This window comes from Solanum stenotomum, chromosome 12 (genome assembly GCF_019186545.1).
Source record: "Solanum stenotomum isolate F172 chromosome 12, ASM1918654v1, whole genome shotgun sequence".
In the NCBI taxonomy this organism is placed as follows: domain Eukaryota; kingdom Viridiplantae; phylum Streptophyta; class Magnoliopsida; order Solanales; family Solanaceae; genus Solanum; species Solanum stenotomum.
Window position 1 is genome coordinate 41087093 of NC_064293.1, and position 121896 is coordinate 41208988.

General features: G+C 33.6%; 18 protein-coding genes and 1 pseudogene across 22 annotated transcripts in view; 13 read left to right on the forward strand and 6 right to left on the reverse strand.

Annotated features, from left to right (window-relative positions):
* LOC125847886 (bifunctional nuclease 2) overlaps nt 1–2545 on the reverse strand; it is a 4509-nt gene extending 1964 nt beyond the window's left edge. Inside the window, exons 1-4 of the mRNA XM_049527608.1 lie at nt 2110–2545; nt 727–939; nt 592–644; nt 436–492 (exon numbers count right to left, since the gene is read on the reverse strand). Of these exons, the coding sequence (XP_049383565.1) occupies nt 436–492; nt 592–644; nt 727–939; nt 2110–2371 (585 nt within the window). The 5' untranslated portion in view covers nt 2372–2545. The remainder of the gene's footprint in view (nt 1–435; nt 493–591; nt 645–726; nt 940–2109) is intronic.
* Nucleotides 2546–4429: 1884 nt separating this feature from the next.
* Nucleotides 4430–7902, reverse strand: LOC125846680 (serine/arginine-rich splicing factor SR45a-like; annotated as a pseudogene). The gene is made up of 7 exons (XR_007444380.1): nt 7766–7902; nt 7613–7632; nt 6558–6668; nt 6369–6468; nt 5898–6047; nt 5033–5105; nt 4430–4948 (listed from the first exon to the last, which is right to left on the reverse strand). The product of XR_007444380.1 is annotated as a serine/arginine-rich splicing factor SR45a-like (transcript).
* Nucleotides 7903–8682: 780 nt separating this feature from the next.
* On the reverse strand, nt 8683–16468 carry LOC125846666 (phospholipase D delta). Its single transcript, XM_049526229.1, has 10 exons — nt 15324–16468; nt 14935–15051; nt 14212–14406; nt 12175–12477; nt 12027–12095; nt 11748–11895; nt 11141–11289; nt 10358–10516; nt 9308–9508; nt 8683–9193 (listed from the first exon to the last, which is right to left on the reverse strand). Exons 1-10 carry the CDS (start codon nt 16284–16286, stop codon nt 8897–8899), a joined length of 2601 nt encoding a protein of 866 aa, XP_049382186.1. The 5' UTR covers nt 16287–16468; the 3' UTR covers nt 8683–8896.
* Nucleotides 16469–18576: 2108 nt separating this feature from the next.
* LOC125846665 (DNA-directed RNA polymerase II subunit RPB1) lies at nt 18577–26755 on the reverse strand. 2 transcript variants are annotated; one of them, XM_049526227.1, is made up of 14 exons: nt 26458–26755; nt 26092–26355; nt 25141–25440; nt 24900–25058; nt 24600–24761; nt 24279–24499; nt 24023–24164; nt 23607–23942; nt 23230–23516; nt 22688–22946; nt 19547–22605; nt 19209–19280; nt 18979–19035; nt 18577–18902 (listed from the first exon to the last, which is right to left on the reverse strand). In XM_049526227.1, exons 1-14 carry the CDS (start codon nt 26539–26541, stop codon nt 18785–18787), a joined length of 5520 nt encoding a protein of 1839 aa, XP_049382184.1. In that variant the 5' UTR covers nt 26542–26755; the 3' UTR covers nt 18577–18784. The 2 variants fall into 2 exon arrangements, with proteins under 2 accessions (XP_049382184.1, XP_049382185.1); XM_049526228.1 differs by having other exon boundaries at nt 25141–25437; nt 26089–26355.
* Nucleotides 26756–35919: 9164 nt separating this feature from the next.
* On the forward strand, nt 35920–36686 carry LOC125846683 (uncharacterized). Its single transcript, XM_049526247.1, has one exon. The coding sequence runs from the start codon at nt 36107–36109 to the stop codon at nt 36485–36487; it is 381 nt and encodes a 126-aa protein (XP_049382204.1). The 5' UTR covers nt 35920–36106; the 3' UTR covers nt 36488–36686.
* A 1404-nt stretch (nt 36687–38090) lies between these two features.
* LOC125847435 (uncharacterized) lies at nt 38091–40031 on the forward strand. Its single transcript, XM_049527054.1, has one exon. The coding sequence runs from the start codon at nt 38091–38093 to the stop codon at nt 40029–40031; it is 1941 nt and encodes a 646-aa protein (XP_049383011.1).
* Nucleotides 40032–45567: 5536 nt separating this feature from the next.
* LOC125846682 (uncharacterized) lies at nt 45568–47702 on the forward strand. The gene is made up of 4 exons (XM_049526246.1): nt 45568–45845; nt 46049–46300; nt 47163–47284; nt 47364–47702. The coding sequence occupies exons 2-4, from the start codon at nt 46067–46069 to the stop codon at nt 47503–47505; spliced, it is 498 nt and encodes a 165-aa protein (XP_049382203.1). The 5' UTR covers nt 45568–45845; nt 46049–46066; the 3' UTR covers nt 47506–47702.
* A 2166-nt stretch (nt 47703–49868) lies between these two features.
* On the forward strand, nt 49869–53962 carry LOC125846676 (probable prolyl 4-hydroxylase 10). 3 transcript variants are annotated; one of them, XM_049526241.1, is made up of 8 exons: nt 49869–50289; nt 50388–50475; nt 50930–51027; nt 51155–51252; nt 52372–52501; nt 52583–52770; nt 52951–53037; nt 53816–53962. In XM_049526241.1, the coding sequence occupies exons 1-7, from the start codon at nt 50102–50104 to the stop codon at nt 53022–53024; spliced, it is 864 nt and encodes a 287-aa protein (XP_049382198.1). In that variant the 5' UTR covers nt 49869–50101; the 3' UTR covers nt 53025–53037; nt 53816–53962. The 3 variants fall into 3 exon arrangements, with proteins under 3 accessions (XP_049382198.1, XP_049382199.1, XP_049382197.1); XM_049526242.1 differs by having other exon boundaries at nt 49952–50289; nt 53822–53962; XM_049526240.1 differs by having other exon boundaries at nt 49953–50289; nt 52951–53039; nt 53819–53962.
* A 14359-nt stretch (nt 53963–68321) lies between these two features.
* On the forward strand, nt 68322–70094 carry LOC125846679 (NEP1-interacting protein-like 1). Its single transcript, XM_049526243.1, has 5 exons — nt 68322–68703; nt 69078–69256; nt 69387–69470; nt 69549–69716; nt 69815–70094. The coding sequence occupies exons 1-5, from the start codon at nt 68538–68540 to the stop codon at nt 69935–69937; spliced, it is 720 nt and encodes a 239-aa protein (XP_049382200.1). The 5' UTR covers nt 68322–68537; the 3' UTR covers nt 69938–70094.
* A 2215-nt stretch (nt 70095–72309) lies between these two features.
* LOC125846671 (15-cis-phytoene desaturase, chloroplastic/chromoplastic) lies at nt 72310–74043 on the forward strand. The gene has a single exon (XM_049526235.1). The coding sequence runs from the start codon at nt 72450–72452 to the stop codon at nt 73884–73886; it is 1437 nt and encodes a 478-aa protein (XP_049382192.1). The 5' UTR covers nt 72310–72449; the 3' UTR covers nt 73887–74043.
* A 733-nt stretch (nt 74044–74776) lies between these two features.
* LOC125846685 (probable serine/threonine-protein kinase PBL22) lies at nt 74777–76709 on the forward strand. Its single transcript, XM_049526249.1, has 7 exons — nt 74777–74921; nt 75023–75226; nt 75302–75374; nt 75443–75504; nt 75581–75643; nt 75727–76049; nt 76140–76709. Exons 1-7 carry the CDS (start codon nt 74777–74779, stop codon nt 76620–76622), a joined length of 1353 nt encoding a protein of 450 aa, XP_049382206.1. The 3' UTR covers nt 76623–76709.
* An 803-nt stretch (nt 76710–77512) lies between these two features.
* On the reverse strand, nt 77513–81098 carry LOC125846673 (probable protein phosphatase 2C 60). Its single transcript, XM_049526237.1, has 5 exons — nt 80736–81098; nt 79969–80383; nt 79425–79792; nt 78740–78976; nt 77513–77983 (listed from the first exon to the last, which is right to left on the reverse strand). The coding sequence occupies exons 2-5, from the start codon at nt 80285–80287 to the stop codon at nt 77735–77737; spliced, it is 1173 nt and encodes a 390-aa protein (XP_049382194.1). The 5' UTR covers nt 80288–80383; nt 80736–81098; the 3' UTR covers nt 77513–77734.
* Nucleotides 81099–89128: 8030 nt separating this feature from the next.
* LOC125846667 (CSC1-like protein At4g35870) lies at nt 89129–92117 on the forward strand. Its single transcript, XM_049526230.1, has 2 exons — nt 89129–89200; nt 89439–92117. The coding sequence occupies exon 2, from the start codon at nt 89517–89519 to the stop codon at nt 92010–92012; it is 2496 nt and encodes an 831-aa protein (XP_049382187.1). The 5' UTR covers nt 89129–89200; nt 89439–89516; the 3' UTR covers nt 92013–92117.
* Nucleotides 92118–93287: 1170 nt separating this feature from the next.
* On the forward strand, nt 93288–94446 carry LOC125846684 (uncharacterized). The gene is made up of 3 exons (XM_049526248.1): nt 93288–93618; nt 93709–93760; nt 94207–94446. Exons 1-3 carry the CDS (start codon nt 93482–93484, stop codon nt 94375–94377), a joined length of 360 nt encoding a protein of 119 aa, XP_049382205.1. The 5' UTR covers nt 93288–93481; the 3' UTR covers nt 94378–94446.
* A 1438-nt stretch (nt 94447–95884) lies between these two features.
* On the forward strand, nt 95885–100081 carry LOC125846670 (aspartyl protease family protein 1-like). The gene is made up of 10 exons (XM_049526234.1): nt 95885–96291; nt 96427–96565; nt 97486–97724; nt 97910–98134; nt 98230–98365; nt 98447–98520; nt 98608–98707; nt 98800–98857; nt 99456–99527; nt 99621–100081. Exons 1-10 carry the CDS (start codon nt 96011–96013, stop codon nt 99839–99841), a joined length of 1545 nt encoding a protein of 514 aa, XP_049382191.1. The 5' UTR covers nt 95885–96010; the 3' UTR covers nt 99842–100081.
* A 4823-nt stretch (nt 100082–104904) lies between these two features.
* Nucleotides 104905–108986, forward strand: LOC125846669 (aspartyl protease family protein 1-like). The gene is made up of 10 exons (XM_049526232.1): nt 104905–105443; nt 106008–106143; nt 106753–106988; nt 107224–107448; nt 107542–107677; nt 107759–107832; nt 107913–108012; nt 108089–108149; nt 108437–108508; nt 108586–108986. The coding sequence occupies exons 1-10, from the start codon at nt 105130–105132 to the stop codon at nt 108849–108851; spliced, it is 1620 nt and encodes a 539-aa protein (XP_049382189.1). The 5' UTR covers nt 104905–105129; the 3' UTR covers nt 108852–108986.
* A 426-nt stretch (nt 108987–109412) lies between these two features.
* On the reverse strand, nt 109413–114233 carry LOC125846668 (pre-rRNA-processing protein ESF1). Its single transcript, XM_049526231.1, has 7 exons — nt 113555–114233; nt 113385–113459; nt 112004–112227; nt 111620–111782; nt 111373–111501; nt 110145–110842; nt 109413–110009 (listed from the first exon to the last, which is right to left on the reverse strand). The coding sequence occupies exons 1-7, from the start codon at nt 114194–114196 to the stop codon at nt 109694–109696; spliced, it is 2247 nt and encodes a 748-aa protein (XP_049382188.1). The 5' UTR covers nt 114197–114233; the 3' UTR covers nt 109413–109693.
* A 1952-nt stretch (nt 114234–116185) lies between these two features.
* Nucleotides 116186–117617, forward strand: LOC125846674 (peroxidase 64-like). The gene is made up of 4 exons (XM_049526238.1): nt 116186–116439; nt 116517–116702; nt 116800–116962; nt 117130–117617. The coding sequence occupies exons 1-4, from the start codon at nt 116227–116229 to the stop codon at nt 117522–117524; spliced, it is 957 nt and encodes a 318-aa protein (XP_049382195.1). The 5' UTR covers nt 116186–116226; the 3' UTR covers nt 117525–117617.
* Nucleotides 117618–119950: 2333 nt separating this feature from the next.
* On the forward strand, nt 119951–121525 carry LOC125846675 (peroxidase 64-like). Its single transcript, XM_049526239.1, has 4 exons — nt 119951–120205; nt 120286–120474; nt 120732–120894; nt 120995–121525. The coding sequence occupies exons 1-4, from the start codon at nt 119999–120001 to the stop codon at nt 121387–121389; spliced, it is 954 nt and encodes a 317-aa protein (XP_049382196.1). The 5' UTR covers nt 119951–119998; the 3' UTR covers nt 121390–121525.
* Nucleotides 121526–121896: the final 371 nt, after the last annotated feature.

Consider the following 121896-nt stretch of genomic DNA (forward strand, 5'->3'; position numbering starts at 1 on the left):
TCTGTTTCCCCAATTTAAAGGTGATCACATCTCAAAGGAAGTGTTACATCTTACAAACACGTAGAAGTAAGTGAGAGTAGCCTCCTGCTCACTTGTCATGTTACAAGTCAGAGCAATCAGTAAGAACTTTTCATGATACTTGGTAAAAGCATATTGGTACCGTGAACTGGCAGTTAAAAGATAAGGAAGAAAGAGTAAATGTTCGCCTCCTAAAAGTTTCATCTAAATATATAAAACTAAAAAAATATGAACATTTAGAGTGACATGCTTCTGAAAACCAAAGGTTTCTGGTGATCAGGGAATGTGGTAGCAAATTCAAAAAGAGAAGCTAAAAGTAAACATGAAGACTAAAATCAAGATTGATATTTATCATTAAAAAATAAAGATTGAAAAAGGATGCACATGATGAAATAGATTAAAGTGGTATTGACATACTTCATAGCCAGATTTCAACAATAGATTCCTCAAAAGCAGGAACTCGTTGGGGCAATCCTGCAGCAGGCCCAACATCAGCATCTCAAAGAAATGTTAAGAGAAAGATAAGGAAAAGTAAATCAGAGAATCCGCTTTCAAAATCTTGAAAAAAATTACCTCAGTCTCCTCCTCATGCAATGAATCTATAAGTTTTTCGACAGCATGTTCTCCTGAAGTAGCAGGTAGTAAGAGTTATGATAACTGTTTACAAGACAGTGTTAGTTGTCCAAGTAGAAATTTAAAAGTACATACCAACAATAATTGGTAAGACATATTCTGCATCACAGGAAATCTTAAGAAAAATAGTTGGATTCTTGAAGCGGCGAAGAAATCCTGTCCCTAAAGATGATGTATCAGCGATACGATCCTTAGGGTGAAAAGAAGAGGGAATCAGGTGAGCAGATGAGTGCCATCTTGTTTCTTCTTGAAATCCACCCATATGCATTTTGTAGTGCTTCATAGTCTCTGTAGTCATTGCAGCATTGGTAAACATGCTTAGCCTCAGATGCAGGGAAGAAAATACTAATATACAGAAGAAAGACTACAGATAAAATGTATTAAGCAATTAGATTTCAAAGTACACATAACTTAAGATAAGTATTTGAGATGGATGAGTGGCTATGCGATAAAAAGATGCCTAACAAAGTGAAAGGCTATTTTTATATAAGTAGCTAGACCAGCAATATTATATTAAGATTGAGTGCTGAGCCCCTATGTCCCATCACATCCACAGAATAAATATTGGCATATGGATATTAAGATGGATGAATAAGGATAATAAGACAGACGTGCAAGCGTAGAATATTGGAGAAGAATAATAACAAAAGATGCAAGTAGCACAGGTAGAGAATAAAGAGAGAGAGCCTGAGATAGTTTGGTCATGTCTGGAACAGACCTCCAAAAGGTGATAGAAAAGGACTAGGTAGAAACATCTAAAATATGAAAATTCTACCGGGACCAATGTCACAACTTAGAAAAGATACATAATGGCAGCAGAGAAATCCACATATACATATATACCAACTAGTCGGGATTACACTAGTTATCTGCACATGAAATAGACCTGACTAAACCAAAATGGAATATAGGAATCAAATAGGGAACTCAACTGATTCAGTATTCGAGATATAAATTATCGATCGACTTATTTAGTTTCTCAAATTATAGTAGAGTGCATGGTTTCCCATCTCAAGCCATTTTTTATACAAATTTAAATGATTATAAGCTATGTTGCAGACTCTCTGAAAATGTGTGTATCGTATACTCCAAAAGTAGTTTCCTTTGGATGATCCACAGGTGCGACAACATTTTTGGAGAGTCTGAGCAAGATAGATTTTAGGTCCCTCCATTCCATAACAGTGGATTTTTTTTAACAAATTCGTACAGGATCGTCAAATGTTACTGGGAAAGCAACTTGTTCAAAGTCCGTGGAGCGAGCAGCAAAGCTACCAATTTTCCATTTTTGAACTTGCTAATAGCAGTTGAGCTACATTGATTAAAAAAGTAAAACTGTAGAGAGAAAAATCGGATCTTTCTCATACATTTCAACAAAGTTCATGAAGAATATATTATCTGCATCAGTATTTTTCAACAAAAAATTATCGGAGGAAAGGGCAAAACAGTAATTTCCAATACCTGAAACGAGGACGACAGCTTCAATATAATCATCACCCGGTTCATCACTCTGATTAGATTTCCGATTAAAGCTTCCGCGTGATGACTTGCTACAGATTACCATGAATCTAGACTTTCTGCAATGTCTATTTCTGGAAGAGAGATGATATGAGATATTTCGAATCGAGGAGTTACAGTTCCAGCTGGCACTCCGGTGACTTGTTTCCGGTAGATCCGTCAAAACTCCGGCGACGGTAGAGATCCTTAACTCAACGCCGAGCATTGTTAGACAATAAATTCAATGTGGGTTTACAGATAGAGGAGAAAAAAGGGGGATTTAGGGATATAATAAATTAGGTGGGAAAAGATAAAAATATTTCTTGTTGGGCGAAGGAATGGAGCATCGTAGATGTTAAAGTGACTTTTAAAATACTACACTTCCACAACGAGGACGAAATTCCTTTTCCCCAATACAAAAACACCTACTACATTTTTTAAAGTACCCACGGTCTCCTTTCCTTTTTAATTTGTTTAAAAAAAATAATCTGGTAACATTTGATTTTTAACTTTTCACGTGGCATGTTTAAGATCACAAGATTAAAAATAATTTTGTACATTTGACATAACTTTAATTTAGGATCACAAGATACAAAAGTCTTCTTTAATTTCTTAAACTTCGTGCCAAATCAAATCAGGTCACTCTTTTTTAAACGGAGGGAGTATTTTTTATTATGAACTTGTTGGTGGAATATTCATTTTTACTTATTTATTATATTAATATTAATATAAATATATAAGTATTATATACTATCAAAATGTTCATTAATTTTGTATATCACTTAAAAAGTTAAAATTAAAAGAGATGTCAAAAAAGAAAAAGAGAAATTCTTATTAAAATAGAGTAAAAAGAAAATAAAATAAACAAATTAAAATAGAGGAGTAATTCAAATTTTATTTCTAAATATTTTTAAAAATTTAATGTTTGAATTCACGTAGAACTTTTATTTTGAGAGATGCCATATTTTTGAAGTATTGTGCTAGGCAATGAGATTCACGTTTATCTCATTTCTATTATTAAAAAAATAACGTGTTGGAAAAAGGAAAGTCGAGGAAGATAAGTTCCTCTTAGGTCTACCCTGTTATTGGCAAAATACTCTTCTTTATCATCATTCACCACATGCTAAATTCGTTTCAAAAAGAATAATCTAATTTAACTTGACATAAAATTTATGAAAATAAAATAATAATAATATTTTAATACTAAAGTAAAATTATGTTAAATATATCAAAATATTTTTAATATCATGATCTTAACCATATCATGTTAAAACTGAAAGTAACATTTTGCTCGTTCTTTTTGAAATTAACTTTTTTTTTTAAAAGTAGAGTAGCATTTAGTACTTAGTAGTAACTTGTTAACGTGGGTGATAAAAGATACTCTACAAACAACCACTAAAGTTTCAATTTTAAATTACTTAATTTTTTCAAATTAAACTTTATATTCAATCAATCAAAGCATCAAACATTATTACTTAATACTAGTAGTTGTCTGTTAATTGTTATAGAACATGTGGAAGGAAATGGTTGGCTTGAAGAGCACAAGATCCACCAAAGGCAAGAGTGCGCCAAAACGTGCATCGCGTGCTCCTAACACTCGTATTTCTTTCAATTTCTTTTTTCCAATTTTCTTTTATTTAACCCTTCTGTTCACAAATTCAAACATTTTGAAGTAGCTAGCAATATTTAAGTTCACAAGGGTCTCCCTTAAATTTTTGAACAAATATAGTCAAAGCTCTTTCAATAGCTACTACTAGGTCCATATGTATGAAGAAGAAGAAAAAGTCATACAAGTAAGACTAGTGAATAGTCCATGTATCCTCATACCAATTTATGATTATTGTGGCACATTCTCTTTCAACGTTTGTTATTAACAAATATAAATACTTACACTAACTTGAAAAATATCTTCACGTGCTCTTTAGAAAATGTAGGATATTATTGTTGTCTTTTGGAAGCTTGTTCGATGTCTAGTCATCTCAATTCTTATCCATTTATAATATTCAGTAGCTATGTTGGATGTTTAATTAACTAAAGAACCTACTTTTAACAACTTGATAAGCTCGTAGGCCCTTATGTCTGTACTAGAATGAGGCAAATGTCATGTTGGGGTTGGACGAACATGGGTGTTTTATCACGCCACATCTCCAAGAATGTCATATCTTGTAAAATCAAGTCATCAACAAATATCTAAGAAACTCAGCTACTCCATTTTGTTCAAGAAAATACCATTAAGCAAATTAGTATCCAAGTTACGGGTTGAGTTGAAAATTTGTTCAACACAAAGAAAAGAGAGGATCTTGACCAATAACAGTAACAGAAAAAGCCACAAGCCAGAAAGTTGCTAAACAACATGGAAGAATGAACCAACAGATATCGTAAACGATGTCACGGTCCATGAAGACAACAAAATGACAAGCAACGAAAGAGAATACATACATCATCAAGCTTACAGATTATCCACATTCAAGGTATACACCAGACATACATTCATTAACCAGTACTCTTTAACACCTTACACACCATCAAGACTAGTCCACATCAAACTTATAGATCCTTACAAGCAGTTTTCATTGCTGAGGAGGAAACCGCATGTGCCTTGTGAAACCCCTTTATCTATAACCACGAGGGTAGTTCCTTTCATAAGGAGAATATGACCGGGATCGCGCACGTCTCGACCTTCCAGCATAAGGTGAGCGTCTAGGAGAATAATCTCTCCCACCTCTATATGGAGAGCGTCTTGGAGATCTTCGGTACCCATAGTCACCACGGCCACGATACCTACCACGATCACCATCATAACCTTTGACCAAAGCAATGAGTACTTTAGAGATTCCCACAATTCAGTATGAATAGAATAGAAACTTACACAGCATCAGAATCTTACCATCACCCCTTCCGCTCTGATGAAGCCCAAGATAATGACCAGGTGTTGGAGTCCTTGGGCGTTTTCTACGAGACTGAAAAACAAAAAATATCATCTCAATATGTGAAATCTGAACATATGAGATTTACACCAAGAACAAATGGCTTATCTCGACCAGATAATGTATTGTAGAGAATGCATTCCTTGAAATGGAAGAATATGAAATTGCTTTTCTCGGGTGTTCTCTTCACAACAAAAAAACAGATATATTTCTAATTCTATGAAATCTTAACCTATGATGTTCACATCCAAAACAAACGAGAACCAGAAAATGCATTCCTAAAGGAAGAACATAACATTCAACTAATTTGTGCCAAAAAAAGCAAGTCTCTTCGAAAAACCTCTGCATAACTGGAGATACTGGTGAGGAAGGTGGCACAAGCACATAACCATGTCTATTACTAAGATGTAGGATATGACACTAGTCACACAGGATAGCAGCTTAAATATTTTTGCACGTCTTATAACAGCTAAAAAATGGAGATAGAACCAACACCAGGATGAGATACCATAAAAGCCTGATTATATTGTTGATAATGATCGTTGATTAGTTGAGAGTTTGAAGTATTTGCTGAGGTTGTGTAGTTGTTTGGCAAAATAGTTGCTAAGTTTAGTTGATCAGATGCATGTGAAAAGCTGTTTTAGCAGGCCATTTGGTCAAGCTGAGTGAATATAATGTTGCAATGGAAGAACTGATCATCTTTGATTGCTGCCAACAAAGCTGACGTAATGTCTTCTGAATATAATCAGAAAACCTCCAAGTCAAGAAAAAAAAAAAGCAACCCAACAGAACAATGGTTCATCAATCAATGTATAAATAGCTCACCTTCTCCACTGTTATGGACCGGCCTTCAAGGACGGACTGATTAAGGTGCTTAATGCAGCGATTGGCATCCTCAAGACTATCCATTGTTATGAAAGCAAAACCACGAGAGATGCGAGAACGGGGCTCCACAACCAGAAAAGCTGACTTCACCTAATCAAAAGAAAGTAAAAGAGAAACTTTAATAGCAAGCTTTAAAGTATGAACAATGAGAAAAGAATCCAGCCAAAATGCCACAACACATCAATATCTTGGCAAATGCATTGACAAGAAGACTCTGCTCATACAATAAACTTAAATGAAAACTAGATGTTTCTAAGAAAATCATCATAAATGAAAAACTTCCATTATAAAGAGTAGATACAATACAGATGATTTTGAACGAGAGAGAATGATGGTATGCCGTATGAGCACCGAATCATGGCAGAAACATAACCAGAAAACAACTTGCTTATACGTAAACCAGAAACCAACCTTTCCCTCCTTTGAGAAATGCTCTTCAAGATCCCTTTGAGTGACCCTTGAAGATAATCCAGTCACATAGAGTGTGTTTCCGGGATTAGTTTCTTCAGCCCTAATCAAGTCATGGAGCAAAAATTAGAGAAACTGAAACGAAGCTGTTAACATAAAGAAGGTGAAGTAAAACTAAAGTTCCACTCATACCTTCCATGACTTCTGGACCTGGATCTTCCTCTTGGCCTTGACTGTGATCTAGTTGGGGATCGAGAGCGAGACCTTGACTTTTCTTCCCAAGGTGAAGGAGAGCGGGAATACCTGGGAGTCCAAAAAATACAACATCGAACCAGTGCAGTCCTATTAGCCCTCAAAAAAAAACATTAACACCAACCACATGTCTTTAAAGATGGTTCCTCGAGTAATGATGGCATCTTTATCAAGTATATGTAGCTCATAAAATTTCTCTGTCAACTAATAATATACTAAAGACAGTAACTTAAAGAAAATCCGTTGGAGATTTATTTGTGTACAAAAAGAAAACAGAAATGCATCGCTAAGATAGTAAGATTATGTAAACGTGTTCTCCATAAACATGCTCAACAATTGTACTTGTAAAAATTGTCAAAAACTTATCCAAAAAGATTGATCGATACTTTCTAACTCAAGAAAGACTTAGCACGTAACCATTATTATCAATAAGTAGGACGACCTTTGAAGACCATACAGTGGGACACTTCATTAGGATGCTCCCTGGAAAACTTTGCTTCAAATCGAACCTTATCCTTTGCATAAGAAACATATAGGATGAATGACTTTGTTATACAGAACTACCCATATGAGAGCCTCAGAAATGTTTTATGCTTCAGTGACATTCCCCAAGAAAACAAACGGAAAACCAACCCTACATGATAAACTTAAAAACTATTCTTCCAAAACCAGATTCATACATTACCATTTCTCTATTAAAAAAGATTAGCACATTAACATCTCACCAAAACACAAATCAAAATGAACTCCCCCAAAATCAAACAAACCCCAATTAACTCCTTTACGCCACATAGATATCCCAACTAGCCTGATGAGTAAAACAATGTATTCACCCTTCACAAGGCCAACAACCGAATACAGAAAATATCAATAAGCGAAATACAGACAAAAAAATCCTAATAAAAAAAATCAATTACCGAAAGTTAAGACGGATCAAGGCGATTCAATAAATACACAGAAAATTCTCAAATTTATATAAAGAAAGAGAGTGGTACCTTTTGCGAGGAGAATCAGCCTGCAAGAAATCATAAAGATGATAAATTTGTTGTTTCGACAATTAATTAGGTCAAAAAAAATCTGAAATTATGCAAAACACATATATATTATTGGAAGAAAGATAATGGGAGATTAGAGAGAGCAAAGCTTGCCATTTCAGATGAGGGAAGCGAACCCTAAATTGCCAATATGAGGGACAAACGGATTTTGACGCGACAAGAATGATGCTGTAATTAAATGTTAAAGAGTTCAAGCTTTTAGCGTAATAACCAGAATTTTAGTTATGCCCCTCTTATTTTGAATAACACCACTTCAATCCCTTTGAGATAGGAAAAAATATTTATTTTTCTTCGTGTGGGAAAAGGGTCAAGAATATTCTCTACTTTTATTTATTAGTAGTTGAATTTGTCCTTTATTATTATGTGAGTATTTAACTAAAAATACTTTCGATGTTACTATACTTAATAAGGATACCCCTCAATTGAACATTTCTTCTGACCCGACCCAATTTCTAATTGAATCAAATAATTAAAAAAAAAAAAAAAATTGGATAGTTTTTTGGTTTTGTTTGGGTGCGAGCATAGCAATGCTAAGCTTCTGTTAACCAAATAAGAAAATCAAACAAAATCGTCGGTAACTCCAAATATGGATAATTTCTAGATACATTCATGATGTATGTATCCATCTCTTTTGTCTTGGAGCATTATTCAAATTATATTCTCTTTTATATGTGGATAAAGAGAATTAAAGTCTAAATATTTTAGATGTTTTACGATAGTTGTCATATATATATATTTTTTCAAATGCATAAAAGTTCAAATTTAATCAAGATTTCATACGACTGAAACAAGAAGATCTTGATTAATAGCTTTAATTTTCACAATAACAGTCCTATCACCACTAATCCTACGTTATCAGGGACACTAGAAATTGGCATTCAGAAACTTCTCTAATCAATGAATTGTTTTTTTTTTCTAATAGAAAGTATTAGATTGTTAATTGATTAATTGTCATCTATAACTATTATAATTGAATTTCAAAAGAAAAAATTGTAGCACATGAACTAAAATGAAACAAAACAATTAACATCTCAACTTTATAGTCCCATGAGACCCACAATATTCAGCACAAATACAAGCCCACAATCAAATCATTTCTACCTGTTTTTTCACCCTGTATTGTACAACATAGAACAAATGTACAAAATGACAAATAAGGATCTTGCAGCTACATATTTTTACAGTGTCCAAACACTCACAATCGTGTTAATTATTGAGGACTGACTATGTGGTCAAAACATCTGGGATAGTAGGGGCATGATTTCCCAGTATTCTACCCCCTACATCTGGGAAATTTTCATATTCAGGTAATGGACCTACTTTCCCATCCGCGCCTACATGTATTGGATACTTGAGAAGATGTCCTTGTAGTTGAGTGAAATTTTCAGCTGTGTAACTCTTCCAGTTACCTTCAGCAACCTCATTCACCCTCCTCACGCATGTTAGCGCCTCTGGTTCCTTGAAACATTCCTCTATCCTCCCAAGGTGCTCTGCCCACAGGGACATTCTGTATCCATAGATCTGGAGATCAAGACAAGATGAATAAATAAATGTATCCGGTTTCGTTAACATCAGTGTTTGGTTAACGTGCCTTCTCAAGATAAAGTATGTGCATTATGTGATTTTCTTTCAAACCTGTCCCTGTGGATGCCTTTGCTTTTCTGTCCATGCATAATGAGGCTGGTAGGCACCCATAGCTATCTCTGTATCTTTCGACCCAGCTAAAGATCTCTGATTTATGTTGGCAGAGCCCACTATAACATACTCATCATCCACTATCATTCCTTTGGCATGAACATATATCATGAAACGCTGAAACTTATATGAGTCTGAGACCTGGTTGCACGTCAAAGAAAACTTCTCACAAAAGTATTCAAGCTTGATCAAATTCAAATAAGCAAAAATAAAACAAAAAACAAGAAAGCATAGAGGGTGACAACTCACAAAGAAATAAAATTGTATTTACTGTATGAGGGTTGATTTGGTCACTGGTGTTTCCTAAATCTATGAACCAACTCATATGCTTACATTAGCTACTTGATAAAATTGAACTTCGTTTCATTTCAGGGTGTATATGATTGGATTCAGTCAGCCTCTCCACATAATTAGAGTAAGGCTTCAGTTACCTTATTGGCATTTCCTCATGGATCCAACTATTAGGTTCGTGCGTGGTTCGTGAAACAACTCTGTTCTGTTCACCTGAAGAACTCATCTCAATTGCACCTTTATACGTCAGTCTCACTCTATCATAAATGGTTTACCCACCCCAACTAGTGGTCCATAGTAAAGCATGCTACAACTTGTGTAATCAAGCTTTTGAATTATCATTCACCAATTGAGCGACCAATATAGAGTTCGGGGAGACGTAAAACAAGCAGAGTTTAGGAAATTTGATATTGTTTAAAGTTAAAAAGTCAGCCATTTTTTAAGACTCTATAACCCATTTTTATCAATATTAAAGGCAGCTTTTGCTTCAGTTGCTCCTAAGTGTATTTTGTGTATAATACTGTATATACACTACAAGAATATTTTAAGAATAAGAAAATTCCAATTTTTAAGACTCTAGAACCCATTTTTATCAATATTAAAGGCAGCTTTTGCTTCAGTTGCTCCTAAGTGTATGTTCTGTATAATACTGTATATACACTACAAGAATATTTTAAGAATAATAAAATTCCCTATTACCTTATCACCATTACCAGAAGATTGAGCAATAGAGCCTGGAATTTCTTCACGGTTACCAAGGCAGTAGAAATTTAAATAATCTTGCGGATGCGAGTCCAAAATCTGCATCGATTTGAGCTCTGTTGCAATAACTTGATACATCATCTGTATTGTCTGGCTCTGTCGAAAGCAAACAAAAATCTTAAAAAGCTTTTCTCATTTCTTCTTGTATACCTTTTTTCAGATGGCTTCTTCCTTCAATATTCAGTTAATCACATATTGAATCATCAAAATTGCATAGTAATATAATGACAATGAGAGGCATGAAGGAAAATATGTCATGGAAAGTAGAGTCTTTTATCAAAATCACCACTCATATTTCATTCTGTCAGGTCTTCAAACATACAATAATGCCCATAAACATCCCTTTTCAATGTCCTTTTTCTGGCTTGTCCCTCCATGTCTAAGGAAGGAAATATACCATTTTAAAGGATAAGAATATTTTCTCATTCAAATATTAAAGCAAATAAAAGCTCTCTCTCTATTGGATAGGCATGATTATAGATATTAGTAAGAGGTGGCCACTGTTTATGCTAATGCACACTCTTATGACTAGTACATTCAGATATTTGGATGCAGTAACCGTTCAAGACAGCTGGCATTTCTATTGTGAAAGTATCCTTGCCTTGATATAGCTGCCTATTTGAGGCTAGTATCAGTATCACCTAATCATTGCTCATTTAAAACTACCTATCTTCTTCATAAAATCCAAAAGACATAATCAAAGAGTTTCACGAAAATTACCTGCCAGAAGAGTATTTCCTGCATAGTGATTGACTTAGGGTCCCCTTCAGGCCACATGGGCATGACAACATATACACAAAATCGTTCCCTGGCTCTAATTTTACTAGTGATTTTCAGTGCCAATTCCATCGGTATCAGATGATCAGCTCCTGATCAAGTGAACATCAAATGAAATCAGGAAGCAATGTAACAACTCCAAGAGTGTTGGAAATGAGTACATCTCGAAAAGAAATATAAGGAAAACTATGTAGGAGCTACAATTTTTATTTAGGAGGTTGCACAATCTCAAAACCATTTCATTTTTTTCTAGGAAGTTGCATAATTTGGAATCTTACCAAGTTTGAAGCAACATCCTATTAAATTTCTAAAATGGGGATGCATTCCAAGTGACAAAGTGGTCATTTAGATGATATTCTATTGCCGAACCATATTCTGACCGCACTATTGAGTTTTACCTATGTGTTTCAATGCATTAAGTTGCAACAATTCAGGTTTCCACTTTTCATATGGACAAGAATATATACCCAAGCCAACATTAATACAATGCTACAGAGTGGAATCCTGTACATTGCAATTCAGAAACATAGCATGAAGATTAAAATTTGACCTGCATCTTTGTATGATTCCCAAGCGTATGACGATCCAAGAAAATACTGATTTTCAATATATATGAAATGCTGAGCTGATCTTATTGCCTGAATATATGCGGCTTCAATGCTTTTATCTACTATCAGATTTTTTGAGCAGACAAGGTTCTGCAAAAGATATAACGCCAAAGAAAATGTGAAGTGCGAGGGGAAGACAAGTTTTCTTCCTAGAGTTCCTAACGGATTACAGCTACTTTAGCAAAAGTTCGAAAATAGAAAAAAGGCTATGGTTTCCTTGCCTGTGCATGCGCAACATCAATTGTCTTGGGAAATCCCTGCACCGAACCAGAATCAATGGAACGGAAGATCTGCAATAAAAGAATGAGGATGAAAGTTGAAAAGGATGTAAGTTATTCAAAGATATCCACAAAACAAAAAAGTATCAACCTGTACATGCCAATTTTCTGAGTGATCTTCCCCATATACATGTAGTTTAGGATCATCCTCTGGGATTGCAGTACTATCCTTTAAAACAGCCAAAGCAGGGCTGAGTATCCATGAGATACGCTCAATTTTTAGCATAGCATCATCATGCCAATGGGACATTGTTTTCTTAAAAAACTTGAACTCCCTCCACTTTGTCGCTTTCCTCCATCGTTGAGCAAAGTTTATAAGCACATCATATACAGCAGGTCCATCAATTCTGCAATGCAAATCATGCCATGGTTGCCTTGGAGCCTTGGTCCCTGCCTAATGCATGCAACCAAAAAATAATAATCAAAACAGAGAAAAGAATAATCAATTTTTGAGAAAAATGCAGAAAAGAAATAATGAAAAGAAAGGAAAATGTTACAGAAAAAGGTCAGAGAACGCAAGTAAACATGCAACATGCTAAAATGGGCTTGGTATTCAACTTGATTTCAATTGAGACAGAAGGCAAGGGCCCTGCACATAAGTTACTAAGGGACTTTTTAGATAACCCTATTCAATACTTGCACTAGAATGTTCAAAGTTGAATGTACAAAATATAACGGTAGACATGCTTGTTAGGGTTAAAAAAATATTCAATATCTATCAAATACTAAATATTTTATGGCAAACAACACTGAAATACATTAAATCAATCACTAAAATATCCATAATAATCTACAAATTTTCTTATGTCATGGTTTATGTTGGAAATTATTTTATCACAGTTTATATTGTATTATACAGCTATTTGTCAATGAAGAATTATTTTCAATAATTCCATTGCTAACAGATATACATGTTACAGATTGAGCATTGGAGATGAAATACGCTTATCTAAATTAAGGCTAATGACTAACACACGACCAATACAGAGTCAGTAATAAATAAATTCCAATTTTTCAAAAAACACATCCAAGGTAAGAAATCATGATAATAAGAAATAGCAATCAAACAGCTCATAAAACTTCTGGAAAATAATTACAAAAATTATGGATGTCAAGAACCATATTTAAGTTTGAAAGGTGAATATTCAAAATCCAGGGACATAAGTTTCAGTGTTCAGCCTTCAACTTTCATTATTAAACAGCTAATAAATCTCCTGAACAAACCATATGTTTTCCGGCTTTCCTCCCCGACTAACTACAACATACTTGAGAGCTTGGACCACTGTAAACTACAGATCTGCCCTTCGCTCGTCAAAATTTAGATCATGTGAGTGATAATAGCTACTGACTAAATATCTAGCAGCAAATTGTCTCCCAAAATATGAAAAGATGGCTTACACTTGTTATTTTCAGAAGAAGAATTTATTAGATACTTTACATAAACCTAAAACTCTTTCTTTCTAGAAGACTTTGTCACAATAACATGTGATGATAAATCTGCTGTAACCCTTTTTGATAATTAAGTATAATAATTTTGTTGTTAGTGCCCACAACATCCCACCAGCATCAACTACACTAGCCATTTGCCACAACCAACCAATTTCTATGATCCGCATTCCACAAGCCCATTTCAATGTTTGCTGAACGCAATCATTGTTGTTCCAAATTCTGCAAGGAAAAACGTAGCAACAACAACATGCCCAGTGTGATCCCACAAGTGGGGTCTAGGGAGGGTGAAGTGTACACAGACCTACCCCTACCTTGTGTGAGGTAGAGAAGTTGTTTCGGATAGACCCTCAGCTCAAGAAAAGTGGCTTCATAAACAGATTTGACAAATAGAAGAGTAATAACTATGCTGAAAATACTGTAGAAAAGAAAAATACTGACAACAAGAATAGTAAAGATAACCCAAGTTTCATAAAATTCTTAGAAACAATGTTCTAGAAATGAATAAATCAGCAAGAATAGTAAAAATGTTTTTCGTGAATCTACACGCAAGAGTGCTGATCCCTTAACCACCTTCACAGTTCTGGAAAATTATCAACAATGTAAAGTAAAGAATCATCCCAGAGACATATGACAGATATCAGAACTGTTCAGAAAAAAATTGAGAAGAAAAACAACTCACAGGAAATGTAGGCTGATGAACGTCGTCTTTAAATACAGTGTCAAGGTCACGGAATAAGCGATGTTCAGGTGTATCATATCGACCATCGCAGAGATCCAGACCTCCTAAGAATGCTGTTACTTTTCTATTATTACCGGGTGCCTGTGTATCAACCAGAACACACTTCTGATGGTGTGTAAACATGGTTCCAACTACCTGGAAGCAAGAATATTCAGGTCACAAAATCACTTCATTGCAATATTGGTAGAGGGGAAATAAAGAATCCAGAGATAAGGAAATTGGCGTAATTGATATTATATTTCATAAAAAGATTGAAGAGACTCTCAGAAGGGAATATTTATGCCGACCATACAAAATATAGCTTCACACAGCCCATTAAAACTTCAAGTACTGCTGCTTTAGAAGAATTATATTACTTTATTCCACTCATTCATGAAAATATTTTGTCAAGCCACAGAAGGCAAGCATTCATATTTATGTTTTTCTGATGAGACCAAGCTCTTCCTTGATCCCTATCTTTCTTCCGCAAACTTATAAGAATATTTTCTACAAAGTCATAAGAAAGAACACCCTCCATCAAATGGAACGCCTTATTCTGAACGCAAACTATTGAAGGCATGGTTCAAGGGGTAATAACTTCACAGGCACATAGAGAATTCAATGATCAGAAGATCTCAAAGTACATATAATCTAACAAATGCGTCAATGGTTATGAAAGTTAACCTGTTGCTTGATAAGGCTGAGCTTACTGCTAGCATAACGTGGTGACAAAACGCATATTACAGAGGAATGCTTAAAGAACTTCCTGGTCTCCTCGTCGTGAGTTCCCATTACTCCCGCCTGCATCCAATGCCATCTCAAACTATGGTGAGATTGACCAACAAGAACTACAACTAATGATGCAGTCATTTGAAAGCAAATAGAGAAAAACAATTCATTATAATGTAAATTGAGCACACCATTAAAATAATAACAACTAGCAGCACTCAGACAATATTCTTATCTTACAGCTATCTGAGCACATACTTAAAATAACAGCCAATAAAGTATCCAAAATTACTTCAATATAGTTTATCAAAGAAATCAGTAAGTAATAGTTTAAATATCCATACCGTGTTAATAAAGAACTTATCATGGGAAGTTTTATCATCCCAAACTAACAACAGAACCCGCACCCCTTCTTGGGACTTATATTTAAGTAATTCACCAAGTGTCAAGTCACCGCCGCGCGGCAATGGCCTGGTGGGCTCTCGAACTAACTTGACTTTGTGAAAAACAGACCACCCAACAATGTAAATCAAGTGATGAGCCTCTGTAATTGCATAACATATATCTTCCCAGCATTTGTTGTGTTCAAAGGTTGTATTGTTTTCCAACTGGATTTCCGGCAGCTTAAACTTATCGCTAACGTGAGCATCTTGGTATAGCTTCACTGAACTCCCTTTTCTCAATGGGAAGTACGTATTCCTTACCCCTAAATACTGAGGATCTGAAGCAATTCCTCGCTTATACAATGGGTTTGTATCATATGGAACGAATTTCATCCATAACCGGAGAGCCGTGTCGGGTTTTGGAGATTTCCCTGAAGCGCCAATCACGGGAAACCAGCCGGAAATCACCTCACCGGAGGCTATCTTTTCCGCCGGAATAGTAACTTTACCCATAACTTGAGCTCCGAAAACATCATCATCTTTAACGCGAAAGTCCAAGCAGTCCATAGGGTGTGCTAAAGGGATACGGAAATGCTCATCCCAAACAGGGTTTTGTGAATTGGGTAGAACACGTGTACGGGCAAGAGCGGTATGGGGTGCACACACAGTAACATATGGGTCACTAGTGATTATGCTCCGGTGGTGGATTTTCTGGTCGGTGCTTTTCACATTGGGTAGTTCGCCGTTTCCGTCGTCGGCAGTGGATTCAGTTTGAGGTTTCCGGCAGACATCACAGGCGGTGAAGCACCGGCGTATACGCTCAGAAGTTAAGTCCATGTTGGGTAAATGACGGGCTTGAATGATGTGAAGCTCCAAATCTCCATGTAAACAGATGAAGTTTTCCTGAGATGAATTTTCTGCCATCTTCACAGAGAAGAAGAAGAAGAAGAAGAAGAAAGTGCGTTGAAGATAGAAATTGCAGAAGAGAAAATGGGGTGGGGTCACGTTGTGATGAATAACTGCAAGTTGTTGCCTTTTGCTGAGATTTTACGACTCCGAACAGGTGACACCATAGCGGTGGAGGTTAAGGTATTGCCATTTACAAATGGGATCAAGCAGACATTTTATTTGGGGAAAAAAAGTAATTTTTGTAATTGAAAATATTTCTTTTAAAAAAAAAGTCAAAATCACATTTTGAAATTCTTGCATTTAGCAAAAGGGAGGTAAAATCGTATGTAGAATCTCGACATATTATTCCCTTATATCAAAAATAATATTTATTTTACTTGTTCATTTTTAATTTAAAAGAAAAACTTTTTTTCACATACTATTTTTAATATTAAATAACTATAAAATAGTAATAGTCATTAACAAAATTAATATAATAAAATATACCTTTGATTAAATAAAAAATTTAAAGAGTAGGTGAGATCAACAAGATAAAGTAATAAATATGACACAGAAAAAGAATCGTATATAGGTTTTATCATCGTTATTTTTTTATANTTTGTCAAAATGGACAACTAAATAGGGACAACCAAAAAAGGAAATATGGACAAGTAAATAGGGACGGAGGGAGTATGACACAGAAGAAGAATTGTATATAGGTTTTATCATCGTTATTTTTTTATAGTAATTAAAGTTACATATTAAGACGTTATTTTATAATTTTTAGGTAGAACATGCCTTTTTTATTTTACAATACAATTACTAAATGCATTTATGACTAACAAGTAAAGTAAAACTTAAACTTAATGATTTATTAAAGTAGTCCATGATAATTTTTAAGAAAAATACTTCACATATCATGTTAGTATGATTTCTTATAATATTTAACTAGACAAGTTAAAAGGATAAAACTAAAAACATTTTTCATTAGACAAATAATAAGAGTACATAACAAACTAAATTCACACGGCAGCATATTATCATAGTTAATTTAGAAGACATATAAGTCGCATTTTTTATATTTATAAAAGTTGTATATTTCTGGAATTTTATGGTGTGCACATCTTGAGAGAGAGAAAAATCCATTGATTTGGTGGTTGTAGAAACTGATTTTATGATAATATTTGACCAATTTTGTGGAGATCGATCATCAAGATTTGTGTGTGGCTAACTTTCTTGTAGCTAAAGAAATACTAGTGTAGAGGCTAAATAAGTATTAGCTTTACAGAAACCAAAATGAATTAACAAGTAAAGTAGATAATATTCTTCCCTTCTCCTGTCATTTCTATTAGCAACACTTAAAGCCTCTACTTTACAGACCAAAAGTTAATTAGAACAACTCCTTTTTCTTTTCTTTTTTTTGCTTATTAATCATCTCATCTGTTCGCAAGTGTAAATTAGAACAAGTTCATTAGTGTAAATAAAAATATTAAGTAATATTTTCGTAAAACAAAAATGCTCATCATTAATTATTGATTTGAATACACATTTTTGGTCGATAACAATAATGTCACTCCAGTTGGGTGATAAAATTCATGATGAAAGACAGTGATTGGTTGTCCACCTTATCAAAATATCCACAGTTAAGAGTTACAACGACATCTCCTACTCTCCTAGTTTTAGTTATTATATGCAAACAGTGATGTTTCCAACCAAAAAAAAAAAAAAACATGTCAGGTCTCTTAATAGTTCATTAGTACAATCTATCTAATAAAAAATTAACATATATGCACAATCCAATTCTTGGTAGCTGTTACTTCACTTAATTCTAAAGCAGACAATATAATCGCTTTCCACGTAACTGCCTTTGATTTTGACATAAATAGTAGTAATACTTGCTTCATTTGAGAATTCTACATATAACTAGGCATCTGCGTGAGTCAGGTAATCCAACTAATTGCGCGAGAGGTGGCACTACTCAAATTCCAACGAATTTCATATATTGTTACACTTGCATTGCTCAGTTTAACCGGGATAGAGTAACAACACTTGTTTAGATTATCTATCCCACACGAAAAGCAAAAGAAGAAAAAACATCTGTATATCTAAAACAACACTCTCATCTACATCTGGATGTTCTTTCACTTGAACAAAGATTTCACTTGTTATCTTAACCAAAGTGCCTTCCCACAACTCTCTCTCTCCAGCAGAGTATAACACAAGAGACGACCAAGTCTATACATAAAAGGATCAGAAACAGTAAAAGAGTAACCATTGGAATCTTCTTTTATTCGAAAACACCAAAGTTCTCAGACTACTTAAAAAGTAGGAACCACGTTTTCTGCATCTATATAATCCCAAAGTATTCTAGACTGGAAAAGAGAAACCCAGAAACTAGAACAAAACCTGCGTTCTTCGAAAAATATTATACAGCAATCTTACGCCTTCAGAAAGCACAGTAATGACTAATAAGCCAGTTTAGGCCCCACTGAAAGATTAAAGTGCAAAGTAAATACAACTTTATTCCCTAATGATCAACCAGCCTTGTCATCTTTGACACTCTTGTTGTCTCTCTCACTTACACGTGGGGTGTACTGGCTAGTAGATGATGGTGAATACCCAGGAGCACTTGGTGAGTACCCTGCACTTGGACTGAAGAAAAAATAGATTTTAGAAACGAACATAAATCACGCTGCAAGACGTTCTAGAGAAGTAAAAGCCAACTAACCTGTACTGGGGAGAACTGGGACTATAATCTGGGCTTGTACCTGAGTTGTTGTATGGGCTGATTTGGGGGAGCAAAAAAAAGAGAGAATTATTTCAAAAAAGATCAGGTAATAGTGCTCATTAAATTCAACATGCAGCAAAAGGCATTGAAACTAAAAAGGAGGAACAATCTAAGTTCCACAAATATTTCAGGCAGTAAATCAAATACAGAAACCCATGCACATCACTTACCTGCTGGGACTATAGGTTGGGCTTGAAGGAGAATATGATGGAGATGTTGGAGAGTACGATGGAGATGTGGGACTGCAAACACAAGACCACATTTAATCACATCATTAGTAATATATCTAGAGCCGGTCTGGAATCACCAATACAAAAACCCAACAACTTCAGAAACTAACTAGTTATTATGAAGCTGAAACCAGATATAAGTTAGGTAAAGTGACCTAACTAAGAAGATTAAGGCGCTACTAAAGTCGCTGTATTATTATCAAACAGAACCAACTTAAGAACCTTTTCTGTCTCAGCAGAAGAATCAAAGACACATGTATCAAACCAAGGTTGTTTACCTGTAACTTGGAGATGACGGGCTGTATGGACTAGAAGGAGACAGCTTCGGGCTGGTTGGAGAATATGCAAGGGAGGGGCTGTATCTCGCCGAGGGATTGTAACTTGGTGATGTAGGACTGTAGGATGGTGATGTTGGGCTATAGCTGGGAGATGTTGGGCTGTAACCAGGGGAGGTAGGACTGTATGCAGGAGAAGTCGGACTATATGATGGAGAAGTCGGACTATAAGATGGTGAGGTGGGGCTATATGAAGGTGATGTGGGGCTGTAAGAAGGTGAAGTGGGGCTGTAAGATGGCGAAGTGGGGCTGTATGCCGGAGAAGTGGGGCTGTAGGCCGGAGAAGTGGGGCTGTATGCCGGAGAAGTAGGGCTGTAGCTAGGTGATGTTGGGCTATAGCTAGGCGAGGTTGGGCTATAGCTTGGAGAAGTTGGACTATAACTGGGTGATGTGGGTGAGTATGAAGGACTGGTTGGAGAATATGCTGGACTTGTCGGGCTGTAGCCAGGGGAGCTGGGGCTATAAGTTGGGGAAGTGGGGCTGTAACCAGGAGATGTGGGGCTGTAACCAGGGGAAGTGGGGCTGTATCCTGGAGAGGTCGGGCTGTAACCAGGGGATGATGGGCTGTAACCAGGGGATGATGGACTGTAACCAGGGGATGAAGTGGGAGAGAAAGCCATGCCACCCACATAAGGAGAAAATTGAGCATCTGTAATCGGTGACATCCGCATATTTGGGCTGAGCAAATAATTTGGAGACATCATTCCATCATGATACGGGGTTCCACTGATAGGTGAACGTCCAGGTGTCATGCCAAATTCAAGACCACCTTCCATGTAGCTAGGTAATGGTATCTCAATAGCTTGTTTCAACATCTCCTCATTGAGGTACAAAGTACAGCCTCCTGTGCCAATTGGTGCAAGCTGACCTAACATGATATTTTCTGTTACACCCCTCAGGTGATCTGACTCTGCAAATACAGCAGCGTCGAGAAGAATGTCCACTGTCTCCTCGAACGAGCATCTCATCATGGGACCAGTATCATTCCGGTTGATACCGTGACGAGTAATGGCCATTAAATGACCACGGTAGGTCATGGTATCACACAATATGGCCAAATGTCGGTAGTTCACATAGGACCCATCAAAAGATATGACAACCCTCAACTCATCCAGCAGTGATCTACGAACTGCCTCAATACCAAGAACTTCAATAACTTCAATCAAGTGATTACTTGTTGTTCTACTTGCATCCACATCTTCGTGTGTCATAACAGCCAAAAGATTTACACCTTCAGTGTCCAACATCCATTCATTTTCTGCTTTGAATCCTTCATTGTCATCAAACTTCTGCATCTTACTATTCTTTATGAACACCTTATTAATATCTGGAATACCCCGGAGAGCCATCTCTGTAAGCATGTTACTCTCGATCTTTTTAAGGAATACATCATCCTCAGCAGATTCATCCAGCTCACCTTTTGGAGCTTCATCATTCATAATACGAATTCGAAGGATCAGCTTTTCCGCATTATCATCGTTAAAAATACAGGTTAAGTCATCATCAAATTCAAGGTTGATCTTTTCCGCAATGTCAGCCATGCTAAGTTTCTTATCCACCATCATTTCACGATTTAACTCTATGCGAAGCAACCATGGAGAGATTTTGTCAGGGTCAATCTCTTCATCTGGCATTTCATAGTATGACTTGACGAATTCAACATCCTCTTCAATAAGGGTGCTCATAGGATCTGGATCATACCACACTTCTGTGGCTTGAGTAACACTCCGCAAAGTGGTATATTCTAACGCACACTGGACAGTTTTGGCCCTCTCTTTTGTTTTGCCTACCTCAGGTTTCAAGTACACAGAAAGAGAAGGTGTTTTGATTTTCTTGGCAACATTGATGATCTCCCTCAACCTTGGCACACCAAGAGTAACATTCTTGGCACTCACACCAGCATAATGAAATGTATTAAGAGTCATCTGTGTGGCAGGTTCACCAATAGACTGTGCAGCAACACAGCCAATCATCTCTCCTGGTGCCACAAGGGATTGCAAGAAGCGAGACTCTATCTCACCAACTACCCATTCAAAAGCCTCTCGACTAAGCCTATACTCCTTCAGAACCCTTTTACTAGCCAAGGCACTACGGAGCAAGATATTGAAGAAAAGAGTAGCATTCTTTTGAGCCTCCATGCTTAGATAATCATCACCAGGAACAACCTTAAGCCTCTCTTGTAACTTATCAACAGCTTCCACGATCTCCATAGGATGCATGTCAGAGGGCCTCCGGAAATCTATTTTAAATGTCTTTTGGGCATTTAAGACAAGCCTCTGAATGTTAACAGGAAGAGGCCAAGAATTGTCACCCGTTACAGCAATCTCTGTCCCAAGCTGATGTCTATCAGCTTCAAGTTTCTGGACCTCTGCATCAAACACACTACGAATCTCCCGAATACCTTTTAAATCTTCAACAGCTTCTGGCAACATGTAACTTGGGTTCCAGTAAGGATCATCGATCTCATATGCATACATGTCATCAAATGTTCCTTTCTTTGCTTTCAGAGAATCCAGCTTCTGTGTCTCAATCCAAACAGAATCCATCCCATCTTCCCCATACAGAAACTGGATGACATCCCCCAATGAATTCCTAACAGTGCCATCATACTTAACCATGATATCCTCCATGGCTTTCACTAACCGCCTCTGAATGTACCCGGTCTCAGAAGTTTTCACAGCAGTATCAATCAGACCTTCTCTACCACCCATAGCATGGAAGAAGAACTCTTGCGGGGTCAGTCCCCGGAGATATGAATTCTCCACAAAACCACGACTTTCCGGACCATAATCATCTTTGGTAAAATGAGGAAGAGTACGGTCTATGAATCCAAATGGAATACGTTTTCCTTCAACGTTCTGTTGCCCCACACAAGCAGTCATTTGAGATATGTTGATAAAACTTCCCTTCGACCCAGCAGTAACCATAGCTTTAAGATTATTGCTCTCTGATAAACTCTTCTCTGCACTGCTTCCAGCATCATCACGAGCCTTATTTAACACCTAAGATTACGACAAAAACATTATTAAAAAGTCATCACGCAAAAGGAACAGGAAAAGATGGATGTCCATTTACAAAAAGTACCTGGTTCACTCTGTTCTCAAATGATTCCATCATAGTTCGCCCCGGTTCAGCTTCTAACAGCTTCTCTTGAGCAGCTTTAATAAGTTCTTTGACTTTGGCTTTTGCATTTGAGATAGTTTCATTAATTTTCTCCATGGTTGAAGCATCAGCAATTGTATCTCCTATTCCAATGCTAAACGCTTGCTGAAGAAGCCAATAATTAACCAGCCACTGTGTATGTCCCAAAAACTTCCGAGCAGCATCAGGCCCAACCTCCTCCCTGTTTGCAGAGGCAAAGTTAGCTACGGAAAAAATGACAATGACTCTGCTTACTGTAACATAATTATAAAGCCCATGTTTTGCAGCTATCATCTCATCCACCTCACATTCAACTAATGACAGCATCCACAGATAAACAGGAGGAGGAAAGCAAGCCCCACACAGTGTGCCACAAGACGGTTATTGTCCAGAAAAGTATTTAGGGTTCCACATAAAGCCATCCCTGGGTGCATGCAGTCAAGACCGGGGGGGGTATAGAAATACAAAATTCTGAAAATGCATACCATATAACATGAATCAGACTTCCAGTGGACGTCCCAAGGGTCTTTTTGCAAAGAGTACCAGATAGCAACTCCCCTTTCTCTATTCTAACTTGAGTATCTCCAGGAGTTATGTATCCTTTTTCTGAATCATTATGCCATGCGGAATATCTTAAAAGATTTATTTGTTTTGGTATGATGAGGTTAAACACTTGCTTTCCAGTCCAAAGTGGCCTTGGTTTAAGAATCACTGGAGCAGGTACTTTCCCATCAAAATCCTCCCACCACATTAAGATGTTCATAAAGACATCCTGCAAACCGAAAGTGAGCATTCTTTACTAGATTATGCAAAATCATGAAAGATTTGATAAAGAAATATGAAATGGCACATGCAGATTCACCTTTTCTATAAAGGTATCTCTTTTAGTAACTTTGCGGCAACCTAAAAGGGTATCTTGGACGATACCCATTACAGGCCTATTTGCCTGGGGTGAAACAATACACTTAGGGACCATCATAAGCTCCAGCACCTCTGCTCTGGTTTCAAATGACTGCGGAACATGCATGTTCATTTCGTCACCATCAAAATCAGCATTGTAAGGAGAAGTGACAGATAAATTCAAGCGGAAAGTTGAATATGGCATGATCTTAATCCTATGTCCCATAATAGACATTTTATGTAGACTGGGTTGCCGATTGAAGAGAACAAAATCCCCATCATTTAAGTGCCTCTCAACCTGCATTGGCAGCATTGGATGTTAGGGAGCTACACAGACATCAAAAGCCCCTCAATTACTTGGAATTGAAAGAAACAAACCTTATATCCTAGTTCAAGGTGCTGATCGCTGCTCTTCTTCAAGTATCGAAGATCAAGCCTTTGGCCGTCATCCCTAATTATATACTTGGCCCCGGTTTTACCAGGAGGTGGATGAGGTCCATATTCAACAAGTTCCTTTAACCTGTGTGAAAAACCCAGCTTCAATCAGCACAAACATTTACAGTTCAATTTCCTTCTTGTTTCAAATGGGGGTGGTGAGTGTGGGGTTTCATTTCTACAACAAAAAAAAAAACACCTTTCAATGTTATATGGTGTCACTGTTTCTGGATAAGTGAGATTCAGAGCAATACTCCATGGGACTCCCAATTGATCAATGTTAATAGTTGGATCGGGGGTAATCACTGTCCGAGCAGAAAAGTCTACTCTTTTGCCCATCAGATTGCCTCTGATCCGACCTTCCTTTGATTTTAATCTACTACATATTGATTTAATAGGTCTACCTGATCTTTGCGTAGCCTGCAAATTAGAATAAGTAAAAGCCAGTAATTAGAACTTATTGAAGTTTCAAAGGATCTAACAGTTAAAGAAAAGGATGTCCCAGAGAGAATCAGCATACTCTTGGTTGTCCAGGCAGATCATTATCAAAATACGTAGCTATATGAAATTGCAATAACTGTGCAAACTCCGAAATGATGTGTGCCGGTGCCCCATTCCTTTCCTGCCTCTTCAAATTCTCGTTGTGACGAATAATCATGGCCAGTTGATGTGTTAAATCATCCTACATGAAATTTTAACAGAAAAAGGTAATCCAACTGGCACAATTTTCTAGAATTAAAGAACAGAAGAAAGTAGAGATAAAGCAAAAGTTTTAGCAACAGTACACTAAGCTCTAGAACCTCAACAGGAAAATGAATACCTCACTCCTTGATGAAGTATCCATCATCACAGAAGGCCGAACAGGTGGTGGTGGTATGGGAAGTGCTTGAAGAATCATCCAATCTGGGCGAGCGAACTCTGGATTTAGGCCAAGCAAGAGGCAGTCTTCGTCACTTACCCGCTTCAGAATGCTCAACACCTACAATATGAGGTTATGATAATACACACAATGAGAGGTCGTCCCAAGCAAATCAGAACACCTGAGGTAAACATGCACATACCCTTTCAGCAGAGAGTTGTTGCTTCCTTTCAACTGGTTCTGGCATCTGCTCCGGATCATCACTTTTTTTCTTTTGCATCTTATATTCAGCAACCATTTTCATACCATCTATTGAAATTTTTGGCTGCTGTGCACCACAGCCACCTCTACTCTTCTTGACAGGTTCCTCAGTATCATGACCTTGTACATCAATTTCGTCCCCTCCTTCACATTTTGTTTTGTTCTTGCAAGCATCCAACATCTTTCTCAGCCTGTTTTTAGGATTCCTGATTCTCATGGCCTGCTTGAATTTGGGATCGTCCTGCACAAAATCGGAAAACCCACAGATTCAATTATCCATCCCAAAGCTACATTGAGTATCAGAAATAATGGAAACAGACACAACCACTTCCTTCCTTATGAGACTTCAAGATTAGACCAAGTTTTTTCCTCTTCATTCATCAGTGAGACCGTAAGGAAATGTAGTAAAACCATTAAGTGCTGTCTAATTTTAGAATCACCTCTATACATGAATTATAATCCCATTTTCACTGTTCAATAAACAATCAAAAGGGAGTGAGTTTGACTACTTTTTAGATAAAAACATCCCATCTCTCTCCCTTCTAACAGGAGGAAAAATAAAAAGGCATGAAGAAATTTGCAACCTTCCAGAAAAATACAAGTCACGGAACTACCAAATACTGATTAACTAGTAAGTACATAGAAGCTATCTCCTAAAAAGGGTCATGTTGATGTAATAGAAAAATACTGCTCTATCAAAGCTTTTGAAACTTGTTCAGCTAGTTTCTAAACCTCCACTGGCAAACCTCAAACCTCCAAATTTTAATGGTTTACCTACTTATAACTAAATTAACATCATGAACTTCAAATCAGGTAGTGAAAAACATATGATCAGTAATTCAATCCTTCTTACACAAACTTTCAACCTAACAATTGAAGTCCATCAAAGTACCTCATCCGCCAGAATTTTCGAGCAATTGAAGCAGACGCACCGAAGGATACTAAGAACAGGTTTCATAAACCCTATATGAAACATAGGTTTCGCAAGCTCAAGGTGACCAAAATGCCCCGGACATTCAGCCATGTTAGCCATACACGTCTCACACTTCATCTTCCGATCAATCGTCCCAAGCCGAGGATCGCTCAACCCTCCAGGCTTTGGTTTCCCTCTCTCCGTAGTCTCACCATGCTCAATGTGCACCACAGACATTTGTCTCTGCAATTACATCAAGAAACAAGAGAAACAAAACCCAAATCAATTTCGCTCAAAATAAACCTAGACAATTCAAGAAAATGAATCAAGATTAGTGAAAATTACAATTTCGTCGGGGCTGACAATGCCGAACTGGACCGTCCGGACCTTGGCAACCTCTGCCGGCGAGAAGGGGAAGCGCAAATCCATGGTGGCACAACCTAGGTTACACCTCTACAGAAGAAATTAAACAGTAGAATAATTGTTTTTTTGAATAAGATAAATAATAGAGGGTTTTGATTAATCTATATGTAAGTTTCTATTTTAAGACTCCATTCTTCAGTCAATTTCACTTGTTCAGTACAGATCTGGTTTTCGCTTCTTTCGTCTCCTCTCAGTTTCAGAAAGGAGGCTTTGAGAACAAACTCACAATGAGGGCAATACACCGCTATTTATAGAAGGATAGTCACCGCCCTATTCGGTACGGGTTGCTAACTTACGCTATCTGGTTTTTTATGCTAAAGTGCGCTTTTATGCGCGTCAGGCACTTCCTCTTCTGAATAAATCCTTCTTTCGGGTAAAAAATTCTAACCGTCTTACCGGTCATTCGGATTCTTCATATTTTTTTTATAACTGTCACTATATAGATTACGTCGATTAGACGATAAGATTCGGTATATTTTAATTATAGTTTTGTAGTGATAATTTAAAAACGCGTGTATCAAATCCTGAAAATTATTCTTTCATGTAAAAATTTCTAACCGTCTTACCATTCATTCGAATTCTTTGTTTTTTTTTTATAACTGTCAATAGAGATTAAGTCGGCTAGACGGTAAGATTCGGTATATTTTAATTATAGCTTCTTGGTGATAATTTTAAAACGAGTGTGTAATAAGTGGAAAACATAACGATAGGGTACAAAATCCTAACCGTCTTACCGATCATTCGTAATTTTCATATTCTTTTTCTAAGTGTTAATATAGATTACGTTTTGTTAGATGGTAAGATTCGGTGTATTTTAATTATAGATTTGTAGTGATAATTTTAAAATGAGTGTGTAGAATAAGTTGAAAACATAACGAGTAACGACCAATCCTGAAAAATCTTACTTTCATGTAAAAAATCTTAACCGTCTTACCGGTCATTCAGATTCATATTCTATTTTATAACTGTCAATAGAGATTACGTCGGTTAGACGGTAAGATTCATTATATTTTAATTATAGATTTGTAGTGATAATTTTAAAATGCGTGTGTAGAATAATTGGAAGATCATTATTTCATATAAAAATTTCTAACCGTCTTATTGGTCATTCGAATTCTTCGTATTTTTTTATAAGTGTCAATAGAGATTACGTCGGCTAGACGGTAAGATTCAATATATTTTAATTATAGCTTCTTAGTGATAATTTTAAAACAAGTGTGTAATAAGTGGGAAACAATCGATCATGAAAAATCTTACCGGTCATTTGGAATCTTCATATTCCTTTTCTAAGTGTTGATATGATCTACGTTGGCTAGATGGGAAGATTCGATATATTTTAATTATAGCTTTGTAGTGATAATTTTAGAATGAGTGTGTAGAACAAGTGGGGAATGTAACGGACAATCCTAAAAAATTATATATTCTTTCATGTAAAAAATCCTAACCATCTTACCGGTCATTCAGATTCTTTATAATTTTTTTTCTAACTGTCAATAGAGATTACGTAGACTAGATGGTAAGATTCGGTATATTTTAATTATATCTTCGTAGGAATTATTTTTAATGCGTGTATAGATAAGTGGATAACATAATAATTAATTCTGAAAAATCATTCTTTTGTGTAATAATTTCTAACCGTCTTACCGGTCATTCAGATTCTTCGTATTTTTTTATAAGTGTAGATAGAGATTATGTCGGCTAAACGGTAAGATTTGGTATATTTTGATTATAGCTTCTTAGTGATAATTTTAAAACGAGTGTGTAATAACTGGGAAACATAACGATCAATCCTGAAAAATCCTTCTTTGGTGTAAAAAATCCTAACCGTCTTACCAGTCATTCGGAATCTTCAAATTATTTTTTCTAAGTGTTAATATAGATTACGTTGGATAGACGATAAGATTCGGTATATTTTAATTATAGCTTTGTAATGATAATTTTAAAACGGGTATAATTTTAAAACGAGTATGTAAAATAAGTGGGAAACATAATGACCATTAATCATGAAAACTATTCTTTCATGTAAAAATTTCTAACTGTCTTACCGATCATTCAAATTCTTCATATCTTTTTTATAAGTGTCAATGAAGATTACGTCAGCAAGACGGTAAGATTCAGTATATTTTAATTATAGCTTCGTAGGGATTATTTTAAATGCGTGTGTAGAATAAGTGGATAACATAACAACCAATTCTGAAAAATCATTCTTTCGTGTAAAAAATTCTAACTATATTACCGGTCATTCGAATTTTTCGAATTTTTTAATAAGTGTCAATAAAGATTATGTCGGCTAGACTGTAAGATTTAGTATATTTTAATTATAGCTTCTTAGTAATAATCTTAAAACGAGTGTGTAATAACTGGAAAACATAACGATCGATCGTGAAAATTCCTTCTTTCGTGTAAAAAATCCTAATCGTCTTATCAGTCATTCAGAATCTTCATAATCTTTTTCTAAGTGTTACTATAGATTACGTTGGCTATACAGTAAGATTTGGTATATTTTAATTAAAGCTTTGTAGTGATAATTCTAAAACGAGTATGTAGAATAAGTGGGAAAACATAACGACCAATCCTGAAAAAACTATTCTTTCATGTAAAAATTCCTAACCATCTTACGTGTCATTCACATTCTTCATATCTTTTTTATAAGTGTCAATAGAGACTACGTCAGCTAGATGGTAAGATTCAGTATATTTTAATTATAACTTCGTAGGGATTATTTTAAATGCGTGTGTAGAATAAATGGATAACATAACAACTAATTTTGAAAAATCATTCTTTCGTGTAAAAATATCTAACCGTTTTACTGGTCATTCGAATTTTTCATATCTTTTTGTTCTTGAATATTTTAAGGGTTTGACACCATTATACTTTTACTAATTAATATTTTTCTCCAAAGTTTTTATACATTAATTATGATGTTGTATATTATTCTTTTCAACAACTAGTTAAATAAAATTATTACTAGTATATTGAATGATTTAAATTACCACTTGAATTAGTTAAGTGATTATTGTTATTTCACTTAGAAAGTCACTCAACTATTGTTATTTCACTTAGAAAGTCACTCAACTATTAGTATTTCACTTAGAAAGTCACTCAACTATTATTATTTCACTTAAAAAGTCACCCAACAAATTTAAATAATTTATTCATTAAATTTTGTTGAAATCTAATTTTGTTTTAAAGTATTTCTTAAGAAATAATAAGATATTTATTTTAATTATCTTATTGACCTTCTTCAGTTATTTAATTACATTTTTTTTTTTGAAAAACGAACAGTAGCATTTTTTTAGCATATTTAATTCCAGTAAAACAATTGCTAGAACTGAAAAGCAAATTTTTCTCTCAATTGCTACTGTACGTTTAAAATAGCAATCTTTTATTATTTTTTATTAAATTAATAGGAATGCAACTGTAGGTTTTAATTTTAATTTGTCAATTGCAACTGCACATTTAAAATAGAAATCTTTTACTAAATTAAAAGGAGTAATCAAAAAGATGCGTAGTAGCAATCTTTTATTATATTTTTAAAAAAATATATATTTCAACAAAATTCAATAAAATAATTAAAATGAGCATCTTTTTATTTTTTTTGAAATTATTTTAAAATAAAATTGTATTTCAACAAAATTTAATGAAGAGATTATTTAAATTAGTTGGATGACTTTCTAAGTAAAATATCATTACTTGAGTAGCTTTCTATGTGAAATATCAATAGTTGAGTGATAAAACAAAGTTAAGTGATTTTTTAGGTAAACTACTCAAAGTTGAGTGACCATTTGAGATATTGACTCAAGTGATTGGTTATTGACCGTCACCTTTTCAATTAGTTGTTTTTATATTAATTACTATTTTCTTTACTTTATTAATTAACGTATCAGCTGTATTTGCTGAGAAAAATTCCTTCAACAATTTTTGAATTCTATCATTTATGTTTGTGCTATATTTGCGTTATTTACCATTCGTTAATAGTCGGCCTTTTATTTATATTATAAAATTGAGTTAGATTTATTTTTATTAATTAATGATGACATAAGATAGGTCTTTAATATGTGAACCTTTCTTCAAGGAAAATGTTTTAGTTTATAACTGGGCTATGCTAAATAATGAGTATATAGAAATAGTCCACATTATTTTTCTCAATTACCATTTCCCAACTTTCTAAATCAATCACCACTATATATGATTTATAAGTATTGATTTTATTCTCTAAAAATATATATCATTTGAAGGCAACAACTACTTCTTTCACACAACAATCGTAAAAGGAACATTAATTATATGTATTGTAAAAATTAATTCATAATACGTAATGGTCATTGTTTCTTAATAATCAAATATTATTCATTGTATTTTTATGAAAAACATTCAATGTATAATAGTGTGAGAATAAATTATATAAGCAACATAGGAAATTTCTTGAAACTATATCCAAAAATATTTTGTATAATGGTCAGAGAATAAAATATATAACCAATATAGGAAATTTCTTGAAATCATATGTTTTATTTAGAAAATATGTTTTAGACTGATTTTAGAGTCGCCACTTAATTTTTACAAAAAATTAAGAAAACTATTGTTTTCAAAAGACTAAAACAGAAATCTAGTGAAAACTTTAAAAAAAGGGTTCGAGGTTCTTATTAACATTCTAGGAAGATTTCAAAAGCACCTGGAATGTCCACTAATGTGGTTATCCGACAATTAATTATTTGGCTAAAATAATTTTAACTTAACTCGACTTACAACATTGAACTATTTTATAGTTGAAACTATTTTTTTAAAAAAAAGGGAAAAGGGGAAATATTGACCTATGATCTAAGTAAGATACTTCTCAAAATTTATTCTTTTAAGTCTTTTGAAAGATGATCGATTTAGTTAAATAATTAATTCAAAATGGGTGTCTTTCGAGGATTTGAATATTTTCGACCTTAAGACTAACGACGAATATCAACAAATGAATAAACATAATAAAAATAAATAGGAAAGAGACTTGGGCCCAAATCCGGCTTTTCTGTTCACCTGGGCCGGTATCTGGGCCCTTTTCGTTTTGGGCCTTAGGCCCATTCGAGTTGCACCTGTCCTAGTCTAATACTCCCTCCGTCCCTATTTACTTGTCCATATTTCCTTTTTTTTCACCTGTCCTAAAATTCTAATAGAATAATAACAAAATTAAATAACAATTGCTTATGCCCCAAACAACAAAATACAATTAAAATATAAATAAACGATCAAAAGTGGGCTTTTGGCCCAGTCTTTCGATTCCCGACTTCTTGCACATCCTTTCCGCTTCGGGACCTGTTCGTCGATTTTTCTAACCGGCTAACTCGAAAGGAAATTTGAGCCTTTACGGCTCTCCCGAGATGCAAGAAGAAGATAGGAGTTCGTAGTGAACTCGAACAAATTTCACATGCATAAAAATGTAAGCATTGTAAGAGTCAGTTTGAGTCATAGTGAGTTATAAAATACCATTACTGTTAATCGACATATAAATCCAATATCCCCATCAAAGAAACAAATGAGCTCATAAAAAATAAAAATAAAAATAATAATAAAAAAATAATAATAAAAAAAAAAAAAAAAAAGCAACTTACAAAAATGACGATAATTTTAAGGTTATTAAATTTGTATAGCTATAAATATGATATTTACTAAAAATGAATATATTTATGTCATAATCTTGCTGTATTTAAAGTACCACTAGTTTTTATTTTTTATTTTATTTTTTAAAAATAAAATACCTTGATATAATTTTAATTGTAATGCACTAAATAAGGTGATTTTTATTAGTGTAACTGACTTTCCTTTGCTCGCTCCCCTCAAACTCTTGCCTTCTTATTATTAAATTAACAATACATGATTACCTATTAAAAAGTTTTTGTTTGCTTGAGGAGTATTTTTTTTTTAATTTAATAAATAAATAACCAGTCATAAAAATCGTTATGAATAAAACATATACATATTTGTATGAACTAATGGCCAGTTATATAAGCCAAAAAGAAACCTTTCATATACAACTTTATTAATTTATAATTTATTATAAGCGAACTTATGTTATTGCTATTAGATGACAGTGGCTAAACTAAACGTAACTACTAAGTTAGGAATATAAATACTAAAATAGATAAATAAAATACAGTTAATTAACATACAAATGAGTACATTTACTTTATATATATATAATGGCTATTGACAAAATATATACAAAAAATGCACGAATACCAACCAATGAGCAATATAGATGAACACACTGATTTAATATATATACATACAAAAAATATATATGAATATTAGCTAAATATATAAAACAAAACATGGATACTATCACCAGGCAATAACTAAGTGAGAAAATGAAAATATTACAATACACGTATATACAGTACTTAACTAACATACAAATGAATACATTGAATTAAATAAATGTATGCAAAAAATATATGTATATTAACCAATAGACAACGACCAATTGAGAAAGTTGTTGAACATACAAGATAAGTGTATATATGAATTGGAATGAAAGAAGTTTACCTTCTTTGTGTGCAGCGAACAAGACGAGAAACTTGAGCAGAGGAACGGACGACACTACAGGACACGAAAATAAAATCTTGAACGGGTTTACTTCACTATTCGGGAATGTATTTCGAGTGTATTTCTACTTTTGCTTAATCCCTTTTCCCGTATTTCCCTTAAAAAACCCCCTCTTCTTTTTTTGAAATAAAATGGGTTTATATAGATGGGAGAAGTTGGGGTTCTTTTGGGTGTTGAGGGACGAAAATTTAAGTGAGAAAGAGGGTAGAATCAAAATTCTCCACAAATTTCAAATTGAAAATCTTCACCAGGACCAGAGAACAATTGGGTCTTGTATGAGATTTCGTCCAAAATCCCAAAAAATTCGGACGGAAGCAGCGTGGACGGCTTCGATTCATCCCAATCTCCCTTATGCTTGACGTGTCGCCATCTCGTAGCCACAAGGGCGATTAGACGCGGCTGGTATGACTGGAACGAGTTGGTGCAGGCAGATGCGGTTGCTTTTCCGGGGATTCCACCATTTGACTGCTGTGTATTGCTGCTGATTTGACGTTGGGAATTGACGCTGCTTTGACACTTCTTTGTTAACGTTGAGGAGAAAAGAAAATGGATCGGGTCGATTTTCTGGGCTGTTTCGATCTGGACTGCTGGAGGAAGAAAGAAGAGCGAAAAACACAGGTGACTAGTTGTTTGGTACTATTGCCTGTCGGTTTCTTGGAATAGGTCGGTTGGTACATGTTATTGTAAGTTGTTGTATGCAATGTAATTGGGTTCCTTTGGGAAAGTAATTGGAATTGGGTTGGATATGAAATGGGCCTGTTTTGAATTGGAATGTGGGCTGGAAATTGGCGGGCTGATAAAGGCAAAAAAGGGGCTGGCTGGGAAATTGAATTTAGCCCAAAAATTTGGTCTTAAAAGTATTGGAATTTAAGCTAGGAATGACTATCTTTGTAAATTATGAAATAACTATTGAATTACAATCATGACCAATTTAAGTTGAAATTGTAGCCAAATTGAGTTAAATATTTAGCCGAACGAGTTTAATTGGTAATTCGACTAAAACTAAACAAGACGAATTTAAATAACGAGCTTCTTAATTTTGACGAAATAAAATAATTAACTTTATTATAAACTAACTAGTTTAAATAATTTAAAAATTATAATTATAATTTGTACTAAAAATACTTACTAAAAAGTTTAAAATATTTTTTGAGATGATTTTCGAAATGTTTATAGAATATACTAATTATATACAAAATTATATAAAGCATATATATTACATAAAAAAATTAAAAATGATAAAATTGATTAAAAGTAACTTGAAAAATGTTTTGAACTTTACAAAGTCAATTATTTCAAATCGTTTGGCATTTAAGAAACTCGATGATTAACTTAAATTGCGGAGGTCCAAAATTGGGTGTCAACATCATATCCAAAAATATTTCGTATGATGGTTAGAGAATAAAATATATAACCAATATAGGGAATTTCTTGAACCATATTCAAAAATAGTTTGTATGATGATTATAGAATAAATTATATAAGAAACATACAAAATTTCTTGAAACTATACCCAAAAATGGTTTGTATGATGGTAAGAGAATAAATTAAATATGCAATATAGGAAATTTCTTGAAATCATAACCAAAAATTATTTGTATGGTGGTTAGAGAATAAATTATATAAGCAATATAGGAAATTTCTTAAAATCATATCCAAAAATGATTTGTATAATTGTCAGAGAATAAATTATATAAGCAACACAAAAAAAAATTCTTAAAACCATATCCAAAAACGATTTGTATGATGGTCAGAAAATAAATTATATAAGCAACATAAGAAATTTCTTGAAATCATGTTAAAAAATGGTTTTTATGATGGATAGAGCATAAATTATATAAGCAACATAGGAAATTTCTTGAAACCATGTCCAAAATGGGTTGTATGATGGTCAGAGAATAATTCATAATTTTTTTTTAAAACCATATCCAAAAATGATTTGTATAATGGTCATAAAATAAATTATATAAGCAACATAGGGAAATTCTTGAAACTGTATCCAAAAATGACATTTCATTTAAAAGGTAGCACAAAATTAATAATGACATATCAAATAAGTAAAGATTATATGAGTACAAAAGAATTCATTCCACATACACTCAAAAAGATTTGAAGTTGTGAAAATACTAAAACTTTTGAATACAATAGGAAAAGTTTAGAAATGGGCTTTAACTAGATTTAAATTTTAACAAAAATAATAAAATCATATTTTACTAAATTGTCTTATGTAATATATTGGGAAACGGTTAAAAATACCTCTCAACTTTCAAATCTCTTCGATTTCTTTTTGAACCCTAGTTGATAATATTTGATTTTAGCATAATTTTGTATGAATAGTTGCTTTATCATGTACCCTATTTTTCATCTTCCTTTGATAGTTCCAAGCTTTACTAAATCAAGAGATGCAATGTTTGTTACTCTATTTCTTGTTTTTGGATCCCTTACAAGTAATAGAAGACTTTCAATTGCCATTCATCGGAAATAGAGGGATTGAATATTTGAGCTTTTGCTTTAGAGATGGAGGTAAAGTAAGTTTGGGTTAAGTTAATTGGGTCGGATTTAAGTTTGAGTTATTTTTTTAAAAATCAGGTAATTTTAAGTGATTTGAGAATTTCGGCGGACACATATGATAAGTATAATAACAACATGGATAAGAATAATTTTATTTTAATGGCAAGCTACAATCAACAAGTTGATATATTTTTGACCTTTTTCCCTAATATATTTATACTTTAAAAATATTAGTAGGATTAATTTTTATATTATCTTATTATATGAAAATGAAATGATTTTTCCATTGCCCTAGGTCGGACCGGTAACCTTGTTCTTGCCGCCTAGCGTCTAGATTATCAGACTTTTCAACGCCTTCCCAAATTCACGGAGAACGCGGTTTTGACACCTTCACAACCCAATTCATCTTCCCCAAATTTTTCCCTTCATAAAAACCCCTTTCCACAATCGAACCCCTTCACCGTCAAAGATGGCATCAATCTACAGTTGTAAAGAGTGCAATACAAACTTCAATCTCCATACCAACTATCTTTTCCCACCGGATTTTTACTTCGAAGCAGGCAATAAAGGTACTCTATCTTTTTCCGCTGTTGATTCATCCAAATTCAAGTTCGAGAAAGAAGATAAAATTAGACCCTTTTTCGAAACCCTTGATTATTGGGGAATTCAGAGGAAAAGGACTAAGATGATGTGTATGAATTGTGGGAAGGTCGTGGGCTATGTGTATGATGATGGGCCACCCATGACTGATAGTCCGGGTCAGTTTCATTTTGGTCCTAGTCAGGTTATTCCTAGAGCTGCAAGGTATAGGATGAAAAATAAAGCTTTGAAGATTACTTCTGAAACTTGACATGTTATTTAATTTTTGATTTTTTTTGGGGGGGAGGGGGGGATTTTTAGATGTTGAGGTTTGTATATGGATTTAAGAGATGTATGATGTTTGTGTATATGAGATTTTGATTTTTACATTTTGTTGGTTTTGTGAGTTGTTGTTTCATATTTTGTGTAAATATTCATACTGGATCAATAGAAAGACTCACCTTTTATGACTTTTCTTTACAGAAGTTTTTAATTTCCATTTGAAAAGAAGGATGAAAGCTAAGATCAATTTTTGTTTTGTATGCTGGAAGTAGAATGTTAAACGATTACTGATTTGTGATTTGGGTAATTTAATTAGATGTTCAGAGACTCCTACCTACAGATAAACCTTAGGCTTTGTACTGAAAAAACTAATAAATTTAAAACTCTGCCAACTTATTTTGAGGCTGTCTCTTTGTATATTTTGGCATCTCTGATTATTGCAACGATTTTCTTCATGGAGAAAAGAGGACCAGTGATTAGGAGGTTTATTTTAGTTTTTTTTTCCTTGAAAGAAGAAGGTTGATTCTGTAGTCAATCATGTCAAATAGCCATGCATATGTGTTTGCTTCGTAGCTTTTCATCTTTCCTTGTCCTTCAATGATATGGCCCTTGTCCATTCTCATCAGCAGTATCTTTCCTGCGAGAACCTCTGGTACTGATAAGTTGATTTTGCTTCCAAGAAATTAACTGTGGTCATTTAATCCTTATTGTTTTTGTTGGCATTCAGGGTCTTTATGACATGAAAGATGTTTGTCCACGATCTCCTTATTGAGGTCACACATATGAATGTACATATATATGCTTACTTGGTATGCAATTTTATGGTCTTATTCCAGATTTTCTGCTTGTGATTCCTCTTATTCGGAATGTTACCCCTATTTAGCTTATATATAGGATATTTGATGATCCATTTTCTGATTGTCCACTTCAATCATTACCTATAGAAATTTGTCTTGAACTTCTCTTGTTATATTGCAATAAAAGGTTCATTATTATAGTAGTGTAGTAGGAATAAATGAAGGGTGGTCTGGTTTTATAAGTTGTTGTTTATTTTGACAGAACAAGACTGCAGCAAACTTTTGGTGTAATATAGGTTTATGAGCATTTTCTAGTATAGGGAACTGTAGACTACCTTTTCTTTCAGAGCTATGTCCACCCGAGAAGGAGAAATAATTTATTTTGTGATGTGCCTCAAGTTATAAAAACTTATTCCAGGAGGCCAAAATAAACAATTAAGAAACTTAGTAACTGTCATGAGACAGTTACACATGTATTGGGTGGTTTTTTCTGTAGAAATAGGGGCAGGGCAGTTAAAAGAGGGCATTCAGAAAATAAAGAAAAGGGAATTCTGGGAGAGTTTCTAGCCTTTCGAATGTCTAGAAAGGTTGTGATCTTTATGATTATATAACTAAAGTTCATTATTGTCTTAGGATGTGATTTATTATGTCAGTAGTGTACTCGTGATTGTTTTGTTTTCAGACTTCTTGTTGTAATATCAGTGAATCTAGTGTGAAACAGCAATATTTGTTCCTTTATTGTCAATTTCAGCAGTAAAGTCTATCAAATTGGTATCAGTGCAGTAACATTCAGGGATGGTGAGTAGGATGGAGGGACGAGTCGAACAAGTGGAGACAAATTTGACAGGGGTAAGAGAAGATGTCAGAAAACTAGAAGGATGGTTTCAAGAAATGACAGAGACTCTTGCGAGAATTGAAGCACAAGGAAGAACTATGATGGCAGAAGCATCTCCTTCTCAAACCAGATCTGTCGGAAACCAAGAAGAGGGAAGCAATGTCAACTGGGCTGGAGAAAAAGATGGGAAGAAGTTTCGGAAACTACAACTACCAGTTTTCGAAGGAGAGGATCCTTTGGGATGGATTTTCAGAGTGGAGCGATATTTTGCCTTGAATGAAATTTCTGAAGCGGAAAGATTACAGGCAACATGTGTTTGTTTGGAAGGAAAAGCCTTAAATTGGTATTATTGGATGGAATCTCGGCAACAAATGTTAACCTGGGAAGACTTCAAAAGAGAGTTGTTGAACCGATTTCATCATTCTCAAAAAATCAACCAATATGCTGTCTTAATGGGATTGAAGCAGGTTAGCACAGTTACTGTGTTTCGTGAAGAATTTGAAAAGGTGTCAGCATCTATGAAGGAGGCATCTGATGGAATGTTATCTGGAGTGTTTTTAAATGGGTTGAAAGAGGAAATTCGGGCAGAAGTGATGTTGTTACATGCTCAAACATTGAGGGAGATAATGGAGATGGCTCAAAAGGTGGAGGATCGAAATTATGTTTTGCAGCAAGTACAAGGTTTTAAATTTGAATCAGGCAGAGGAAGTGCAAGCAATAAACCAGTTGGGTTTAGACCCAATTATCACCGAGTTGCAAACATTCTTGAATCTCGTGACTCAAGAGCCGGAGTAGCAAGTCGTAACACTGATTCACCAGTGCATACTGCCACAAAGTCAACTAGCTTCAACGGGACTGCAGTAGCAAAGTCTGAAGGACAATTCAAAAGGATGTCTGATTCAGAATTTGCCCAAAAAAGAGAGCTAGGGTTATGTTTCAGATGTGATGAAAAATTTGGCCCTAATCATCGTTGTAAACATAGGCAGCTTAACCTATTGATTATTTCAGAGGCACCCAACATAGATGAAAATGAAACAGAGGAATTCTTTGAGTCTACCGGAGAAGATGTAACTGAAGGGGAAATGAAAGGTACTATGATGGTGTTAAATATGAATTCAGTTGTGGGCCTTACAGGAGGTAGAACAATGAAACTTGTGGGGAAGATTCATGGGCACGACGTGATAATTTTGGTCGATAGTGGAGCTACCCATAATTTTATATCATCCACCCTCGCTCATCATCTGCAATTACCTATTAAGAAGACCAAAGGATTTGAAGTAACAATTGGTAATGGTCAGCAGGTTAGTGAAAGTGAGGTATGCAACGAGGTAAGGATAGACGTGCAAGGAGTCCAAATCAACCAACAGTATTTTCTATTTGAATTGAGGGGAACTGATGTGGTATTAGGGATGGAATGGTTGGCCACATTAGGAGAGATGAGGGTGAATTGGAAACTTCTTACCATGAAATTCAAAGATGTAGGAAGATTAGTGTCGCTTCGAGGGGATCCAGCCATGGTTCGAACAATAGTGTCACTCAAAGCCATGACCAATTTGTTAAAGAAAGGAAACCAAGGATTTCTGGTCGAGTTGAATCAGGTAACAGTAACTGAAGATGAAGCAGCTATAACATCAAAGGAGATTGAAAAGTTATTATATGATTATCCAGAAGTAAGTGGACAGGCCTTAGCCCTACCACCACGTCGTTCTTGGGATCATGCTATTACTCTTCAATCTGGAGCACAACCACCAAACATTCGTCCATATCGATATCCTCATTCTCAAAAAGCAGAGATCGAGCGTTTGGTCAAAGAGATGCTGGCTGCTGGAATCATTAAAACTAGTACTAGTCCATATTCTAGTCCAGTATTACTGGTTAAGAAGAAGGATGGAAGTTGGTGATTTTGCGTGGATTATCGGGCTCTTAATGATATCACAATCCCCGACAAATTTCCAATACCATGCATTGATGAGTTACTTGATGAGCTAGGGGGAGCCACCATATTTTCCAAGTTGGATCTTAAGTCAGGTTATCATCAAATTCGCATTCAAGCTGGAGATGAAGCAAAAACAGCCTTCCGCACTCACGAGGGACATTATGAGTTTATGGTCATGCCATTTGGTTTGACCAATGCACCCTCAACTTTTCAATCACTAATGAATGATATTTTCAGGGATCATTTGCGGAAATTTATTTTAGTATTCTTTGATGATATTTTGATTTACAGTAAGGATTATGCTTCACATCTGGGGCATTTGAAGGTTGTTTTGGATATTCTCAAACAGAATCAGCTGGTAATCAATAAGAAGAAATGCACGTTTGGTCAGCTTAAACTTGAATATTTGGGTCATATCATCTCCTCTGAAGGTGTGCAGGCTGACCCCTCCAAGATTGACAGTATGATATCTTGGCCAAGTCCTAGAGATATAAAGTCTTTGTGGGGATTTTTGGGACTCACGGGATATTACAGAAAATTTGTCAAAGATTATGGTAAGATTGCTGCCCCTTTAACTGATTTACTAAAGAAAGATGCCTTTTCATGGGGAGAACGCGCTCAACAAGCTTTTGAGGCATTGAAGTTGGCTATGACTCAAGTGCCTGTTTTAGCAATGCCAAACTTTTCTCAACCCTTTGTAATTGAAGCTGATGCTTCGGGATTTGGTGTTGGTGCAGTTTTGATGCAAAATGGTAAGCCTATTTCCTATTTCAGTCGAATGCTTTCTTCCAGAGCGAGACAATGTTCGGTATATGAACAAGAGCTAATGGCTATCGTGTTGGTTGTCAAGAGATGGAATCACTATTTGCTAGGCCATCATTTCATCATTAAAACTGACCAAAAAGCCCTTAAATTTTTGCTAGGACAGAGGGTTATGGATGAGAATCAACAGAAATGGGTTTCCAAGCTCATGGGTTATAAGTTTGAGATCAAGTACAAACCGGGTGTTGAAAATAGAGTGGCTGATGCTTTGTCAAGACGCGGGGAATCTTCAGAGTTATATGCGTTTTCAATTTGGCAATATAAAGACAAGGAGGAATGGGACCAGGAAGTACAACGAGACACCAAAATGGCTTCTATTTTGCAAAAGTCAATTTCAGGACAACAATCAAATGACAACTACAGCTTGAAGAATGGATGTCTACTATATAAAGGACGTTTGGTTTTGCCAAAAGGATCATCTCGAATACCTGGGCTATTGAAAGAGTTTCATTCTTCTCCTATTGGAGGCCATTCGGGGTATCTTCGCACATATAAAAGCCTGTCCGAGAATATCTACTGGGAAGGTATGAAGAGGGATGTGCAAGACTTTGTCGCTAGGTGTGAAATCTGTCAAAAGAACAAGTCTCAAACTTTGAGTCCTGCGGGGTTACTCCAACCTTTGCCTATACCTCATCATGTGTGGGAGGATGTAAGTATGGACTTCATTACTGGACTTCCTAAATCCCATAGGTTTGATACTATTTTGGTTGTAGTGGATCGTCTTACTAAGTATGCACATTTTATTCCACTTTCACACCCTTTTAATGCAAAAGATGTGGCAGCTGTTTTCATTAAGGAAGTGGTTAAATTGCATGGATTTCCCAAGTCTATTGTGTCTGATTGTGACTGTGTGTTCATAAGCCAATTTTGGAAGGAACTATTCAAGCTAGCAGGCACTACCTTACGGTATAGCTCTTCCTATCATCCCGAAACTGATGGGCAAATAGAAGTGGTGAATCGAAGTTTGGAGACATATCTCCGTTGTATGGCAGGAGAAAATCCTAAGGAATGGTCCCACTGGTTATCTTGGGCTGAGTATTGGTTTAATACATCCTTTAACAGATCTGCAGGTATGACACCCTTTAAAGCATTATACGGAAGGGATCCATCATCAATTTTTCACATGGATGACACTACTTCAGCGGTGGAAGAAGTAAATGAGCAGGTGCGCACTAGAAATCTGATCTTAACCGAACTCAAAGAACATTTGTTACAAGCACAACAAAGAATGAAAAATCAAGCTGATCGACATCGTAGAGAACTGACTTTTGAGATTGGTGAAATGGTATATCTCAAACTTCGGCCCTACAAACTACGTTCTTTGGCTAAGAAGATCAATGAAAAACTCAGTCCTCGCTTTTATGGTCCTTACAAGATTCTGGAAAAGATTGGTCCCGTAGCTTATCGGTTGGAGTTACCAGTTGGAGCACGCATTCATTCAGTGTTTCATGTTTCACAGTTGAGAAAATGCTTGCTTCCAACTACTTCTGCACAAAACCTACCTCCATTTCTTACCCAAGAATTGGAGCTTCAAGTTGAGCCTGAGGCAGTGAGACAGATCAGGAAGCTAATCAATGGTAAATTGGAAGTGCTAATCAAGTGGAAGAACCTATCAGAATTTGAGAATACTTGGGAGGAATATGCAATCATCGATCAACAATTTCTAGACTTTCACCTTGAGGACAAGGTGATTCTTATAGGGAAGGGTAATGATGTGCCTCAAATTATAAAAACTTATTCCAGGAGGCCAAAATAAACAATTAAGAAACTTAGTAACTGTCATGAGACAGTTACACATGTATTGGGTGGTTTTTTCTGTAGAAATAGGGGCAGGGCAGTTAAAAGAGGGCATTCAGAAAATAAAGAAAAGGGAATTCTGGGAGAGTTTCTAGCCTCTCGAATGTCTAGAAAGGTTGTGATCTTTATGATTATATAACTAAAGTTCATTATTGTCTTAGGATGTGATTTATTATGTCAGTAGTGTACTCGTGATTGTTTTGTTTTCAGACTTCTTGTTGTAATATCAGTGAATCTAGTGTGAAACAGCAGTATTTGTTCCTTTATTGTCAATTTCAGCAGTAAAGTCTATCATTTTGCAAGAAGATTTCTGTGCTATTAGGAAATATAGAGAACTTTTAGTGATAGAGAGCCTAAATTATTAAATATTTGATTGAGATAGATCTAATGGAGCAATATACATTGTGATGATTTGTGTAGCTGACCCCACTATATTGGATTGAGGTGTATTTGTTGTCATTATTTTGACTGTTGGCCTTGCAAAATTATTAGTCATCTTATCTGCATTTCTGCTGAAAGATTCAATTATAAACCAACTGATGGAGGTTAAAGATCCGTAATGTTTTTGCTTGCCATAAATTTATAGATTAAGTTTTGCCTCTAAGTCTGCAGTTTCATAAGGTGCTCAGGAGTTGATTCTCCCTTTCATAGTGGGGAAATCCTTTATTTATTTATCTCGATAATGAACATCAAGTTCAAATATGCGTCGTTGGGTATGTTTGTGCTGAGAAAAGAAACATTCCGTCAGCCAATTCTCAGAACAATAATGAATCTTCCGCGAGGTAGAAGTGTGGGGAGTTGGGCAGGAAGTAAGATAAAAATTCTAGCAAGGTTGATCTTAGTAGTTGTAACTTGATGAGATCCCGGTGCAGACATGTACTGAGATAATTAGTTGTCTCGATCATGGCTGGACAAGATTCATGTTGAAGTTCTGTTTCCTTTTAATATATGTATATCTCTCTCTTTGAGAGGCAGGATATGCTTAAGTTTCTTGATTAAAGGGATTGTACATATTGTCCATTGGCCACTGCTACATTCACAAATTTATGACATCAGTATCATTCCTACCATTCTAACTCCACTGATAATGAGTTCGTGTTCAGTGTTGCTTAGCAAAGGGAACATGTAGCAAGACACAAAAAAGAACAGCATAATGGTGGTTATAATTTCTAGTTAATTGGTGACCAAACTGCTGAACTGAGGATGATGATGTCTGTTTTATAGTAAATTAAGCTAGTGGTTTAGAGGTCTGGATCGATAGCATACTCTCCTGACATTTACTCTAGGATTTCTGAAAGTTTGCCAGGATCATTTTTGAAGGGCAAAGCGCAATTATAGCTTCTGTAGCTCAATTAAGGAAGATATTCTAAATCCAACAAGAATCCTACTGAAAAAATGGTCACTTGGGACTCTGAAAATGAAGCAGAACAAAGTTGATTGTGTTGCTGATGGAAAATAGTTTAAGTGGATCACTGCACTGCTTCACGACCACCACCACCACCACCATCACCAAGCAGGAAATTGTCATTTGAGCAGATGGCTGCAGTAAGTCTAACCAATAAGGAGATTGCTAAAATATTGGAAGCAGAAGCTCTAGACTGCGGAGAATTACTTCCTTGGTGACATTTAAGGCTGCAGTCGAAATCAGGGAAGAGAGACAATCTCTAGGTGAGGTTTAATATTGATTTCATTAAAGACAGCATTAGTACTTACAGATTAGTAAATTTTGATAGATGAATCATTTTACATTAACCTTGATGACAACTATAACAAAAGACAATCTGATTTTTTTTTCAGGAGGTTGATTAATTTAGGGCTCTTGTCCTGTTTATCATTTGTTTAACACCTACCAGCTCATTGGAATTGTTTTGAATATTCTTTCTCAATTTTAAAGTTTAGGCAATCAAAAGTAGTGACTAGTGAGGAAGTAGGAGATCTGTCAAATCATACAATTTATGACTTACTGTACAACTTTTCCATCTCAGAATAGAAATAACAACTATTGAGTGCTAAACTTTCTCTGTGTATCCTCCTAATAAGATTCCTTAGAAAGTCAAATTGATCGAGTGGGTCAATTATTGTTTGAAGGACATCTAGTACTACTACTAATACAACAACATACTCGGTGTAATTTCACAAGTGAGGTTATATGAAGGTAGATAAATTGTTTCTGATAGACTATTGGTTCAATATGGGATGCTTATTAGTATTCTATATCTGCCCCATAAGCAAAATCAATCTACGTTGCATTATTTTAATTTTCAAGTGTGCTCTCTTATTGGCTGATGGGCCACAACAAAGTGGATGATAAAATATGTGCGTGGGACTATACCGTGTTATTTTCTCTCTCTTGAATATTTTATGAAGCTGAAAGAAGAGATGCTGAAGCTACTCTGCGTTAAAATCAACTATGACTGCGATCTTTATTGTTTTTAATCTCCTTTTCTTCCAAATCTATGCACCAGTGTAATCTGAACCGTCAAGATGAATGTAGAAATTGTACCAGATAGGAGTTTTGACTGTGAAAATTGAGAAAGTTATCCCACCTGCTACTCATCAAGAATGTTTGGTGTTCATTTCTGTGATTTCACTTCAGTGACTGCTCAAGGTTGGTTTTGGTGTTTCTGGCAAGATGGGCTGACAAAGAAAATTAGACTTACTGTGTGAGAGGATAAGATAAGATCTCGACATTTGAATAGAAGAAAATAATCTTTTTCATGATGTCGTGTCTTGTAAAATTTTGAAGTAGTGCATATTGTCCACTATAGCCGTCAAAAGTATCCATCCAATATCATTTTTAGCATTGCACTTGCGATGGAAACTATGTTGCTTTTTAGAAAGAAACTTTTATCACGACACACAAAAAAACAGAGACCATGGTGGTGGTTAACTGATAATGCCCCACCAAATTGCTGACATAAGGATAAATGATAATGACAGGCCGTTTTCTAATTTCTTAGTTAATTAAGCAAGTGGCTTAAAGGTCTTCTATCAGGGTCATATTCTATTGTCATTTATCGTAAATATATATCCGCAAGTTTGCCATAATCAAGCATAAAGACTCCTTCACAGTTTTCAAAGGCGTCTGTCTAGATCAAGTATCAGCAATTTCTGCAGCATAGTTTTCTGTCATTTGCTGACTCTATTGTATATCAAGCCTGTAAGTCCTCCAACATCTAGTCCCAAAATTGTGATTCTATCTTGATTTTTGTTTGTTGGTATGGTGCACTGGCCTGACTCTGACCAACTAGTCTAACATCCGTCCCTACTGAGAGGTTTCAACTTGCAGTCATATTGTGGTGTAGTACATAAATATATTCTTTTTCATCTCATAATCTTGAAAGCACAAACTTCTGAATCCAGCAAGAATCTATTGAAATCATGAAGCAAAGGGAAGGTAAAAGTGTAGCTGATGGAAAAAAGTCAAAGAAGATTGCTCCAGCACCTCCACCACCACCACCAACGTCAAGGTTTCTTCTTAGCAGGAAAGTGACAACACCAAGCCAGACCAAACAGGAGATTGCTAAGTATTGGAAGCAGAAGCGCAAGACTGAAGAAGACCACTTCCTTGATGCCATCAAGGCTGCAGCCAGAATCAGGGCGCGCAATCTCTCAGTAAAGTTTTCATATCAATTTATCACAGTTCTTTTTTATATATAGATGAATCATGTCATGTACATACACTCTATGAACAGCTATAGGAAAATAATGCATATTAAATTGCATCTTTCCTTATCCTGATCCATGTCCTGCTTGCCATAAATCTTTTGATAAAGCATAGAAAGTGGGAGATATGTCAAAATCACACAATATGACTCTGCAACTTTTCCATACTTTGAATAGATAATACTTGAGTGTTCCACTTTCTTTGCGTATTATCCTACTAATAAGATTCCTTAAAAGTCATATATTCAGCCGAAAGGGCCAATAATAATAATTAATTGATGGATAACTATTGTACTTCTATGCCCATAAGCAAAAGCTTATTATGTAGGTTGCATTATTATATATACAGGGTCCCAATAGGCAACTATACAAAGATGATAAAAAAATGTTTTGGATGAAGATCCATTGTTATTTTCTGTCTCAGTATGAATGTAATATAAGTTAAAAGAGATTCATAAGTTGCACTTGGTGATAACTATAGCCAATGACTGTGACCTAGCTTTTTGTTCCCCAATTTTTCTTGTATGTCCTAATCTCACTACTAATTTTGTAGAAACTGTGAAGATGAATTTGGAACTTGTACTATTAAAGATTGATAGCAGATCAATTGACAACTCTGTATCTTGCTCTGTAACCTACTACTGGCAACTGATAGAGGGAAATACTTATTTTTCTCGAGGATACCTTGTGAATTGTGATGTTTGATTGTGAGAAATAGACAAAATGAAATAAGATTGTCCTAAGTTATAGTAATTGATTTAGATTCCATTATTTCGAATTAACTTGCTTACATATTGTTGGTTGTGTTAAGGCGGAGGAATACAAATACTTTGTGTATTCATTGAAGGTGGATGATGATGACATGGAGATACCTAAGAACATCTCCGAAATCAATGAGAACATGAAGGAGAAGAGAGTTGGTATAAAGGACTGGTAAGTGAGACGTAACTATGTACTTATGATAAAAATCTGATTCAGTACGTGATGCTTATCACATATTTGAGAGTTGCAGGTGGACGAAGAGCAAATATGCATATCTAAACCAGCCTGCACTGAAGTCCATGGAAAGCTGCCACGGCTCCACTTATATTCCGCAACTATATTGCTACAAGGCTCCACCTCCACCAGTCACAAGTACTTTTGGGATCTTCTAGGCAATTCATGATGCCGTTCACGCACACAGAGTCATATTTCATGTATGTGTTGTATCTATATCATTGTTTGTTTAAGTGTGTGATACTCAAAGGAAGTATCATATATATGATCATTGAAATTATTGTATTGGGGTTGTGAACTACTCTGCTGCACCTGTGGTGGAAATTGCTGTTAATAAATAATGGTTCTATTATTGGAGATACTCCATCTATTTCAGCTTTCAATCCATCAAGAACAATTTATTAGAGAACTATTATGATCATTTAGTGTCTATTAGCAAAATCATCATGAGTACCATCAAGAGTTGTGATGGGACGGATAAAATTTAATTATTTTTAATTAGGGATCTCTGAGTTTGAACACGAGAGCATTTCTAGGAAGGACGAATTGCAAATCCGATTTGTCCGGGAATCATGAGAAAATGCCATATATTATCATTTTACTCATAAGTTAATTAGGAGCTTCTTGTGATGGCGACCAAGGGCGGATCTAGGGTATCGAGTGTGAGAATCCAATAACAAAGTAAGCTCTTGGTCCAACTACAAATATATAATTTGCTTAAGTTTTTTTTCTCTTCTCAGTGAGGGTTGGATTCCCCTCGGACACTTATATTAAAAGTTTTTCTTTTTAATTTAAATAGTTGAGAATTTATAAACTTTAAACCCTAAATTCGTCTATGATATGACCTCTTACCCACTTCTAAATGGGTGTCTATACGCTTTTGGTACGAAATATATTAACATATATATAATGTATCTATCTGAGTTGAATTACACGGATAAAATATATATAAAAACTTATTTCCATTGATATATAGTTGTTTATTTTAGTCCGTTAGTCAATTATATCTAGCTTGGGGACCTAATCTATATATCGATGAGGAGCCAAAAATTTGTGAATCATACTTTTTCAAACTAGTTAGGCTGATGATGGTAGTTGACTGTAGAAATTTTGCAAAAATAATTACTGCAAGGATAAACATAAAACACACATTATTTTGTTAAACACATAAATAAATAAATAAATTAAAGCACGATTTTTCCACTATGTTCAGCCAAGTCTTTCATTGACAATGTAAATTCTATCTGATTTCTTTAATGCAACTTATACTGATTTAGAGATTGAAATCTCCTATTGATAATTTGCTCCAACAAATACTCCCTTCATCCTAATTTATGTGTCGCTTTAATTCTTTTCACGTGTTAATTAAAAAAATGATAAATACAAAATATAGTTTAAAAAATAATCAATACAAGATATAATTTAAAATTGAACGAAGGTGGGAGGAAATACTAACTAGAGATAAGACATATTGAAAGTGCTAGCTACTAGAAATTATTAATAGTGTTTTGAGAGAATCTTTGAAATTAATCAAAATAGTGGAGATGCATGTACAACGATAATTACAAACTAAATGCTGTGAAAGTGTAATGGATATCTACAAAACATAATTACTCGGAGCCAATTGAAGCTCCAATTATATACAAATTGCATACTGCATGGTTCATTCGAGGGTGGCTCCCAACATAATTCTTTTCATACTCAGAGATCGAATTCGAAACGTATGATTAAGAATGAAATAGTCCTACCACTATATCAGAACTCGTATCTAAAATATTCAGATTTTAGAATAGAAAAAAAGATAGTGTTAAAAGTAAAAGAAGCAAAATTAGTACTAGCAAACCATGATGTGTTACCCAAATATACCTTCAAAAGAGGGTAAGAAAACATGGAATGTTTGTTTCCCCACTAAGCATGGTTAAGGAAAAATGTTTTATGCCAATTAGTTAATAACTATCTAATTGAGTTTCATGAACTAAAAAGTTTTGAAGAAAATGTGGTGCAACTAAATACTAGCATAGTAGGATGTAGCAAATGTAGTGGTCTACCATCTAAAGAAACATTTTTGGAAGAGTTCTGATAAATATGACTTATTTTCATTTGATGATATTATATTAAATAATCAAAATTATAATTAAATGCTTTGAACTGTGAAAATAGTGTCTTGCAAGAATATAGGATAAGATTTTATACAATAAATTTTTATAATTTGATTCTTTTCCAAATTTTATGCATATAGTGAAAGCTTAGTGAATTAAATTACTTTTTTTTATTTACTTATTCTATTATAATTTAATACAAAATTTAAAAAAAATACTTTTTCTAAAATCTCGTGATTTTAAACATGTTTCTGAAATGAACAAATATTAAAAATGAATAAATAAGATGAAATGAAGGAAGTAATAAATACGAAAATATGAGTAATTTTTTTGTTTTGTTTGGGGGAAGTAAAAAGGTCAACTTTATTGTCACAAAAATCCAAAGATTAAATTAGGCGTAGTAAGTAATAATGCATCCATCTGTCACACAGATTACAGAAAGTCTGCAAACATAAGTACATTGTTTTAGGGAAAATAAATAAATAATTGTCTTTCATTAGTCAAAATTTTAAAACCCACAGTTTCCTTTTCTTCCCCAGAAAACAGCCAGAGCTGTGATCCCAAGTCGCATTAGGTGATCAAAGTTCTTGATTAGATCTTCAAAAAATCAAGATTTTGCAGATTTCATTGTGGGGTTTTCTTGATTTGAGTAACAATGGCAGTTAAAGGGAGGCATTCTCGAATGGGGCCTAGAAAATCGTCGAATTCCACACTGATCTTTGGTGGGATTATTGTGTTGTCTTTTTTCGCTCTCATTCTTCTTGCTTTCCGAATTATCTCCATTCCCAGGGGCTCTCAGAAAGCACACGATCTCACCTCTATAGCCCACAACACTGTTCAAAGGTACCATTCATTTGAGACTGTTTTTTTCTTTTCGCAATTGTTGTAGGGATCTGATTAACTTTGAGGGGGATTCTTGCTTTTCTTGTTTTTGGATGCAGACAAGACGATGACGACGATGGAAAAAGAGATCAGTGGGTTGAAGTGATTTCTTCGGAACCAAGAGCCTACGTTTACCATAACTTCTTGGTATCTATCTTTAACATTTTATCTCTTACAATTAGTGATTCCTTTTGGGTACATTGTGTTTATGGCTACTACTTATCTCAGAGCTAAATTTCCTTGTCAAGAAAATAAGAAATGCTTTGTAAGTGCCACTGTTGTTTTACCAAGAATTAGTTTGTGATTTGTGAACAAATCAAGCTGAATTTGATATCGGGATTCTGTTGCTTAGTGTATGGAAAAAAAAAAGAATAATAAAGAAACCTGTAGGAGACTGGAGGAGAATTGATTTGATTTCAATAAAAAAAAATAGACTCATATGGAAGTTTTCAATGTCGAAATTTCTTTTTCCAACTATGGAAATGATACTGGTGTTGCAAATCTAGAGCTTTGATCTATTGATTGATACATTTACTGCTATCTATCGGATTCATTGACCTAAAGAGTAAAGACTCTAATTTAATTGTTATCTCGTTGGCAGTCCAAGGAGGAATGTGAGTATCTGATTAGTCTTGCCAAGCCTCACATGCAAAAGTCAAGTGTCGTAGATAGTTCTACTGGCAAGAGTATGGACAGCAGGTAAGCATATTATTTGCATACCCCGGACTTGCTAATCTAGGTTGTACAGCTGAGGATTATGGAGATTTAATTGTACTACCATCATTTATTCTCTAATTCATTTCTCCTGTTATTCCCTCCTTGCCAGGGTCCGAACCAGTTCCGGAACATTTCTGGCGAGAGGACGTGATAAGGTGATCAGGGATATTGAGAAAAGGATTGCAGATTTCACCTTCATACCAGCAGGTATGCAGTTCCTTCGTTTTTTTTAAGCAAAGGATGTAACTGAATGAATATGCATCTTATTACTGAAGGATCCATTTTCCCTCTAGCTGTTATGGAAAGAATGGTCATTTAATAAAGCTTGGGGCTGTCTGAAAATGGTTTTGCCTAGTTCACTAATTAACTCTTCCTATTTTGATGAACTCTGTTTAATGATGTTATCTAATGTACTCTCTCTGTCACTATTTCTTTGGTACGGTTTTGTTTGCCGTCCCTTGCCGTCCCAGCACCTTTATATTTAGAAACTAAATATTTTTACATTCCCATTTTCCATTGACTTGACTTGTTGTGCTCCATTTTATACGAGACACTGTTTGGTTTAACGTTAGTTTGGTATTTTGTTCATATTTAGAATGTTTGTCAAGGTCTTTTTTGTTTTCCTTTTTTAAACCATGTCTGTCAAATTATTCCAAAACAGATTGGACCTTGAGGGAGTAATACTATTGTCCATAATTTAAGGAAATAGGACAGCTTTCTCTGGCATCACCAGTAATAGAAATCTACTGAGTACATTTGTTAGGAATTTCACTATGCTAAATATAGATGTACACCAAGGGGAATGGTTTTTAAGAGATCCAACAGAAAGAGCCTTATCTTTCCAACCAATTAATGTAATTTCGTTGTATTAATGATTTCTGGAGTTGTATGCATTGTCCAAGATAAAATTGGATGCGTTATTTTTGGTCAGTTGTTAGATGCAAATTTAATATGCATTGAATTGAGGATGGTGGTTGGGGATGAGTATGAATTTAGTTTAATGTCCAAAGTCAAGTAGTAAGTGGCCTATCCTGCTAGTGTAAGTCTACTAATAGTTAGTGACTATTCCAGGCATTATTAGTGTCAACCACTAGTTTCATTTCTGCTCCTTCCACATCCAGAGATATAACTTATTCTATGAACCTAAGTGTTCATTAACTTTCTTTTGAAAAGAACCTTAAACTAGATACATCATCCAGTGATTCGTTTGAACGACACTACTAGACGTGCTCAAATTGCCTCTTTCAGTAGTGAGCTGTGTGACACTTTGTCATTATGTAATGCCTTAAACTGCATGTGAATTGATGTATCTGCTTCTGTTTACAGAGCATGGTGAAGGTCTTCAAATTCTCCACTACGAAGTGGGGCAAAAGTATGAGCCCCACTACGATTACTTTCTTGATGAGTTTAACACTAAAAATGGAGGTCAACGCATTGCGACGGTTTTAATGTACTTGTAAGTGACGTTCCCTCAGCAAGGTTTATTCTTAATGTATTCTCGTGGAATCCCTTAGACAATTCTCTTGGCATGCTGCAGGTCAGATGTTGATGAAGGGGGTGAAACAGTATTCCCAGCTGCGAAGGGAAATTATAGTGCAGTCCCTTGGTGGAATGAACTATCTGAATGTGGAAAAGGTGGACTCTCTGTAAAACCAAAGATGGGTGATGCATTGCTTTTCTGGAGCATGAAGCCTGATGCAACTCTAGATCCATCAAGTTTGCATGGTGAGTAATCTGCATACAAGCAGATATGGATAATGGGTGCTGAACGTTGAGAACTTGATTATTGCTTACTGACATCCATCTTCTAGCTCACAAAGTTTTAATTGCTATACTGTATTCTGGAGTAATGAGCAATGTTTATTTGATTGGCAACTAAGTAGTATTGTGTATATCTTATTTTAGGTGGGTGCCCTGTAATTAAAGGTAACAAATGGTCATCTACAAAATGGATGCGCGTCCATGAATACAAGGCTTAACCTACTGCTAGAGGTAAACATATTCGCCTTAGTGGTATTAAATACACAAAAAATATGTGCACCCTCTGCTGTCTTCTTATATGTACATAACTTGTTTTATTTGCTAGTACTTTGCATTTATGTTGATGAATCTTGCTGTAGCTTTTCGGTGGTCTTTTTTTCTTTTAACCTTCCAATGCATTTTTCCATTAGGTTTGGTGTTCATAAACTTAGTACTAAGTCCTTGAAATGAACAATGAGTGCATTTTTTTCCCGTATACCATCCTAGAAGTTTGCAGCCATGCATGAGAAAATGTTTATTTGTGGGAAGGGGTGTGTATACCTTGTGCACCTTTGAGTGCACGTGAAGCCTATGTTGAGATTGCAGCATGGTGTATCTTGTGACGGAAAGAAGAAAAGTTCCGGGGAGAAACAACTATGTTGACTTATCCAGTGCTGTTGTCTGGAAACAGTTACCTAGCAGTTTGGATGACATGATTTGAGTTCAGGGAACGAATTTGATGATGCATACAGCAGATTAAGAGTATGATTTTAGGCTATGGTTATGTGACCAATATGTCATCATGCTTTTCTACACAACAGAAATCACAGGAATGCAGTGCGAAATATTTCTAGAGTCCTTGTGAAACAGAAAGGAAATCAGGACTTTTACAACCTTTAAATTTAGAGCTAGTAATGACCTCTGTACTTTTGTTGATTATATTCTCAAATGTTTGCTTGTTTATGTGAGTTATTGATTTGTCTCACTTGTACAAATTGATATGCCACTTAATAGATATGGTGTTGTGCAGGTCCAGTTTTGAGTTTGGATGCAGTCACTGTTGTGCCATTTGTATCAAAAGGATAGTCTTGAATAGAGCCACCACACATGAAGCTTCAATTTTACTTTGATAGTACTCATTCTCAACATTCTTATTCCTTTCTTTTCTGTAAAGTTGATGCTTTCATAGTTGTATTTTTCATCTGTGGGTTTAATTGGAACAATAAAGATGTGAGAAGCTTCATTCGATTTCTGAGGAAGTTATAAGTAAAAGTAGCAAAATATTCAAAATTGATAAATTCACAAAGATGACAATGGTACGTAGTGCTTGACCAGAGGGAGTTGTTCGGATGGTAAACACATTTCACCCCAAACTCTAAAAACAGAGAAAGGGAGAATTTCTACACAATGATTGACTAATCAAATAAAATATGTGAGTTCCACTGATCATTATCAGAATCATGCCTACAAGGAACCTATTTGAGATATTAACTTTTTGGTATTTGGTACTACATTTTACTAGTTGGGAAGAATATTTCAACTTACCTAAAAATCGTATGATAGGATTTAAATTTTAAATACAAGTTTTAAAAAAATGTTATACTATATTTTAAATTTACAATGTAGAGCTACCACCAACGAGGCAGTGTGAAAGAAGCATGGAAGGTTTTTTTAGTTATCGCTTTTCTGTCCTAGCGCTTGCCTCTGGTGGTGTTTTACTTTCTATCTAAACTAGCAGAGTCGTGGAACATAAAAAATGGTAAGTTGATTGTTGGTTTTTACTCCTCACTCTCATTCTATTATTAGGGAAGGATCCATTGGAAAGACTGGAGTAGTATCTTCATTAGCCAGAAGGAATTTATCTCCACTAGTGTCGTTCGAAGAACAAGAAAAGGGTTACTAAACATAGATGAACAAGATGTGCAATCCTCTTTTTCTCATTCTTTAAGGCTTTACTTAGAGAAAGCCCAACACTACCCATAAATACACTACACACTTGACACTGCTACTTTTTTTTTTTTAATCCTCTCCTCGGAGCTTCCACCTTTTTGCGCCAATCCCTTGATAACTCAAACTTGCAACCTTAGGATAGAAAATGAGGAATGTTTACCATCTGAGCAACTTCCTCTTGTCAATTCAGTACCAACACCTTTTTTGAGGGTCCACTTGTAAATATTTTCTCATACGTACAGTAATATTTGAGCATCCATCACTCAATCGTCATGTGCCCTATCACAGGTTTTGCAAATTTTTTTGTTCAAAATCATTTGGTGTATTGATCCGACTAATTTAAATTTGTGCATAGAAAAGGGAAAGTGTTCATTGCCACAGGACTATTCAATCCTCTAAGCTTGAATCATATCACTTCTAATAGTAAATGATAGGTGCAGTCATCATATCCGATATGACCTCATAAGTGAGATGTGGAGAAGATAGAATGTATGCAGATTTTATTTTTATCTCGTAAAGTAAAGAGACCGTTTCCAATAGAACCTACCGGACATTACAAAAACTAGATCTCTGGTATTTCATTTATCAGTTCCCTGCACAGTTACTACTCCATATAACTCAAATTATATTTGTAAAAAAATAGAACAATGTAGGTAGTGACAACATTCTAGATTTGTGTAGGCTTTGCCTCTCTAGTCCAATTGTGGTCGGTCAATTCGATCTGCAAGTTGCAGCAACTACTTGAAAATGGCAAGACAATATATACAACAAATAATAAGTTGTATGAATATATAAATATAAAGAGAAGAGAAGACACTGGAACACAAATCTATCGAAAGATATTGCTGATTAATAATTCAACTACTCCTTTGAAAAAATAGATCTAGACAATTCTTTTACATTCATTTGAAATTAAACACACAATGTCTCTTCATTTTCCAATTTTGTACACACTTTTCTCTTTTATCAAATTGGACGTGCATGAAGTAAAATAATTAATATCCATATTTTTTTCCACTCCTCATATTGATTTAAACTTTGATATAAACCAGAAATTTCGTCAAGGATATTTATGTATGTATAAGCAGTATAATTTTATGATGAAGGATATTATACTAACCACTGCTGTTAAAAGTTAGAGTTGCATTCTAATGATTATTATTATACACCACTAGCTAGGTGTAAGTTTTGAAATTCCCCATACTCTTAATTTCATCTTATATATCCACGAGCCTACACCATACGAAAAACACACTACTAGCAATGCATGGTGAAATTTAATGATCATATTATCTCATTAAACGAGCAAGAAAATCAGTTCAATAATCATGCTAGCCATACTATACTCCATGAGTACAAATTAATTTACTTCTCATAATGCCTCAATAATAATAATTCCAAGTTGTATATATATAGCTCACAAACATATGGACAAGACCATACATATACCCAGATTTAATAAATATTGAAGCTGGAAATAACTATTGGAGAGCCTTTAAGAAAATTAAGGAAACTCAATTTTAAGTCACACAATATTCTATTTCTAGCTTCCCTACCAAATATAGGCAGAAAAAGTAACAATATAATGGTGTCCGTCTCCGTCTCTAGAGATCAAGATAAAAAATATTTATATAATCAGATCAACTATATAACATGTTAAATTATAGTAACAGTGTAAAAAGTTCACTTACACTATCAGTGCATTTATATGGTTGATTCATCCCATTTTAGAATTATTTTACACTTTATAAATCTAGAATTAGACCTATGCTTATAATTGGTTTTCTCATTGTCCCTTAATTTCCCCCTATATTTAATAAAAGATTCTATAAATTAAAAATCTAGTACATCAATAATGCAGCATATATATATATGAAGAACCTAGAGCATACACTAGATCAAGAGCCACTACATCAAAAGTGACATTTAACGCAATTATCACTCTTTATAAATGTTCCTAAAGCCTACAGTGATGTTGGATCTAACGGCAATTAATTAATATCGGTAAATGTTTTAACACTCTTTATTATTAATGTGTATATTTATTGAGGCTAAAAGTTATTTTGTTATAATGCGTTACTTTCCCCCCTTGTTTGGGTTCAAGTATTTTACTATAATATTATAATTACATCAAGAAAAGGTAAAAGGAATCTTCATTCTTTGGCAATTTTTCATCACCACAACAAGACACTAGAAAATTGTCATCAATAATCACAGAGGAAGAAATATATTTTTTTGTTTGGGTAAAATAGTTGAAGTGTACTTCAACTGGGCGTATTAATTTATACATTACATTTTAAGATCAAGAAATTAAAAAATAAAAAAGAATAAGAAAAAGCAGATATTTTGGTGTGTTTTATGCTTATAATATTATGTGACATTATATATATTATTGTTATCAATACCCATTTTATGCCGATGATGACATTTAAAAAGATGACATTGAATGCAATAAATAAATATACATATACATACATAAAAAATAGATAAAGGAATTAAAAGCTTGAGGGGACAAGGATCATGTCCCTCATCCCTAACAGATCAGTTTCTGCGCATGTAGTTATTAATGTTTCTATAAGATTTATTTATTTCTAGATTTTGTATACGATTCTTTAAATTAACTCATGGTCACTTCACTATTAATTTAATACTATCCTCAAGCAGTCTCTAAGGACAATATTAGAAGAACGTACTACTACTATTATTATTATTATTATTATTAATTCAAGTTGAGTAATTAATGACATTTTACGTGAAAAGTCTAGAAAAAGTAAGAAAATCAATTTGTTTGTTTATTGGCTTGCTAAGTTGAGCTTCCTTCAAATTACATCACAAATCTTTAGTGAAGTTGAATTATATGTCATAATAGATTCTCCCTGGAATATACGTAATTAGGGTTGCCTATCATTTGTAGTTTCTATAGTCGTTTCCTAGTTGTAAATTCATTTAGAAGCGGAGTCAGATTTTTTAACTTGTAAATTCTAAAGCAAAATCTTTCTTGCTACTATATTGGATGAATTTTTAATAAAAATAAATAATTTAAGTCAAATAATTTTCTATCAAATAAGTAGTTATAGCGACAGCTTCACCCTGAACTAACCCACCTGGATGCTCTTGTCAATAGGAATGGCTCATGCAATAAATAAAAAGAAATGAGGACCAAAAGAGAAACAAAAGAGAAGTTTTTTCTTTTTTTAATCCCGAAAAACATAAGGGAATATATAAGTACTTCAGTTAGTTGGTTGGTTGATTATCTGAATTTTTATCTTATAATTGGCGAGAATTTAATTCACCACCTTATAATTTTCTCCCTTCATGTAATAAAAACATTTTTTAAAAAAAATTTGGTGTAATCAATGTGGCTTTATCTTAGTGATATGATAAAGATTATCAAGTTGCATTCAAGTGATTTAGAATTGAATGCATCAAGAAATATAATGAAAGTAGCTATCTATGATTCTATGCTTGCTTGCTTGGTATAGTGATAAAACCACAAGAAAAAAAAACGTTTCACATCAATTCTATCGAGGCAACTAATTTTCACCCTTTGAACTAGTTGTTCGAATTAATAGATCAATATTGTTTATATAATATTAAAGAAGGATTCATATCAACATTTCTGATACGGTAATATGACTTGTAATAGATAATCTTTATGTTATAAACTAACTTTTTGAAATTAAATTAAACATCAATATTCATCATTTTCCCTAACATATATACCATATAATTAATTAAGCTCCGTCTTTAATATTTTATGATTTGAATGAATTCCGTGCTTGCTGGCTATTGAAATTCATTTGATTTGCCTTCAAAACGTCATCAAGGGCCTTTGGGGTGCACATGATTTGTGGGGATCTATTAGAATATTACTGCTAATTTCACTTCACACGACACTTTTTTATTGTTAATATGCATATTTCAAAAAAAAAAAGATTTACGAGAAAGTTATTCAGAGGGTAACCATCTCTCATTTTTAATTTTAAAATTATGAGTTCAAGTTACTAAAAGAACCGACAAGAGTGGAAACTCTAGAAAAAAAAAGGCTTTCAAATATTTAAAAATTATTAATTTTTTTATTTTAATTTTATTCTTAATAGATGAGTTATAATCACAAATAGCTATGATTTAATTTGTTTGATATCTCAACTTTAAAATTGTTTATTTCTTTAATAAAATTCAATTGCTCGTCAAATATTGTCATATTAAATAAATAAAATTTTAAGAATAAGATCATATTTTTGTGTTCCAACATTAAATTTTTTTTATATCATCAAATTAATTAGTTGAGCTGCAATAATAGGGAACTTGTTATGTGTCAACATGTGTTTTCTTTGAAAAATAGAGCAATAGTCTTCATATATCATTGTTTAATTAGCTTTAAGTTTGAAATGTTCGAACATAATTAGTTTGGATCCCGTGAAAATGAATTTATGGGAACAGTTTCATACCCACTCCAAGAATAAGATCATCCTTCTATCAATCTTTTTTCCTCAGATGTCTGTGACGATTCAAGATAATTAGTCGCTTAAAGCTAAAAATAAATCAGCAGCCTAACTTTTAATTATTTTTTATATCTGAAATTTAAAGTTATTTCTTTCTTTTTAATAACAAAATTTTATTTTTTCTATCTTAAATTAAAGATATATATATATATATATACAAAAATATTATTTGATCTTGTGGTCTTAAACATATCATGTGGAAGTTAAATTTAAAAATTAATCCAAAAAAAAGAACATTCTTTAATGTTTCAATAAAACTAAAAAAAGAAAAATAAATTATAAAATATAGTATTTGGGGGCCCGGATACTCACATTGGGGTCTGACTAAATTCGCGTGGGGAAGTCGCACATGGGGGTAAAGCGCTCCTTGATTAAGGCGACTCCATACCCAAGGGGACTCAAACTTGAGACCTCTTGATTAAGGATGAAGGAGTACTTACCACTCTATCACAACCCTTGTTGGCTATCAATATTTTTCTTCATGGTCAAGACAAACAACTAAGGGTGTGTTCGGTATAAAGATTTTTTTTTCATGAAAAATATATTTTAGAAAAATAAGTGAGTGTCTTATTTATTTTCTTGTGTTCAATATATAAATAAAAATATTATCCTAAATGTATTTGTATATAATATACTTAATAATTAAATAAAGTGGGAGGTGAGGGTGGGGTGTAGTATGGTGAAGATAAAGTGTATTAAGAGGGTTTGGGAGAAGTGAAGACACGTGAAATGTCACTTGTGAAACTTGTTTTTTCTTACTTCCATTAAAGAAATCATTTTCTTGTTTTCATAGAGAGCTTTTTTTTTTTCAATCCAATATGAAAAAATTAGATTTTTTTTTTTATAGTTTATACCTTACTGAACACACTCTAAGGAATTGTTTGATTTGGGTATATAATGGACAATAATCTTATGAGATTAATTATTCCACCATATTTATATATAAAATGGCTTATACCATCATTATAATGCAAATAGTGGGATACATAATCACGAGACTAACTAATTTCTAATAAAAAACAAAATAAAATAAACTTATATTTTATTATCGTTTATTTATCGTACCAAACGACTCATAAGTGAGGTACGAAACAAACTAGAATCACAGTTGTATTATTTATCATAGAACCATTATTTTTCTACCATGCCCCTACCATTGTAATAAATAACGGAGAATTTCATATAAAATAAGTAAGGTGGTACGTATATTGCATGTTAAACATTTTCAAGGTGATCAACGTGGGTTGTGGTGCACTGGTGAGAGTGTTTCACCCTTAATTAGAGGTTTCGGGTTTGAGCCCTAAGTTTGGAGAAAATCATGTTGGGAGCGCCACCCCCGAATGGGTCCTACAGTGTGCAATTCGAATTTAATCAGAACTCTAATATGAACTCTAAACACCGAATGAGAAATCAATAAAAAACATTTTCAAGGTGAAAATTTTAGGAATGCTTCATCAAGCACGAAAGTATTAATATAGTGAAAGCGATATATTTACATACATTGGTTGTAAGGTAATTTAGTAGTTAGATTAAGATGACGTGCCTAATGCCTTATTTATTGTAGACCCTATATTTGTACCAGAAAATTAAATAAATATATATGCATGTATATTAACTTGTGAACCCTTAACAAAATTGATTGGCAGTTTAGTGGTAAGGAAGAGACCGTGAAAATGCTTTTCATGCTAGAGTTGTAGCTCCGAACCACCTCTCTTTTTTTTAAAGAAAATTTAGAACCTCAAACTCTTAATCTTGGCTCCGCTAGGCTGATAGTGACATTTCACATCCTAATATTGATTATTAATTCTTGAATTGTACTATACGTTGTTCAGAAAATTTATGGCTTCATCTAATACTTTTCCCCCACTTCTAGTTAAAAAAACGTAACACGCCTGATTTTTATTTACTCAAAGGGAGTAATAACTCATTTGTTTTTATTGAAACTAATACATTTAAATTTGAATATATGTATAAATATTAAAAATTTAATCTTAAAGAATTAATAATTGAGATTTATTTTCATCTTTACCAAAATTCTTGGATGAATATCATCTTAAATTTTAATAGTCAATTTTGCCAAATTTATAAATTTTCTTATTTAGAAATATTTCATCAAAAGTATTTTTCGAAAAAAAGTAATTATGGAGAATAGTAGTTTATGTTTTGTTTATTAAATATTTTTGTCAATATTATAAAAGTACTTCGTGCGTGGCCAATGTTTAGTATTTTTACTATTTAGGAAGAAACTAAGTACTTTTTTTCTAACTTGAAACAAGCAACTTCTATCGGTAAAAATTACTTATTTTTTCTATATAAGCTTTGCCACACTTTTAACACTTGTAAAATAAGCACTCTTTGGAGAAGAAAAAAGAAGTACTTTTGATTTTTCTGATCGAACAGACCGTAAAACTTTGCTATAGATCTTAAATAACATCTATTCAAACATATGTTAAGTGATTGTAATATAAAATAAATAAAACATCAATACATTTATTTTTCAATCTAAATAATTAAAATTCCGATCTAATTAAAACACACACACTTAATAATTTATGTATGGGCTATTAAAATTCAAGCCTTCATGATTAAATGAAGTATAAATAACTTTCATGAGCTGCCTAATGTTGTTTAAAAGATTACTTACACGTTAAGCACTCTAACTATAATGAGCAATTTAAACCAAATTACCACTTGCTTTTAATTAGTTATAACTTTTCTGTTACAACTCCATTTTCAATATAATTAATGTCTTCGNAACTTTTTTTCTTCAAAATCGCTGGTATAGCAGCGAATTTGGTTAAGAATTTAAATTTTTTTTTTTTAAATTTAATATTCTTTTATTATTATTTATGATATATAATTCAATTTTCCTCATGCTTCAACAATTTTATTGAGTATACTGTCGTCTTGTTTATCATTTTTATATTATTAATAAGTAATAATAGGCATGAAAATAATAGCACTCGGCATGAAAAACGCTGCCCCTGCAGCGATGTGTAAGCAAAAAAAAAAATTCTGACTTAAAATCGTTGCCACAGCAAAATTTTTATTTATTTTTTTACAATGGCAGCAATTTTTAATAATAATAATAAAAACAAAATTTAACAAAATCGCTGCTGTGGCAGCGATTTTTTTTAATTTTTTTTTTTTTTTTTTTTTTACAAAATCGCTGCTGTGGCAGCGATTTTTAATTAAAAAAAATTTACACGAAATCGCTGCTATTTCGTCCTTTTGTCATAGGAAAATCGCTGCTGACGCAGCAATTTTACCCTTTTGGCTAGAATAAAAAGTGATGTACCCTTTTGGAATTTTTGACAATTTTTTTTGCACTTTAGGCTCCGGACTCTCCATTCAAACATATGTTAAGTGATTGTAAAATAAATAAAACATCAATATATTTATTTTTCAATCTAAATAATCAAAATTCCGATCTAATTAAAATACACACGCTTAATAATTTATGTATGGGCTATTAAAGTTCAAGCCTTCGTGATTAAATGAAGTATAAATAACTTTCATGAGCTGCCTAATGTTGTTTAAAATATTACTTACACGTTAAGCACTCTAACTATAATGAGCAATTTAAACCAAATCACCACTTGCTTTTAATTAGCTGTAACTTTTCTGTTACAACTCCATTTTCAATATAATTAATGTCTTCGATCGCACACCCCAAGTGGCCCCTTAAATTTAGACCAAGTGAATGTATTATGTGTGGCTTTAATTACGACAAAATATGTCTAATAGTCTTTCATTTTATTCGTATTGCATACTATAGTTGTTAAACGACACTAATAAGAATTGTGATGAGATGAATATGATTTCTCTATTCTTAATCTGAGATTTCATATTCGAGTTCTGAATATGAGTAACATCTTGTAAGGAAATGATTGCTACTTAAATAAGCCTTACGAAAAATGAATCCAAATTAATTGAAATCTCAATTTGAATATCAAACGTCAATGAAAATGAAAAAAAAGAGTTGTTAAACGAGACTGCACTGTTTTAAGTTGAATGCTTCTTCTTTTGCCGTCTGATTTTATGATTTTCCATCAATACATGAACTATTCAATATTGTGGGGATATAGGTTTAATATTCTTTACAAATATTATTTTAGTTATATGATTATTTTCACAAGAAATTGATAAAAGTAATGCAAGAGAATGACGGTTATGTAGATAAATATTCAAACTGTTTTTGAAACCAAAGAAAATTTATATGATTTGTAGATAAATTTTCAAACTATCTTTGAAATTTTACATTGCCTGGAAGTTGGAATTGTAAGTCCTATAAAACGTGTAAATAAAATATAAAAAAGTTTTTATTAAATTATATTTGGTCGATATTGGAAAACCATTTCCACATTTTTAGTGAATTGAAGTTATATAAAGCCACGTAAAATTATCATTTTAATTCCCAGGTTATTAATGGGTAAAAAACTTAAATATACAATTTAAGCACCTAAATAACCTCTATATAACAATAGTTTGACTTTACACCAACATAGCAATAGAATCTTTACAAAATAAAACAAAATTAAAAAAAAAATTAATATGGAAATCAATGTTAAATAGTAATGTACTCACTTTTTAATTAATTTGGTTATCCAAAATAATTTGATAAAATTCTTGGTAAGATCATGGTGTAATATTGGTTTAAAATATGTATTATTTATCATATTAAATTATACACCATAATGTACACAAGTACACTATAATTAATGTGTAAATTTAAAAAAAATATAGATATTATATAATGGTATTATGCATTTAGTTGATTGTTTAATTAAATTTATTATATAAATAAATTAGTTACTTTTGGTTAGTTTGTGGTGTAAATGTTTGGTGTATATCATACATTATATATTAGATTGAAATGTACACCAAATTGCCACCATAATGTACACCTTAATCATATAATCATGGTGTTATGCACCGTTGGATTGTAACATATAATCATGTTCAATTTTATCAATTTTCATAAATCAATGTTATATATATAGTTGGTTATAAGTTGGTGTTCGAATTTCATTATAAGAATAATGAAGTGGACACCAATTTTTAACCATATTATACACCATTTTGTATATAACTTTTTTTTGGTGATGTAAAAAAAATATGATCGTATATTTCAAATTTGATTGTTATAACGGTTGTTTAGTAGGTTCTTCATTATTATTTTTTAAATGTATTGCAGGAAGGTATGTGAATTTCAAGATTGAAGGAGTGATATGTGACGCAAATACCATTTTTTTTTTAAAAAAAAATCAAATATCAAAACTTGTACCAAATATCCATATGAGGATTAGCATTGTTGAGTTAATTTTTTTTTAATTTTTATAACACTTTTTTTTTCATAATCTAATTGAATGTTATTAATGGATTTGAATTTTATTGGTTGTTTATTAAATATTTTTTTCAGAATCATATTTAATCATATGATGTAATTAGTTTTATTATTTATGTTGGTTTTCCTTGTGGTATTAAATGTCATTTGAAAAAAAAAAGGCACGAAATATCAACTAAATTGGTATATTATATGGGCTAGAATTCAATAATTGTTGGTATATTATATGGTACAATTTTGATATGAGGTAGAATTAAATAATTGTTGGTATATTATATAGTACAAATGTTAGTATTATTATATGGTACATTTTTTATATTATAAATTTTTAATGTTATTCGTAAATAGTGTCATATAGTTTTAGTGTAATTTCAAGTTCTATACCACAATGTATACCGTTTTAAAAAATCAATTTATATACTAGTAAAATTGTATTTACAAATTAAAAAATATATATTAAAATCATATTGTACATCAATTGATACCATAATAAGATTTCATATTTTCCTTTTTTACAATATTACCTAAAAGAATTCTATTATTGATATACAAATTAGTATGCATAAATAATTATTGTGGTATGCAAATGGTTATTATTAGGGTATGCAAATGTTTTTTTTTTATTACTTTGCATATATTGGTACTTATATAATGGAACTTAAATTGGTATTTTTTTTATAAAAGAATTGAAACGAAAATGTAGAGAGAAGAACAAATTAAAGAGTAATTGTATCAAATAAGGAATGTGTTAAATGGTAGAAATCCTATTAATTAGGCAATAAATTCTCCCCCAAAAAATCAGCACTAGAATTGAAAAAAACAACCAAAAAAATGAGAGAAAGAAACATGCATCCTAAAAAATAGGATCTTTAAGTAAAAAAATTATATTCAACTATAATTGTCATTGAGAATTCCAAAATAAATACGATATGCCAAAAATTGTAATGTACGCCAAAAATTGTAATGTACACCAAATTGTCACCATAATGTATACAATATTAAAAAATTTATATCCAAAAAAACATGTTTATATATATATATATATATATATATTATTCTGCAGATAACTTATATCAAGAAAAACAACATGTTTATACTATTCTATTTCATAATTTTACCACCATATATATACCAAATTTGCACTTAAATAATATCAAGAAAAACAAGAAGTTTATACCATTCTATATCATATATTTTTTTTATCATTATATTATTCTAAAAGTAAAAAAAAAACGTAATTGAAGATAAAGAAAAAATAAATTTAGAAGTGTAGTTCTATTAAGTAAGAAAGAGAAAAAAAAAGTTAAAAATAATGTAACCAATTATAAATGTGATTGAAAATTAAAAAAAGTAAAAATAATAAATTATGAAACACATAAAATCAGCCCACTAAGCTTAAAAAATAGGTGAAAAAATCGTATAAAGATATGTATATTTATTAAGTTGTCAGGTTTGTAATTAAAATGATAATGTTATAAATAAAAAGAGTAAATTAACATTATGTAAATTAAAACCTTAAATTGAATATTCTAGTAATTATCAATACTTATTATTAAAGTTCACATATTTTTTTTAGAAGTGATCTGATTACTTAGAAGTTAGATATGTTACAATATTAATATATAGTATGAAACTTAAACTCTTCTTTAATTAAAAAGCAGAGCAAGAGTGCTGATATTGTATCAAATATTCAAAGCTGAGATTCTGCAATCAGCTATTTTTATTTTAGAACTTTGCATGTATGCTTCTATTTTAATGGTGTGTATTTGACGTGTAATGTCACTCGTGAAATTTATTTTCTATACTTAAATAGAAAAATCATTTTCCCGTTCTTTAAAAAAACTTTTTTTAAAAAACTTATTTCAATCTTTTTACCCAATCAAATATGAAAAAAGAATTTTAAAAATATTTTCTGTACTGAATACATCCTAAGTATTTCAATTTAATCTTACAATGAAAACAAATCCTTCATTGACTTGAGAGATCTTTTTTTCTTTTTCCGAAAAAACTAAAGATATAATGCGTCATTTCTGCTATGAAATTTAAAAAGTAAAAATGACTTTTGAATCTTACCATCTTATATTAAAGATATGTATGTTAAATATATTTAAAAAATATATTTTTTTTAAACGAATAAAAAAGAAAAATAGAACATATACTATAGTTAGCAGGTAAGACTTTTGTGCATACTTACGTCAAAATGTATATATTTTTAGTACTTAGTTTTTTCTACCGTATAATTTGATGGATACCGTCAATTAGTTAATCATCAATATCTAGTCAATGTATAGATCCTCATCACTATAATTGAAAAACATATTAAAGGCAGCCCAACATAACAATGCATATATTTTAGTGATAAGTCAAATGTGTTCGTTTTTTTTTTAAAAATAAATAAGAATGCTAATGTCCTACCCCATAAGGCATATTTTTAATTTTTAAACAACTCCTCCATTAGCCAACATGTAATTAAATATACAAAAATACTTTAGTTGCCTTACGCATTTGCGTCACACCAAAATACATATACTATATCTACTTTAGTGCAAATACCGATATTAATATTTTCCTTTTTTCTTTTTATCACATAAATGTGCTTGCCTCTGATTTCTACCTTAGATTACTAACTAATCAAAGATTTCAGATTCAATTTCTCAAAATGAAGAAAATCTTATTAGAAAATGTAAATTTAAATTTAAATTTTTTTATTTAGAAAAAAATAATCTAACTATATTACATGCATTTTATTGAGTTATGATATAAAAATAGGTCTATATTTGTGCTCTGACATGCACATTCCTTGTCCCTCCCCAAAAATATCTCTGCCTAAATATTTAATAAAATGTAGTGTGATCTATCCACCCTTCACCAAACCACCACTTCCTTTAATACTCTGAAGTCTGATCTGAAAAAAGAAGGGAAATTCAAAAAGAAATTGAGAAGGGGATACATTTGAAGAAAAAATAATGAATTTTGAACTTTTAACTCAATTTTAAAAGTTAGTTTACGGAATGAAAATTGTTTAAGTTAATATAAAAAAATTACTTATTTCTTTTTCATATAATGTGGGAATACTCTTTAACATTTGCTTCTGTTCAGACTAGATATCTGATACATGAACAGTTTAATTTGGGAGTCCACTATTCATCATCAGTAAATATTAATTAAAATTAATTACGCTTTGATATCTTGTAAAAGAAACAAATTTTGAATCTAATTCAAACTCAAAATCAATTCATGAAAGGATAATTATGCAAATTTATATAAGAAAACCACTTACCCCTTTTTCATCAAATTTGAATCTCTTTTGACACTTTTTATTTCAGATTTTATTTATTGTAGATGTAAACTATCTACTTAATAACTTCTGAAATGTATGTACATTAAAAATTTATATTGAAAGTGTTTAATAAGAAGACTTTATTACGTATTCAAATGTTTAATCATAACAAATCCTAATACGAGTATATAACTAAAATTTCCTAATAAATTTAATAGCTTCGTCTACGTAATCAGCCAAAATATCTACCGAGAATTCTATAAAAGACAGCCTGAAATATCGCATATAAAAAACTCACGCTAAAGACCAAAAAGAAACTTCACTTTTCTCCTTGCTGCCCTTTGAATTTTTCGCAAAAAAAGCCAAATTTTAATTCAATCATATAATTTTCTCTTTCCTTTTCACTTTCATCTTGATCGAAAAAGTAAGCAAAGTCATAAATGCGAGCTGGTTTTTGTAGGGTAATTGTCAACTTGTCTTAGCAACGAAGATTACTCCTTTACACCTTCTTCATAACTTCTTCTCTTTGGCTACTCCTATATATACATCGCTACTTTCAAAAAAATACATATATATTTTTGCTGCTTTCTTGGAGCCCCAGAATCTTTTATAGTGATAAGGACAAACCCCAAGATTTTTCTTGAATCAATCGACCAACAAAAAAAAAAGAATGGAGTTTTATGCATACCCATCTCGTGCTTTGCCTTCATCATCCTCTGTTTCTAATTTTTCAATCGGAGATTTGGTTGAAAGGGTTAAATATTGTTTTAGCTTTGCCGTATCTACCATCGTCGGCAATGTATTCTCTGCAATTTTCACCTTTTTCTTTGCACTAGGTGGGTATTATTTTTGTATTTCTTATGATTTTTGCCCTAAATTGTGCAATCCCATTTGATGGCGTACAGTTTTGTTCTGGGAAATTTTGTTCTACAATCTCTAATTTGGTTGAATTTTTGCGTTGAGTTGAAATTAGGGTATAAAGAGAATCTGAGAAGGGACAATTTTTGAATTCTTAAGCCTATATATTCTATTTTTGTGGGTGATTATGGTCCAAATGTTTAGGATGGAATTACTTACTTCAATTTATAAAAAGTTGTTTCCTTTTTCGCTTTTTGGTGATGCTAATGTAGTGGTAAGGTCTGCAAACACTCTATCCTCCCCGTAGTTAGCTTTGTGGGAAGCTAATGTAGAATGAATTTGGTTGTTGCAGTGGGAACCTTATTAGGAGCAATGACTGGAGCTTTGATAGGCCAGGAGACAGAAAGTGGATTTGTTAGAGGTGCTGCAGTTGGTGCCATATCTGGTGCTGTTTTCTCTCTTGAAGTCTTTGAATCATCTCTATTACTATGGCAGTCTGATGAATCTGGAATTGGATGTCTTCTTTACTTGGTAAGCATTGTTGCTTCTTCTCATTGAGCTGACTAATTATGTAACTTGTATAAAAGGGACAACTTTATGTGAGTTCTATTTCATGATCCATTGACATTCGAATAATAGATACAACTCTTGAATTGTACAGATTGATGTAATCGCGAGCCTATTAAGTGGTAGACTAGTTCGTGAGCGGATTGGTCCTGCAATGCTAAGTGCAGTACAAAGTCAGGTATGTTGCAGCCTAATTGGTTGAATTGTGGAATTCTGCTTGAAACTTCATTTGTAACACTCTCTTATTGTTGGACAGATGGGAGCCATTGAAACTGCATACGACGAGTTCCCTAACATTTTCGATGTAGGCGGGGCAAAGGGTTTACCTGGAGATTCTGTTGAAAAGATACCTAAGATTATAATTACTAATGATAATGATGTGGATGATTCTGGAGAGAGAGTCTCCTGTTCAGTCTGCCTACAGGTAAGACACATTTATACCTTCTGTTTTGCTATTCTATTGTCTGTTATTGAATTACTTAATTGATTCTGAACGCTGTTCTCTGTTTCTATCTTTCCCAGGACTTTCAACGTGGAGAGACTGCTAGATGTTTACCACAATGTCATCACATGTTTCACCTTCCGTGCATCGATACATGGCTCTTGAGACATGGATCTTGTCCATTGTGCAGAAGGGATCTGTAGGTGACTGTACTCTGTAAATTATAACGCGGTTATTTTATTTCCTCATACTTGGCTGTAGGATTTCTCTATTTCTTTGTCCTCGCTTGTACCAATTTTCGTGAAAATATAATGTAAATTAGAGTTGCGCTCCTTTGAGCTTGATCGTTGTAGTTGTTTACCACCATGTATAGAATTTTGAGCAATCTTAGTGTACTCTACTTCCACAAAATAGCACTTTGTATTGGTGTGCCTTTTGTTTTGCAATTGCCTTGTGCAAGATAACGTCTACCTTGATCCTAATTAACATAACAAGACTTTTGAAATTCTCCTCTTAGCCAAGGTGCTTTATTCTTTTGAGCCGAGTTGTATATTAGAAACAACCTCTCTACCCCATGAAGGTAGGGGTAAGGTCCGCCTACATCCTACCCTCCCCAGACCCTACTTGCGGGATTGCACTTGGGTTTGTTGTTGTAGACAAGGTGCTTTCAAGAAAGTACTTGGCCTATGCCTATAATAAATTACTTTGAGGTGCTCTGTATAGCCAACACATTATTTGAGTAATGAAATGAATATACTTGAGAAGTGGCTGAATATACAAGGTATTATTTTTATGTTCATGCACCAACCATTCTGCTGCTGATGTTTCAACTCACACCTCTTGCATAAAGTCATACCTAAATTTGGTACTTGCTGTTAAATAATACTATTATTTTTGCCTATGCTTCTACTAGGCAGGCCTGTAACCAGTAGATGAGATTTTTTTTTGGCCTGCCGGTGCCAATGGTTGAATTTCATCAACAATTGTTAGTTATGCACTTTCCTTGACTTTTGCAACGTTATAAATGTTAGTTATAATGTACCTTTACTTGACTTTTGGAACTGCTTTGCATTAGAGGATTGCTGCAAGTTCTCCCTGTTCTTTACACTTTCTTTGTTTTTAGGTGGGATGCTTGACTTAAATCGGTAGGTTGCCTCATTCTATTTGCTTGACAACCCCACAATGTGACACTTGACAACTTGCTCTCACTTCTTGTTTTGCCAATTATTCGAGTCTTATTACACTCAAAGATTGCAAAAGAAACGTTAGATAGGTGAGACGAGAAAATTGCCAAATGAAAGCTTTTATATTTCTCAAGACTTGAATGATTTGCTTGATGAGTTACAAATGAATGAGTCCTTTATGTACCAATCTCAAGGAGCTAATGTGCAGATAATATGTGTACAAATCCTTCATATTTTTACAATATAAAGATGGTTCTCTATGAGCCTAGAGAGTTTCAAGGACTTTTCATGTAAATCCATAAATCTTTGGTCTTTTAAGTGAAATCTCCATATATACTTCTCTATAACCTTTTCATGAGTACCGGCTTCCTTGCACACATAACCTTCTTGCATGACAAAAGCAAACTCCAAATGGCGCCTAAGTGGCATGACGATGTGACTAGTTGTTACACCAATTAGGTTCGAAAGTTGGGTATGGTGCGTTTATTAATTTTTGAAAAATTCAAAACAGTATTGTGATTGGCACCACGAGTAATGGTAACATTTTTGTATTGATAGGACATTCTTGCGTACGGGAAAGTTAAAAAGCAGAAAATTATGAAATGAAAACGTTTTACGCTTGAACAAATGGACCTGAATCTTCCAAGCCTAGTCAGTTTTCTAATATCTGCCCATAAATATTGTTCGTGGGACACCATTTTGAGCCATTTAAATGTATCCAAATCAATAAGGTTTGAGCTGACAGGCCCCAGTAAAACTGATGTAGATTGAAACATCCAAGTTCAATTTTATGAATTGGAGCAGGTCAAAGAATGCTTGTTCAAAGACACTTGCCACAAAATAAAACGAACAAATGTCAATATATTTCTACATCAAACACGCTTCATTCAATTTTCAAATGGACCAAATAAATATGACGTTGAATTTATGCATATTGAAATATCAACTTTGACCCCTCACTGGGCAATGCAGGCGTTACTTTAATTTTTTTTGACGAGTTTCAACCAAAAAATAAAATATTTTTCCTTCCCAAAAGTGTTTATTTAATAAAACACGTTGAAAGAAAACCTTTTCAATTTTGCTTGTAGCTTGATGGAAAAACAGGTTCAACCAAAAAAAAAACTGAAACATAGTACAAATTAAATGAAATGAAAAGTTGTTTTTCTCACTTTCAAGAAATCATTTTCTTCAATTTTCATAATTTTTTACCAATCTAAGTATCAAACACAAAAAAAAAAAAATTAACTTTTAGAAAAATATTTACGGGAGTTCAATTATTGTTTGTCTAAAATGTAACAGTAAAATTAAAGTACAGCAGTACAGGATAATGTTCCTATTTTTACAATTGCGATTAAATTTCGGAGATCATTCTTTTCTTGGGTCACCAAAAATAAATTTAAAAAATGTAGAAATAAGGAACTGGATAACTTATCTACGCCTTCCACCACAGAATTCGGCCCCACCAAATGGATAGCATGTAACTAACGAAATCCACATTAGATACTGTCCTTCCCGTTACCGTTCATCCTAAATGCCGCCGTGTCTCTGCCTTCCCGCCATTCTCCCTCTCCCTTCCCCAACTCTTCTCCTCTCCACGCGCCGCCGCCTCCCACTACTAAAACCGCCGTATGTTTCCTCAAATATATCCATTGACTCAACCTCTCAGCCTAATACCACCGGGGTCATTGTCATCGGCGGCGGTTTAGCTGGCTTAGCAGCTGCCATTCGGCTTCAAGCCGACAACATCCCGTTTCTCCTTCTCGAAGCTTCTGATGCCGTCGGCGGCCGTGTTCGCTCTGATATAGTTGACGGATATACCCTTGATCGTGGTTTCCAGATTTTCATTACTGGTTACCCTGAAGCCCGAAAAATCCTTGATTATGACTCTTTAGACCTCAGAAAATTCTATTCTGGGGCGCAGGTTTACTATGGTGGTCGTTTCCACACCGTTGCTGATCCTCTCCGGCATTTCGCCGATGCTCTGCAATCTTTAACCAACCCAATTGGTTCAGTTGTGGATAAATTACTTATCGGATTGACTAGATTGAAAGTTTTGACGCAAGGAGATGATGAAATATTGAGTGCTGAAGAAGTTCCTACGATCGATTTATTAAAGAAGATCGGGTTTTCTGATGCAATATTGGAAAGGTTCTTTCGACCGTTTTTTGGTGGAATTTTCTTCGATAGAGAGCTTGAAACAACGTCGCGGCTGTTCAATTTCATCTTCAAATGCCTGGCCCTTGGTGACAACACACTTCCGGCGAAGGGCATTGCCGCCATTCCGGAACAATTGGCGGCAAAATTGCCGTCGAATTCAATATTGTTCAATACACGAGTTGTTTCCATTGATTCAGGATCGGATTCCAGCACAAAAATAAGAGTGATATTACAAAATGGAGAAATGTTGGAAAGTGAATTTGGGGTAATATTGGCAGTTGAAGAGCCTGAAGCTGTCAAGTTATTGGCGGGAGAAAAAACCGGTGAGGTTCGGCAACCGGTTCGGAGCACAGTATGTTTGTATTTTTCAGCTGACCAAGGCAAAGTTCCGGTGCAGGATCCGGTTCTTCTTCTTAACGGGTCGGGTAAAGGAATCGTCAATAACATGTTCTTCGCGACCAATGTGGCTCCCTCTTATGCTCCGGTAGGGAAGGCACTGGTTTCTGTCACGCTTGTGGGGATTTATGGTGACGTGGCAGATGAGGATTTGGTGGATCAGGTCGTGAAGGAGCTATCGGGTTGGTTTGGGGAGACGGTAGTTGGGTCATGGAGTTACTTGAGGATGTACAGGATCGGGTTTGCCCAACCGAACCAATGCCCACCCACTAACTTGAAGAAGAACCCGAAAATAAAACCGGGCTTGTACATTTGTGGAGATTATGTGACTAGTGCTACTTTTGATGGAGCTTTAGTTTCTGGGAAAATAGCAGCAGAAACTTTGCTACAAGATAGAGCTCTAGTTAATGTATAGCTTAATTTTGGTTGAGTTTTTTTCCAGTTGTGTAAAAGTAAAAGTTTTGAGTGTTCTTGATTAATTTGTATATGGATTCATAAACGTTTCGAGATCATTTTGATGCAATAATTGTACTATCAAGAAAGAAGACAACATGGTATGACTTGTTCTGTTGTTCCTATAACATAATATGGTATGAACTTACACATAACCCAAAAGAACATAGTTGTTGTACTTGTTCAATTGAACGTAGATTCGATCTTTTTGTTCTTGAGAATCAAGCTAGGACAAGAGGATGGTGATCCTGGTTCTTGAATTCTTAATGTTTACAAGTTGTTTGTGACTTAATTGTACAGCTCTGCAATGAATTTTATAGTAGTATACTCTATTTGATTATGAAGACAGTGTTTGTCTTGCTGCTAATATAATAAGGGAAATTGCTATCAGTAGATGGGCTATTGTAGGTATCTTTAATACTTCTAATAAGAGAAAGCAGACAGTGTCTGATATGTTGCCAACAACTATATAATATCATGGAAAACATGACCATCATTCCATTGCAATTAGAAGCTTCTCCCTAGTTATATATATCTTTATATAATATGAAATGAATACATCACATTCTCTGGTTTTTACTGTGAAGTCATTTTCATATGAATATTTCTGCATATATATATGTTTTCATATCCTCTTTGGCCATATGTGCCGCTTGGACAGAAGGATAACTGACCAAGTCTGGGAAAGACAACAAATGAATAGCAAGCCGGCAGAGATGCTAAATCCTTTTGAACAAGTATTTCAGACCTACCTATTCTAGCTTTAGCTCACTTAGTAAAGCAGTTGAATGCAAAGAAAAATTAAGGCATGGAAGGCATAGCAGAATAGATGTGGGATTAACTTAAAGAAAAATGAGTAGAAGTTTCTTTCAAAGTCAGCAACACATATGGGGAGGAGTATCAGCTGGAATTTTAATACTATTTTTTGGTTGTTCAGTTTTTTTCTGCTTCAAGAGAAAGCTTTTTGCATGCTTTAGGTTACCGAAGAACCAAAAAGGTTAGTGAATCTTCAAGGGACACTATTTCTTCGTCATGGAGCATTGAAAAACTAGTTCTTGTCCTGATTTTTTGCTTTACTGACATTTTCTGGGTAATTAGGAACTCTAAAAGCTGAACAGCTGATGTTGAAGCCCTTCCGGTTGGAACAATTACAGAAGGCAACTAATAATTTCAGTCAAGAGTGTCTGGTTGGTTCTGGTGCATTTGGAAATGTCTATCGAGGGACATTTGATGGGGAGGGAACACTAGCTATAAAGAAGGCGCATACTGAATCATACACAAGTACTGAAGAGTTTGAAAATGGTAATCAAGCATACCTCTTTCTGTTTAGACGCCTGAGATTTTGCAGTAATTGATACAACTGCTATCTGCATACAGAGATCAGGTTGGTCTCGAAAGTGAAGCACAAAAATCTCGTTAGCTTGGTGGGATTCTGCCAAGGAGCTGGTAAATTCATCATGCTTTATTAATATTACAGTCAAAGATTATAAGGTTCATCATGTTGTTTTATGCATCAACAGGAGCAAAAATTCTGGTGTATGAGTATGTTCCAAACGGTTCTCTGTTAGACTACATCATGGGTAAAGTTCCTACTCCAGAGTCATGATTTCTTGCTTAGTTCTGAAGCTTACCATTTTGTGGAAATGCTTGTTGTAGGGAGGGGCGGAAGGAGCTTAACATGGAGGCAGAGAGTGACGATAGCTATTGGAGCTGCTAAAGGTAATTTTTTAGTGTGTTATGTGGTTGATCAATAATAGATAAGAGGACAAAGTTTTGACACGGGCTAATACTTGCAATCCCAGGGATAGCTCATCTGCATGAAGGGATCAGACCAAGTATAATTCATCGGGACATAAAACCAAGCAATATCTTAGTAGGAGAAAATTTTGAAGTCAAGGTCTCAGATTTTGGGCTAGTGAAATCAGGTCCTATTGGGGATCAATCACATGTTAGCAGTCAGATAAAGGGGACACCAGGGTACCTTGACCCTGCCTACTGTACGTCTCTCCAGTTGACTCCGTTTACTGATGTCTACAGCTATGGTGTTATATTACTGCAGCTTGTTGCTGCTAGACCTGTAGTTGAGAAAACTAGAGGTCATCCTAATTATCACATTATAGATTGGGTAATAGTTGCAATGTACAAAACATTCTAAGTTGTCTGCCTCGCACAATTTCATTTTCTCAACTAATTTCCTGCATTGTTTGTTATGCAGGCAAGACCTAGCTTAGAACGAGGAAGCATCGATGAAATAATAGATGCTAATCTCTTAATGGAGGAATGCAATATGGAAATGATGCTGAAGATGGGACAACTAGGACTGAAGTGTGTGGTCAAAGTCCCCAAAGAAAGGCCTACCATGACTCAAGTGTGGCAAGAACTGGAGACTGCCTTCTTTACTGCAGAAAATATCATAGATAAACAACCTTCAAATGGTTCCTTCAAATTGTCAAACCGATCACTCGTAAGGGGAAGCCATAGAATGAAACAACTTGATTATTCTCAAAGCTCAGTTAGCATAGACGGCATTAGATTGCAGAAATTTTACATGGACATAGATGGCCTATCCTTTGGGAGTGCAAAGTTGAGATGCTTAGATACCTGTAGTATAAGCTTTGAAGATGACTCATTTGAACTGACAGGAACTTCCGAGGAAACAAGCACAAGTGGAAACGAAGAGCATAGGCTTAACATATAATATCAGTTAAAGTTTGATTAATGTAAGTCGGCAAAGAACATATTTTAGGTTCTCTCTATTGGGAGTTTCTCCATTCTCAAGCCTCAAACCCGAGACCCTTTAGTTAAAAGGTTTATAAAAACGGTACCTACCTTCTTTGTATTGGCAGAATAGTAGAAAAGGAAGGGATCATACTTTGATATTTGATTGAGTTTCATTGTCATATAAATCTTATTTATCCCATCTTACTAGAACTTAAGTCATTACACTGCAATCAGCAGCTACTGTAACATGTGCCTTACTCACATTGTTGGTCTCAAGGTCGGGTAGCAGTGAGTTGATAGTTAGCATAAAACTAGTTAAGTTATCACAACTTATTCCAGTTAGCAATAATCAGGAAATGGCATCTTAAATCATGAAATATCAAAATCAACAAGTGTATCAAATAGACAAAAATAGATGATTTGATGACCTGTGAATTCAGAAAAATGTTCAGAAGTACAGAGAAATGGTCAATTTTCAGCTGTCCCCCACATACTACCGTTGGTCAATCAAACCAATAATGCCAATAACGTACATGGTCCATTATTCACTGCTGCTTCTGGAAGATGCTAGCAAGCACTGGTGTTATTGGGTTACTGTTAAATATAAATTTATCAGCGAATTCCTGACGGCTGATAAATTAGGTGCCAAGAATTCGAGATATTAGACAAATAAAATCCTCGAAAAATAAACGTCCATCCATGGCCAATGGTAACCGAACTAGAAAACAGTGTCTGAAATCAACAGTCAAGAATCCATTTCCAGGAAAAACTGTCGTTAGTGGGTTCAAAATGAGAGGCGTTCATTTACATTTACCACAGAAAAGTGAGCAAGTAAAATTGATAGAATATAAGCAGAGAAGTTCATCCTCAAGAAAGAAAATTTGATCTTCTTGCCTACTAATAAAGTTAATAAAGACGTCTGTTCCAAGTTAAACGTTACATTGAACATCAAAAACATTACATTGCACAACAAAAGAATAAATTAGTGCCGCACTTTCTGTTATTTCTCTTTAATCTACTTGTCATAAGAAGTTTCAGAAAGGATACAGCAAAGTATACAACACAGTGAAAAGGTCAAGCAGTACCAAGTTATGTGGGAGTGGGAGCCAGACTTTTCGCTGGGAAGTTCATACCACCTCCTCTCAGAGATACAGAGGGCCCTCTAAGTAAGCTGGCTCTGCTCACAAGATTTGAATCAAGAAACACGACTATGACTGAGATATCATCATGAAAATGTCTCCTCACACCACGATCAATCTTCTTCAGATCAGAATATCTCATCTCCCTTTTCTTTGCCGCTTCTTGCAGTGCAGCTTTTACAAGCCGCCGAGCACTTCCCTGAAGAATGGAATATAGAAAATGTAATTACTTTCCTAATAAGTTCAACATTGAAATCCATCAACATTCAGATGAACCTCAACCATATTCATGCTGGCAACAAACGGAACAACATACACAAAAGGGAATTTGACAGGGAAGAATAAGCCCTTTGCACTTCCATTCAAGCATCCGAACAATGAACTTAGAAGTTTCTTATCTCCATTTTTCATTACTCACAAACTAATTGTCGTTTGTTAATCTGATAGCTTATGTTAAGGATCTGTGCTTCTAACAGTTCTTTATTTGCCTTTTTCAGCTGTCAGTTTTTTGTTTCTTAATTTGAGTGCAAGAGTCCCCACAAAGAAAAACTAATGTTTTCATCAAGGACATGGAACATTTTTAACGCATTGTGCTTTATACAAGCAATATAATAAGTGACTACAAGATGTTATTACTGAAATAATCTGCCCTCTAAATCAGCACACTAATAAGTGAATACCATGTAACATGATGTATTTTTTAGATGCAATGCAACTGTGTATCACCAAAAGGGGGGGGAGTACATTATAATTAAAGCTTTCAGTGCAATAATGCGGTGATTAGCAAAGAAAGAACTACCAGGCTACGTGGTTTCAGTTTGTAATGTGCTTAAAATATAGACAGGCACTGCCTAAGGAAAATCAGACCAACTTTCAATCCATGACAATATATAAATAATTTTAAGAAATTAAAAGAAGAATAAGATATTTTATGCTTTCAAGTGAAGGATCATACTTTGCGAGAGCTATTTTGGACAATATCAACGGCCTCTTGATTGCTAAGATGTTCCCAAAGACCGTCAGAAGCAAGGATGAGAAATTGATCATGTGGCTGGAGTTTATGCACTGAAACCGCTGGATCCGCACTCAATATGGGCCTTGTAAAAGGTTCTCGCAAACGAAATTTTGCATACAATGGCTCTTTATTGTACTCAGCATTTTTGAGATATAAATCACCAATAGATCTCGAAATCTGACAGATTAATATACAAAAGATTAAAAACATTCTCAAAACAGTAAATACATGTTCTGCGAGGTAAAGAAACAAATTAATTAGAAAAACAGGAATCCAGGTAAAGCACATAATGCAGGATAAAAACCTAGCCATGCGGTTAGATACAATTGGAAGTTTAATACTCCATCCATCCCTCATTAAGCAAACCAAAACAGAAGGATAAGGTATTTGGGGTATCAAAAAGACAGACAACTGGGGAAACAATCACAGGCTTTTAATTCACTTCAGCTTCAAGGAGTGTAAAAAACTAAGGCAAAAGCCAGTATACACTTGGCAACCTGCAAATGAATGAGAATAGAATACGAGTGCAATAATGATTTTTGCATTTAACTAAGAGGCAAGATGAGACCACACACTAGCAAACTAGAGTCTAGAGCACGCCTTGTTACCATTCTCAAAAACATACCTGTATCAGACCCTTTACACGCCATACATTATGCTTCAAAGCGACTATCTGTGGGTCATCCGGATGCATAGAATGCAATTCCTGTCTGACAGACTCAATACTTGCATTATGCTCAGCTGAAAGCTGAAGGGCTAGAACCTCTCCTGTAGCCCTGACAAGGCTCCCCAAAACAGCCCGGGAATCACCAAGGTTGGCAACATAAAGGGTCCCATCACAGATCACCCCAACCAGGCAGCATGCTCCAACAGAAGCCATCTGAGGTTTCGTTAGCCACTGCTGAGCAACTAGAGAAATGAATCCCTCCTCTGTTGCTTGAAACGCTTTTCGTATTACATCTACAGACATGGAATTTTGTTCAGCTGCAAACCCTGCAATATTTAAGTTGCAGTGTAATCAAGATCAAGCTATCAAACTACTAATTCTACAAACACTATCCGGCAAGCTGCCCTGTATTACTACCAATCAACTTATGCAACTTAATACTTGGCAGTTGGCAGATTAGCAGTTTAGTAAAAAAAAAATTAAAAAAATCCAATATGCTTACTCTTGAGATTCTGAAAGAGGTGATCATTGATATACCGCGATGTTTCAGGCCCACCATGACCATCATATACCCCAACAAACGTTCCATATGGGCCAGAATCAAGCAAGCTCAAAGAACCCGACTCAATCTGGCTTTGATCCTCCAGCAAATTGTTGGCCTGAACAACTGCCATAGAGAACTCACCAAGTAAGTGTTGTCCACTGTCCTTATACCAAAAAAGTCCATCTTGCCGTCCAGCTGAATCTGTACCACTATGTACATAACGATCCGCCGATGACCGGCAACATGCCTTCAAGAAATTTATCAACCTTGATAACATCCCTCATTTCACCTTTGCTTACCGCCAATTCCTCAACATCCAAACGGATGCAGCAGCTCTCCAAAACAAAAATCTTTCACCACTACTCCCTTTGTTCTGCAAATTGGAAACAACCATACAACAAGAGATTCAACTGGATAATAACTTCACCAAGATTTAAACAAGACAGTATGCTTAAACAAATCCCATAATCCCAATTTCAACAGCAAGAACAAAATCTCCCACGATTTGAAAACAACTTAGGGCAAAAAGCAGAGTCAAACTAACCCATTACCGTCCAAAACAAAAAGGGGTCAATTTAAAGATTGTAAAAACCAAAACCCAGTGAAACCATAAGTGCAAAATGAACAAAAGAACAGTAAAAACTCACAGAGAACATAAAAACCATACCAAGTTCACATCTTTAACAATTTCTCTCCTACATAAAGAAGAAAAACGGAAGACTCACAGTTGTGTTTAGGCCTTATATGGTATAATTTCCGGTCAATTACTGAACCACAGAGTGTGAAAATGACAATAAAACGTAGCCAATAAACGTTAGATCTACAGATCCATTAAAGATCAATCAGAGTTTATGCGAATATACGGTTAAAGAATATGAAATACAGAGAAAAGATTAAGTCTTTTTCCTGTTTTGTTGGTTTCTTTTTCAGTTTTTGTTTTTCCTTTTTCTCTCTGTATATATTTGTTTTTCAGTTGAATGTGTGTGGGAGATGAGAATGGAAAGGAAGATGAAGAAGATAAAAGAAGAAGAAAAGGTAGCTTTTTTTATTTTTATTTTTTTTCCTCTTTTTTCTGAATCAGTGCTATTGAACCACTGAAGAGAAAGTCCTTTTTTTTTTTAATAATTTCCTAGTATTTTGAGTTTCTTTATAAAAAAAAACAAATAATTATCTTGGCAGATTAAAAAAACAAAGAACCATCAAAATCGATGGCCGAAAACCAGCGATGCAAATGGGTTGCCAATGGCCATGGGTCCACCTTATAAGCTACTAGAATTTTTTTATTTATATATCTCATTAAAATGAAAATCAGTTAAACGTAATTTATGAAGCTTCAAATACAAAGCAAGTGGACTACTTTTAATTTATAAAGAAACTTTTTCTTATAAAAGTTTGATATTATTTGGCTAATGATACTTTCTAACCAAGTTTAGTAGGCCAACATCCATGTTTAACTTAATGAATTTGATTTGTTATCTTTTTGGTTAAGCACGTGCCCCTCATGTAGTAGCTAGTATAAATGGTAAGTATTATATATGAACTATAATGGAGAAAATGGTCAAATAACCCCTAACATATTAGTCAATTTTTAACTGCACACCAATACTTTACAGGGTCCTATTACCTTCTGGACCTTTTATTTTTGATATTTAATAGCCCTTAAACGCTAACATGTCCAAGAAAGTGAATACACTTTTCTTAGGCGTGTAAATACTTATCTAAAGCATATAATCTGCATTTTAAATCCACGTGTAAGATGAAATCAGCCTAAAATTAAGGCTGCCAGCTATAGCTTGCATTTTTTTGCCATTTTCTCGAAAAAATCTTCTTTCTTCTTCTTCTTTTCTGCCATTTTCAAAACTTGAGTTTTATCATCTTCCATTTCAAAGCTTCCAATGGTATCTTCCATTTGTAAGCCTGATGTTGTGGGGTTCGTAATCCTCTCTAATGCTCTCCGATTTCAAATTTATTGTTCGAAATTTTTCTCGCCTATCAAAATTATAAAAATTTTAGGTACCGAGATTCATCAATAAGGTTTGAAATTTCTTCTCCTTGTCGATGTCCATAATATAAGTTTTTTCCCTCTTCAACTCATAAACTCCATCACTAGATCTGTCCCTCGAGATTTAAAAATTGTCAATTTTTACTCACTTGGGTCACTATAACTATGTGTTCTTCTGCTAATAGAATAAGCTAAGCAAAATGAATGTTTGAAAAATTAATTTTTGAAATGGTAAAAAGTGAAGTACTAAGAAAAATCATTTCTGGATGTACAAAAATTACTTGTCATTGGAGTTGTATAAAAAAGATTAATACACAATTGAATCATACATTTTATTGGTTAGTTTGAAATTAGAAATTTCATTCTAACTTAAAAAGAAAAGTAAAGGAAGTGGGCTCACTAGATCTGAAATATGAAGAAAAATAAAAGTGATAGAAATGGGCCTCGCGCGTGTATACAAACATGTGTATATCTCTGGTTAATGACAAAAGATCAGCGTTTAAGGGTTATAAAATATCAAAAATAAAAAGTTCAGGGGGTAATAGGACCCCCGTAAAGTATTAGTGTGTAGTTGAAAATTGACTAATAAGTTAAGGGGTCATTTGGCCATTTTCTCAACTATAATAGGGAGAAAATTTCGTTGTTTAATGAAAAAATAATTAAGTCTAGGGTGTTCAAAATCGAATCATAACCAATAAGTCGATCATAAAATTAGTTTATTGATATTAGATTATCGGAAAAACGATTGGGGAATGAATTAAAATTTTAAAATTAACGATTTTATTGGTATAGAGTGGATTATTCAATTGCCTTATCGAATAAACCGTTAACCCATTAAAAGTTAGTATACGTATACATTTATTATAGATATATCACCCTCATTTAATATTTTGTATACCATAATATATAAAAATAATTATATATTTTTCCTTTCTAGTACTCAGTAGTCAGTACTACTATTTTTTCTTCTCCTGGGCGCCGGGCGGAACTTATAATTAAGTAATACTTTGGAATACATGATTAGTATTTTTTATTTTTTACCACCATTAACAAAACAAAACTAAAGAAGTATTATGCTCTAAATATTCGAACATGATGAGTAGCTAGCTAATTAATAGAGCTTATCATAATAAACGTAATCATAGCATACAATGAAATTAAATAACTATGTTAAGTTCAAGATTAGCAAAACTATAACATATTATTTTCGAGGTGTTTTCTCTAACTATTTTATTTTTTGGGAAATGCTAAATAGCCAGAAAATTAAAAAAACTATAATATTTTTTTTATTTTAAAATAAACTAATCTTTTTTCCTTTTTTTAGTTAAAAGATATTAAAGTTAAAATGGTAAAAATGTTTAAAAGGGTAAATAACATAGATAAAATCTCATTCTGGCCAAAAAGATTTTTACTTATTTTTTAAGGATATTTTAAATAATCATTACATTACTGTTATTGAGGTATTTATCATTTATAAGAACAATTAAAATGAAAAAAAATCTTATACTATGATAAATAATTTGAAATAATTATTTTTAAAAATAACGAAAAATCACAATTTGAGATGGAGGTGTCACTGAATTTTGAACCAACACAAATGAGAACATAAGGTAAGAAATTACATCATTAAATTTATGTGTTGTTCCTCTTGTCCTCAAAGCTCCAGCTAGCTGAAGTTCACCAAATTCAAGAATTTTTTTGGGTAATCTCATGCAATTAGAATTATACTTGGGTTATGTGTGTATGTGTATATTATATGTGTGTACATGCTCTTATTTGATTATATTTCAATACTAAAAGATTATTTAATAGTCGTGCTATCTCAATTCTTCTAATAAAAAAATATTTTAAAAAGAACTTGTTGAATTTGCCATCTAAACAACAATCTCAAAATTATCTAATTAATTACTTATTCCGTCTATTTTTACTTGTTCATATTTAACTTGACACACTCCTTAATAAATAATAGATATATTTATACTTTTATTATAAAAAAAATGAAAGAAAATAAAGGTGAATGAAAAAGAGGTATACTTCTTATGAGGGGTAAAATTTCTCGAATCAAGTGGTAAAATATATTCTCGATTTCCTTATAGAAAAAAAATGATGAAAACTTTCACAATTTTTGTGCTAAACCTCTAATACATCCAAATTTCTCCAATCAGAGTGCTAAAATATGTTGGTGTAATATACCACAAATATAATAAATTATAGTTGAAATAAAATGAAAAAAATGACTAAATAAATCTTTAGGCTGAGGCGCGGATATCTCGCTCTCTTTAAGGAAATTCAAGTCCACTGCGGCATAATCTACACCAATCCAGCAGTAATACTCTTGACTTGTCCCTTTCAGCATACAATAGCCCAACAATATCGTACAACTCCTGATTAGTTGAAGAGTCCAAAACTCCACAAAAGAACATCTTCCTTCAACATATAATTATTATTTTTTATATAGTGAATATAGTTGAAGACTTAGAATATATTTCTTTGTCTCAACTCTCTCTTTCACTCACTAATCTCAATATAAACTTCTCATATTTTCTTACATTATTTATCTTTTCCCCAATACAAAATAAGACCATCACTATTGATAGGTGAGGAATTCTTCCTTACTATGAATAGGAAGATAATGGGTAGTAAATTAATGGTAGATCATGACAATAGTGGTTACAAGAGTTACACCACAATAATGATCACATTCTTGTCAACTTATACCCACTAACATATGCACTTAATATTTTAATTTTAATATTAAAATGCATAAACACCAACAAAAAATATTCTCTATTTTCTTTTAGAAAAAAAATGATGATTTTTTTTTACAATTTTTGTGTAAAAAGATTATAATTATAAAAATACAAATATCCAAAAAAATCATACAAAATTTTATAAAATAAAAGTTAAAAACTTATAATTATAAAAATGCTTAAATTAATTATAAAATGCATAGATCTCGATCATAAGTACAAAATAATGAAAGTAAGTATTCAAATTAAACAATGCTTAAACTTGATGATATATCAATTTCTGAGCATCCTAAAAAATGTTGTTCAAATAAAATCTGACAAATCTACAAACCAAAATAATATGAAAGCAAAAACATGTCAATCTAGAAATGAGAAAAGAATAAATTTTTAGAATAATATAATATCTCAAAGTTCTAACATTTAAAGGAAAGAAATAGAGAATTCACTTCATTATTACTTTTACCGAGAGAGAAAATAATTGTCAACAAATAAATAAAAGGGTAATAAAAATAATGGAGATTGTCAAGCAATCACGAAAAAAGATATGAACTTGGTAAGAATATTTTTGTCCAAAAATAAAGAGGGTAAAACAATTGTGTTATTGGATGATGAACATGATGTGGAAGAGATTAAATTATTTAAAATATTAGTATACTTAAGTGTAAGAGCAAAACGGTAATTCAACTTTGTATTTTAGAGCTTTCTACTTTTAATAATATTAGTCTTTGAGACCATGTATTACACGTTTATCCAAGACAATAATGTATTCATCACATCTTCCACAAAATCAAATACATCCATGTTGAAAGTAGACATCCTAACTATCCATTGGGGATATTGATCTCTATTATATTACCGACGAAGAGACCCACAAATATTGTGAAAGAAAAACCATTACTATATGATAAATGTTTGTTCATTTTGACTTAGTAATCTACTTACAGAATAAAAATAGATCAACTATAAAATAACTACAAACTATTGTAATTGATCAAGAAAAATAGATAGAGAACTTTCACATATGTAAGAGATATTAGGCAAGATGAAACATCAGTCATCTCCATTTTTCTCTTCAAGGAAAATAACAAAACATTTTTTTTAATAATGGGAGATGATGTACTTTTTTCTTTTAATTGAGTCTTAGATAGGAGAAAAATAATTAATTAATTTGGAGAATTGTAACTTAAACTTTATGTAAGAGTTTAAAGGAATTAATGAAAGAAAATGAATGAGGAAAAATAAAGTCTAAAACACGTCTTTACATATTTCACCAATAGCTAGAGACATAGTAGATGGATGAATATGGTCAATATATTGAATTAGTGTATTAAATTATTAAGTAACTCTTCAAATTCTTTAGAATTTCTTTCAAAGGGTTTTATAGTCAATAAAAACTTTGTAAGGTTATTTTTGTAATCTATTTTTTTTTTTTTGTTGCTTCCTACTTTTACACAGTAATTCAGAATAAACGATTTCGTCGTAGATACGATTTGGGGAATTAGACGTCATTGAGGAGTTCACACTGTCCAAATAAGAGGTGAGTAGACATTGAAATTTCATAGTATCAATTCACATGATATGCATGTTTTTGAGCCTGGTTATAATGTTATTCATTATGTAAAAATAAAAAAAATTAATAATAAATAATTTTATAGCTAAATAGAAAAATATGTTATTCTAGCGATATATTATTACAAATTCGTGTTAGCTAATTTCAACCCTTTTGTAGCGGCCACTAGAATAAACCATAAAGTTATTTACTCAAAGTGAATAATATGTATAAAGAATTTGAATCGTGATAATTAATAAAAAAAAATAAAACCAAGATGATGTAATATATTTTTTAATATTATTAATATATTTAAATATTTCCTTCGTCTTAAAATAAGTACTATCATTTTAGATTATTTTTTCTTTATCTCAAATCATACGTATAAAACTCCTCTTACTTTCGATGTACGTATAATAAGTAGGTTCTTTTACCAAAATAATTAATCAGAATTAATGCACGTTGACTTTTCTCAAGTTTATCACTTCTTGCAAAGAAAAACATAGGAAAATATCAATTGACTACTTCCTAATATGCATCTCAAATCTCAAAGTTTTCACATGGCCGAAGAAAAAAAAAAGTTCAAGATATTATTACCCCTTTCGTCTCATATTAATTATTCATATTATTAAAAATAATTATTTTAAATTATTAATTAATTTATAAACTAAACATAGAAGTAATTAATTTTTTTCTATTTTTTCCTTACAATTATTTTTTTAAATGTAAATAAATTTGTGAAGTTTTGAAAATGTGAGGGAACATGAACAACTAAGATGAGACAGATAAATATTAACGAACCAAAATATTAATAAGAGATCATGTATTAAGAGCCGACTAAGCTACTCTTGTTTATTTGATTTCATTGAACAGGCCAAGTGCGATTATCATTAAGTCAACAAATTAAGCTTTTAATCTTCCTCATTTAAACATTAATAAAACTCCAATTTTCTTTATCTTTTTAAAGTCGTTACCTAATTAATTATTTCTGTACGGACCAAATCAAGCAGCATATTATATGTTTTTTTTTAAAGAATAGCTTGTTCTTTTTTATTAAATTAATCTAATCTGCATGTGGTCATTATAATAGTGTCTGCTTTATCCTTTAACCAAAATTTGCAGGTTGTAATTAATGTCAACCCATGTGATTATGCACTAATCATCTTTTATACATCACTTATTTGTTTAAAGGTCCGGTGCACATTTCCTTTTTGACCCCGTCATTAATGTGTAGTATAGTTCCTTGAAAGAGTCTTTTTTTCTTCTTTCTTTTGTTAGATATTTTTAATTCCAGTTTTGAATGGTTCTTACAACATTAGATTTGTTACCAAAGTGATTTAACTTTGTATTTTTTGATTATAATAATAAACAATGAATGAAAAAAAGTGAAGAGTTTTTTTTCTTGTGCATCCGCGTTAGAGCCCGATTGCACAATGCAAGGCCCATTGGGGTGACACTCCAACATGATTTTCTCCATACTCAAAACTTAAATCAGAGACTTCTGATTAAGGAAAAAACAGTCTCACTACTGCACTATAAGTCATGTAATAAATTAGTAGTACGTACGTATATATACATCATGTTACATAATGAGATTTTTCTAGATATTTTAGTCTCATATAATATTTTAGAACAAAAGAGGGAGGAAAATATGGAGTGTAGAAAAGTATATGATGGAAAGCAACGAAAGATGAGAGCGCAAATTATGGAGTCAACAAAGAAAAGGAAAGGTGAAGCAGTGGAGTCCATAAGAAACGCCTAATTATGAAAGGTTTGAGGCACAGCACTCAAACTGAGTATTCACACCACTAAATCTCAAGATTTGAACCCAACAATTAATATATATTATCACGATTCATGGGGTAAACTAAGATACTCAAAGATTTTAAGGTCCAATCACTCGAACATAACCCAGGGTGAATGAGATTTTTTTAATATGATTTGAACAATTCTGAGTTAACTTTTGAGATTGAGTTAATTCCAAAATAATTAATTTATTTCTTTACACATTTCATGACGATGGTAGGAAAAAAGAGGATACTGATAACAAATTAAAGATTATGGAGTAGCAGATAGAAATTGATGGACAAAAGAAGCAAGTGAATTGTAGAAGGAAAATAAAGATGCTTTCAACTAGGAGTGTAAAATGAGTGGGTTGGATTGAAATTGGAAATATTAAAATGGGTTGACATAAAAATTGGATTGGGTCTTGACCCGCTAAGTTTACTTTGGGCTCAAATGAATTAGACTCAAATGAGCTAACAATTGAGTTGGGTCAAGCCCCGCCCAATTTGACCCGTTTAATGTCACTTATTTTAACATTTGCTATTTAACTTTTATAACCATAGTTTGAATTTCGACTCAAGAATTTTATTTTAAAAAAATTACAAATAGATAGATAAATCCTAAAATATATAAAATATATAGTAATTCATACCTTCAATATAGAAACATATATTTCATCAATGTAAATAAAAAATCTTAAAACAGATTGAAATTGGAGATTCAATTAGACTGAATTGAGGATTCTTTTAAAATAAATCAAAATTTGAATGTGTTGAGATTGTAATAGTCTTTTTCTCAAGTACCATCATTCGCTCAAAGATCTGTGATGGATGTACGTACCATTGTTGTAGTAACACAATATATGGGCCTCATAATCGTATTAGGCCCATTAGAAAAAAGTCGGGTCATCTCTATTGGGCCTAGCAATTTCGGTTCGGTTGTGTGAGTGTTTACTCCTTCCCACATGGCGGTTAAAGGTAAACCAATTAAAAATTACTAATTGTGTCATTATGATAGGCTTTAAAAATTAAAAGGGGTTTAGCAACCTGAAATTGGATCTTAACACCAAAGGAATTACCTTTCGATATTCTCATTTCTCATCACCTTCTCGGGTCAATCNTTAGGCCCATTAGAAGTCGGGTCATCTCTATTGGGCCTAGCAATTTCGGTTGTGTGAGTGTTTACTCCTTCCCACATGGTGGTTAAAGGTAAACCAATTAAAAATTACTAATTGTGTCATTATGATAGGCTTTAATAATTAAAAGGGGTTTAATAACCTGAAATTGGATCTTAATTCTTAACATCAAAGGAATTACCTTTCGATATCCTCATTTCTCATCACCTTCTCGGGTCAATCGGTTCTGCAATTAAGCGACCCGCCAAAACCCTAACATTAGATGAATCTCAATTTCAATTCAATATGATCCAATCCAGCTTCTCTGCAGACCCACCTTTCATGGCAGCCAACTCCACTTTCTCTCCTCCGCCGTCCGCCGGTGACGGAGACTTCAATTACGACGTCGCTTGGTATGGTAACATCCAGTACCTCCTCAATATCTCCGCCGTGGGAGCTTTGACTTGCCTTCTTATTTTCATCTTCGGGAAGCTTCGAAGCGACCACCGTCGCATGCCCGGTCCCACTGCCATTGTCTCCAAGCTCTTAGCTGCCTGGCACGCCACTGGTGTTGAAATCGCCCACCACTGCGGGGCCGACGCTGCTCAATATCTCCTTATTGAGGGCGGCAGCTCCGCCCTGCTATTATTCCTCGCCCTTCTTTCTCTTGCAGTAATGCTGCCGTTGAATATATATGCTGGTAAGGCTCCTATGGCTGATCAGTTTTCAAAGACTACAATAAATCATATAGAAAAAGGTTCTCCATTACTCTGGATTCACTTTATATTTGTTGTTATTGTTGTTGTTTTGGTACATTATGGTATAAGTGAAATACAAGAAAGATTGAAAATTACTAGACTTAGAGACGGCTATGGAAATCCGAGTAATTCTGGTACGAATGTCAGTGCAATTTTTACCATTATGGTGCAGGGTGTACCTAAAACCTTAGGTTTTGATAAAACACCTTTGGTGGAGTATTTTCAGCATAAATATCCGGGGAAAGTGAATAGAGTAATTGTGCCTATGGATTTGTGTGCTTTGGATGATTTAGCTACAGAGTTGGTGAAGGTTCGGGAAGATATCTCTAAACTAGTATCAAGAATTGAGTCACGGGGTTATTTGAATGAGGGTGAGGAAGACGAGTATGATAATGATAGTGTGAATGGGCGGGGTTTGTTAGCACGACTGTGCTTCCTGTGGAGAAAGGCTAAGGATACATGGTATCGTGTTATGGATCAATTAGGCTTCTCAGATGAAGAGAGGTTGAGAAAATTGCAAGAGTTGAGAGCTGATTTGGAGATGGAAATGGCATCTTATAAAGAAGGGAGGGCAAGAGGTGCTGGTGTAGCTTTTGTGGTATTTAAGGATGTATTTACAGCTAATAAGGCTCTTCAGGACCTTCGAAATGAGAAGAGGAGGCGATATGGTCGATTCTTCTCAGTCATTGAGTTGCAACTACAGAGGAACCAGTGGAAAGTAGAGAGAGCTCCTTTAGCCACTGACATATACTGGAACCACCTGGGATCGACAAAGTTCTCTTTAAAGTTGCGCAGAGTGTTGGTGAACACATGCCTACTGTTGATGCTTCTATTCTGCAGTTCTCCACTAGCTGTGATTAGTGCTATTCAAAGTGCAGGGCGAATAATCAATGCTGAAGCTATGGATCATGCTCAGATGTGGCTGAACTGGGTGCAGGGCTCGAGCTGGTTAGCAACAATAATATTTCAATTTTTGCCCAATGTTCTGATTTTTGTGAGCATGTACATTGTTGTCCCTTCAGTTCTTTCTTATCTTTCAAAATTTGAACAACATCTTACTGTATCTGGTGAGCAAAGGGCTGAGCTACTGAAAATGGTATGCTTCTTTCTGGTAAATCTTATTCTGCTTAGGGCTCTGGTCGAATCGACTCTTGAGGGTGCTCTCTTAAGTATGGGTCGGTGTTATTTGGATGGAGAAGACTGCAAAAAGATCGAGCAGTACATGACTGCTTCCTTTTTGACAAGGACATGCCTTTCGTCTCTTGCATTTTTAATTACAAGTAGTTTCTTGGGTATATCTTTTGATTTATTAGCTCCAATTCCTTGGATTAAGAAGAAGCTTCAAAAGTTTCGTAAAAATGACATGCTTCAGCTGGTACCAGAAAGGAGCGAGGACTACCTATTGGAAAATCAAGACATTGATAGTTTGGAGAGGCCTCTGATTCATGAAAGGATTTCAACTGTGATTGCTGACAACAATGGATTTTTACGTGATGCCTCTCCAAATGAAATTGATTTCCCTGGACAAGATTTGTCTGAATACCCTCCAGTCAGCCGAACCTCACCAGTTCCAAAGCCAAAGTTCGATTTTGCACAGTATTATGCTTTCAATCTGACAATATTTGCCCTAACCCTGATCTATTGTTCGTTTGCTCCTCTGGTGGTTCCTGTTGGTGCAGTCTACTTTGGGTACCGGTATGTAGTTGACAAGTACAACTTCCTGTTTGTATACAGAGTGCGAGGTTTCCCTGCTGGTAATGATGGGAGGTTGATGGATACTGTATTATCTATCATGAGGTTTTGCGTTGACTTGTTCCTCCTCGCAATGCTACTTTTCTTTTCTGTAAGAGGAGACTCAACTAAGCTTCAAGCCATATTCACACTTGGGTTGTTCGTGATGTATAAAATTTTACCCTCTGATAATGATTCTTTTCGGCCAGCTTTATTACAAGGCATACAGACTGTTGACAACATTGTCGAAGGGCCAACTGATTATGAGGTGTTCTCACAACCTACATTTGATTGGGATACATATAATTCATGACACTTGTGAATAAAAGCAAAGATTTGTGTTGACATTTTGTATATATTCTTATTTTGTAATTGGATGTGTTTCTGCATCGATCAGATCTCTCTTCTCTTTTCTTGGTTCATCCTTTGGGTGGAACATTTAGTTGGAAACAGATATTTGGCTTAGGACCACAAGAGCACATGTTATAATGTCTAACCTGGTTCCACTGTAGTAGTAGTAGTCTGTATTTTTACGATCAGGTCTTAACCAATCTACAGAGTGAATAGATGTTGTTTGTTTACCTCAACATCTGCTCAAGTTACTTTAGGGTTGTTGCGTGTTTGGTCCATTCGCTTAGGGGAGAAGTATTATATACCTTTGGCTCTCTCAAAGGACTAGAGTTCTCATTGATGTTTGCCTTTTCGTCTGTCGCATTGCAGGATAGTACATTTCCTAGTAGTCGTAACGCTGGAGTGTATTTTTTTCAAGTTAAAAATATTGCTTTACAACCAGGAAGATAAGTCTAAATAACAAGGTTCTTGGAGAAATGTTTATTTTGTTTGCTGTTTCCTCGTGCGTTCACGTTATAGCATATAATTGTAGGTCAACCCTATGCCAAAATATTTAGTACGTAACACCATTTTCTTTTTAGTCCGTTTCAAAAATAATATCACCTAATTATAATTAGAAATCATTTCATTTTAATATGCTGTTTCAATAAAACTTTAATGCTCTTTTCTAGGGGGCATGATTGTTTCTTCTTCTTCTTTTGTTCTTACCAGAAGGTGAGGAATCAGTTTAAACATACAATGATTAAGAATTAATGATCTTCATGGTATATTCACATGTAAGGAAAGAAGATAAAAAAAAAATAACAAATGTATATTTTGCGTGTTTATTACAAAATAAAATTGTGCGTAAGGGTATCAAATGGACGGATAAAGTCAAAATTGAGCCTTAATTATTTCACTTGTCCAACTCGTGATATATAGCTTATCTAAATTTGAACAAATTTACTTGTATGATTAAAGAGGTTCAACTTTAGTAAATGTATGTATAAACAGATAATAATTCATTTAATTTTTGAAATGAATATTAGGAACCTAAAATACTTGGACAAAATGAATTATAGGCAAGATGAGAAACTTAAGGAGATATATGAAAAACAAAGTCAAGTCAAAGACCTTACCCTACGTAAAATCTTGGCCAAGCAATTAATTGTATCATTCAACCTTTAACTATAACTAACTCTGTACAAAGCCAGTACACTTAACTAACTTATCACTATTTTATCTCTCATTTTCTTCTTCTTTGAGACAAAACATGTGGTACATGTTAACTTATGGTAAAAAAACAGTTTCCAAGAAAAGGTATAAATAAACAAGACCAGTTATAGAAAGTGTCACAAGTTATGGTACTTGTGACATTTAATTAGTAGAACTAATGCAATTTTCTTCTTTATATGTTATTTTAATTAGAGAAACAAATTAAGGGAGACAGAGATGTATCATTCTTCTGTGAAGAGCATTTTTGTTGAGGACCAAAATGATGTTCCACCTATTTACCCTAAACCTAGAAAACTTGGATCCACTACTACTCTTCCTGAATTCCTCAAATCCCTAAATTGCAATGATAACAGGTATTCCTTCCGTCTCAATTTATATGGTTCTCTTATCTGTTTGTTAGATTTCTTGAGAAATATATAATATTTGGAAATTCATGTGATCAGCCAGAAGAATTTTGATGGAAGAAGTGGAATTCTCAACATTGTTGCTGAAAAGGTTTGTTATCTAATGACTTTAAATCTTGAATACGTACGCCTTTTGATTTTTCGCGGAATTCTTTTGTAGTTTTGCAATTATTACTTCTTATTTTGATGACAATTATTGGTTTTCTTAGACATGGTTGACTATAAAAATTACTCATTTTTTCGAAATAATTTTTCACTTTATTTGAAAAATAGTGTCTAGCATGAAAATTCCAAATCCAATTTGAAGTTATATATTTCAAATTTGAAAAATAACTTATAACCTATTTTCACGTTTCATTTTTGAAGTTGTATTTAAGTACATTAAAAATGAACAGTATTTCAAATATTTTTAGCAAAAAGTATAACTAGAGAACTCAATTTTCAATTCCAGCTCCACAAATTTCAAATAAAGTGAAAAATATTTGAAATGTACGTCGAAACGCAAACTTAATGACCTTTTTTTCTTTGGCAATGCAGACAAGAGATGGAAGAAATTCACCATCATGTTACTCAGGGTCTCCTCCAGGGAGAACAAGTAATCCTTTGGTACAGGATGTACAATTTATTCAGCAAATGGAACATTTTTCACCTTTAACAAGAACTAATTTGACTGATAAATTTGGTTTTACCTCTGTCTCTCCAGCTTGACAAAATACACAAACATCACAATTTTTTTTTACTATTTTTGTTTACTTAATGTTAAGATGTATGAGAAATCCCTTTTAAAGGGAGTTACTCTTTTTTTTTTTTTTTTTTTTTTTTTTTTTTTTTTTTTTTTTGCGTAGTGCAAGAGTGTTATGTTAGATTATGTAAATATTAAGTAGGAAGATTTTTTTATTAGTAGACAGTAGTACGTGTTAACTTTGAAAGTGACGTGTACTTAAATAATATTTGTTAATTTAATGTTGAGTTCTTTTGAGTAAAAAGCTTACGTATTTGAGCAATTAATGCATCAACTTCTTTTCTTCTTTTGGTTTAAAATGGAGAATTAAACAAAGTTATTTATATATGGAGAATTTTGAGATTTTAAAGATTTAAATGAACGTGTCAGTTCAAAGAGATAACAACACATACTATTAGTATAAAAATTAAGTTTATAAAGTTGAAGAATATTTAATATTTATGCCCTACGTGGAAAGAAACAAACAAACAAAAAAGGAGTTTGTCTTGTCCGTTGTCCTGACTCATGCAGATACAATAGTATTATTTCATTATTAAAAAACTTTAAAGTACAGTCTGACAGCTTATTATAAAATTTACAAACAGAAATTAACACACAAACAAAGACCCAAGAGTGGATTAATTTATTTTAGGTGTCTATGAGCCTAAATAACTTTTAGTAATTTTGAAGTATTTAAATAAAATTAAATTATATTTATAAACACTTATTTTAAAGTTAGAATAACAAAAATAAATGAGAAATCATAAATTAGATTTTTGACTTATAAATTATAAATTAAAAACCAAAAGTTACATAAGCACTTTGTAGGAAATTAGAGTAAAGGTACCACAAGATTTCAACTATACAAATCTTGGTGGTTGAATTTTGCCAAATACATTGCACAATATAACATCCGAGAACTGGACTCAGCTTATCCATTTGATATATGTTGTTCAATTTAATGAAAATTTGTAGGCTAAATATCTTTATCTGACCTAATTAATTACACACATAAGTTTAGAGAATTTTTACCTTATCAAGCATAAGTTGTGTATAATTCATTCGACATAAATTTAGAGAATGTGCTCTGTAGGAACTAAGTTATGCCTACATAGACTTTTGAAATTGAACTCATATCTCTATCAACAAAGACTCTGTAAAATCTATGCCTTTTTCGAGATAAATATTAGTTGTGAATCAAACTTTTACTTAAAAATTAAGTGAGAGTATAACTTATGTTATTTTATGAAATATATTATAATACAAAAATATAAATTTATACCCGTGAAAAAAATTATTCACCAGCACCAAATAAGTGAAACAATGGAAATGACCCGCTAAATTATCATGATGTCGTGATTGATCTCAAGTATAAAAGGCCAAATGCATTAAAAAAAAATAAAAAATTAAAAGGCAAGCAAGCAATGAATTAAGGGAAATTTCCCCATGAAGCTATAATGGAGTAGGGAGATTTTCTTCAACTGTCAGAATTTACTCTCTCCCTAACTAACTCCTCTTTCTCTCTCTTTTTCGTTTTCTTGATTCTCCCTCTGTAAACCTAACCCAATTATTTCAGTCGCCATTACAGTTCAAGATCTGAGTTTTTCTTAGAAACGAAAAATGTCTTCTTTTGTGATTTTCTTGCTAACATTGCTCTCAATTTTCCCATTTCGACAATGTCATGGCCATCTTTTCACTTTTGAAATGCACCACCGTTTCTCTGAAACTGTCAAGAAACTTGCTGGTCCACTTCAAAATTGGCCGGTAAAGGGAAGTCTCCAGTATTATACTCAGTTGGCCAACCATGATAGGTTGCTACATGGCAGGAGGCTTTTCAAATTTGATGGACCACTTACTTTCTCTGATGGCAATTCCACTTTCCGGATCAGCTCTCTTGGATTGTAAGACCAAACCAAACCCCTCTTTTAATTCCATTTCTTGAGAGTGTTTTTGTGTTTAATCTTGAAGTTCTTGGTTTTTCCCCTCGGATTCTTGGGCTTATAGTTTGAATTTGTTTTGGGGGATGAATTTTGTAGCTTGCATTACACCACGGTGACTTTGGGGACACCTGGGTTGAAGTTTCTTGTGGCTCTTGATACTGGGAGTGACTTATTTTGGGTGCCTTGTGAGTGCGGCAGATGTGCTTCTACTGATGATCCTACACTTTACAGCTCTGTATGTTTTACTCACTTTTCCTCTTTTTTTTGGGTTTATCTTATATCTGTATGAAATGATATATTGAGTGGAACATTGTGGTGTGTAACATAAAGGGTTGATGAAAAGTGCCTTTGACAGCTAGAACATTTTGTTGCATCCATATATTCTATGCTATTTAGGCACAAGATGCATATGATGGAAATCTGAGGAGCTTATTCGAGAGCTGCCCTGTGACTTAGTAACTGATGACCTTTTTCGTGTGAAAAGTGAAAACAACTGTCATTCATTGCAAGCCTGCAATAGCATCCACAAAATTCTGTGCCTTTAGGAATGTGGTATACCATGACTCTCATGAGTGTAATTAGATGCTCTGATAAGACATTGGTACAGTAAACTAGACAATGATCACTTGCCAAGGGGATAATAGTTACGGGTCCTACTCTTTTGGATGCCATTATTTTGTGAAGCAGCCAAAGAGAATTTTGTAACCAAACTTTCACGAGAATATGCACGATCGTAGAATTCTGTATCTAATTCACTTGTACATTGTTGTCAACTGTGAACGGACAACTAAGTAGTTCTACCCTGTGGAACTTTATGGGGACTGATGAACAATTGATTTGTGAAGTGAACTTTTATTGCCTAGTTTTCCAGTTGGGATTACCATTTTACTATTAATTGTTCGATTCCATCACATCCTTAGTCCAAACTTTGTACATTCATTTTGTCATTTCCTCCTCTAGGCCATGGTTTGATAGAATTATCTTCCTCTAATATAAAGATGGCAGGGTTAAATATACTGTTAACTTTTATTTGCAAGATAATTTATAAGGGTGGTTAGACAGACTGTTGTAGAAATGAGATGCACTTCATTTTGTGGTTCTCTTATATTGTTTCCTTTTCACTCCGGCTGAAGTGGATTATGTCTTTTGCTTCAGGATTTTGAGCTTAGCATATACAGCCTGAATGGATCGTCAACTAGCAAGAAGGTCACCTGCAGTGATAGCTTGTGTACAGACCGCAATAATTGTCTCAGTTCAAATAACCACTGCCCTTATTCAGTATCCTATGTCTCCTCGGAAACTTCAACTTCAGGAATTTTGGTGGATGATATTTTGCACTTGAGAACAGAAGATAGTGAGGGAAAAAATTTTGTCCAGGCGCGTGTGATCTTTGGGTAAGTATCCTGAACTTCTTTTTTCTAATTGATATCAAGTTTGGGCGTTAGGTTGATCTCTGGCAGTGTATTTTTAACTGCTAGATGTGTTGTATGGAAAGCACATTTGGTTAACTGGGGAGTTCTTCTGCTTCTGTCCAAGTTCTCAAATTCATCTCTGATACATGCCAATTTCAAGTGTGCAGTTGTGGACAGGAGCAAACTGGTTCTTTTCTAGATGTTGCAGCACCAAATGGTTTATTTGGGCTTGGTCTAGAGAAGGTATCAGTCCCTAGTATTCTGTCTCAGGAAGGTTTTATGGCAGATTCTTTCTCCATGTGCTTTGGTAGTGATGCCGCAGGGCGGATTAGTTTTGGCGACAAGGGTAGCTTTGACCAGGAAGAGACCCCTTTTAATATAAACCCATTACAGTAAGTGGCAATCATGCCAATTAAATTTTTTGTGTCCACTCCTTCCGACTCTTTTATATCCACTTAGTCATGCTCTTGTGGAAAACCTTTTGCAGTCCAACATATAACATTTCTGTAGATCAAATACGTGTTGGAACAACTCTCGTTGATTCAGGTTTTACAGCACTTTTTGATACTGGAACCTCCTTTACTTATCTTGCGGACCTATCCTATACAAAGCTTTCAGAAAGTGTAAGAATCCTTTTCAAATGGTACTTACTTGTATACATTGTTAGATAATGCTTAAGATTCAAATGTCTTCTTCCCCAATAGTTCCACTCTCAAGTGCGAGACAAGCGGCGTCCACCTGATCCGAGGATCCCCTTTGAATATTGTTATGATATGAGGTAATATTTACTAATACACAACCACACATATTATTTGTTTATTTATTTCTTTTTCCCTTTTATCATTTTATGATTCATATTGGACAGTCCTGATGCAAATACTAGCTTGATTCCTAGTTTAAGCCTAACTATGAGTGGGGGAGGCCAACTTGCTGTCAATGATCCAATTATTGTCATATCCACACAGGTACAATCGTTCAACTATCTTGCACAATATTTTCTTTTTAATTTCAGTTATTGCCTTTCCTGTATATGTACTAAATACTGTCTCCTATGCAGAATCAACTAATGTATTGCCTGGCCATTGTGAAGAGTGATGCTCTAAATATAATTGGACGTAAGGCTTTCTAAGTGCAACAATGTTTTTGTATTTTCTAATTTTCGTTGAATTGAACTGAATTTTCAAGCATATGGTAAGGAAGTTTGTTTCTACTGCAACCTGAAACAAACGGAGAAGTGCATTATAAACTCTGAGGGAACAACATAACTTACATGGAAATTTTGCACCTTTTGCATTAAAGAATTAGGTTTAGTGGTCTTATAAAATGACTTGAAGGAATTTGACTTGGGCAATTTTGCCAAAATATTCGAGATAGTGGTTGAGGACGTGGCTTACAATCATCGTCTTTGATCATACCATTAGGCATTTGATTAAGACATTGCCTGTATGTTAAAAATAGACCTTAGTTCTAATTTAACTCCAAAAGTTAGCAGGAGGTGAGGATTGCCAAGACCATATAAGGAGACAACAACATATACTCTCAACAAATGTGGGAGTCTCACATATACACTCTACTTCCACCCTCCCACGTCAAGTATCGAATGTTGGAGCGTGAACAATATACATGGGGGTGTAATATTGGACAAACCAAAAATATAGATGGATACCAAATTGTGATATCTGACTGTTATTGCTCTTACTGATCTATTTCCAGAAAACTTCATGACTGGATACCGCTTTGTGTTTGATCGAGAAAAAATCATCCTCGGTTGGAAGAAATTTGATTGTGAGTATTGTTTTTGGTGTTCTTTTCTCCAATAACTTAGATATGACAAGAGACTAGTTTTTTCATACTTTTGGTCTTGTGGCCTTCATGCAGGTTATGACATTGAGAAAATAGACCATTTCCCATCACAATCCGTTAATACCACCCGTGTTCCACCTGCCGTTGCTGTTGTGCCTGGAAATGATAATGCAGAAAGATCACATGAAAGGACTACAAATACTCGTCAAAGTTCTTTTGCATCTTCTGTTTTTCAAACATGTTATTTGAACCTCATAAACTGTTTCCTAGCATCTGTGATATTGCTACTTTTATAATAGCTACCATATGGTCATTCTCACACTCAGGATGCAGGTATGCTTCTTAGGACTTTTAACACATATATAGTGCAGATAATCAAACTTGCAGAGCTCCAATATGGACAGAAATTTTTGGTTTGCCTGCTCATATCTGATTTTGAGGCTAACCCATATAATGTATAGAAATGTTAATACATTACACTATGGTAGTTTATGTACCTTATGATTGCAATAGAACAGTGAGATTGTATAGTGCCACCTTGTTCCACAGCCACAGGCCACAGCTAAAAACATATCTACTACTTTAGGCTTGAACCAATAACTGCATTTACGTCTACTAACTTCAAATCTTGAATCAACCTTAGCTTTGAGGATGGTTAACATTTTTGACTCTCTTTTATTTTATTTTTGTATATAATATAGTAGTGGATTTTTTGGAAGAGTGATGAATTTGGAGGAAGTGATAAATAAAGTAGGTAAAGGTTGCGTTTTAAAATTAAGAAAGGAAAAAAGAAGTACCAAAGAATGAAATCAGAATCGATGCGACTCTCCACCCATTTTTTGTACTTGCAACCTTTTTGCTGTTGTCGTTTTTCATGCCGCCAGCAAGGTTCTTTTTTCACATTTGGTCAATTATTGGAATATTTTGTGGTTAGGTTGTCTGCTTTAAAATAGATTGCGATCCCGTATAATTGTACAAGTAGGATCTGAAAAAGGTAAAATGTATCTGTTCCTCCAAACAAAACAAAATTACTATTCCACTATTTTGTGACCTAACATAACATTTGAGAATAATAGGATGTAACATTTTCTGTAAATACTACACCTCTGTTCCTTTTTAGTTGTCAGTTTTCTTTTTGAGAGTCAAACGAAATGGAAAAAAAATGTAATTTTTGTAGTATTTTTCAAATAGTTTTTGAATATCTAAAATTTTATTTTAAAATATCGAATTAATGTAATCTAATTCAATTTTAAAAATTAGTCAAATTAACTTTCGAAAAATATAACATCATACTAAAAAGGAACGGAGGGAGTATAATATACTTGGAAGTTTTTCTCTTGAGAAAATGAATCTCTGTTTCAAAACGAATCAAAGTGAAAAATTTGGACATATAGGGTATGTGTGACCTGTTTTCTAGAAAAATAAACACCTTCTTTTATTCTTGTATTACGTAAACAAAAAAAAATTATCTTTAAAATATTTATATTTAACAATTACGATGGAGGGTGTGGGGTGGTAGAGATATAGGCTATGAAAGTAAAGGTGAAGGATAAGGATGTAATCAGGTCATCGAAAAAAATAATGTTTTAACAAATTAAATTACATTAATAAAAAAAAAAAAAAGTATTTTTTACACTATTAGTGTGCATATATAATTCAAATCCTTGTGTAATATGTTGAATTCATTTTTTTCAACGTTTACCCGTGAAAACAATAAGCCATGTCTGTTACGTGCCATTCTGGAAGTAGGAAATATATATCGATAGAACAATATTATTGTGTTGTTTACTTTCTCTACTCGATTGGTATATTGTTGCTTTCTTAAGCTACTTTATTCAATGTACCATGATTGGCGGCTTTACGCAAAAAAAAAAAAAAAAGGGTACTTTCTCTCCGTTTTTGTTTTATTTATCATTTGGACTTGACATGTCCATTAAAAAATAACGATTGATATTGTATCATATTATTCCTATTAATTAATATGATATTAGATCTTGTAAAATGATTTAATAAATAAGTAATTCTAAGGATAAAACATGAGAAAAAATAATTATGTATTAAAAATAATAAGTAAAAATTAAAAATTTATTTTTAAATTAGTGGATAAGTAAAACTGAGCGAGTAAAAGGTACACCTATGACCAATTCATTCATGAGAAAAATTTAATGGCAATGAATGGCACAGTACTAACAAATAAAACACGTCTTCTTGTGACCATTGACTTTGAATATTTTACACAAGAATATATTTCCATCTGATTAAAAATGTTAAAATTTCAGACTTTATACTTTAAAAAATATCTTTGCATACCATTTATCTTGGGCAGATTTTAGTAAATGGATGTAACTTGAAAGTCCATTAATTAAAGTCTAGTCAAACCATTAAAAATAGCTGGAAACAACTTCGACCATACAATATATAGGAAACTTCCAACATTTTTCTTTTCTGATTTTCTATTTGGTGTCTCTAATTTAAATTAGAATTTCGATTAAATTTGAATCACGTACTACAAGATTTATTCAGGGATGAATAGAATTTTTTTTCATACTCAAAACTTGAATTTGAGACCTCTAATTAAGGGTGAATCAATCTACCGCGTATGTTGGTGGAAGCTTCCAACTTATTCCAATGTTAGGCATCTTCTAGACCCAGCGCTATTTTTGGATAACTACCCTCTAAAATTGATGTGCCGGTCTAATGAAAGAAGAAACATAGCTTAAAAGACACTTTTTAGTTCGCTAAAAATAATTATTCATTTTTATTTATTAAATTTTTAAAAAATTAAAGAATAACTTATTATTTTATCTTTAATATTATGTATATTATTTATTTTAATATTTAAATGGCTTACGATAATTAGGGGTGATATAAAAAAATTATTACTTTATTTTATTACTTTTTAAGAGATGGGTGAAAATATATGAACAAGTAAACATGAATGGAGCACATCGAAGTATTTGAATTTTCAAGTCAACTTTAATATAGTATATTTTTCTAGGAACCAATTTTACGAAATAGGTTTTTCTTACACGTTAGAATATATTATTATGGAAGTAGTTGTAATAAAGTAATTTAATAATTTTCAGTGCTGCTTTCTTGCCTTCTACCTTAGAATTGATCAATTCAATTTTATTTTACTTTTATAAAACTTATGGTATTCATGTCACAACTCTTAACTTTTGGTTAAAAAGAGAAAACAAAATCAAGCAAGTGTGATGCATGCATTAAAATTTTAAAATAGGTGTGAAACATCAGGAATTAAAACCAACAAAAACTTGAGAAAAAGAAGATTGCTTTTTTAAAAAAAATAATTTACAAAAGAAGTTGAATAATAAAAATATTATCAAAAAGGAATTTGTATTCTTTTAATTAAAATGATTAAAAAAAACAATCAAAAAACATTGCTGGAAAAAAAAGAGTTCTAAGAAACTTAAATAAACACCAACTTGAAATATTTATTAAACAAGTCTTGAAAAGACTAAAAAAATAAATCAAGGACAATCTCAGAAGAAAGATTTGAGCGCATATTTATTTTCTCCTTTTGATTATTGAGAAATAAGAATATGATATGGACGAATGTAAACGGTTTGTACCAAACAAACGCACGTCATATTTAACAACTCTCAAAATACTTATTATATTTTTATCCACAGTAAAACCTCTCTAAATTAATATAGGCAAAATCATGAAATATTATTATTTTGTAGAGTTATTATTTAATCGATAAATTAATATTTATTAATTTAAAGAGTGTTTTGACATCGAAAAAATTGTTCGCGGATGAAATCTCAAAGAATTTGAAACAACTCACTTGTGAAAACGTCATTCATGAACTTGAGGTCACGATTAATGATCTCGGTTACTGCAATAAAATGGACGTTAATAACCTATTGGACGAGTGAAAATTATACATGCTCAGAGGTCCAGGGTTTAGAACAAATTGTGGATATTATTGAAAAGACAATGTTGATATAAAGTTGAAGATGATACAATATCTTTGGAACCAGTTATGCTTAAGGAAACACTTGCATCTAGAGCTCTTCACAATTTTATGGTGCAATTAGAAAAGACAACACCAGAACTTTTGGATGCAATAAGAAAAGTTAGAGATGAACTTCAATTATAATTAAATTTTAACAAAAAAAGAACATAATAGAATCATATTTCACTAAATTTTCTTAGATATTTTTGTACTTTTAAAGATTATTAACTTATAATATTAATGGGGACATATATTTATATGGATCTTCTGAAAATATATTATCTTATTGAAATGAGGGGTTTTTTCCAATTGACCCAAATCAGAATTGGAGGAAATTATTATCTTAGAGAAATTATATTTGTAATAATTCAAAAATAATTACTACTAAGGAATAAAAGTAAAACGATTTTTTTATTAAATTCATTTTAAACTTTAAAATGAAGATACATATTCATAATAAGGATGATAAATAGTTTGAGATTAAGTAGTACTTAAATATTTAGGTAAACTACCATTTTTGTTAATAGAGATTATTAGGATATAGTATAACTCATTTTATCTTCCCCAAAACCACTTTCTAGATCTATTAATCAATTCACATACCTTTGCCCTTGAATTTTCGCCACGTCTACAACTACATTATTGCTGTTTTTATTACGGATAAATAAAGGTACTTGGATATAAATAATTGGCTTGGGATTTGAGCGTCTGAATTGTCTAAAATCATAATTGAATAGAACTCATCCGATAGAATCTTACAAAATTTTGATATTTATATTTATGCTTTATTTTTTAAATTTTCACTCGCAAAAATACTTTTTAATTCCATCCCACGTCTCTTTGAGTCCTAATTATATCGAAGGCTATGATCCCTTTTTCTTCATTAAAATAATTTGATATTTAAAAAAAAACGAAGGGCCCTTCAATTATTTTCTTTTTGCTGTGAAATAACAACATCATGAGAAATTACTTTGGAAAAGTCAAGTGCAGCTTCCCAAAAGGGAATGTAGAGTGCAAAAATCATTACAACTACAAAAGAACCCTATGCAATTTCTTATGTACAAATTTCCAAAAGCAAATTAAAAAAAAGAAGAGGAAATCATGAAATTCTCTGCACTGCAGTAAAAATATAACACGACAATTATAAAAGAACTTTTCATTGTTAATCAAAACTTTCGAGTTAGAATCTTCAGTTACCTTAGCTTTATTTTTATTTTTTAAAATTTAATTGAACTTTAACGTAGATACTATAAATTGAAAAATAAAAAAAAGCTACAGTAAAAAGAGGATGGAGCCCTCAGCCCAGTATAGAAAACAGAAAAAAGTGGAGCCCATAACCCGCCACCCAAACAAGTCCTCGGTGACCAAACTCGGACGCTTTCGTCTTTCACACAGTAGTCGACGACTTTCTTCCACCATTTTACGCTCTCCTAAAAAACTACATATGGAAGCAATGCTTAACTTCCACAGCTTCAAACTCGTCAACCCATTTTTTTTTCCTTTCTCAAAATCCCCCTTTATCTCCTCACCTTTTCTCTTTCTTTCTCCCTGTATATATATACGTATAAAGAATCAGTCTTTTTTGTTTTTTCTTATACAAACATGCCTAATTCTTGTAAAATTCGTAATTTTTTCCTTGCCCCAATTCTTTTCTTGGCGATTCTTGGATACCAGTTGCAGAGAACTGATGGGTTTGGGACATTCGGGTTTGATATCCATCACCGGTATTCGGATCCGGTGAAGGGTATTTTGGACCTTCATGGGTTGCCTGAGAAGGGGAGTGTTGAATATTATTCAGCTTGGACTCAACGTGATCGGTTTGTTAAGGGCCGCCACCTTGCTGATACAACAAATCCCACAGTGCCCCTTGCTTTTTCTGGAGGAAATGAAACTTTGCGGCTCAGTTCTTTGGGATTGTAAGCTCCCTCTGTTTGTTGTTGTGTTTACTGTCTTTTGCTTTTTCTGTTAGGTTGGATGTCAGAGGTTGACTGTGGTTTAGTTTGTTTTTGTCCGTGTAGTTGGAGGTGTAGGGATAGTAATCCTATATCAGGAAAAATAGGTTACCTAGACTAAAGAATTTCCATGTCTGTGTTGGTAGGAGGCAAAATGAATCATTGAATTAGTAGAGGAAGGTCCATGTCTCATTTATAGTTTGAAGAAGAAAGATTTAGGCCTTTTTGGTATGATTGTCAAACCAAACAGGACATATAACTCTATTTTGGTAATTTAACTGTATAAGAATACTGACTCTAAATTTTGAATGTACTGTTATTCTAGTTCCAGTTCAAAGATCCGAATTCTGTTCTTTTTTGGATTTTCCTCTCCTCTGCTGTCTTTTAGTTCTCTCTCAAGACAAGGGGTTGTCGTGATGTTTTTGGCAGTAGCATGTCTGTAATTAATATGTCTTTTAACTGTAGAGTTGCGAAGTCTGTAATATCTGTAGTTGTGATGTAACTAATTTTTTCTTTGGCAAATTTCAGCTTGCATTATGCAAATGTCACTGTGGGCAGTCCTGGGCTATCATTTCTAGTGGCACTTGACACTGGCAGTGACTTATTTTGGCTACCATGTGATTGCAGCAACTGTGTGCGTGCCCTTCAGACACGCAGTGGAAGAGTATGTTAATTCATCCTAGTACTTTTTCTTTTTCAACTTTCAAATGTTTAAAGATTTTTTCTTTTTAGTTGATCATCCCTTCTGTATATTGCCTTCTGCAATGAAGAATATTGATAATCACAGGGAGTAGTCGTACAAACTTTTCTTCCTTTTGTAATTAAGAAACCTGCTGATAACTCAATGGCAGGCGACAGCACACAGCAGATTTCTCTTAGTCTGTCTTTATCAGTCATTATGACAGTAACAGATTATCTTCTAAGTTAGCAAGATATGCGGTGGACGTAGAATTTGAGGAAGTATTTTTCTGTTAAGGAAGATTCATAACTAACACAAAATGGATGATTTCAACTAAATCAATAGTTGCAAAGTGAGTTTGATGCATGTTATATCCTGAAATTGAAACGAAATTTATGATCCATATCGTTCGTAGCTTGTTAGTCATTGAAGAATTTTTAGATTCTTAATAGCCTAAGTACTTGACACTCCTGACTCCACCAGAGTTTGCCTTAATTTTATTCCTCTTTTGCCTTTCCCTTTTTACGTTTCTGTGCATTATTTCTTGGTTGACACTTATAATCATCCATCTTCCTTTGTTTGCTTTTGAAACAGCGAATAAATCTTAATATCTACAGCCCTAATACGTCTTCAACGAGTGAGGTTGTCCCGTGCAATGGCACTTTGTGTGGACAAAAGAGACGATGCTTAGCTTCACAGAACGCATGTGCTTATGGAGTTGCATATCTCTCCAATAACACCTCATCATCAGGGGTACTAGTGGAAGACATCTTGCACTTAGAAACAAATAATGCTCAACAAAAAAGCATTGAGGCTCCAATTGCTCTGGGGTGGGTATAATTACTTTTTCTTTATCATTGGAAGAGATTAAGGTGACTAGTACATGCCTTGTTGTTTGAGAGATGCAGTCACATTCTAGTTAGAGCAGACTTGGAATTTTTAACTACTCAAATGATAGTGTTTATAACTGGTTCCATATACCAAAATTGGTAAAGCATTGTAATTTGGATCTTCTGATGCATTTCTTTATCCACCATAAATTTTATTCTATTTCTTTCATTCCAGGTGTGGGATAAGACAAACAGGTGCATTTTTAACTGGTGCAGCTCCTAATGGTCTATTTGGACTTGGTATTGAAAATATATCTGTCCCAAGCATGTTAGCAAGCAAAGGTCTTGCTGCAAATTCTTTCTCTATGTGCTTTGGACCTGATGGTATTGGAAGAATAGTTTTTGGAGATAAAGGAAGTCCAGGCCAAGGAGAAACACCACTCAATCTTGATCAACCACAGTAAGCTGTCACTTCGATTTTCTGGTTTTAACATTAAGGGAAGTGAGAATTCAACTGAATATGTATTTACTCGTTCTCTCTCTCTGAATGCAGCCCAACTTATAACATCAGCCTGACAGGAATAACAGTAGGAAGCAAGATCACTGATCTTGATTTCACAGCCATTTTTGACTCTGGCACTTCATTCACATACTTGAACGACCCAGTTTACAAAGTCATTACAGAAAACGTGAGTGAGAAACTAACTGTATGAGTTATCTGTGAGTTTGTTCTTTATATGTTAAAACTGAATACTTTGCTTCTTTTGCAGTTCAATTCTGAAGCAAAACAGCCACGTGTTCAACCTGATGGTGAAATTCCTTTTGAGTACTGCTATGGGATAAGGTGAGCCAGCTTTTTTATTCTACTTTTTACTTTCTTGATGTCCTTTGAACTCTCTGGATTAACGTGCTCCATTTAAGCAGTGCAAATCAAACTACGTTTGAAGTTCCAGATGTAAATTTGACAATGAAAGGTGGCAACCAATTATATCTTTTCGATCCGATAATAATGCTCTCACTCCCGGTAAGATGGTTTCTGCTCCTTTTATGTTAAGGCATTCTCTTTTAAAATATTCTAATATTTCAGCTGTTATCCTCAGGACGGTTCAGGCGCATACTGTTTAGCTGTTGTGAAAAGTGAGGATGTCAACATCATTGGACGTAAGTATCAATCATCTATCGGTTGCTCCTGATGTTTTGTTCCTTTCCATTGAAATCTGTAATGTAACTTGCACTCCTACCAACTAATGATCTCACAGTTACCAAGTTTTAGAAGTCTCAGTTCCAATCGATCTCTTGAGTCTTCACTTCATCTTAAATTATAGATTTTGGAAACCTATTTGTAGAACTCACTCTCAAAAACCTAAGCTATTTGTCAATTTACGCTGATCCTCTTTCTGTATTATGAATATATGACAGAGCAAACTAATATATAGATCCTTCTGCAGAAAATTTCATGACTGGCTATCGTGTAATATTTGATCGGGAGAAGATGGTTTTGGGTTGGAAAGCATCTGATTGTGAGTTTGCAATCCTGAGTATGACATTTTTAGTGTGCACACCTGTTCATGTTTTAACTAGAAACCTTTCTTGGCAGGTTATGATTCTGGAGAATCAAACGATAAATCAACAACTCTGCCCGTGAACAAGCACAATTCTACTGAAGCACCTTCGCCTGCCAGTGTGGTGCCAGAGGCCACCAAGGGAAATGCAAGTGCAAATGAACCCGCTACATCGTTCCCATCTGTTCCATCATCTAGACCTGCAGGAAACCATGCACCACATTTGAATTCCTTCTATTGCCAATTTATGATGGCTATCTTTTCCTTTTTTAGCTATTATTTGATTATTATTTCTTCATGAGGCTTTTATTTGTCCTCTGTATAATATTGAGTTCTGTTGCAGCATAGAATTGAAGTGTCCCACAGCATTTTTGATATTGCAGTTTATACCTAATATTTGTACTGTAAATATATCTCTGATTTCTTTCTGTCCTTTCCCCCATTTAAGATTAAATACACTTTTTTCATTAAAAATTGCCTGTAAAGGGAATTTTCTTGTTTTGGTTCTGTATGATCCTTGAAACTAAATTAGCAAGTGTATGACCTAATAATAGTCAATGAAACGATTAACAACCATGGGAGACAAAGCTTAGACACCACCAAAGACGATTACAAAGCACTAGGTGAGTTCTTTTCGACTTATGCCCTGCCGAGTAGGTAGACAAGCCAACGTATGTGCAAACTGACATCACCATTGCTGTATCAGGGGGGAAATAATGCATGAAATTGTACTTTTGTGGTATTTCTTTTCAAATAGACTTCAGCTCAATAATCAGAATAGAAGGAAGTCGCTGCATTTTGAATCTCAGACGAGTACAGAGGAATTACATTAAGTTTACAGTCGACTACTGTAAAAAAAATTGAAAATTGTACAACTCTGCAAGTTAACACAGCAAAACACTGACGGAACCATAAATTTAGGCCATACAGTAAAAAATAAAGGAAGTAAAAAAATTAAAGTTGCTACGTATTGAGATTCACTAAGGCCACTATTCACCCCATACTGAACCATGATCCATTTTCATGAACCTTGTGTGTGTAATCCCATGAGAAGTTTTGGATCAAAATTATATAACCTCTTACTTTTCACTCTCTTATTTTACTCGCTTTTCATCTTTCTTCTTTGCCCTTGCTCGACTTTTTTCATTCCTTCTTTCCTCGCTCTCCATTGATATTCTTTGCCATTGCTCGACTTTTTTCATTCTTTACTACCGCCTTACCTTGAGAGGACAATGATAATTGTTGTGATTTCATCTTAATAGATTTAACTAAAGAAGATAGCTCGTGCTTCTCCTTTCTTGAAGGCAAATCATCAGACTGCAATTTTTCATTTGTTGCTGACTCTAATGTTCTAGATGGCTGCAGTGGTGCAGCTACTCCGGGATGTTGTTTTGCACTAACAATTTCTTCTTCGACCTTGTGCTGCTTTTGTGCCAACTGGCGAGCATAAGCTGCACTCCTGCAAAAACCAAAATAGACACCTGTAAACAAATGAAAAGACCAAGCAGGCTTTGTTTTGGAATTGGGAAAAATGCCAGACCAGTTTTGTTTAAAAGCACAAACAAGAAATTGGTGTAAACAAGATGGGAAATACCGTTTGAACTGAGGATCTGTGGGGTCCAATGCAAAGAGGTGTGATTTAAAGAGAGATGAAAACCGTGGATCTTCATAATCTATAGTTGGTAACTTGTCCTCTACTGGAGTTCCTTTACCCTTCTTCCCCTTTGCCTTTTTAGGTTTCATGTTGTAACCCTTCAAGTTAGGGTCTCCTCCTTTGTCATCTGCAAGTAATAGCTCAAGCTCTGCTCTACTTGCCTCAGCTTCTTCAGACGCTTCAAGGCTCTGCTTCCCTTTCCTGGTGCTCTTATGTTGGGAATCCTTATCCCCTTTTGCAGAAGGCTCTTCTATGAAGAAGTCCTCAGGTTCATCTATAGGTTCTTGATCACTATCACTGCTCTCATCTTCTGATGAATCCTTGGTGTTACCTTTCCTGGACTTCTTTTTCTCCCTTTTCTTTCTGAGATAAGCTTCCCATACAGTTTCCGACTGTTTGTCCTTCTTTTCTAGGATACGTTTGCTTAGATCTTCCAATCCAGTATTAAATGTGACCTCCATGTCCTGATCATCATCCTCATTTCCATCTGAACCCTCCCCAGACTGGAGTAACGCACGGTAGGTATCTTGTTTTTTCTTCCTTTTGGCAGATTTATCTTCTGTGTCATCACCTTCCTCATTATCATCACTTCCACTCTCATCAGACGCCAAAAACTCTTTCAACTCCATATCTGCAAGCTGCCAACAAAGAAACAATATCACTATTTGCAGAGTAATAGAAAACAGTATTGAGGGAAAGAAACAAGGTTAATAAACATGAAGATTTTGTTAATGGGAAGGCATAAAATCTTAAAACCCCAAAAATGAATATCCCTTGTATTGGAAAGTGCAGCACAACCCTACACCAGCAGCCATAATAGATAGCACAATACTAACACATAGATAGCCACATACAACACCTGTACGTACAAGACACATAGATAACCACATACAACACCTGTACGTATAAGACACATTAATAACCACATACAACACCTTACGTACAAGCAAGCATGTGCACACTGTATCACTATCCCACTTTATAGGCTCACTGACAACACACCCAAGTAAAAAACAAAGAATAGAAAAAGACGTCAGAGGTGCCTGACAATCTTCTCACACTTGGTAATATCAGCAAGAGATATAGTTTGACAAAGTTCAAAATTTTCACGGAGATACTAAACTAAAAGACACATTATACACACACTCTACATCAAACAAGAGTAAACCTGTTCATCATTGAACTGTCTCTTCAAGGTCCTGATGCGTTGTGGCTCATCCTCATCCCATGTAAGTTCAATATTGCTGTGCTGCAAAGCTCGAGTGTGAAAATCTAGACCTTCATAATCTGCAGGGGCCTAAGTACCAGAAGAATATAACAATCAAACACAAGTGCGATTAAATTTTATGTTTTCAGCCAATAATAACTGTTAAAACTAAAGGCTCCTATGATGAGAAAGTGAAGCCATAAATTACTTCTGTTGCAATGTCACGTGGTTGGTGCTTGAATTCCATGGAATCAGGAATAAACCTCAAGTCTAATTTGTTTGATGTTCTTTCAAACTCAACCCCGTCGCAAGTTTTGTAAAGATAATCTGCTGTAGCACTTGAATCGCATTCCACCACAGCATAATAATACCTGCAAAGTACAAAAGAAAGTATCTTTGAAACGAGACCTATATATAATGAAAGATGGGGAATTAATAAACATGGAATAGAGGAGCATAAGGGTAAAAAAAGAAGAGGAACCGAATAAATTTCATAAAGGTTTATCAACAAGTTGTCATTTTTAGTAAGCAAAAAATCCAAAAATCACTTAAAGATACATTACTCAGAAAAAACACAGAACCAAATCATCACCTGAGCCGACTCATTTCATAGGCGCGTAATTTTTCATTGTCCATCTCCTCATCATCATCACTGTCTTCATCTTTTGCCTTTTCCTCGTCAAATAGGCCAACTGGACCATGGACAGCCTCCTCTTCCATACGCTTGAGACCAAAGTCAGATGGATAGACAGCAACAGATGTTATTTGACCCCCTCTTGGGAGAAAGGAGCTCAATAGCATATACAAGTCAACTGCCTACATAGCATAACAGCTTACTGAGAAAAGAACTTAATAGTTCTATAGAAGCTAAATACATCAAGGCATAGTTTAGTTAATGGCTTAGTTGCGCGAACTCTTCAGTTTTGATGCCACACCCGTCTCAGATTCTCCAAAAATACACTACTTTTGGCGAATCTAACACGCACCCGTTGGCATTTTTGAAGAGTCCAAGCAACATAGGTTAATGGCTAGTTATGGAATATAATACAGGGTTTTAATAATAGTGTCAGGATTGTTATGAAGTAAAGAATAATGTAAGGTGCAGTGAAAAATAAATTATACAGAGATTCCCTACTCCAAGGGATTTTTTTTGTCTTTTATTCTGATTCATGCATTGCTACTAAATATATTATTATTTCACATTATGCAGCATAAACAATATATAGATTTCCACATAAGTTATGCTTTAAAGTAGTGCAGAGCTTAACACTGAAAACTAAACAATATTAGCTATGCAGAGATTTCTACCAACAACATTCTATAGATCACTTAAGTAGTTAAGAAATCTATATTACAAACCAAGTGACCCCTTATAATTTTGAATTGAGGTGCAATCCACATTATGACCGCCGTAGGGTATGATGAATAATAGACAAACGCCCAACACTATCATATATTATAGATAAATGCACGAACCCATAGATGGCCTCCCGTATACGCTGACTACTATATCTATTATTTTGTAAATTATCCAGAAAAGAAAACATTTTGCCTGCAACTCAACTTCAAAGCTAAGGAAAACTTCACCACAATACACCCGTGCATAACTTTTTTTTATAGGCTGCACCTTTCCACAACTATTTCTATGTTCAAAATTGAATGCTCAGCACAATCTATTAACAATTTACTCCAGCATCCAGAAACGCTCAAACTGTTATTCCAAGTTATATGAGACATTTAGACAAAGCCAGTAATGGTCAAACAAAACTGAACTAACCATATTCTCATCCCAACCAATTCAATTGCCTGCAGGGCCAAAGTTATCTTGATAGGATTGGCTTAAGCAATTATTAATTGCAGTATTGTTAATGAAAAACAATTATAATTACCATATCAAAGAACAAAAGTTCCAAATTTGACACCTTTCTAGGGATCATTCAATTATCCATATTGGAAAAGAAAAAAAAACGAACCTTTACTCTACCCCAATCCATGTTAACAACAGCAAGCCTCTTAGTTTCCTTGTCAATCTCAGGCACATCCTCTTTCTGATTCAGACCAAAACAAAAAAATTGCAAAATAATTAAAAGCCATAAATTCAAACATCATACCCAACAAAAATGCTGTCTTTTTCATTGCATACCTGCACGAAAGTGTCTTCCTCCTCTGAAGAAACTTCGGCCATTTCATCATCAGAATCGGAATCGGAATCGGACGTACTTGCCAATGAATTATCACTTCCCACCTCCTCATCTTCATCTTCTTCGGACTCTGATGATACGGCACCAACTTTCTTCAATTTATGGTCCTCAATTTCTTCCTCACTCGTCCCACTGTCACTCTTGGTCTCTTCTTCTTCTTCTTCTTCTTCTTCTTCACTGTCATCATCGCTTTCAGATTCTAACACCTTTGATTTCTCTTTCTGCCTCTTCTGTTTCTCACCCTGTTCTTCTTCTTCTTCTTCTTCCTCAATATGGTAATAATGGTTAAGAGGGTTTTTAGCAGAAGATTTACGGGGTTTGCCTCTAATATCAGTCGGTGCTTTTGATGATGCGAAGTTTTTATCAGTGAACATACGATTAAATCGAGAATCAATGGTAACTTTAGACTTTTTCTGCGGTGGTTCGCGGAATCTAGGATCCGAGTGTAACGCCGCAAATCGAGAATCATTGATGACATTCTTCTCAGTTCTATTTCCTCCGCCGCTTTCATCTCCGGCTGTGGAGGAGGCATCGGCCGGCCTTTTACCCTTTCTGTTCTTATTATCCTTGTTTTTTGACTCCATGAATATGTTCTTCTTCTCGCTAAAACCCTAAAACCCTGAAATTTATTACAGATCGTATAAACATTGAAGAAGAAGACGATGACTTCACAGCTTCATGGACATTCAGAGCCCAATAAAGTCAGCCCAATGAACCCAGCCCAAATACATAACTGGATCAAAATCGGATGACTTACATAAATAACCTTGGAAGTTGATGGTTGAACTTTTGACCCAATTTCTCATATATGTTGTAACGTATTATATTGTTAATTTAAATATAATGTTTGTTTTGATGGTTACTTACTCTTTGATGGTTATTACGTATTATTTCATAATGTATCCGGTATTGTATGGTATCAAATAGCATCTTGCTTATTTGATGTTAAATAAAGCCTATATGATGGGTTTGTGCTATTGTTTTACCTTTTATTAAATAATTTTGGTTAATATCTTTTTAAAATATTAATTAAGATAATTATGACATGTTATTAATTTATGTGACATGGATTTGACATGTCATTTATTTAAGGGCAAGTGAACTACATACGTGCTAGGAGGGGTTTAAAAATCTTATTTTGATTGAGTGTTCAATTAATAAAAGGTTAAATAGAGGAGTTCATAATACATACTCGTATAAGTACGATGATCGCCTTTATCTAAATCTAATATGTTCATTTTAAAATTGATTGATATATATTTCTATTGTTAGACAAATTGTTCACATATATTATTTTTTATAACAATAATAAAAAAGAATAATTTTAAATTTATTTTATTAAGCTTATGATATATATATATATATATATATTTTACTAGATTTTATAAAGTTTATGTATTGTATTAAGAGTCCATGTATAAAATGGCAGAGGTTCACGCATGGGACTCAAGGTCCATAGATACATCTACGATGTATCAATTTATATACACATTGATATACACCTCATTATAAAAGTGGTTTATATATAGTCCTATCGTTATAAAAATGACTCAAGTATATCTTTAGGTCTAATTGAAGTGAAAAAAAATAATTTTAATTTTTTATTTATTAATTTCTAAATCGCAAAATTGAAGGTATATGGAGGGGTTTTCCTGTTATCTTTTCAACCCTATGTTGTTATCGTTGTTCTACCAAAACAAAAACTTTATGATCTCTTTTTAGTTTTTTGAAAAAAATTAGTCGATTACAGCTAAAACAATTAGCCTTTAATTTAAAGGAATCTTAATTATCAAACCCTTCAATTAGTTTTTTCAATTCTTGTTTGGATGGTTGTTAAGTGTTATATTGTATTGTGTTGTTAGTTTAAATATAATGTTTATTTTGATGGTTACTTACACTTTGATGGGAATTGAGATGATTGACATTGTTACATTTTATTGCATAATTTATCGTATTGTATTGTACTCTATTATTTTAATGATAAAAATTTCAATCGGTAAAAGCCAGCCTGCATTGCATTCCTAACTACCAATCACATCAATAGTGCAATATTTCAGGCTCGTCAAATTATTATAACTAACCAAAATTAGCCTTAGATAACAAACAAGCCATAATAACATGAAAAACGGTTTTGATGTTTCAATCTCAACTACTTTACCAGTAATGTCTTTTAATTAAAGGGGAATTAGTTTTTCCTTTCTTTTTAACAGAGTATTACATATTTCAAGATAACCCAACTTTTTAATGAACATGAATGTTTAGGTCGAGGATCTATTGAAAATATTTTTTCTTATGAATTACATTGAATATGTTGTCGTTGAACATAAAAATTAAGGACCGAGGGCCATGTTTTTAAAGACAAAAAAGAAAAGAAAGGACATAAATGTTTTAGTAATGCTTCAAAAACACTCGATTAATGAAAAGATTATGCATGTTACCAAATTCACTGTTAGAGCTAATATTTTCAATTTGAGATTCCAATAACCATTTTACAAATATGTCCTTATCTTTCAAGAGCACCCCTATAAATAGCCTTACTAATTTTTATTTTTCTTCATCACAAATCATTTAGTTGTTAATTACCACCACTTAGGAATTAACTAAGCTAGCAACTATGTCATCCTCTTCTGCATTAATCTTGTTCAGCTCATTGCTAATTTTCTCATTAATTTACTCTCAAGGGAATGCACTTAGTTCAAATTACTATGAGAACACATGCCCTCAAGTTGAAGATATTGTTACACAAGTTGTTACTGAAGCAACAAAGAAGGACAAAACTGTCCCTGCTGCTCTTCTAAGAATGCACTTCCATGACTGTTTCATAAGGGTACATTTTTGCATATTTTTAATCTAATTATTACTATAGTTTATACAATTCGTTCTGATTTTTTTAATTTGACATAGGGTTGTGATGCTTCGGTGTTACTGAACTCAAAGAAGAACACTGCAGAAAAAGATGGTCCTCCTAATGTTTCTTTGCATGCATTCTATGTTATTGATAGTGCAAAGAAAGCCATTGAAGCGCGTTGCCCTGGCATAGTATCCTGTGCTGATATCTTAGCCTTTGCTGCTAGAGATTCTGTTGTCGTTGTAAGCAAACATTTCTTATGTTTGAACTGTCTGACCATCTCATCTAAAAATTTATTCTTCCTGCATTTCCAGTTATTAACTTAACGTCTATGAGCAGTCTGGTGGACCTTCATGGGACGTGCCTAAAGGAAGAAAAGATGGAAGAACATCGAAAGCTAGTGAAACTATACAATTGCCAGCTCCAACTTTTAACATAAATCAACTTCAACAAAGCTTCTCTCAAAGAGGATTATCACTTGAAGACCTTGTCGCTCTCTCAGGTTATCTACACAAACTTATATACACTTGTAACGTTAAAAATAAATAAATTACACTATCGGTGTATATAACTTGTTATGCCATGTTACTTGTCTTACTTTTCGGGTTTATTAAACTCTTTTGTATTTGAGCTAATTATAATTAACAAATACTGTGTCTTAATCTGCAGGTGGACACACCTTAGGATTCTCTCATTGTTCATCATTCAATAACAGGATACACAATTTCAATAACACACATGATGTTGACCCAACATTGCATCCAACTCTAGCAGCAACGTTAAAGAGTATTTGTCCACTGAAAAACAGGGCTAAAAATGCTGGAAGTCCCATGGATCCTTCCTCAACGACGTTTGATAATACATATTACAAGTTAATTCTGCAGAACAAGAGTTTATTCTCTTCAGACCAAGCTTTGCTCAGTAATCCCAAGACAAAAAATCTTGTTTCTGATTTTGCTAGCTCAAAAGACACGTTCTTTAAAGCATTTGCTAATTCCATGATCAAAATGAGCAGCATAAATGGAGGTCAAGAGGTCAGAAGGGATTGTAGGGTGACTAATTAATTATTAATCCTTCTAATGTAATGATAATATCCAGAAAAATGGAAGCAGTGTGGAGATTTGTATTTTTTATACTTTTTCAGATTTCATTTAGCTACTTATAATTAAGAACACTTTTCTAAGTGTTACTGTAGGATTTTATGGAGCAGAGCTTTTGTAAAAGTCATTATCAATGTATGAGTTTGTATTTTGTAACTTACTATAAATAAATAGTCATTATCAATGTATCAGTATTTGATAAAGGCTTGCGTTTTTTTAACCCTGACCAATCCAAGTGACCTGCTTGATGAACGTCAGACATCAAAAATTGGTTCATGGGCATTCTTTTGTCCTACTATTTGGTGCTACAAAACAAGTTTACTTACGCTCAATCTTTGCACTAAATCGATAAATACATGAATATTTTTTAAGTTTGCACCTTTATCACTAACCAGACAGAATTTGTGATTGGGTAAAAGGTCACTTGAACTATTAGAAAAGTCATTGAACTTTCTTTTATATCAATAAAATCATTCAACTTGCTATTTTTATTTTCAAAAATCATTCTATCATTAAAATAAAATCCTCAACACACAAGAGACCAATATTTATAACTCTAATAACTTGCTCTTTGATCATATGTTACTCAACTTTGGATCTAAAAATGTGACTGTCTTCCCCTCACTCCACAGTTGCCATTCCAGAGATAATTATTTTACATGCGAGCAGGAAAAGATCAATCAAACAACTTTTCTGCATACAGCTCGAAATGTTCAGTCAATTTTTATAGCGATGAAAGTTGGTGGGTTTTTTTTTTTGCTGCTTAGACTTTTGAAAAAATATTTCTTGTATTGCATATTCAGGCGACAATATGACCACTGCATTGGAGATTATGCAGTCGGTGTCATATTAGACACAATGACATAATTTTCAAGGTAAAAATGAAATACAGGCATAACTTTTGTGGGGTAAATTAATTTTATAATTTTGTTTATTTATGCCATCCATGATTACATGTTATAGAAAAATAATTTAATTTGTCATGGCAAATTTATTTCAATTATAAATATAGTTGAATGATTTTTGAAGATAAAAATGTTAAGTTGAGTAATTTTATTGATACAAAAAAAGTTTAATAACTTTTTTAGATAATTTTATATAGTTTAGTGATATTTTAAGATATTAACTCCTCCTTGAAATGGCCCAAATGTCTACAGTCTACTAGTTGCAGTATTTTGAGAAAAAGTTAGATAGCAATGATCCAATTCAGGAAAATTAAATAGAGGTCCATATATAGGGTCAAACTAAGGGCCACACTGATTTTCTTTAATTTAAAGCTAGCTGTTTTTAGATCTCACTCTTGTATGTCCACTGATACACAAAAAATCAAACATTCCAAACACCAATTTTAGTGTAAATGTAACATCACAATTCACATGTATGAATTACTTGCTTCAATTGTGTTACGTTCTTAGCTAAATTCATATAAATTTCAAGAGGTTATACATCTTATGAGACAACAATTTGATATGTGATTTTAAGATTTATCATTTCTTCTTTAACAAGTTCATACTTTTAACAAGTAAAAATCAATAGATGCACACACACATAAAAAAATAAAATAGATTTATTACGAAAGACATTTAATGAGTAGAGACATACATACATCCCTAGTGCAATGTAGAGCAACTAAATCTTGCTTAGTTAGGTTGAAGAAAAGGAAGTAAATCATGTTTATTATAACTAAATCATTGAGAACCCTTAGGTAATTTATTAGACAAATTAGATTCTCATAAGCTATACATTTTTTTTCTATTAAAATTTCCTTTTATTATCACGAGATTAATCAGATATGTATAGTAGTTACTCATAGAGATCTTTACGAGGCATATTTATAATCAAAAAAGAAGTAAAAAGGACATTCTCTCCATCACCTTTTTGACATTTTGGTTTTACATAGAAGGCTCTAGCCAGCGGAGCAATGGTGGTGGAGTAATAATCAAGTAGATAAGCAGCAAGATCAAATCATAATTATGTGTTATCATTGCAAACAAACAAATAGATACTATGCTTTATATTACTAATAATAGATAAATATAAAGCCATGCGTGAAGTGATATTTTACTTGGCTACTTACTATCTTACTCTACTAGGTAGCACCTTTTTTCAAATTGAAATGACTAATGCAGAGAACCAGACAATTTAGCTTAATTACATGCATAATGACTTTTCCACCATAAATTTCAAATGTTAACCACCATAGTAAATCATTAGGCATAAAGCATACAAAAAGTAATGAGAAAAATAGCAATTAGAGATGCTTAGAAAACACTCCACTATCTATGACAAACATGCATGCCACCAAATTTACTAGTCAAGTTAATCATTTCAAATCTACAAATCAAAGAATAATCACAAAGTTTTGGCCCTCTACCTATAAGTAAGCATTTGTAGTTGTCAACATAACATAAGTCATAAAATAGTTACACAGATTTCCAATGGCATACTTTGTTCCATTGTTGAGCACATTTCTTTTTTTCTCCATCTACTATTCTCAAAGCAATGCACTTAGTTCAAATTACTATGCAAAAACATGCCCTCAAGCTGAAGACATAGTAATGAAGGTTGTTAAGGAGGAAGCACAGAAAGATAGAAGAGTGCCCGCTACACTTCTAAGGATGCATTTCCATGATTGTTTCCTCCGGGTATTTTAGCATATTCCTTTGTTATTTTTAAGCATATTAGTTTTACCCTACTTACTTCCTCTGTTCTACCTTGCTTGAAGGGTTGTGATGCTTCAATTTTGTTGAGCTCTAAGGGGAAAAACACCGCGGAAAAGGACGCGCCTCCTAATGGTTCTTTACACGGATTCTATGTTATTGATGGTGCAAAGAGAGCAGTTGAAGCTATATGTCCTGGCGTAGTGTCTTGTGCTGATATTTTAGCGTTTGCTGCAAGAGATGCAGTTGTGTTAGTAAGTACATATCCCCTGCAAAGAAAATACTGTACTACAAGTGTAGATGTATGGTATAAATGTTACTAACAAAGTTCAAATTTCATTGAAGATGTTAGTACTAAAGTAGAGACTATAAAAATCAGGACTAACAATACTGTAACAGCCCATCCCACACAACTTTAAAGACTGTTTCTTTATATACTCAACATGTCTCTCGTGTAGAGTGTAACAAATACTCCTATATTCTACAAGCTTATTGCCAGTTGTTTTTTCAGTCAGGCGGACCTTACTGGAACGTGCCTAAAGGAAGAAAAGACGGACGAATATCAAGAGCTAGTGAAACAACACTGCTTCCAAAGCCTACATTCAACATTTCTCAACTCCAACAAAGCTTCCATCAAAGAGGTCTTTCACTAGATGACTTGGTGGCTCTCTTAGGTCAGCATAACAAATGCTCCAAAAAAATTCACGAGTTTAGTTTCTTAAATGATCACTCAACTTACATCTGATACGACTATACATTCTCTCTGGCTTGCAGGTGCACACACTCTAGGATTTACCCATTGTTCATCATTTATGAACCGTATATACAACTTCAACGCCACACATGACATCGATCCTACACTACGTCCATCGTTTGCTGCAAGCTTGAAGGGCATATGTCCACTCAAAAACAGGGCAAAAAACGCAGGAATAAGCAATGATCCTTCACCAACAACATTTGATAATACTCATTACAGGCTAATTCTCCAAAAGAAAAGTTTGTTATTTTCGGATCATTCATTGCTGACTACACCAAAAACGAAGAGCTTAGTTTATAAGTTTGCTACATCAAAAGCAGCTTTTCATAAGGCATTTTCTAATTCCATGATTAAGATGAGTAGCCTTACAGGAGGTCAAGAAGTTAGAAAAGATTGCATGGTTGTAAACTAATTAATTATTACTTCTACTTATGTATTAGCAGCAATTTGATATATTTGTATAAGATGATCCAGGAAAATTGGATTGTCTATCACTTGTTATATTATACTTCTCTATTTTATTGATTGAAATGGAAGAATTGATCAGTTGTTTCAAATGTTATACTCTAATTGGGAAGAAAAAAAAGGAAGGGAATAGACAAAGAAAGTTGTTACCACAAGTGGCCGGCATAAAGAATACAGCATCAAAGATTAGTTCCCTTGCATTTTCAACTTTACTCGCCTTTTAAAAAATATAAATATTTTATTATAATCTTCATATTAATTGATATATAATTTCAAATTTTAAAAAATAATTACTAACCGAAGGAGTAATATGTTTAGGGGAACTTTTACATATAGCCACTCAAAAATAGTCTAATTACTCTCCATAGCTANAAAAATATAAATATTTTATTATAATCTTCATATTAATTGATATATAATTTCAAATTTTAAAAAATAATTTAGAAAATAACCG

Excerpts from the sequence above, each read along its gene's own strand:
- LOC125846666 (XM_049526229.1), bottom strand. The coding sequence starts at position 16,286 with ATGGCAGAAAATTCATCTCAGGAAAACTTCATCTGTTTACATGGAGAT. Across the intron at positions 14,407-14,934 it reads TCAGCCTTATCAAGCAACAG|GTAGTTGGAACCATGTTTAC; the intron begins GTTAACTTTCAT and ends TCTTGCTTCCAG. Across the intron at positions 12,096-12,174 it reads CAGAAAATTGGCATGTACAG|ATCTTCCGTTCCATTGATTC; the intron begins GTTGATACTTTT and ends CTTTTATTGCAG.
- LOC125846668 (XM_049526231.1), bottom strand. The coding sequence starts at position 114,196 with ATGGAGTCAAAAAACAAGGATAATAAGAACAGAAAGGGTAAAAGGCCG. Across the intron at positions 112,228-113,384 it reads TGGATTGGGGTAGAGTAAAG|GCAGTTGACTTGTATATGCT; the intron begins GTTCGTTTTTTT and ends TATGCTATGTAG. Across the intron at positions 111,783-112,003 it reads TATGAAATGAGTCGGCTCAG|GTATTATTATGCTGTGGTGG; the intron begins GTGATGATTTGG and ends TGTACTTTGCAG.
- LOC125846675 (XM_049526239.1), top strand. The coding sequence starts at position 119,999 with ATGGCATACTTTGTTCCATTGTTGAGCACATTTCTTTTTTTCTCCATC. Across the intron at positions 120,475-120,731 it reads CAAGAGATGCAGTTGTGTTA|TCAGGCGGACCTTACTGGAA; the intron begins GTAAGTACATAT and ends TTGTTTTTTCAG. Across the intron at positions 120,895-120,994 it reads TGACTTGGTGGCTCTCTTAG|GTGCACACACTCTAGGATTT; the intron begins GTCAGCATAACA and ends TCTGGCTTGCAG.
- LOC125846683 (XM_049526247.1), top strand. The coding sequence starts at position 36,107 with ATGGCATCAATCTACAGTTGTAAAGAGTGCAATACAAACTTCAATCTC.
- LOC125846676 (XM_049526241.1), top strand. The coding sequence starts at position 50,102 with ATGGCAGTTAAAGGGAGGCATTCTCGAATGGGGCCTAGAAAATCGTCG. Across the intron at positions 50,290-50,387 it reads GCCCACAACACTGTTCAAAG|ACAAGACGATGACGACGATG; the intron begins GTACCATTCATT and ends TTTTGGATGCAG. Across the intron at positions 51,253-52,371 it reads TTTCACCTTCATACCAGCAG|AGCATGGTGAAGGTCTTCAA; the intron begins GTATGCAGTTCC and ends TTCTGTTTACAG.
- LOC125846671 (XM_049526235.1), top strand. The coding sequence starts at position 72,450 with ATGCCGCCGTGTCTCTGCCTTCCCGCCATTCTCCCTCTCCCTTCCCCA.
- LOC125846670 (XM_049526234.1), top strand. The coding sequence starts at position 96,011 with ATGTCTTCTTTTGTGATTTTCTTGCTAACATTGCTCTCAATTTTCCCA. Across the intron at positions 98,366-98,446 it reads ATACAAAGCTTTCAGAAAGT|TTCCACTCTCAAGTGCGAGA; the intron begins GTAAGAATCCTT and ends CTTCCCCAATAG. Across the intron at positions 98,521-98,607 it reads GAATATTGTTATGATATGAG|TCCTGATGCAAATACTAGCT; the intron begins GTAATATTTACT and ends CATATTGGACAG.
- LOC125846665 (XM_049526227.1), bottom strand. The coding sequence starts at position 26,541 with ATGGATTTGCGCTTCCCCTTCTCGCCGGCAGAGGTTGCCAAGGTCCGG. Across the intron at positions 19,281-19,546 it reads CCGTCATCTCCAAGTTACAG|TCCCACATCTCCATCGTACT; the intron begins GTAAACAACCTT and ends TTGTGTTTGCAG. Across the intron at positions 18,903-18,978 it reads CCCAGTTCTCCCCAGTACAG|TCCAAGTGCAGGGTACTCAC; the intron begins GTTAGTTGGCTT and ends TTTTTTCTTCAG.
- LOC125846682 (XM_049526246.1), top strand. The coding sequence starts at position 46,067 with ATGAAGCAAAGGGAAGGTAAAAGTGTAGCTGATGGAAAAAAGTCAAAG. Across the intron at positions 46,301-47,162 it reads TCAGGGCGCGCAATCTCTCA|GCGGAGGAATACAAATACTT; the intron begins GTAAAGTTTTCA and ends GGTTGTGTTAAG. Across the intron at positions 47,285-47,363 it reads AGAGTTGGTATAAAGGACTG|GTGGACGAAGAGCAAATATG; the intron begins GTAAGTGAGACG and ends TGAGAGTTGCAG.
- LOC125846674 (XM_049526238.1), top strand. The coding sequence starts at position 116,227 with ATGTCATCCTCTTCTGCATTAATCTTGTTCAGCTCATTGCTAATTTTC. Across the intron at positions 116,440-116,516 it reads TCCATGACTGTTTCATAAGG|GGTTGTGATGCTTCGGTGTT; the intron begins GTACATTTTTGC and ends AATTTGACATAG. Across the intron at positions 116,963-117,129 it reads AGACCTTGTCGCTCTCTCAG|GTGGACACACCTTAGGATTC; the intron begins GTTATCTACACA and ends CTTAATCTGCAG.
- LOC125846679 (XM_049526243.1), top strand. The coding sequence starts at position 68,538 with ATGGAGTTTTATGCATACCCATCTCGTGCTTTGCCTTCATCATCCTCT. Across the intron at positions 68,704-69,077 it reads CACCTTTTTCTTTGCACTAG|TGGGAACCTTATTAGGAGCA; the intron begins GTGGGTATTATT and ends TGGTTGTTGCAG. Across the intron at positions 69,471-69,548 it reads TAAGTGCAGTACAAAGTCAG|ATGGGAGCCATTGAAACTGC; the intron begins GTATGTTGCAGC and ends ATTGTTGGACAG.
- LOC125846684 (XM_049526248.1), top strand. The coding sequence starts at position 93,482 with ATGTATCATTCTTCTGTGAAGAGCATTTTTGTTGAGGACCAAAATGAT. Across the intron at positions 93,619-93,708 it reads CTAAATTGCAATGATAACAG|CCAGAAGAATTTTGATGGAA; the intron begins GTATTCCTTCCG and ends TCATGTGATCAG. Across the intron at positions 93,761-94,206 it reads TCAACATTGTTGCTGAAAAG|ACAAGAGATGGAAGAAATTC; the intron begins GTTTGTTATCTA and ends TTGGCAATGCAG.
- LOC125846685 (XM_049526249.1), top strand. The coding sequence starts at position 74,777 with ATGAGTAGAAGTTTCTTTCAAAGTCAGCAACACATATGGGGAGGAGTA. Across the intron at positions 74,922-75,022 it reads GTTACCGAAGAACCAAAAAG|GAACTCTAAAAGCTGAACAG; the intron begins GTTAGTGAATCT and ends CTGGGTAATTAG. Across the intron at positions 75,227-75,301 it reads TACTGAAGAGTTTGAAAATG|AGATCAGGTTGGTCTCGAAA; the intron begins GTAATCAAGCAT and ends ATCTGCATACAG.
- LOC125846669 (XM_049526232.1), top strand. The coding sequence starts at position 105,130 with ATGCCTAATTCTTGTAAAATTCGTAATTTTTTCCTTGCCCCAATTCTT. Across the intron at positions 107,833-107,912 it reads GAGTACTGCTATGGGATAAG|TGCAAATCAAACTACGTTTG; the intron begins GTGAGCCAGCTT and ends CCATTTAAGCAG. Across the intron at positions 108,509-108,585 it reads GGGTTGGAAAGCATCTGATT|GTTATGATTCTGGAGAATCA; the intron begins GTGAGTTTGCAA and ends CTTTCTTGGCAG.
- LOC125846673 (XM_049526237.1), bottom strand. The coding sequence starts at position 80,287 with ATGTTATCAAGGTTGATAAATTTCTTGAAGGCATGTTGCCGGTCATCG. Across the intron at positions 78,977-79,424 it reads GTGTAAAGGGTCTGATACAG|ATTTCGAGATCTATTGGTGA; the intron begins GTATGTTTTTGA and ends TTAATCTGTCAG. Across the intron at positions 77,984-78,739 it reads TCCAAAATAGCTCTCGCAAA|GGAAGTGCTCGGCGGCTTGT; the intron begins GTATGATCCTTC and ends TCCATTCTTCAG.
- LOC125846667 (XM_049526230.1), top strand. The coding sequence starts at position 89,517 with ATGATCCAATCCAGCTTCTCTGCAGACCCACCTTTCATGGCAGCCAAC.
- LOC125847435 (XM_049527054.1), top strand. The coding sequence starts at position 38,091 with ATGGTGAGTAGGATGGAGGGACGAGTCGAACAAGTGGAGACAAATTTG.